The sequence below is a fragment of the Bufo bufo genome, chromosome 1 (genome assembly GCF_905171765.1).
Source record: "Bufo bufo chromosome 1, aBufBuf1.1, whole genome shotgun sequence".
NCBI lineage: Eukaryota > Metazoa > Chordata > Amphibia > Anura > Bufonidae > Bufo > Bufo bufo.
Window position 1 is genome coordinate 46,233,701 of NC_053389.1, and position 144,179 is coordinate 46,377,879.

Below are 144,179 nucleotides of genomic sequence, written 5' to 3' on the forward strand. Positions count from 1 at the left end.
TTACACCCAAAGAAAACCTTTAAAAATAGGGAATGTGAAAAGGTGAAACGGATATGACACGACAGGTGATAATTGTCTGATTGATGTGGGTCTGACTGCTGGGAGCCCCATGATCAAGGGAACGTGGTCTTAAGAGCCTTGTGTACATAGATTGGCGGTAATGTAATTGAATGATGATCAGTGGGTGTTCCAGCAGTCAGACCCCAGCAATCTGATATTTATCACTTTTCCTGTAGAAAGGCGATAGGTCATTATGGTAGGACAACCCTTTTAATTATAATGTAGATTATGTGCAATCTGAGGAGGTTAAGATTTGGTCAATTTCATGCCAGACATTTATGCTTAAAGGGGTCAAAGGGTTTGTCTCACTTCAGTAAATGGCATTTATCATGCAGTTAATACAAGGCACTTACTAATGTATTGTGATTGTCCATATTGCCTCCTTTCCATCACATTATACACAGCACGTATCCGTGGTTACGACCACCCTACAATCCAGCAGCAGTGGCCGTGCTTACACACTATAGGGAAAGGCTGGAAGTGCGCATAGGCCAACGCCTTTACCTATAGTGTGCAAGCACGGCCACCGCTGCTGGATTACAGTGGTCGTAACCACGGATACGCGCTGTGTATAATGTGATGGAAAGGAGGCAATATAGAGAATCACAATACATTAGTAAGTGCCTTGTATTAACTTTCTCTACATGATAAATGCCAATTGCTGAAGTGAGAGGACCCCTTTAACCCCTTTAAGTCTGCTACACTTAATAGGGTTAGGCATAAATGTCTTGGTGTGTGCATTGCGTGTTTCCTATGTGTGATTGGTGTGTGCTATATATGTTCTATGTATCAGTGGTGATGTGCAGCATGTGACATATGCATCAGTGGCATGTGAGCCACGTATAAGTGTCTTGTGTCCCACATCTGTCCAATGAGTGATTGGTGTGCGCTGCATGTGTCTTGTTTCTGACTTAAGTGCAGGATATCCATATATGTGTAACTTCTGCCACATGTATGCTTGTGCATGTTGCTGTGACTGTCCGCCATCATACTTCATCTTTAATATTTCTGTTATCACTGTAAGGGCTCATGAACACGACCGTTGGATGTTTTTTAGTCCGAAAATTGCGGATCCGCAAAACATGGATACCGGGTGTGTGCATTCCACATTATGTGGAACAGAACAGCCGGCCTCTAATAGAACCGTCCTATCCTGTCTGTAATGTGGACAATAATAGGACAAGTTCTATCATTTTGTAGAACGGCCATGCGGACATACAGACACGGAATGCACACAGAGTCTTTTTTTTTTTTTGCGGCCCCATTGAAGTGAAGTGAACGGTACAGACATGGAAAAAAATACGTTTGTGTGCAGCAGCCCTAAGGTGGCCCCCTCAGAATCAGTTACACTGGTGGGCCCTAAGTACCCCAGTCCGACACTGATTACGACCACCCTGCAATCTAGAATCGGTGGTCGTGCTTACACACTATAGAATAAGGCACCAGCCTCTCTGGTGGCCGGGAATGTGGGAGCACACATAGGCATGCATGTGCAGCAGCTCCCGGCCACCTTGTATATGCTCTGCAGCGGTTATCGTAACCATGGAAACGGAAAGTGTATAACATGATGGAAAAATGTATCCGACCAGCAAAGGAGGCAATATGGACAATAACAATACATTAGTAAGTGCCTTGTATTCACTTCCTCTACATGAGAAATGCCATTTGCTGAAGTGCAAAAAACTCCTTTAAGGATAGGCCATCACTATCTGATCGGTGGGGGTCCGTCACCCCCCGCATAGTTGCCAACTGTCCCGAATTTTCAAATTCTCAATGTCCCAGGACGAAAATGGGCAGAGATAATTTAAACCCTGCTTTTAAATCCAGGACGAGCCGTTTCCAGGGCGGGGCTTATATGCCCCAATTTTACCAACAGAAACGTTGGTAAGTATGTCCACAGCCCCACTGATCAGCAGTTTCAGAGTAGCTCCTGTGCCAGAACTCCACAGCTCCGTCCATTGTGTAGTGGACAGGACTAGTAACTGCAGCGCTGCATCCTGAATAAAACATTACCTTTCTTTTGTTTGTATGTTAAACAGCTGAAGAGAAATCTGTGTTTTTTTTATTCATATGCAAATGAACACATTGGAGCACCAGGGGGGGTTCTGAATCCTTGGAGCACTACTTTAGTAACAACCCTGTCCTCTGCACGCACACCCCTCCGCCTGATTGACAGGGCTAGATATCAGCATGCTGAGGGCAGAGCTGTGTCCTAGCATGTACATATCATATACACTACCTACTATAGCTTTACCAATTCCAATTACCAATTACTTATTCTCAATATCACAAGGCTGTAGCCTTTTATTATGGGTTAGAAAAAAATAACAAGATAAAAATCCTAAATTCTTTCCTAGGAGATCTACATGCAAGACTGGCCACCTACCTTCAGGCTTCAGCCTTATCATATTGAGAAGAGTGTTTTTCTATGCTTAGAAAGCTAATACATATTATTGGTTTCTTGTATCATGCCTGTGCATAAACCAGTAATATGTATTAGCTTTCTAAGCATAAAAAACAATTCTCAGCATGGTAGGGCTCTAGTAAGTACGAGGCTGAAGTTGGTTTCTTATTTTCAGTTTCTCATTTGTATTTTTAGTTTTTTATTAATACATTTTGATTAGAATTTATCGCCAGCAGTAAAATAAGTTGCAGTGAGTGAAATCAGATGAAAGCTGCATGAAAACAGAAATGACTGGCACACAAATGGGCATTAAAGTGGGCATAAAAGATTGTGATCTAAAGGGTTAAATGAATTTAAGCCACTGATTTTGCACTGTCAACACACACAGGGTGGTGCCCCCCATGGTATGCAGTCGGATTCAGCCTGGCACGGACAGATTCTGGGCACAAGAACTGACATCAAAGTGGGCATTGTTATGTATCTTGCCTGAACTGTCCATCACAGTCTGGACAGTAACCTTCTCCCTATTAGGTCCAGATTGTAACAGGCTAATCAGGCAGTACACATAACAATGCCCACTTTGATGCCAGTTCTTGTGCCCAGAACCTGTTCTGACCAGGCTAAACTCAATTGCATATAATCTGGGGCACCACCCTATGTATGTTGGCAGTAAGATCAGTGGCTCAAATTCATTTAACCCTATAAAAACACCATTTACTTATTCAAAACAGGAAAATGTGTCCGTCTGCCCATTTTGATGCCAGGCTGAACTCGATTGTATCTGATTCGGGGCACCACCGTCTGTAAGTTGGCAGTGCGAGATCAGTGGCCGAAGTCCTTTAACCCTTTAAATAACACTCTTTTGTGCTCACTTTGATGCCCATTTTTGTGCCCGTCATTTCTATTTTAATGCCACTTTCAATGGATTTCCACTCAGGACAGCGCACTGCAGCTTATTTTATTACTGGCGATAAGTTCTCCTCAAAATTCATTCGAAAAAAATATAAATGATGTGAATAAGAAACCAACTTCAGCCTCGTACAGAAAGTAGTTATAGATGATAGGACACCGCTCTAGGACGCCCCTCTAGGACACCGCTCTAGGACGCCGCTCTAGGACGCCGCTCTAGGACGCCCCTCTAGGGCGCCGTTCTAGGACACCGCTCTAGGACGCCCCTCTAGGACACCGCTCTAGGACGCCGCTTTAGGACACCGCTCTAGGACACCGCTCTAGGACACCGCTCTAGGACACCGCACTGCCCTCAGCATGCTGATTTCAATTTTTTTTTACACCGTCCAATTTGTACATCACTGTATATTTCATTTCATCAGGGATGCGGCAATACCAAATAGGTGGAGAGGTTTTTATTTTTTCAAATTCTTTCCATATAGGGCCACATAGCAGTGAAGGGGTTAACGTCAGATTCCCTGATGATCTAGGGCAGTGAGCCCGCTGGTGCACTCTCCTGGAGGGTCCCTTTCAGAAGGAATACTAGTCAGCGCTGGTAATTGTTGCTGGAGAGTGTCCTGCTGTAGCGGCGCTGCTGTGCTTGCCACACGTGCAGCAAGCACAGCAGCGCCGCTACAGCAGGACACTCTCCAGCAACAATTACCAGCGCTGACTAGTATTCCTTCTGAAAGGGACCCTCCAGGAGAGTGCACCAGCGGGCTCACGGTGCCAAGGATACAGACTTGATAAAGGGGTCCTCCTGAGTACTCCAAAACGCGTCGTCTTTTCAAAATAAAAAATCTTGTATCCAAGCTCGGGTTGTGATTTGCGCCTTATGTCCATCGGATCACCGCACGAATCCAGTGAAGACGAGACCTTCTTTTACATATTCAAATACCAACCCAAGTGGCGGTTTGGCCCCCGCCCAGGGTCGTTTTGGACACAATCCGGCAGCACCAACCCAGACAACCTCCACCCTTCGAACCTCCCTCCACTAAGGTTGCACCACATTCAGTGCAAACCAAACCAGGTGAAGGGACATCAATTTGTTTACCCTCACCTATGAGCGCCTTCTCTCCTCTCTTGGCCATCTTCTTCTTGATTAACAGGACTAGGTGAGAGGACTATGCAGGAACCTGGTCCTGTCAATCAGGGAGGAGATGGAGGGGCTGGCAGAGGAAGCAAGAGGTTATGGAGGGAATCCCATGGCACCTATAGAAGATATACCTATCCACCACACACTTATTCACATACAGACCTCATACTAACAAACGCCAATGCTGAACAGAGAACAAAAATCCCTCTTTTGGCGTTCCCCGCTGTAATGGGGACTTGTGCGGTCGATCAACGAATGAACAGGAACTTTTCCAGAGCTGACAATAAAGAGACTCGGAATGCAACGTAAAGAGGGCATCTGTGGATCGTTACAATGACAGTAGTCAGGGTGTAGCTCAGTGATTGGGGTGAGGAGCTCAGGGTGTAGCTCAGTGATTGGGGTGAGGGGCTCAGGGTGTAGCTCAGTGATTGGGCTGAGGAGCTCAGGGTGTAGCTCAGTGATTGGGCTGAGGAGCTCAGGGTGTAGCTCAGTGATTGGGGTGAGGGGCTCAGGGTGTAGCTCAGTGATTGGGGTGAGGGGTTCAGGGTGTAGCTCAGTGATTGGGATGAGGGGCTCAGGGTGTAGCTCAGTGATTGGGGTGAGGAGCTCAGGGTGTAGATCAGTGATTGGGCTGAAGGGCTCAGGGTGTAGCTCAGTGATTGGGGTGAGGAGCTCAGGGTGTAGCTCATTTATTGGGGTGAGGGTCTCAGGGTGTAGCTCAGTGATTGGGGTGAGGGGCTCAGGGTGTAGCTCAGTGATTGGGGTGAGGGGTTCAGGGTGTAGCTCAGTGATTGGGGTGAGGGGCTCAGGGTGTAGCTCAGTGAATGGGGTGAGGAGCTCAGGGTGTATCTCAGTGATTGGGGTGAGAGGCTCAGGGTGTAGCTCAGTGATTGGGGTGAGGGGCTCAGGGTGTCGCTCAGTGATTGGGGTGAGGGGCTCAGGGTGTAGCTCAGTGATTGGGGTGAGGGTCTCAGGGTGTAGCTCAGTGATTGGGGTAAGTGGCTCAGGGTGTAGCTCAGTGATTGGGGTGAGGGGCTCAGGGTGTAGCTCAGTGATTGGGGTGAGGGGCTCAGGGTGTAGCTCAGTGATTGGGGTGAGGGGCTCAGGGTGTAGCTCAGTGATTGGGGTGAGAGGTTCAGGGTGTAGCTCAGTGATTGGGGTGAGGGTCTCAGGGTGTAGCTCAGTGATTGGGGTGAGGGGCTCAGGGTGTAGCTCAGTGATTCGGGTGAGGGGCTCAGGGTGTCACTCAGTAATTCGGGTGAGGGGCTCAGGGTGTAGCTCAGTGATTGGGGTGAGGGGTTCAGGGTGTAGCTCAGTGATTGGGGTGAGGGGCTCAGGGTGTAGCTCAGTGATTGGGGTGAGGGGCTCAGGGTGTAGCTCAGTGATTGGGGTGAGAAGCTCAGGGTGTAGCTCAGTGATTGGGGTGAGGGGCTCAGGGTGTAGCTCAGTAATTGGGGTGAGAGGCTCAGGGTGTAGATCAGTGATTGGGGTGAGGGTCTCAGGGTGTAGCTCAGTGAATGGGGTGAGGAGCTCAGGGTGTATCTCAGTGATTGGGGTGAGAGGCTCAGGGTGTAGCTCAGTGATTGGGGTGAGGGGCTCAGGGTGTAGCTCAGTGATTGGGGTGAGGGTCTCAGGGTGTAGCTCAGTGATTGGGGTAAGTGGCTCAGGGTGTAGCTCAGTGATTGGGGTGAGAGGTTCAGGGTGTAGCTCAGTGATTGGGGTGAGGGGCTCAGGGTGTCGCTCAGTAATTCGGGTGAGGGGCTCAGGGTGTAGCTCAGTGATTCGGGTGAGGGGCTCAGGGTGTCGCTCAGTAATTCGGGTGAGGGGCTCAGGGTGTAGCTCAGTGATTGGGGTGAGGGGCTCAGGGTGTAGATCAGTGATTGGGGTGAGGGGCTCAGGGTGTCGCTCAGTATTTCGGGTGAGGGGCTCAGGGTGTAGCTCAGTGATTGGGGTGAGGGGCTCAGGGTGTAGCTCAGTGATTCGGGTGAGGAGCTCAGGGAGTCAGGATGTTGCCCAGTGATTGGGGTGAGGGGCTCAGGGTGTCGCTATGTGATTGGGGTGAGGAGCTCAGTGATTGGGGTGAGAGGATCAGGATGTTAGTCAGTGATTGGGGTAAAGGGGCTCATTCAGGTTCTGCATGGCTGCTTATCTCTGTGCTCATTTCACATATCATTTTTTGGCCGGCCGCCATGTTAAGTTAATATGTGACAGGTTCACTTGACTTTATGTTGGCCAGTGCTGTGGGTGGCTTGTCTGCTTGTCGGTCATTTTCCTTCATTCTCACCTCTCTTTCTACTCTCACCATGCTGCGACAGGGGCTCCCCCGCACCGTGCTGTGTGCAATGGAATTCGGGAATCGCATGGATGCCAAAACAAGTGACCAGGTGATGCAGGAGTTCCTAAGGCGCGGATACGACGAGGTGGACACCGCGCACTTTTATGCTGGCGGAGAAAGTGAGCGGATACTGGGGGAGATGGGGCTCGGTGCCAGAGGTAAGCAGAGTCAATTTCTGGAGCTGCACACAACTCACTGTAAGAGTGTGAACAAGGCTTGAGACGCCAGGGTTTCCATTTCTCAGCACTGGAGATATGAGACATAAAGTAGTCATCATGGGGATCAGGGAGGTTTCCAGTTTCCAACCTCTTGCGACTCATTCCATTGAAGGTTACTACAGCCGGCCTCTCCATAGGCCGAATTTACCTGTCCTACAGTCATCCTTTCCCCGGCTGAAATGGTCGAGCGAGTGAAAAGCTAGTACTAGATAGCAATCACCTGTACACGGGCCGATGATTGGGAACAAATGTTTGGCTGATCATTGACTTGCCTAAACACCGCAGCGATAGCCAACAATTAATGTGCTGTGGACAATATGCAAACTGCACAGGGGATGAATAATCATATTAACGATTATTCCTCCCCCCTACAAGGTGTAATCAGCGCATTAATCACCATTCCTTCTGAGCTTATCCTGTGTGAAGCGTTAATTTTAACATAAATATGTTTTCCCTTAGTCCTAACAGCAGCACAAGTAGGGAGTTCTCCCCTGTGAAACTGGTAGGACAGGTGGAATTTTTATTGATAAAAATGTTACTACCAAGCTAATTAAACAATTAACCCACCCCCTATAAAGGGACGCCCGCCCCTCTACCAGTGCTTTATCAGCAAGTACACAAAACTAAAATAGGGTGGGAAATTTATGTGCTGCTGTTAGGACTAAGGGAAAATACATTTACGTTAAAATTAACGCTTCCCTTACGTCCTAACTAGCAGCACAAGTGGGGACCTAGCAAGGAGCAACAGACAAATTGGGAGGGTTCCCCGTTCTTTTTTTTTTTTTATGAGAGGGCGGCACTGAGAATGGTACGTCCAAATGCCACACCCTCAGAGCGCCTAGAATCTAGGCGGTAATGCTTCATAAAGGTGCTGCGGGAGCTCCAAGAGGCTGCAGCACAGATTTATTCTAGTGGAACCAAACTTTTCTCCGCGTACGAAGTAGATACTGCCCTTGTAGAGTGGGCAGTGACAAAGGATGGAGGAGCCAACCCCTGAGCTAGAAAAGCTTTATGGATTACCCATCTACTCAAAGAGGGTTTAGAGGCCTTTATTTTTCCCCGACAAGGACAGCAGGAGGTGTTCGGATCTTCTGAAGTCCGCAGTTCTGTTCAGGTAGATTCTGAGATTTCTTGAAATGTCCAAGGAATGGAGGGCTTCTTCCTCCGGAGATGAGTGTCACACCGGTGACAGGTTTGAGAAGGTCTGAAAGATTATCTGCTCATTAGTGATCTGACAGCCTCTTTTGGTTTCACTTTGTCTGTGTGTTGCTGGTATGTCCACACCTCCTGTTCAGGTGTGGAGGATCATGTGACCTTTACCTCCCCCTATTTAGTTTGACTTCACCCATCACTCCTTGCTCTGGATAGCTTCATTTGGTGTTGGAAGAGCTGGAGTGTGGTTCTTGTTGAAGTCCTGATCATCCATCATTCATCATCCTTAGAAGTTAAGTGTCCTGCTTGTTGTGTTTTGTATTCCTCCTTGCCTCCCGCTCCTGTCATGGTGGACGGCAATTTGGAATTTCAGATCAGCAGGACTGTGGACTCCCGAGTTCTCCGGAGATCCCTCCAGTATCTCGTTCATTAGAGAGGGTACAGACCAGAGGAGAGGATGTGGGTTCCAGCGACCGATGTTAATGCTAGTCGTCTGGTGAGAGCATTCCACAGAGCTCATCCTGATAAGGTTGGTAGAATCCGCTCTGGAGTGAGAGATCGTGAGAAGGGGACGTCATGACCTTAAGAATTAATGCAGAAAGTTAGCAATTTCTCCCCAAAACTACAGGGGGAGAGACTCTGGGTAGAGTCATGCCTGTCTGACCAAACCCACAGGACAGAAAAAAAGCAACTAGCCCTATGGAGGACGGCCTATATAAGGAGGGGGGAATTTATTAACTAATTAATTACTAATGATGCAGAATTTTATTCAACAGAAATTCCGCCTGTCCTGACCAGCTTCACAGGGGCAAATACCCCACTTGTGCTGCTGGTTAGGACGAAAGGGAACATGTCAGGTCCTCCAGAGGAATGGAAGGTCCTGAAAGGGCTTAATGGGATGTTTGCCTAGTCATGGTAATATAACAGAACTGTTCCCCTCCAGGGTATGTACAACGGCATAACAAGACAGGTAGAGGCGGAGCTGTTCCCCTGCCTGCGCCAACTCGGAATCCGCTTCTACGCCTACAATCCGCTGGCCGGTGCGTACTCCACTGTATACTCCAGTACTGCTGTGTGCTTTCACTTGTCACAGGAGGCGGCCATTTTGCCGTAGTCTACCGTATATTGATGACATTTTGTCAGTAATGTCTTTGCTCTGTGTATTCTCATAATTATCTGTTCTGTACAGGGGGTCTGCTGACCGGCAGATACAAATATGAGGACAAGGATGGCGAGCAGGCGCCCAGCAAAATTTCTGGCACTGCCTGGGCTGAATTGTCCAGGACGAGGTCAGTCTACAGGACGCTGCTGCACTATCGTCCGCTTCATGAGATATATAGCGTCGGGTAATACAGAATTTGAGGGGTGGTCAGTGACGGGGCCTCCTGGCTTGTTGTGTCTACAGATACTGGAAGAAGCATCACTTCCAAGCGATTGACCTGGTGCAGAGGGCGCTGCAGGAGGCGTACGGCGAGGACAGGCCCACCCTGACGTCCGCCGCTCTCCGCTGGATGTACCACCATTCTAAGCTACAGGTATGTGCAACCGAGGGGGAGGGAAGGAATCTGACAAATGATCTTCTGGTAAGAGGTCACAGCAGCACAGAGTGTTTTAGTAGAGAGGACAAAGCTTCTTGTGACATAGGTGAATGAAGAGGGCCCAGTGAGATGAGATAGTGGCAGGTACTGGTTTCCCAGCAGCAGAGGAGTGATCTTGTCTTTTTTTTTTTTTTTTTTTTTGCTGTGTTTAAGCATGTGCATATTTTTTTTTTTTGTCAAAGTATATACCCCCTCTGATATCACCTCTTCTGTAGATCAATGTGTGGGGGAATGGCAGAAAAGGGGGGAACGCAGATTGCGCCACAAATAACCTTTGTGCTGCAATGTGCGACAGATATACGCAGAGGCGTAGCTAGAAATGCATGGGCCCCATAGCAAAAAAATGTATGGGCCCCCCCCCCCCCCCGTGCCATCTACAGATCCCCCCTCCCCTAAACAGTGCCATCCACAGATCCCCCCCTAAACAGTGCCATCCACAGATCCCCCCCTCCCCTAAACAGTGCCATCCACAGATCTCCCCCCTAAACAGTGCCATCCACAGATCTCCCCCCTAAACAGTGCCATCCACAGATCTCCCCCCTAAACAGTGCCATCCACAGATCCCCCCCTCCCCTAAACAGTGCCATCCACAGATCCCCCCCTAAACAGTGCCATCCACAGATCCCCCCCTAAACAGTGCCATCCACAGATCCCCCCTAAACAGTGCCATCCACAGATCCCCCCCCTAAACAGTGCCATCCACAGATCCCCCCCCCCCCTCATAACAGTGCCATCCACAGATCCCCCCCCCTAAACAGTGCCATCCACAGATCCCCCCCCCTAAACAGTGCCATCCACAGATCCCCCCCTAAACAGTGCCATCCACAGATCCCCCCCCTAAACAGTGCCATCCACAGATCCCCCCTCCCCTAAACAGTGCCATCCACAGATCCCCCCTCCCCTAAACAGTGCCATCCACAGATCCCCCTCCCCTAAACAGTGCCATCCACAGATCCCCCTCCACGCCGCTCACAGGAGAACATTTATAAACTAATCAGTAACTACTTTAACTTTAATCATTGCTCATTGCTGAGCTCTTTACTTGGATTTTTTTTGTATCTTACTCTGTCTTAGCTCCGGTAACAGCAGGCAGTGCGGGGGGGCGGCGCTCACTCACTGACGTCACGCGCCTGCGCCGCCTGTTGGGAGGAGCAGGTGCGTGACGTCAGTGAGTGAGCGCCGCCCCCCGCACTGCCTGCTGTTACCGGAGCTAAGACAGAGTAAGATACAAAAAAAATCCAAGTAAAGAGCTCAGCAATGAGCAATGATTAAAGTTAAAGTAGTTACTGATTAGTTTATAAATGTTCTCCTGTGAGCGGCGTGGCCCTGTATATTCTAACCCCCAGGCAAGCGTCCCTGTCACCAGGGCCGGCATTTGGGGTGTGCGGGCTGTGCGGCCGCACAGGCCGCCATAGCAACAGGGGCGCCGGGCGGCTGACAGCTCGCAATGTAATATGCGGCAGGCGAGGCGGCACTTGTGTTCTCCCTCGGGGCGGGCCCCCCGCCCCCTCCATCTCCCCCTCCCCTGTATTTAGCAGGGGGCGCCCGTTGCGGTTAAAAAAAAAAAAAAAAAGTTGCTTATATAAGTTCGGGCGCCCGGCGGCGCCCCTCATGCTGCGCCGCCTGAGCGGCTGAGGCTGAGCGCTTGCCGCTCTAAAGAATCCTGCCTGCGCCTGCTGTGTGCTGTTAATGTAGCGTGGCCGAGCTCTGTTCGATCCGTGGTACAGGAGCTTTTGTTTCCTGTACCCGGCCGGACTGACAGGAAGTGCTCACTTAGTGTGCACTTCCTGTCAGTCCGGCCGGGTACAGGAAACAAATGCTCCTGTACCGCGGATCGAACAGAGCTCGGCCACGCTACATTAGAGGTGGAGGTGGGAGTAGAATGAGAGTGACAAGGGGGGAGGAAATAATGAGAGTGAAAAGGGGGGAGGGGGGGGAAATAATGAGAGTGACGAGGGGGGGGGAAATAATGAGAGTGACGGGGGGGGGGGGAAATAATGAGAGTGACAGGGGGGCAGGGAGGGGAAATAATGAGATTGACAGGGGGGGGGAAATAATGAGAGTGACGGGGGGGGAGGGAGGGGAAATAATGAGAGTGACAAGGGGGTAGGGAGGGCGGGGGGAAATAATGAGAGTGACAAGGGAGGGGGGGGGGAATAATAAGATGTGACAAGGGAGGGGGGGGATAATTAGAGTGACAAGGGAGGGGGGTGGAATAATGAGAGTGACAAGGGAGGGGGGTGGAATAATGAGAGTGACAGGGGAGAGGTGGGGAATAATGAGAGTGACAAGGGAGAGGGGGGGGATAATGAGAGTGACAAGAGAGAGGGGGGAATAATGAGAGTGACAAGGGAGAGGGGGGGGGAATAATGAGAGTGACAAGGGAGGGGGGGGGGAATAATGAGAGTGACAAGGGAGAGGGGGGAATAATGAGAGTGACAAGGGAGAGGGGGGGAATAATGAGAGTGACAAGGGAGAGGGGGGGGGATAATGAGAGTGACAAGAGAGAGGGGGGGAATAATGAGAGTGACAAGGGAGAGGGGGGGGAATAATGAGAGTGACAAGGGAGAGGGGGGGGGAATAATGAGAGTGACAAGGGAGGGGGGGGAATAATGAGAGTGACAAGGGAGAGGGGGGGAATAATGAGAGTGACAAGGGAGAGGGGGGGAATAATGAGAGTGACAAGGGAAGGGGGGGGGAATAATGAGAGTGACAAGGGGGGGGGGGGGGGAGAAGAGAGTGACAATGGAGTCCCCAGAGCCAGACTGCAGCCAGAGACCAGATCATCTTATTGTCCTGGTGGTAAGTAGACAATGCAATATGTTTATTATGTAATTGTTTAGTTATTAATACTACATTGGAAACTAATTTTCTCAGCTGGACACCGGCCGACACTGCGCATGCGCTGGGAGCCTCACCAGCGGTTAGGGTAGGGAAAAAGCACTGGCCCGTACGTAATTTTTCCCTTCCCTAACCGCTGGTGAGGCTCCCGGTGCATGCGCAGTGTCGGCCGATGTTCAGCTGAGAACATCCAATCGATCACTGCGCCTGCGCACTGGCCCATAGTTTTTCCCTACCCTAACCGCCGGCGAGACTCCTGGCGCATGCGCACTCTGCTGTGAAATTTCCCTAACCTGTCGTTGTGCGCCTGCGCGGCGCTGCACACCTCCTCACGTCATGTCCGGTGCGACCGGAAGTGACGAGAGTAGGGAAATCTCACGAAGTAGGGAAGTATAACATTACACCGGCCTTTGGGGTGTGTGGGCTGGTAACTACTTGGTTGGATAGTCAGCCAGCCTATGCCATGATGCCAGCAACAAGCAGTGTTTTTTTTTTTTGGGGGGGGGGGGGGCGCCACAAGGTTAGCTTGCACAGGGCGCCTGAACACCTAAGGCCGGCCCTGACTGTCACCATGGGAACGCCTGGGGGTTAGAATATACTATCGGATCTTCTGAGTTCTCAGTGGCCTGGCTGGAGCCTCCCCAGCCACTGTGTCGGCCCGGCCCTGCCTGCACCCTGCTCCTGACTCCTCCCCAGCCACTGTGTCGGCCCGGCCCTGCCTGCACCCTGCTCCTGACTCCTCCCCAGCCACTGTCGGCCCGGCCCTGCCTGCACCCTGCTCCTGACTCCTCCCCAGCCACTGTGTCGGCCCGGCCCTGCCTGCACCCTGCTCCTGACTCCTCCCCAGCCACTGTCGGCCCGGCCCTGCCTGCACCCTGCTCCTGACTCCTCCCCAGCCACTGTCGGCCCGGCCCTGCCTGCACCCTGCTCCTGACTCCTCCCCAGCCACTGTGTCGGCCCGGCCCTGCCTGCACCCTGCTCCTGACTCCTCCCCAGCCACTGTCGGCCCGGCCCTGCCTGCACCCTGCTCCTGACTCCTCCCCAGCCACAGTGTCGGCCCGGCCCTGCCTGCACCCTGCTCCTGACTCCTCCCCAGCCACTGTGTCGGCCCGGCCCTGCCTGCACCCTGCTCCTGACTCCTCCCCAGCCACTGTGTCGGCCCGGCCCTGCCTGCACCCTGCTCCTGACTCCTCCCCAGCCACTGTGTCGGCCCGGCCCTGCCTGCACCCTGCTCCTGACTCCTCCCCAGCCACTGTGTCGGCCCGGCCCTGCCTGCACCCTGCTCCTGACTCCTCCCCAGCCAGGCCCGAGCCTCGGACTGCTCGCGTCCCGCCCACTACACTAGTCTAGTGTAGCGGGCGGTCCGCGGCTCGAGCCTGGCTGCCTGTGTGTAGTGTGTGTGGAAATAAAAAATAAATTAAAAAAAATCAACAAAAGTCGGCACGGACAGGCCCCCAGTGGCGTAGGGCCCCATAGCCACTGCTATGGTTGCTATGGCGATCCCTACGCCACTGGATATACGGCAAAATGTGTCGTATATCTGTTCGTAAATGACCCCCATGGTTTAAAAGAACCAACACACAATAGCACTTGGTGCTTTTTTAAAAGAGGCAAAAAGACAAAAGATTTCTATGGGGGAAAAAAGCCAGAAACTGGGTCAAAAACCCAGACCATGCTGCAATTAAAAAAGAAACAAAAACACACAAAATCTGCCTTAAAAACGCAAAAAATGCCATTAAACCCCCCCACATGTTTGCACTGTGTTTAATAATTTCTATACATGTACAGTCAACATCTGGAGGTGGTATTTTTTGCCTAAAATACTGCAAAAAACACTAGAAAAAAAAAACAAAACACACCAAAAACTGCAAGTTCACAAAAATGCTAAAATGTATCAATCTTGTACTGTATCAGTTTTCTGGAGTACAGAAGGTTGCAGATTTTGATAAAAGTACCGCTAATTGTGCCAAAATATGCAAGTTTTTTTAACTTTTCCATCATTTTTTTTCTTTACAATGTAGGCAGGTCACCCAAGGTTTACCAGTATATGTGCCAGAGAACTGGTCCACAATACACCTGAACTTTATGCCAGTTGCCTTTCTGCCATAGATTTCAATGTCAGAATGACTCCCTTTTATTAAAGGGGTTTTCCCATCTCAGACAATGGGGGCATATCGCTAGGATATGCCCCCATTGTCTGATAGGTGCGGGTCCCACCGCTGGCACCCGCACCTACAAGGAGAACGGAGCGGGGAAATGAACGGAGGGCGCACTACGCATGCGCAGCCGCCCTCCATTGATTTCTATGGGGCCGCTGAAAATAGCCAATCGCTGACTCGGCTATTGCCGTCTGCCCTATAGAAATGAATGGGAGCATGGGCCGCGCATGCGTGGTGCGCTCCTATTCACTTCTATGGGAGCAGCGCTTGCTGGTGGACGGACCCCGTGAAATCTGGGGCGCTCCAGCCACAGCGCTCCCCGCCTCGTTCTCGTTGTAGGTGCGGGTCCCAGCAGTGGGACGCGCACCTATCAGACAATGGGGGCATATCCTAGCGATATGCCCCCGTTGTCTGAGATGGGAATACCCCTTTAAGGGCTCATGCACACAAACGTATTCTGTTTCTGTGTCCGTTCCATTTTTTTTGCGAATAGGATGTGGACCCATTCATTTCAATGGGTCTGCAAAAAATGCGGAGAGCACACCGTGTGTTGTCCGCATCAGTCTGTCCGTTCCGTAGCCCAGCAAAAAAGATGTCCTATTCTTGTCTGTTTTGTTACAATGGATCCGGAAAAAAAACAGATACAACATGGACGTCAACTGTATTTCTGCGGACCACAAAACACATACAGTCGTGTGAATGTAGCGTTAATGAGGTGCTCGGCCCGCACACCAGAATTCTGGCTCAGTTTTGATTAGTAAATCTGCTCCAGAACATCTTCTGTATTTCTAGGGAAGTCGGGGTGACGCTGTGATCCTGGGGATGTCCAGTTTGCAGCAGTTTGTACAGAACCTGGGCGGAGCCGAGGAGGGTCCCCTGCTTCCACCGGTGGTCGCTGCCTTTGATGAAGCCTGGAACCTGGTCGCCCATGACTGTCCAAACTACTTCCGCTAGAACATCGGACAGGGCGAGCTTTATCCGAATTGTGATTTCCACCTAGTGTTCCTCCTCTCACTGGTGAACCTGCTTCTTTATATATGATTTGTAGTGGATTTCATACATTAAACTGATTACAGGTCTCTGGCTGAGCGTTACTGATGTGCTGCCGACATTGGGTTGACTTCTCTGCAGAGCCCTTTGCCTCCTATGGTGACCTCAGAGGATGTTGCCTGGACACAGCGCCAAGAACCAGTCGTCCCTGTCCAGGCGCACATCACAATAAGTGACTAAACCATTTAACAACCACCGCGGTCTTCTGACGTTGGGCAGCGCAGGTCTGCAGCAACTTCTTCTGGCTTCTCTGCTCCAAAGCTCCGTACTTCTGCAACCGAGCAGAGGCAAGTCTGTGAGAAGATACACCTGTTTATAACCACTCCTGCCTTGCCTTTGGCAGACATAGTGTGCTATGTAGTAGGTTAAGGGCTCATGTACACAAACGTTTTTTGCGTTCCGCATACAGGCGTATTTTGATTCTGTATACGGTTCGTATACGGAGCCATTCATTTCAATGGGTCTGTGTGCTGTCCGCATCTGTTGCTCCGTTCCGTGGCCCCGCACAAATTATGAGGCATGTCCTATTCTTGTCCTTTTTTATGGACAAGAATAGGCATTTCTATAATGGGCCTCCTGTTCCATTCCGCAAATTGCAGAAGGCACACGGGCAGCATCCGTTTTTTGCAGATCCGCAATTTGCGGACCTCAAAAAACAGCACGGTCGTGTGCATGTGTCACGGCGGGCATGCACTCAGTATAACAGATAACGCGCCAACCAGGCTCTGGGCGAGAGACGGGGGAAGGGTCACCTCCCAGCAAATCCCTGACCTCTTTCCCTCTTCACTGCTCAGCCCACCTACAGACCTTAAAGATAGGTATGAGGTGTCCCCGTGCCTGGGCTGACAAAACCCTGAATTCCCTGAGATGGTGAAGTGGGAAAAAGGAGCAGCCTGCTCGCACAGAACCTGGATGGGAAGATGACACAAAACAACCAACTTGAAATAACACTTATCTTCCTGAGCTGGAGCAGACAGCCAACCTTTCTTTCTAGCTTCCAAGACCACAATGATGAGTATAATCCGCTCAGGACACTGGGCTGATGAGCTATTTAAACTAATGACTCCACCCAGTGCACCTGATGAGGGGCGGATCCAGCACGACTCCAAAACAAACACTAAACTCGTGCTGCAATCCTGGCCGACCTCCGCACATCGTCAGAGTGGGGCATGACAGCATGAGCCCTAAGGCAGTGGCAATGCCCTTGCCAATACTACACCTGACCATCATGTAATTGCCGGGCACCCCCTGGTATACCAGAGCTGCAGAGTTCAGCAGATCACCTCTGCTGAGGTCACCCACAGGAAAATTTTAGGTAGTGGATTTCCCCATACGTTGTAAAGGTGGATATTCACAGCGTAAAATGGCGTAAATTTTAAATCCACACCACAGGTCAATGGCTACTTTCACACATGCGGCAGCAGAATAAGGCTACTTTCACACTTGCGGTAACCTTTTCCGGCAGGCTGTTCTGGCAGGGGAACAGCCTGACGGATCCATGCTAACGCTAGCCCACCGTGTCGCCGGAAGTCCACTCCGGCCCCATTCACTATAACGCAGCATTCTGTAGTTTTTGTCAAGCCGCCTCTCGGCATGTTTGCCGTGCTGCGGCCAAACCTCCGGCCCGTCCCCATTATAGTGAATGGGGCCGCAGTGGACTTCCGGCGGCACGGTGGGCTAGCGTTAGCATGGATCCAGCAGGCTGCTCCCCCGCCAGAACAGCCTGCCGGAAAAGGTTACCGCAAGTGTGAAAGCAGCCTTATTCTGCTATTTTATTATTTTTTTAACACGGGTGGATGAGATGTCTTAAAATCCCTTCCGCTTGGCTAGCGGTGTAAATTGCTGCGGATTTGCCACAAGTAAATCTGGAACATATCCCATACAATGGAAAACTGCAATGTTAAAAAAAGTCATGTCGTGTAAATGGACCTCAGATCTTTTATGATAATCGGCGTATATTATGTAACAGCAATATACACAAGGGTAAGTAAAAAGTGAAAGAAAACCCAAACACGAGAAAACAAAGCATTCTCACAGCCGCACCTGAGATTATACATATAATGTGTCAAGACGACCGAGAAAAAAAAGGAAACCTAATAATAATGATAGACCACGCTCCAAATTATTATGTAAATAGGATTTAAGTGTCCAAGATATCATTTTTTGTTTTTCAGTTAAACTCATGGATGGTATTGTGTCTCAGGGCTCTTTGGATCACTGAATGCAATCTCAAATACCTGTGACAGGCTACTTTTACATCCGTCATAGGATCTCAATATCGGAAGAAAACGCTTTCGTTTTGTCCCCATTCATTGTCAATGGGGACAAAACTAAACAAAACAGATTTCACCAGAATGCATTCCGTTCCGTTTCATTGCCTTCCCATGATGGACAGAAAACCTCTGCAAGCAGCGTTTTTGAGTGCGTCCTGGGAAGCAGAGCAAGATGGATCCGTCGTGACTCACAATGTAAGTCAATGGAGACAGATCGGTTGTCTATGACACAAAAGAAAACGGATCGGGCACCCATTAACTTACAATGGTGTTAGAGACGGATCCGTCATGGCTATTTTAGAGATAATACAACCGGATCTGTTCATAACGGATGCAGACGGTTTTGTTATCATGATGGAAGCGTTTTTTGCTGATCCATGAATGGATCCAGCAAAAACGCTGGTGTGGGGGGACGTGGCTAACTGCCGACATGAGCGCACGCACTTGAGGTCTGCTCCGTACCCCGATCTGAATCCTCCAACATCCTGACATACTGGCTGCACAGAAGGACGAGTGGCAGGTGCAGAGGAGGAAGAGAAGATTTGCGTCCCAGTAAGGCACAGTCAGCGGCTGAAAAGCTTAAAGAATATGTGAGGCAGGAGGCCCAAAATGGCGCCGCCGCTCCTGCTACACCGCGAGCGGCGGTAACGCGAGGTCAAGCTGCACAGCAGTCAGAGGCGGAAGGGTAGGAGGAGCCAGAGGTAACTGTAAGGCAATATAGACTCTTATGCCTAACGTGTCCCAGACACATGATTTCAGTGATCAGCTTGAATTAAGTCTATCCGGTACCGGGAGAATGAATCAGGGTGAAACACTGAACACGTGTCAAGTTCCAATCCATTCTGGTTTATTTCACAGTTGGCAGACAGTTATAATAGAGGGGGTTGAGCTTCCTTGACATCCAATCATATGTTAGCATTTGTTTGACCTATAGTATGATCACACATGAGCTCTGCATTAACATAATAGATGACTCATAGTAACAGCATTTGACCAATCAGGTATAGACACATAGGCCAGCAGACACTTGAGCCAAGATAACCCTATAAGGTAAGAAGACTGTTCAAACTTACAAACCAAGGAATGTATGGGTATCTTGAAACTGCACAGGAAGTTTCTCACATTCCAAAAGGGGGAAGGGAGAAGGGAGATTTTGTAAGTGCACTGGCCAAATGTAATACACGTTGCTGACAGGACAAAATGGAGTTACTTATAGCCCATCAATCCCCTCTTAGAACCTTATATATATACCTTATACTATATGGTTCTTTCTCTGCTCTTCCTTTGTTTGCTTATAAGCCTTTAGGTATTCCATGTACCCTTCAGGAGTATAATCCTCAGGTTTTGTTGAGGTTGTGTTTGCCTCTTCTACCTCTACCGGAGTATAGAGGAATGTTGAGTGTACCCCTCTTTCGGCCACATTGTTACATACGGCCAGAAAGGGCACACACTGCAGACAACAGCAGAGGCACACTATTGCAGCGACCACGGCGAGTGCCACTCCTAAAACATATCTTATTTGACCAAAGGCAGGTATCCAACCAAAAAGCCAGTCCCACCAACCTTGGTCAACATCTTGTTTTATATGTTTTCTCATCTCTTCTAAGTGGCCTATTTTATCTTTTATTCCACGGGAGTGATCTGATAGATTGAAACAACACATCCCTGCAAACGCTGAGCATCCTACACCATGTTGGAGCAATAAATAGTCAATAGTTGCCCTATTCTGCAAGATAGCCTTTTTATATGATTGTACACTGTGTGCAGAATTATTAGGCAAATGAGTATTTTGACCACATCATCCTCTTTATGCATGTTGTCTTACTCCAAGCTGTATAGGCTCGAAAGCCTACCACCAATTAAGCATATTAGGTGATGTGCATCTCTGTAATGAGAAGGGGTGTGGTCTAATGACATCAACACCCTATATCAGGTGTGCATAATTATTAGGCAACTTCCTTTCCTTTGGCAAAATGGGTCAAAAGAAGGACTTGACAGGCTCAGAAAAGTCAAAAATAGTGAGATATCTTGCAGAGGGATGCAGCACTCTTAAAATTGCAAAGCTTCTGAAGCGTGATCATCGAACAATCAAGCCTTTCATTCAAAATAGTCAACAGGGTCGCAAGAAGCGTGTGGAAAAACCAAGGCGCAAAATAACTGCCCATGAACTGAGAAAAGTCAAGCGTGCAGCTGCCAAGATGCCACTTGCCACCAGTTTGGCCATATTTCAGAGCTGCAACATCACTGGAGTGCCCAAAAGCACAAGGTGTGCAATACTCAGAGACATGGCCAAGGTAAGAAAGGCTGAAAGACGACCACAACTGAACAAGACACACAAGCTGAAACATCAAGACTGGGCCAAGAAATATCTCAAGACTGATTTTTCTAAGGTTTTATGGACTGATGAAATGAGAGTGAGTCTTGATGGGCCAGATGGATGGGCCCGTGGCTGGATTGGTAAAGGGCAGAGAGCTCCAGTCCGACTCAGACGCCAGCAAGGTGGAGGTGGAGTACTGGTTTGGGCTGGTATCATCAAAGATGAGCTTGTGGGGCCTTTTCGGGTTGAGGATGGAGTCAAGCTCAACTCCCAGTCCTACTGCCAGTTTCTGGAAGACACCTTCTTCAAGCAGTGGTACAGGAAGAAGTCTGCATCCTTCAAGAAAAACATGATTTTCATGCAGGACAATGCTCCATCACACGCGTCCAAGTACTCCACAGCGTGGCTGGCAAGAAAGGGTATAAAAGAAGAAAATCTAATGACATGGCCTCCGTGTTCACCTGATCTGAACCCCATTGAGAACCTGTGGTCCATCATCAAATGTGAGATTTACAAGGAGGGAAAACAGTACACCTCTCTGAACAGTGTCTGGGAGGCTGTGGTTGCTGCTGCACGCAATGTTGATGGTGAACAGATCAAAACACTGACAGAATCCATGGATGGCAGGCTTTTGAGTGTCCTTGCAAAGAAAGGTGGCTATATTGGTCACTGATTTGTTTTTGTTTTGTTTTTGAATGTCAGAAATGTATATTTGTGAATGTTGAGATGTTATATTGGTTTCACTGGTAAAAATAAATAATTGAAATGGGTATATATTTGTTTTTTGTTAAGTTGCCTAATAATTATGCACAGTAATAGTCACCTGCACACACAGATATCCCCCTAAAATAGCTAAAACTAAAAACAAACTAAAAACTACTTCCAAAAATATTCAGCTTTGATATTAATGAGTTTTTTTGGTTCATTGAGAACATGGTTGTTGTTCAATAATAAAATTAATCCTCAAAAATACAACTTGCCTAATAATTCTGCACTCCCTGTATATCCAGCAGCATATCTTGCAGAATTGCACTAGTGACATTTATCTGTTTTACCATAAAACAGGCAAGTTTTGATATTGTCCTGTGGTTATATATGGCCAAACCTGGTACCCCTATCATAGATATCCCTAAACTCATGTATTCTTATCTAGAGAGGAGATTCACATTATAATCACGATTTTCTGGTAACTGTAGGGAAGTGTCTCTCGTGTGTCGTGTCTGCATTGCTGGAAATAGTGGTATCATTGCTAATGTCAGCCTAGCTATTGTACAGGGTCCCTCTGTAATATTGGCTGGTATGTATGTGTAACTAGTATTCCCACAGGCCAATACCCATCCTGTTGGTAGAGGTACATGTTTGTCTAGGGATGGTACTGTTTTTGTAATATTACATTGCATATTTTTTTTCTGATACTATCTTTTTACAACTACCTAAATCTCTATCACAAATATTTGGTTTAGTCTTATTCTGCATTTTTGCTTGTATGCAGGGGGGCAATAGTTCCTCATCGCAGGAGAACTTGTAACATATTTCTGCTGCTGTGACAAGACCTGTAATTATTTCTATCATATTACTTTGCAGAGTCTCATATGTAGGACAGTCATAACAAGCATGATAAGGATTTACATATCCATATTTAACATCATGATCCTCCAAGTCTGTGTCATTCCATTGGGAACGTAGGAGCCCCGTCCATACATCTACTGGGGTGGGGACTGCTATCAGACATGTCTCCAAAATGTTGGATGCAGATAAAGTGGTTCAGAGACAAAAGTCAGTTAAGTTCAGAGTTTTGGCCAGGTACTGTCACGGCTGAGGATGGGAGAAATCCTCAGCCGTGTGGAGCCCGGTGATGTTATGGCTGCTTGGCCATGAAGACAGGATTAGGGAGCAGGTCACCTCCTAAAGGCATCCCTAACCTGACCCTGACTCCTAGCTACATGAGCCAACCTTGATGGTAGGAGGGCTCATGCTCCGGAACCTAGAAGTCCCTGCTAGCCCTCAAGATGGCCCTAAACTAGGAGCTGAGTAAGACAACCCACTCCTCCTAGACACAGAGGAGCAGGAGTCTCAACGGCCAAGCTGCTGGAAAAGGGGAGACATAAACAGCTCTATGGATATGGCAGGTGAACAAAGAGTTCCACCTACCTGCCACAGCCTTGCTGACTGGATCCCTGTGTAAGCAGGGTGCAGATCACAAACGCATCCCCACACAGGGACCCAGATCCATAGCTGCACAAAATCACATGTAAAACATCAAACGGACATCACACATAACTAGAAATAAACATAATGAGACATTATGGTTATGACCACAGGGGTGGCTCTTACTGGCAGGTAGTAAAGACAGGAGGCTGCTTTCAGCTAAGCATGGCTGAAGCAACCTGCAGACCTGCAAAAGCAGTGAGGCTTTATAGGCCAAGAAGCCACACCCCACAGTCGGACACACCCAGTGAGACATACACACACACTGGGAAGGGAGTTAACCCTTCCAGCACCAAAGAAGGGAAACACACATAAAAAGGAAAAGTGTCCAAACAACACATACACTGTGGCTGTTGCCGCAGGCAACGACATGGGTGGCACTCATGTCCAGGGAGTCAGCCCGAAGGCTGGGACACTGCCACCACATTTACAACAACGACCAAACGTTGCCACGGGCAACCACAGTGAGGGGAAGATGTACGTGCACACCAGACATAACACAGAGTGTACACAGACATACCAAAGTGCATTCATACTCGCACACAACTCCTAGGAAACCGCACACATAGCTGTTGTCCGCGGCAACCGCACCTGAGGCCAACTACATTATGCCTCAAGCTGCGGTTGACACTACAACCCAAAACAGCGGGTAACAGTATGCGGCTCCCAAGGAGTCACGGCCAAAACCGTGGCCGTGACAGGTACAGCCATAAGTTCTCCTTTGTCTTCCATAGATTGTCTTCCCCTCTGCATTCTGTTTTCAAGTATATCTGTCTGTTCCACAGCCATGGGACAATGAATAGGAGACACAAAACTGCAATTATCAAGGCACTACATTTCAGCCATCTCGAGGAATTTCCCGACTGCGTCATCTCGTTAGGGGTCAAGGCTGTCTGCCTCCGTTAGTACCCCTTCAGTATCTCCTTCGAGGACCTGCCTCCGTTAGTACCTCTGGGCCTCGTTGGAGGTCAGGGCTGTCTGCCCCCGTTAGTACCTCTCTTTTCTTCACCAACTTAATCCTTGTGGCGTGGATCCACGTGGGCGACTGTTCAGTGAGGACTGCTGTTCTGATGATTGCGACTACCTCGGTAGGTGGTCCGTAGGTGAAGCTTCCTGGTTCCTTTCCTTTCTTTAATATCTTGATCATCACCTGGTCGCCTATCCGGAATGGACGGGTTGGTTCCTGTGAAAGAGAAGGAGACTTACAAGCAACTTATTTTTCAGTTTTACTGAGGACCTTGATCAGATTATTACTCCTCTCTGATCAGGTCCAAGTCCCCTTCCTGCACTACCAGGGGGCGTCTTGCCCATGGTGTGGGGAAAGGCCTACCCATGAGTATCTCAATGCTGTTTATGTCCTACTCCGTGGAAATGTGCTATTAAGATGGAAGCACTGTGTTGGGGAATGCATAGCTTCCCCTCTTCGCAGACTAATCCTATCTCAGGATTTTTCTGCAATACTGAATAACACCAGTCTTACTGTTCCTGTTCAGTGGCATACCACTGAAGATCAGTAAGCATTTGCAACATCTCAGGGGTTGGAGGTGCCAAACATGGCATCTCCCAATGGTTATACAAACCTGTGAGGTTGCATTTGGCCACTCATTTCGCCACCTTAACTGCCAGCGCATTGCCCTGTGAGACATGATCCTTACCATCTGCTGCCGTGAATCCTCTCCTCTGCCAGATTATACCATGGTCCCACCACTCCCCATGTGTGTACCTACTCTCAGTATGAATGGTGACAGGTCTATCAGTATGTAGAATACATGTCCTAGTGAGTGCAATGAGCTCAGCTGCCTGCTGTGTTGAATGCGGATGTCCTTGAGTAGGCCTACAACATCATGAGTGGTGTGCAAAATGGTGTAATGTCACATTGTGAAAGGAGTTGCCAACTCTACCATCATAGCACAGGCTGCAAGAGAACACAGACATGCCGGCATCCCCTGGAAAGGGTGGGCATAACCTTTGAGAAAAACACACAAGGACGTAACTTGCCTCCGTTTTCTTGGGTCAGTACACCCGCCATGGTTTTACAATTTTGGTGTGCAAACATGTGGAAGGGCATATTATAGTCAGGGAGGCCCAGCCCTGGACTCGACATGAGCGAACATTTCAGATAATCAAATGCATTGTACATTTTCAGAAGACCATTTAATCAAATCTGGATTTTCTTCCAGAGTGGCTTGCCTCAAAACATTGTCATAATAGGAGCAATCAGGAATCCATTGTCTACCGTTTATCATACCAAGGAAAGATAACATTTCTTTCTTGGTGTGCGGGGCGACCAAACCCGCAATAGACTGGACTCTTTCTGCGCTGATTCTCCGTTCACCTTTTGTGAGGACAAAGCCCAAGTATTCAACCTGCATTTTACACCATTGCATTTTCTTAAGTGTCACTTTGTGACCACATCCCGACAACCATTGTAAACCATCCTGAATGCCGGCCTCCGCTGACATGCTACACAGCAACAAATCATCAACATATTGCAGCAGCACAGAACCTTGGGGGGGGGGGGGGGTACCATGGCTCTAACATCGCTTGGAGGACTATGCTGTACACTGCAGGTGAATCAGCATATCCCTGGGGCATTTCTGCACCAGGTCAGTTGACGTCTGTCAAAGGAAAAAGCAAAAAGTAGTCTGGTTATCTTATCAACTGGGATAGAAAAGAATGCATTTTTCAGATCTATCACACTGAACCAAACAGCGTCTGCTGGAATGTTAGATAATAATTGAGTGACATCAGGTACAACAGGGGCTATAGGCACAATGATGTTGTTGATGGCCCCTAAATCCTGTACAAAGCGGGTAGCACCATCTGCCTTTGTCACTGGATTCACGGGCGTGCTGTAGGGTGAAATCACCTCTGCCAGGATTCCCTTTTGTAGGAATTCTTCTATCATTGGCCTAAGTCCATCAAGTTTCTCTTTTGACAGCGGGTATTGTTTTTGGAACACTGAGATGACACCTGGTTTCACAGTAGCTGTGTAAGGTGTGCAATCTATGAATCCTGTGTCATATTCATTTGAGGACCTGTCATGCCCTACTCTGACGATGTGCGGAGGTCAGCCAGGATTGCAGCACAAGTCTAGTATTTGTTTTGATGCTGTGCTGGATCCGCCTCGCATCAGGTGCACTGGGTGGAGTCATTAGTTTAAATAGTCTCCAGCTAAGGTGCTCTGAGCGGATTATACTCTTCATTGTGGTCTTGGAAGCTAGAAAGGAAGGTTGGCTGTTTGTTCCTGTTCTCAGCAGATAAGTGTCTTTGGTTGTTTATGTCATCTATCCCATCCAGGTTCTGTGCGAGCTGGCAGCTCCTTTCTCCCCACTTCACCATCTCAGGGAGTTCAGGGTTCTGTTAGCATAGGCTGGTGGACACAGCAAATCTACCATTAAGATTTGATCTGTGGGCTGAGCATTGTAGGGAAAGAGGTCAGGGATTAATTAGGAGGTGACCCTTTCCCCGTCTCTCGTCCAGAGCCTGGTTGGTGTGTTATCTGTTTTACTGTGCACGTCCGCCGTGACATTATAATCCGCCATACTGTGACCGCCATTTCTCAGTGTTTATGGGATGGCGTCAATTGAAGCACTGGTTGACCGCATGCAGGGTTTGTCCCTGGAGGTTGCGGATCTACGTAGTACGGTCACACAGTGTCAGAGGGTGTTGGGTTCAGGTACAGGTCAAATTGTTGGGGAACCTAAAGTCGCTCTTCCGGAGAAATTTGCAGGGGGTACTGATGATTTTTTCCGTTTCAAGGAATCATGTAAATTGTACTTTCGTTTGTGCCCATTTTCATCAGGTAATGAGGATCAGAGGGTGGGTATCGTCATGTCTTTGCTGAAAGGGGACGCGCAATCCTGGGCCTTTTCTCTGCCGCCCGGTTCTCTGGCTCTCCGGTCGCTGGAGGAATTTTTTAAAGCCCTGGGATTGATTTACGATGACCCAGATCGAGTTTCAATGGCAGAGTCAAAATTACGTAACTTACTACAGGGTAAACATACTGCTGAGGTTTACTGCACAGAGTTTAGGAGGTGGGCTACTGAGTCGGGGTGGAACGACCCCGCGTTACGTAGCCAGTTTTGTCAGGGGTTATCTGAAAGGTTGAAGGATGCTCTGGCTTTTCATGAATACCCAGATACTTTGGAAAATGCAATGTCTTTGGCGATACGTTTGGATAGACGTATCAGAGAGAGGGGTAAGGGTCCCTCTGTGCAGGGGATTCCTCCCGCGTGTAGTTTTGTTCCACCAGCTGCCCAGGGAGATATTGCTTGTTATTCTGGCCTAGGAGAGGAACCCATGCAGTTAGGTCAGATATCTTTCCATTCGGATAGTAGAGACTTTCGTAAAGCGCACAATTTATGTTTCTTTTGTGGAAAGAGGGGTCATTTTGTTTTTTCTTGTCCGTATGTTGAACCACAGGGGAGAGTGATAAAGAAAAAAGAAAAAGAAAAAAAAAACTCCCTCACACTTGGTAGTATGAATGGTGTGGTAGAGCAGACTGGTATGCAAGTTCCCTGCAGTTCCCGTTTTCTCCTTTCAGCTATGGTGGCGCTAGAGTCTCGAAATGTGTTTGTTGATGTTTTTCTTGATTGTGGTGCTGGGGTAAATTTAATTGACTTTCTGTTTCTTCAGGGTTTGGGACTAAGTATTTGCACGTTAGAGAACGAGATTCGTGTTTTTGCCATTGATTCTTCCCCTCTTTCTCAAGGGAGCCTTACTCACGTTGTTCATGATATTCATTTAAGGGTGGGTGATTCACATACTGAGATTATTTCCTGTTTCGTCATGAAGGATTTGCCAGCTCCTATAGTTTTGGGGTTGCCATGGTTGTCTAAACATAACCCAACTATAGACTGGCAGGCGAGACAAATCATTGGTTGGAGCAAGTTTTGTTCGGATAATTGTCTTGTCACATCTATTTCTGAAGTGTCCGTTACGGCCTTGCCTCAGTATCTCTCAGATTTTTCGGACGTGTTTGCGGAGGGTGGGGCTCAGGAATTGCCCCCTCATCGTGACTATGATTGTCCTGTGAATCTCATTCCGGGGGCTAAGTTGCCTAAGTCTCAGCTCTACAACCTCTCTCAACCCGAGAGAGAGGTCATGCGAAAGTATGTCGCCGAGAGCTTGGCAAAGGGTCATATTAGACCATCTAAGTCTCCAGTGGCTGTAGGTTTGTTCTTCGTGAAGAAGAAAGATGGATCACTGAGACCGTGTTTGGATTTCCAGGAGCTGAATCGTATTACAGTCCGGGATCCATATCCCCTGCCTTTGATCTCTGATCTTTTTGATCAGATTGTTGGAGCCAAGGTGTTCTCCAAGTTGGATTTGAGAGGAGCATACAATCTGATCAGGATCAAGGAGGAGGATGAGTGGAAAACGGCCTTCAATACGCACGAGGGTCATTTTGAGAACCTGGTAATGCCTTTTGGTTTGACGAATGCGCCAGCGGTATTTCAGCGATTCGTCAATGATATTTTTCATCATTTGGTGGGGAGGTTCGTAGTAGTCTACCTTGATGACATTTTAATTTATTCTCCTGATCTGAAGACCCATCAGGATCATGTGAGACAGGTTTTGACGATCCTGCGGGAGAATAAGTTATACGCCAAATTGGAGAAATGTTTGTTTGCGGTGCAAGAGCTTCCATTTTTGGGATACATGCTTTCTGATTGTGGTTTTCGTATGGACCCCGAAAAGGTCCGGGCGGTTCTGGAGTGGGACCGACCGGAGAATCAGAAAGCTTTGATGCGATTTTTGGGGTTTACGAATTATTATAGAAAATTTATTTTGAATTATTCCACGCTAGTCAAACCTCTTACTGATATGACCAAGAAGGGCGCTGATGTCTCTGTCTGGTCGGATGAGGCATTGCAGGCCTTTTCGGCTATTAAGGAGCGTTTTGCGGACGATCCTGCGGGAGAATAAGTTATACGCCAAATTGGAGAAATGTTTGTTTGCGGTGCAAGAGCTTCCATTTTTGGGATACATGCTTTCTGATTGTGGTTTTCGTATGGACCCCGAAAAGGTCCGGGCGGTTCTGGAGTGGGACCGACCGGAGAATCAGAAAGCTTTGATGCGATTTTTGGGGTTTACGAATTATTATAGAAAATTTATTTTGAATTATTCCACGCTAGTCAAACCTCTTACTGATATGACCAAGAAGGGCGCTGATGTCTCTGTCTGGTCGGATGAGGCATTGCAGGCCTTTTCGGCTATTAAGGAGCGTTTTGCGTCTGCTCCCATTCTGGTGCAGCCGGATGTTTCTCAGCCATTCGTGGTCGAGGTTGATGCATCAGAGGTGGGCGTTGGGGCGGTGCTTTCGCAGGGTCCTTCTCCTGGCAAGTGGGTCCCGTGTGCCTTCTTCTCCAGGAAGCTCTCGGTCGCTGAGAGGAATTATGATGTTGGAGATAGGGAGTTGTTGGCGATCAAGTTGGCCTTTGAGGAGTGGCGTCACTGGTTAGAGGGGGCTTCTCACCCCGTTACTGTGTATACAGACCATAAGAATTTGGCTTACCTGCAATCTGCCAAGCGTCTAAACCCTAGACAGGCCAGATGGTCATTGTTTTTTACCAGGTTCAATTTCGTGGTTACCTTTTGCCCAGGGGTCAAGAACGTCAAGGCAGATGCCTTGTCTCGCAGCTTCCCTGGGGGAGGTGATTCAGAAGATCCAGCGCCGATTTTGGCGGATGGAGTGGTGGTCTCCGCTCTGTACCCTGAATTGGAGATGGAGGTGTTGGGAGCTCAGGAGGGGGCTCCTCGTTCGTGTCCCCCAGGGAGGTTGTTTGTTCCTGAGGGCCTACGATACAAGGTGTTCAAGGAACATCACGATACTGTTCTCGCTGGACATCCTGGTGGTAAGTCCACCTGTGATCTGGTGTCCCGGAGGTTCTGGTGGCCAGGTTTGCGTAAGAGTATTGAGAATTACGTGGCAGCTTGTGAAACCTGCGCTCGGTCTAAGGTTGCTTATACTCGACCGCCTGGTTCACTTCTTCCATTGTCTATTCCATCTCGTCCTTGGACACATTTGTCCATGGACTTTATTACGGACCTACCGAGTTCCTCAGGGAGAACAGTGATTTTGGTGGTAGTCGATCGTTTCAGTAAAATGGCTCACTTTATACCACTAACAAGTCTGCCTAACGCTAAGATTCTTGCGCAGATTTTTGTGGATAATATCGTTAAATTGCACGGTATTCCTTCGGATATTGTCTCTGATAGGGGCACGCAGTTTGTCTCCAGGTTTTGGAGGGCGTTCTGCTCTCGACTTGGCATTCAACTTCCTTTCTCGTTGGCTTTTCATCCACAGTCGAATGGTCAGACGGAGCGTACTAATCAAAACCTGGAGACCTACTTGAGGTGCTTTGTGGCTGAGAATCAGGAGGACTAGTCCTCATTCTTGCCCTTAGCAGAATTTGCATTGAATAACCGTAGGCAGGAGTCCACGGGTAAGTCGCCATTTTTTGGCGCATACGGTTTCCATCCTCAGTTTGGTACCTTTTCTGGGTCTGGTTCCTCTGGGACAGTGGTGGGCAACCTTTTTTTTCAACTGAGCCAAATCTCGCCAAAACCACGATTAAAATTTATTTTGAGAGCCACATTTTTAAAACCGAAAATACAGTCAGTGACGCCTCCTTTGGCCTGAGCGCCGCACGGCACACATGTAGGCAGGACAGCCGCAGGCTGCCGCCCCCGAGAGGAGGGAGGGCAGCGGGCGCCCGGCACACAGAACAGTGCTCCAGACTAAAAAAAATTCCTAGTAGCCATTGGCTCCTGAACTGAAAGATTTAGGAGCCAAATCAAATTTTTAGTCGCCAAATCGAAACTGAATCAAAATTTTGGTATCGTGACAACGCTACGCCGATCAGATCGGCGTAGGGTTGTTTTGAAACCAAAATTTTGATTCGCTTTCGTCACCATAAAAAAGTATTGTGATACTCAATACCGTGCAAAAAAAAAAAAACACCAAAAAAAGCCACGTGCATTTCGCATTTTATGAAACATTCGGCCCATAATAGAACAGTCCTATCCTATTTTTTGGGGTGACAAGGTGACTAAAAAGGCTATGTAATATGTTTATTTATTTATTGTTTATATATTTTATATGTAAAATTGGGAAAGGGGGGATTTAAACTTAATATTTTAAAGTACTTTCACACTAGCGTTTTTCATTTCCGGCACTGAGTTCCGTCACAGGGGCTCTATACCGGAAAATAACTGATCAGTTTTATCCCCATGCATTCTGAATGGAGAGTAATCCGTTCAGGATGCATCAGGATGTCTTCAGTTCAGTCATTTTGACTGATCAGGCAAAAGATAAAACCGTAACGGTTTTATCTCCGGCGAAAAAAAATGAAGACTTGCCTGAATGCCGGCTCCGGCATTTTTCCCCATAGGAATGTATTAGTGCTGGATCCGGCATTCAAAATACTGGAATGCACCCGCACTAAATCCGGACCCATTCACTTCTATGGGGCTGTGCACATGAGCGGTGATTTTCACACATCACTTGTGCGTTGCGTGAAAATCGCAGCATGCTCTGTTGTGCGTTTTTCGCGCAATGCAGGCCCCATAGAAGTTAATGGGGCTGTGTGAAAATCGCAAGCAAGTGCGATTTTCACGCATGGTTCCTAGGATGAAAGTCTATTCACTGTATTATTTTCCCTTATAACATGGTTATAAGGAAAAATAATAGCATTCTGAATACAGAATGCATAGTAGAAGGTCAATATAATAAACATTGGTGGCGCAGTGCGCCCCCCCCATCACCCCAATATAATAAACATTGGTGGTGCAGTGCGCCCCCCCTCAATATAATAAACATTGGTGGCGCAGTGCGCCCCCCCATCACCCCAATATAATAAACATTGGTGGCGCAGTGCGCCCCCCCATCACCCCAATATAATAAACATTGGTGGCGCAGTGCGCCCCCCCCATCACCCCAATATAATAAACATTGGTGGCGCAGTGTGCCCCCCCTCAATATAATAAACATTGGTGGCGCAGTGCGCCCCCCCATCACCCCAATATAATAAACATTGGTGGCGCAGTGCGCCCCCCCATCACCCCAGTATAATAAACATTGGTGGCGCAGTGCGCCCCCCCATCACCCCAATATAATAAACATTGGTGGCGCAGTGCGGCCCCCCCTCAATATAATAAACATTGGTGGCGCAGTGGGCAGTGCCAATGAGGGTTAAAAAATAAAAAAATAATTAACTCACCTCCTCCAATTGATCGTCTCCTGTTCTTACTTCTTTCTAGTTTCTTCAGGACGCAGGACCTGTGGTGACATCACTGTGCTCATCACATGATCCATCACCATGGTAATGGGCCATGTGATGAGCTCAGTGACGTCACCACAGGTCCTGAAGAAACTAGAAAGAAGTAAGAACAGGAGACCGGCAGCTACCTGATCAACTGGAGGAGGTGAGTTAATTTTCTTTTATTATTTTTAACCCTCATTGGCACTTCTCACTGTGCCACCAACGTTTATTATACTGGGGGGGGGGGGGGGGGGGGAACCGCACTGTGCCACCAATGTTTATTATACTGGGGGGGGGGGCGCACTGTGCCACCAACGTTTATTATACTGGGGGGGGGGGGGGGGCGCACTTATTATACTGGGGGGGGGGGGGGGCGCACTGTGCCACCAACGTTTATTATACTGGGGGGGGGGGGGCGCACTGTGCCACCAACGTTTCTTATACAAATACAGGAGGCGGGTGCCGGAATCAAATAGCCGGCACCCGACCTCTGTGACAGGGAGCTGCGATCAGCGGCAGTTAACCCCTCAGGTACCGCACCTGAAGGGTTAACTCAACTGCAGCGGATCGCAGCTCCCTGTCATAGAGGTCGGGTGCCGGCTATTTGATTCCGGCACCCGCCTCCTGTATTTGTATTAACAGGTCAGTTTTCTTCATTGGTGGCGCAGTGGCCACAGCCCCTCCCCTCCTCCTCCCGTCTCTTCTTATTGGCAGCGGCGGGGGCAGCAGCAGCAGCACAGGGGGGAGGGAGAGACTCCTCCTGCGCTGCTGAGAACGATCATCTCCTGTGCCCGCCGCTGTATTGAGCAGAGCTGCGGCGGCGGGTCCAGTCGCAAATGGCATCTGGAGCCCTGCAGAAGAGCCGCATTAAAGTGTGTAAAGAGCCGCATGTGGCTCGCGAGCCGCGGCTTGCCGACCACTGCTCTGGGATGCCAGAGGAGGAGAGATTCTCTTCTGCCTTATCCTCTATCTGGCGGGGGATTCAAGGGAATTTGGAGAGGATGGGTGAGAGGTATAAACGAACGGCTGACAGGAGACGTGTGACTGGTCCGGACCTGTGTGTGGGTGATTTGGTGTGGTTGTCCACTAGGAATATCAAGTTGAGAATGCCATCTTGGAAACTGGGTCCAAGATTTGTTGGTCCATATAAGATTTCTGCTGTGATCAATCCTGTGGCATTTCGACTTGATCTGCCGCAGACTTGGAGGATCCACGATGTCTTCCACAAGTCTTTACTAAAAAAATATGTTAAACCGGTGGTACCATCGCCATTGCCTCCTCCTCCTGTTCTGGTCGAGGGAAACTTGGAGTTCGAGATCTCCAGGATTCTCGATTTAAGAGTTCTGCGGGGTTCCCTCCAGTACCTGGTTCACTGGAGGGGATACGGTCCTGAGGAGAGGATGTGGGTTCCGGCATCAGATGTCAACGCCAGCCGTATGGTGAGGGCCTTTCATAGGTCCCATCCGGATAAGGTTGGTCCAGGGTGTCCGGAGGTCACCCGTAGAAGGGGGGGTACTGTCATGCCCCACTCTGACGATGTGCGGAGGTCAGCCAGGATTGCAGCACAAGTCTAGTATTTGTTTTGATGCTGTGCTGGATCCGCCTCGCATCAGGTGCACTGGGTGGAGTCATTAGTTTAAATAGTCTCCAGCTAAGGTGCTCTGAGCGGATTATACTCTTCATTGTGGTCTTGGAAGCTAGAAAGGAAGGTTGGCTGTTTGTTCCTGCTCTCAGCAGATAAGTGTCTTTGGTTGTTTATGTCATCTATCCCATCCAGGTTCTGTGCGAGCTGGCAGCTCCTTTCTCCCCACTTCACCATCTCAGGGAGTTCAGGGTTCTGTTAGCATAGGCTGGTGGACACAGCAAATCTACCATTAAGATTTGATCTGTGGGCTGAGCATTGTAGGGAAAGAGGTCAGGGATTAATTAGGAGGTGACCCTTTCCCCGTCTCTCGTCCAGAGCCTGGTTGGTGTGTTATCTGTTTTACTGTGCACGTCCGCCGTGACAGGACCATAATGCAGGGTTAATGTTATTAAGTTCTGGGTGGTCCTGTATGTTTGCAAGAATAAGTGGCACTGGTGTAGAGACTGGAATGAGATCTGAGTGTACTCTTATGTCCTGATTCTTTGCTGATACCTGCAAGTCAAGCTTAATGAACAAATCTCTCCCTAATAGGCTGACTGGGCAATCTAGTATAATGCTAAATACATGATCTGTGATGTATTCCCTGTCCATGGTCTCGAGTAGTAGTGAGTCAGTTTTGAAATTTTTTTTTTTTTTTAGTTTTTTTTTAAAACCCCATTAATTCACATAGAAGGCTCACACTTCCTTCCTCCCACTCTGAGTCATCTAAGTCCACCCCTTTTAGTCGGACGCTTTGGTCCGTCCTCTGTCTGCCATTAGTATCCTAGCTGTCCATAAGAACAGAGCTCTGATGTTAAGCACAACACTTAACATGTAACATGTAACTGCAAACATTGAAACAAACAGATCTGACAATACAGACATGAACACACAAAGGGCCCATAAAAACTTTTCATTAACTTCAATAAATAAAAATGTACAGCTTGATCAATGCTGTTGGTACCAATAAAAACCAAAAACTTCCAAGAAAAATAAAATAAACTTCACAATGCGCATATTTAAAAACAAATATCGTACTCCATACGCATTCATATACATTTTTTTCATGTACTCTTTTTCATTAACAACTCATAACCACGCCCTTACACATAAAATATGAATTGCACACACAGCTCTGCTACGTACATCTCAGTCTTCATACATTTTCAATTCCACTTACAACTCAGAGCCACACCCATTCATATTCCACTGAATCATGTATCTTTCACCCAATCACACAATTTCTTTGTTACATTCCAAAATTTGCAGCACAGACAAACACAGCTTTCCTGGAAACAGATAGCCACACCACACCCAGAATTGCTGATGGTCTGTCGCTGTAAAACAATATACATGTTATAATCATACAGTCATTTTGTTAAAATTCAAATCATCTTATATGCCATGTGGTTTTTTGGTTTAGTATTACACACATCGCCACTTATTCTATATAATTACCCTCCCTGCATTTCCTTTGCCTTGCGTCTCTTATTTCAGGAATGTTCAAACAGGGGAAGTAAAGCAATCAATCACAGGACGTTCAACTGTCCCAAATGTTCCTCAAACTTTTACTCATATCTGAATAAGGACTTAGAATGGGTGCAACCTTAGATTGATAGGATTGGACACTTCCAATTAGCATCATCACTGCAGGCACATTTTAAACCATCGGAACATACAATTTGGAAAGATCTAATCCAATACTGGAGCCCTGTCTGGAAGATCTTATAGATAACACAAGTTAGTATCTTCACATTCTGCTGATGCATTACCAATTACCAGCCCCCCTCCCCCCCCCCCAACCCCCATATGTAGGTTAGTTGAATTCCTGAGCACAGGAGGGGGGGTATGAGATGGGAGGGAGTTCTCTCTTCAATTATCAATACACTTATGCATTAACTATCCATCTTTTAGTGCTGTAATCTCTAATTCCAGGGCCATGAATCGTCCCTATTTAAACACACACATATCATTAGGGCAACAAAACTTAACCAGTTCATTTCTGAACGTTTAATACAAGCCCTTTCTGATTGCAGACACTGGGGCACTGTTTTTGTTTTGTTTTTTCAAATAACTTCCTGTCACTGCTCTGCTTTCTCACTCACCATAGCCCCCCTTCACCATCACAGGAGCTCTGATGTAACCAGTCTGTAAGCTTCTAACTTCACAGATTATTACAGATTTTCATCCCTGTTGCCAGCCGGGCATAACATTCTGTTTCACATTTTAACTGTCAATTCTCACATCCTGCCAAATTGTCTACCCATGTGTTATCTAGGAAATAATTTGTGGGACTAGACCGTGCAACATAAAGTTTACATGTTGGCAGTGATGGAAACAGAATGATTTCACAGTGGGATGTGACTGTACACTTACCACCCGGTCAACATCTCACACAGACAGATAATCTTAATACTTCTAAAATACTTATACTACACTGCTCAAAAAAATAAAGGGAACACTTAAGCAACACAATGTAACTCCAAGTCAATCACACTTCTGTGAAATCAAACTGTCCACTTAGGAAGCAACACTGAGTGACAATCAATTTCACATGCTGTTGTGCAAATGGGATAGACAACAGGTGGAAATTATAGGCAATTAGCAAGACACCCCCAATAAAGGAGTGGTTCTGCAGGTGGTAACCACAGACCACTTCTCAGTTCCTATGCTTCCTGGCTGATGTTTTGGCCACTTTTGAATGCTGGCGGTGCTTTCACTCTAGTGGTAGCATGAGACGGAGTCTACAACCCACACAAGTGGCTCAGGTAGTGCAGCTTATCCAGGATGGCACATCAATGCCAGCTGTGGCAAGAAGGTTTGCTGTGTCTGTCAGCGTAGTGTCCAGAGCATGGAGGCGCTACCAGGAGACAGGCCAGTACTTCAGGAGAAGTGGAGGAGGCCGTAGGAGGGCAAATACCCAGCAGCAGGACCGCTACCTCCGCCTTTGTGCAAGGAGGAACAGGAGGAGCACTGCCAGAGCCCTGCAAAATGACCTCCAGCAGGCCACAAATGTGCATGTGTCTGCTCGAACGGTCAGAAACAGACTCCATGAGGGTGATATGAGGGCCCGACGTCCACAGGTGGGGGTTGTGCTTACAGCCCAACACTGTGCAGGATGTTTGGCATTTGCCAGAGAACACCAAGATTGGCAAATTCGCCACTGGCGCCCTGTGCTCTTCACAGATGAAAGCAGGTTCACACTGAGCACATGTGACAGATGAGTCTGGAGACGCCGTGGAGAACGTTCTGCTGCCTGCAACATCCTCCAGCATGACCGGTTTGGCATTGGGTCAGTAATGGTGTGGGGTGGCATTTCTTTGGAGGGCCGCACAGCCCTCCATGTGCTCGCCAGAGGTAGTCTGACTGCCATTAGGTACTGAGATGAGATCCTCAGACCCCTTGTGAGACCATATGCTGGTGCGGTTGGCCCTGGGTTCCTCCTAATGCAAGACAATGCTAGACCTCATGTGGCTGGAGTGTGTCAGCAGTTCCTGCAAGACGTAGGCATTGATGCTATAGAATGGCCCGCCCGTTCCCCAGACCTGAATCCAATTGAGCACATCTGGGACATCATGTCTCGCTCTATCCACCAACGTCACGTTGCACCACAGACTGTCCAGGAGTTGGCAGATGCTTTAGTCCAGGTCTGGGAGGAGATCCCTCAGAAGACCGTCCGCCACCTCATCAGGAGCATGCACAGGTGTTGTAGGGAGGTCCTACAGGCACGTGGAGGCCACACACACTACTGAGCCTCATTTTGACTTGTTTTAAGGACATTACATCAAAGTTGGATCAGCCTGTAGTGTGTTTTTCCACTTTAATTTTGAGTGGGACTCCAAATCCAGACCTCCATGGGTTGAAAAATTTCATTTACTTTTTTTTATTTTTTTGTGATTTTGTTGTCAGCACATTCAACTATGTAAAGAACAAAGTATTTCAGAAAAATATTTAATTAATTCAGATCTAGGATGTGTTATTTTTGTGTTCCCTTTATTTTTTTGAGCAGTGTATATATACATAAGAGTTAATTCAAGCTTGTAACCTTCTGTTCCCGGAACAGATTATTCATATAGTGCACTTTTTATATCTCACGATACGGACTCCCTGAGCCTCTTACAATCAACATAAGCTTCCCAGAGCTTTTGCGTGTGCCCCGGACACCGCAATCCACCATAAATAGATGGTTCGACTTACTTGATTGAGATTTTGGTCATTGCTCCAGGTCCAAGAGGAGGACAAGAATTGATGTCTTTCACTGTAGACCTGAAGAGGACCCTCCCAATCCCGAAACCGAGCCCCCAAAACTGTTGGGCAATATACTCTCTTGCCTAACGTGTCCCTGACACATGATTTCAGTGATCAGCTTGAATTAAGTCTATCCGGTACCGGGAGAATGAATCAGATGAACATTGAACACATGTCTAGTTCCAATCCATTCTGGTTTATTCCACAGTTGGCAAACAGTTATAATAGAGGGAGTTGAGCTTCCTTGACTTCCAATCATATGTTAGCATTAGTATTCGACCTATGGTATGATCACACATGAGCTCTGCATTAACATAATAGATGACTCATAGTAACAGCATTTGACCAATCAGGTATATACACATAGGCCAGCAGACACTTGAGCCAGATGACCTTATATGGTAGGACTAAGGAATGTATGGGTATCTGAAACCGCACAGGAAGTTTCTCACATTCCAAAGGGGGGAAGGGAGAAGGGAGATTTTGTAAGTGCTCTGACCAAATGTAATACACATTGCTGAAAGGACAAAATGGAGTTACTCATACCCCATCAGTGGCAGCACAGAGTATTTCAGGAGAGGAGTGTGCTCATATTGTGGAGGTGGCAGCACAGAATATTTCAGGAGAGGAGTGTGCTCATATTGTGGAGGTGACAGCACAGATTATTTCAGGAGAGGAGTGTGCTCATATTGTGGGAGGTGGCAGCACAGAGTATTTCAGGAGAGGGGTGTGTTCCTATTGTGGGAGGTGGCAGCACAGAGTATTTCAGGAGAGGAGTGTGCTTGTATTGTGGGAGGTGGCAGCACAGAGTATTTCAGGAGAGGGGTGTGTTCCTATTGTGGGAGGTGGCAGCACAGAGTATTTCAGGAGAGGAGTGTGCTTGTATTGTGGGAGGTGGCAGCACAGAGTATTTCAGGAGAGGGATGTGCTTGTTATGTGGGAGGTGGCAGCACAGAGTATTTCAGGGGAGGGGTGTGCTTGTATTCTGGGAGGTGGCAGCACAGAGTATTTCAGTGGTTGTTTCTGGCAGGTCCAGGTATATCACTTTTTTTTTATGTTCCCAGGGAAGACAGGGTGACGCTGTGATCCTGGGGATGTCCAGTATGGAGCAATTTTTACCTGGAACCTGGTCGCACACCGCCTCCATAGGACATTGGCACTGCCCCCTTCTCCCTGCGAGAGGAATGCTGCAACAGGGCCCAGAGGCCCGCACCTAGCTGCCCCTGACTGAGAGGTTATGCCGGCGTCCCTCCTCTACCCTCACAGGCACCCGGTCTCAGGGTCCCCCTCCCTCTTACCGGCCGCTGCTTCAGGGCCAGGGGGCCCGCGCCTTGCTGCCCCTGACCCTCCTCTACCCTCGCGGACACCCGGTCCACCAAGGGCAAGGTTTGCTGTGCTGGACTTCAGGGTCCCCATCCCCTTACCGGTGCGCTGCTCTAGGCCAGGGGCCCGCTCTTGACGCTGCCGAGGCGCAGGGCCCTCGCTTCCGGCCTGCGGGGTGGGCACCCGCAGCCTGCATGTACTGAGCGCGGTGCTCCAACATTCCCCGGCCGACCGCTGGTGAATTCCGGTTGGCCGGGCGCCGCAAATTTTGGCCCAGGCTTCGCGGCCTGCTGGGCCGCAATTTCGGCCCTCCTTTCCCGGGCCCCTGACTCTGCCGGCCCACGGGCTGGGCACCCGCGGATGGTATGTACATGCGCCACTCCGGCTCCCTCCAGGTCCCGGCCGACCATCGGTACCTCCCGGTCGGCCGGGGCGCCGCAAAAATTTAGGCCCTGGCTTCGCGGCCTACTAGGCCGCAAGGTTCCGGCCTCGGTTGGAGGGGGTGGGAACTTCTCTAGGTGCGAATTCTTCCCGCCGGGAGGTTCCCTTGCCCCCAGGTGATCGCTGCGCCGCCCCCCAGGCCGGATCTTTGTTAACCTTTCAGGTACCGGCCATCTCCAGGGGCCGGCTCCCATCTAGAGGAGACCCTCTAAAATCTGGGCTTCCTCATGGGCCTGTATGGCTGGCCCCTTTTCCTGCCTCTCAGAGAGGCTGTGCCCCCATATGGTGGCCCCCTTCCTGCCTCAAAGAGGCTGTGTTTAAAAAAAAAAAATGGGATTCTTGTTGACTGCGCAGGACGCTGCAGCCTGCTCTCAGTAGTGCTGGCCGTATGCATGCCCCCCTTCCATAGGCGGCATGTCGCGCTCCCCGGCTGCGGCGCTAGCCAGGTGCATGTTCCCCTTCTAGGCGGACCCTTGCCCTCTCCCGGGATACGGCACTGGCCAAGTACATGCCCCCCCCCTTCCGCCCTTTCTATAGGCAGAATTCGTCACCCTCTCCAGTTACGGTGCTCTGGCCATGTGCATGACCCCCTTCCTAGGCGGAATACTGCACTCTCCCTGGCTGCTGGGCTGGCCATGTGCATGACCCGCTTCTATAGGCGGAATACTACACTCTCACCGGATACGGTGCTGGCCATGTGCACGACCCCCTTCGATAGGCGGAACGCTGCACTCTCGCCGGATTCGCTGCCGGCCATGTGCATGACCCCCTTCCGTAGGCGGAATTCTGCACTCTCACTGGATTCGCTGCCGGCCATGGGCATGCCTCCTTCCCTCAGGCGGCATACATACACTCTCACTGACTAGGGTTGCTCTCTCGCCGGTAAGTTGCTGGCCATGTGCATGACCCCCTTCCATGGTGGGGTGCTTGCACTCTCACTGGATCCACTGCCGCCAATGTGCATGACCCCCCTTCCATGGGCGGTGTGCTGCACTCTCACTGGATTCGCTGCCGGCCATGGGCATGCCTCCTTTCCTCAGGCGGGATACATATACTCTCACTGACTGTGGTTGTTTTCTCGCCGGTACGTTGCTGGCCATGTGCATGACCCCTTCCTTGGCGAGGTGCTTGCACTCTCACTGGATGCGATGCTGGCCATGTGCATGACCCCCCTTTTCTGGGCGGAATACTGCACTCTTAGCGGATACGTTGCTAGCCATGAGACCTCTGTCCCAGCTGTCCTTGTACATGCTGTGCTGGACTCGTACATGTCCCCCTTCATTGGCAGAGTAGTTGCACTCTCACAAAATTCGGTGTTGGGTGGATTATTGCACCATCACTTAATGCTAGGATAACCCTGTGCATGCTACCCTTTCACTAGGCAGACCTCCTGCGTTCCTACTAGATACTGGGCGGCCATGTGCATGGCCCTCTTCTGGGCGGAATATGGTATGTCCTACTTCTCTGAGGTCGGTACTGGCCTTGGGCATCACCCCCTTTTGGGGCGGGCCTTTGCACTCTTGCCCACTGCAGTGTTTGCCAGGTACATTTCCCCCCTTTCTGGGTGGACTGCTTGCGTTCCATCGCATGCTGTACTAGTCTTGTGCATAACTCCCTTCCAGGCGGCACTTTGCATTTCCGTAGATACTGTGGGACTCTGTGGCTGGCCCCCTTCGCTGAGTGACTATTTTGCAGTGAGCGGACGTTCTTGTGCGCTCTGTGCGTTGTTTGGGCCGTGTATGCCTTCTCCTCCCGTAGGTGGGTTGGCCTTCTCACTGCTTACGGGGCTGCTCGTACGTATGCCTCCCTTCCTCCTGCGACATACTTGTTTCTCTTGGGATACGATGCTTGCCGCAAGCCTTGAACTCTTCTCTGAAGAGATCATTCTGCTTCCACCTGACCCGGACGGTTCTACTTGCTCTCTACTGCACCGATCTAGGCGGTACTCATTCTCGGGGTTGCATTGTATATTGCGGTTGCGTTGTGACGATATCCACCATGTTCGTTGGCCCTTCCAACTGGGGAGTGTTCGTGGTTCCTAGATGCGTACCCATTCGTCCTCCCGCTGCATTGCTTCCCTGCGCAAGCGATCACATGGACGAGAGTGCGGTCTGCAGCGCCCCTCGAATTCTACGTTGGCTCTGGCGGGACTACGGTTCCCTCGCCTACTACCATTTCCTTCTCTTCGGATGCAGTGTGGTATGAGTCTTTCCTATGGGCACCCTCTGCGCTTCAGTTCTGCTCTGCTACCAGGTTCGGGCCGCTCCCCTCGGGAAGGTCACCCAGCTTCTCTTGGGTGCTCGATTATCCAGTTCCGGGGATCTCCACTTTGGTTTCTTTAGGGTATTTGCCTTCTGCGAGGCGGTGAGCCGGGCGTCTTACAGAGTAGCTTTTTCTCACCGGCTCTGTTTTGGCTCTCGCTCGGGGCATATCACTCCAATGTGGCTTCTGCCCTGGCCAGGCTTCAGAGGCTGTTCCTTCACTGCCCTCCCCCTCTGGGGAGAGCATGGTTGTTCACTTGGATGGTTCTGGTGTTCTTTGGCCTCGTGCCGTCTCACTCGTTCACACTGGCTGTACAAGCTGTGCGCCCATTTACCGGGTCTACCGCGTTCTGTCGTCCCGCTTGGGTGCAGATTGCATTTTCCATTTTTAGGCGATTGTCCTGCTGTAGACTTACCTTGTCGGTAACTTGGGAGGATTACTCTTCGGTCAAGATTGTCCTTGGATCTCCCACACCGGGACGGTAGAACCCCTTCCTCTGGTGGCAACATCGACATGGACTTTAGCCTGTCTTGTCCTGGGATCTGTCAGATGCTGGGCGGACCCTTTCGGTTCCTTCCGTCTGCCCTTCTACTCCCCCACTCTGGGTGGATACGGGACGACGTTGCTCGGGGGCCGACAGGACCGGTTTTGCCGGACTCTTCTGCCCTTGCTACTGGTCTGCGCCTGATCACGTTGGGTTTTTTTCCCACTTGCCCAGGCGATTCCAGCCGGCGCGCTAGTGGGCTTAACAGTTTTCACTTAGTGTCACGCCTCCTAGGGAGCTGAGCTATACCCAAGGTTTCCTGTGTCCCCCAAGGAAGAGCGAGAAATAGATTTTACTGGTAAGTTATACAAAAATCTCGTTTTTACAGTAGAAATTGATTTATGAAGTTGTTATGCAAAGTCTTGCGAGACTTTGCAAAGTAACTTCAGCTCATCAGAGCCAATACATTCTAATACTGTATGAAGCTTCTGCTCCATACAGCATTAGAATGAAGTTTTATGCGAATCGATTTCAGATGTTTCATCCGAAGTCGATTCGCTCTTCCCTAGTTGTTGTCCTTGTCCATGCCTTGCCTGTTCTTCTGTTCCTGTTCTTGGTCTGATCCACGTCTAGCCTAGCAGTGCTCTTACAGCGTCTGTGCCTGGCAGTGCTAAACTGCTTTTGATCCTGTTCCATGTCCAGCCTGGCAGTGCTAACTGCTTCTGATCTAGTCTGTTCCTTGTCTGTCCTGCAGTGCCTTACTGCTTCTGTTCCTGTGTTTGTCCTGCCTTCGTGAGAGGGCTCTTGGGTTTTCCGGAGGGAGGATCTCTAGTCTGTGTGCAGCTCTGCCTGAGACCGCCATGCTTCCATTCCGCATGGGGTCCAGGCATCTGCTTCTGTGCTGGTTCCCGTTTGTCTTGTTGTCTTATCCATGTCCTGTGTTTACTTGGGTTCCAGGTCTGTTGTCTGTTCCACTGGTGCTTGCACCAGCGTGGTTCTTTGCAGGTAGGGGTCAAGTGTACCGGGATCTTCCTGGAGGTGCGACCAGTGAGCCCTCGGATTAGTTGCTTCCCACCACCAGGGGCTCTGTGAAGAACGGGGTCAATGGCTATCTGCTCTCTGGGTTTTGCCTCTGGTCTGCCGCTGCACTTGGTTCTGTGGTAGGTCTACCACTATTACCTAACCTGCATATATTGTACTGTCATGTTCTTTTATTACATGTGTAATAAGGTATTCTGTTGGTCCCTGAAAGTGTTGTTTCCTTCTCAATGCACCTTGATTCCTTCCTTTGTCCCTGAAGACAGGCGCCTGGAGAACTTATCAGTGACACATGCAGTAGGACGTCTGTAACAGTTCTGTTTATTCTTGACCATACAGGCCTTTTATACATCCATCCATACATACAAGAACAGCTGCGGCTCTCATTACAATAGTGCTGACTAGAAACAGTTCCTTATACAGACAGAAGGTCAATGTAAATATAGTCACCCTCTAATATGATGTCACCCAACCTCCTATCCTTCATACAGATCATACAGCTTATTCTATTTAACCCTTCAATCCCTTCTTAAGTCATGAATATGACTTATCTTCTTTCTCTCATAGAGAGCTAAGTAGCATATGATTGTCCAGGGTCTGTGGGTTTTGGACACATTACACAAAACATCTGTATAAGGGAAGGGATACATTGGATACAACAACATATGACAATCAAGGAAGCAATTATAATTATAATACTGATCAATAATGTTCTTAACCAACTCAAATCCGGCAGCCAGCTCAATGACCAGTCCCACCAAGAGGATGAATCAACACCTTTCTTGATATTATTAGCAATTTCATGTAACGCTTGTATATGGGACTGGATTGATCTGGAATGATCAGATAAATTAAAACAACACTTTCCTTTAAAATCTTGACATCCTATATTATGTTTAAGTAACAGATAATCTACAGCGAATCTAGTTTCTAGCACTGCTCCTCTTACGCCTTGTATATCTAAAAGCATGTCTGATAAGGCGATAGAGGTATGATTCAGAGATTTACCTAAGTCACATGCAATAGAATTTATAGTACGAGTATTATATATAGCCAGTCCAGGCCCTCCTAATATAGAGGCGCCCAAACTTGTATATTCTGTACGGCTGAGAAGGGGTAAAGTAGGGTCACAGTCTTCTGATAGAGTCTTGGTAACTGACCTGTAAGCTCTCCTGATAGGGGGTTGACTGGGAAGAGCCAAAGTCAGCCTGGCTAACGCACAGGGACCTCCAATAACGTTAGCAGGAATGTAATTGTAAGTGCTGTTACCCCAAGACAAAAACCATCCCTTAGGGAGCATTATATTATAGATAAAACTGGGAGTCACAATGGTCTTATTACAACTCATGGAATTATCCAGGGAGCTAGCAAGCCTACTATTCTTTTTACAGGTGTCGTCAATATAATCATATACACTATTCTTAGGTAATCCACTTTTTATGTCTCTACCATCACAATATAAAGTCATATCCTAGGAAAAGGTAAAACAAGTCTCGGCTGCAGTCACATTAATAGTATTTATTCTAATATTATCCCTGCTATTTCCTAATTTCTGACACTCCCCACAGAAGTCATACAAGGGAATAAAAGATTGTGTATTGTTAGCCATCAACCAGACTTCAAGGAGGGATTCATCGGGTGTAGGCACAGCAATAACACATGTTTGTATAAGATCCCGTGGGCTCTGTAAGTCTTTAAGGCACAATGAACTAACATTTAGGGCATTTGCCATCCTGACTATACTATTCTGTTCAGAGTAAAAGGGGACGGGAGCAAAGGGATCTTGCTCCTGAGCTCTTTTATTTACTGACTGATTATTTGGTGCACCGCAGAAGAAACTCATCTCCTCTGGGTGATAAATACATGTAGTAATAAGCCAGACTGGCAAGAAAACACAAAGATTAATAATTATCAGTAGACAAACAAATCTCCCAGAATATTGTGGGGTCATCATCTTCAGCCTGTGGCAAGGCACTTTTCAGGGAAACTTCTTCTGAGTTCCCCTCTTTGTTCAGGGAATTCACACCTGCTTCACCCTCTTTGTCTTTGTCTGTCACCGGAGAAGAAGCCTCAGGGACCCTTTTCATTCTGCTAGCGTGAATCCAGATTGGAGCCTCTTCTGTGAGAATCGCTGTTCGGGTGCGTGGTCCAAACGGGAACTCAGTCTGTTTTCGTCCTTTTGCCAGGCGCTGGACTATCACCACGTCTCCTGGTTGGAAAGAATGCGTAGGTTCCTGTGGAGAGAAAGGAGAGGCACGAGCAACATCTTGTTCAAATTGATCTAAGTTTCCTCACATACTCTGCCTGTACTACTTCTAGATCCCCTTTTTCTATCACAGGGGCCTTTGGACCCCAAGGGGTGGGGAAGGGTCTTCCCATTAGGACCTCAAATGGTGAGTAACCAGTATTCTTATTAGGCTGCATCCTAATTTCTGAGACATATAATACACCGTGAAACATAAGATTGTACCTTTGATCTAAGACCTGGTATAAAAAAATCTCTCCGAATGAGGTCAGTTGTTGCCTGTGCTCCCCTATGGCCAAGACCATGATATTGTGCAATTAAAATCGGGGCACTTGCAACTGGGATACATGGCTTCCCCTCTTTGCAGACACTACCCGTATTAGGTCTGCACCTACCGACTGCCATTCTATTTTGTCACTACTGGTAGCCAAATCCTGGAGGCTGAGCAATAGATTGTCAGTAAGGGTAATGTCTGGAACTAGGGAGGGCATTTGAACTGTTGCTGCCGTTCTAATAGCAGCCTCTTTTGCTGCCTGATCAGCTAGGGCAGTCCCTTTAGCTATGTGCGTTTGGAGACCAGTATGTGCCTTACAATGGATAATAGCAACTTTGCTTGGTAATTGGATGGTGGCCAGGAGATCACGTACTAGGGTGGAATGTTGGAATGTTAGAGTTGTCTCCCATCTGCAGTTATGAAGCCTCTCCTCTGCCAGATTACCCCATGATCATGTACAACCCCAAAGGCATACTTGGAATCGGTGTATACATTTACATCTTTCCCCTCAAAAAGACAACAAGCTCTAGTGAGGGCAATCAGTTCAGCAGCTTAGGCCGACTGAAAAGGTATAGGATTCGATTCCAGTATAACATCAGGGAGCTGAACCACAGCGTATCCTGCATGATAAGTGTTGTCATTAGGGCGGGAACAGGATCCATCCACAAAAATATCAGGTGCTCCTTCAATGGGTGTGGACTGTAAGTCAGGCCTAGGTGAGGTATGTCCATGTATAAGTTCAGTACATGCATGGGGAGAAGGCAAATCATCCTGCTCTCCCTTGTAGCCAAGTAGGGCATTCAGTATAGCCATTGGACCGAATGTGGCTGTTGAGTATTTGATATGAAGTTGAGGATTAGATAGCAACAAAACTTCATATCCACTCAGTCTTTGTGCCGACATATGTTGCGTATGTATGTTCCTCAATAGGGCCTGAACGTTGTGTGAGGTATGCAGAGTGGTGGGATGACCTAGGGTGATAGGCGTGGCCATCTCAGCGACCATAGCACAGGCTGCCAAACTCCGGAGACACGCAGGCATGCCCTGAACCTGTACGGGAACCACTTTTGAGAAAAAAGCAACAGGGCGGAATTTACCTCCATGATCCTGCGCCAGGACTCCTGCCATGGTTTTACAATTGTCCCTGGCAAATAAGTGAAACATCACGCCATAGTCGGGTAGGCCCAAACCAGGACTTGAAACCATTGCACATTTCAAATAACTAAAAGCTTGTAACATGTCATCAGACCATTTAATGAAGTCAGGCATCTCAGTATTAGTGGCTTGTCTCAGAGTATTATCATAGTAGGAACAATCAGCAATCCATTGGCGGCAGTAACCAATCATGCCAAGAAAGGTCAACATGTCTTTATTGGTATGTGGGCGGGGCAGACCCAGGTAATTCTGTCATGGCTGATTTTCCTCTCACCTTTACTGAGAACAAAGCCCAAATACTCAACACTTTCCATACACCATTGTCATTTCTTCCTAGAAACTTTGTGACCACATTCACATAACCACAGTAATAAACTAACACAGTCTGCCTGGCAGGCCCCCCGAGTAGGACTACATATGAGGAGATCGTCCACATATTGTAGAAGGACAGAACCATGAAGGGCAGTCCAAGGGCGCAGTGTTACTTGGAGGACAATGGAGTACACTACTGGGAAGTCTACATAACCCTGAGGCATTCTACACCAAGTATACTGGCGAAATTTGAATGTGAAGGCAAAAAGTGGCCGTGTCTCCTTATCAACTGGGACAGAAAAAAATGCATTCTTTAAATCAATAACAGAGAAAAACTCTGCATGGGCAGGAATAGCTGATAGCAGAGATGGTACGTCTGGAACCACAGGGGCTATGGGTATAATAACAATCTTATTAATATCATCTACTTCAATAGGTTCCTTTAACAAGGTGTCCCCTACAGTCATAAAAGTGAACTGTTCCTCAAGGTCACTGTCCACATGATGAGGTATATGTTCAGGTTTGAGAAAATATTTTTTGTGATCTAAGGCGCATGGGAGCTATGACATCTCTAGTGTTATAAATGTGTGAATTGTATTCTACATGTTCTCGTAACTCCAGGACAACAACTGGTCAATCCCAAGCTGCCACAAACTTCTTCTTAGCTCAGGAACCACCCCCCTCCCTTTTCTGCTGTTACTCTGTCTATGCAACGCTATGAGGAGAGGAAGGGGGGCAGGGAGCTGCGCTGTGGGCAGTGTTATTCTCCTATCTCCCAACAGATGCTTTGAAGAAGAAGTGAGCACTGTGAAAGAACGCTAGAGTGTTATCTCTTCTCCTCCTATCCCTTCTTCCCTTTTGAGCCAATGAAATAATGCCTGGGCCTCAAAGTACTGCCCTTCTAATCTAAGTCATCTTTTGGAAGGGACGGATATATCTGTGGGATATTTCCTAAATAGGGAGGAGGGGGCTTCTGGAGTGAACCCCTTGTCAATTATTTTCCTAACTCATGTTTCTTTTTATATCCCTCCTGGTTCTCCGCCTTCTGGTTGTGAACCATTTTTTTTGGTCTATCATACCAATATGGTGCATAAGTAAGGCAATTCCCCCCCCCCCCCCGACTGCATATACTGCATGTCCCACTGGGGGTCTGGACCATAATATGGGTAAGCTTCAGTGTCACCCAAACATAACCCTTTTACCATATCCATATGGAAGGTGTCATTAGCCCCTTCCCGAGGAAACAAATTTATACTCTTCATCCCCTCCGTCCATCCTGCCATATTATCTACCCAGGGAGTAACTAAATAATAATCAGTCCCACAGACCCGGGCTACATAATCCTTACATGTTTCTCCTACATTCGGAGGGGGTGGAGAGAAGTAGTAAGAGGGTATATGTTTCGTCAAAGTGACAGGTACCACGCCCCTTTTACACGCCCCCTTTTTATATTGCTTGATATTAAGTTTATATCGCATGATATAAAGTTTATATCGCAGGCTATTAGGATTTATATCGCTTGATATTAGGTTTATATTGTTTGCTATTAAAATTTATAGTGTTTGATATTAAAATGTATAGTGCCTGATATTAATTTAATATAATAGTATTAAAATAAAAACGATGACAAATATAATTCGGTTAAAAATCTTTATTCACTTCGTTATTTGCAACATTCCCGTAGGGACAGACACGTTTGCTTGTAATTACAGCTTCGTATACACAAGCGTTTCATGCGTTTTGTTACAAATGATCGCACAATACGGTCATTTTTTCTAAAATCGTTAGTGAACATTTTTAAAACATTTTCAAAAGATATTCCTTTAGCGAGACATTGTAAGATATAGATACAGTAATGGCCGCAGACGGAACTAACGGCGTCTTGTATTTGTCTGTTTTGATATCTTATAGTCTTAGAATTTTTATATAAAAACTGCATAAAGTCGCCAGGAAATATTTCATTTGCGGGGGATAAACCATAACTATCAAAAAAAATAGATATATCATTCGGGTATAATATAATTAAAATCCAATGCTTCCCCCGCTGATGCGAATTATCCGTATTTACAATGTATGCCGCCGGCCTGTCGATGATTTTACCCCCCGGTAATAAATCACACGGGAATACACCTTTAAATATGTGCCTGGCGTTAATATCAGCTTTAATAACACAGGCAATTTCATAATTATTCATGTCTATTGAAAATCATATAATACCTCCCTACGATTATTTATTTCAATAATATTTTCATGAACTGAATATACAATCATATTAATTGTGTTCGCAATCGGTTCGGCAAATCTAATTTCAGCTCGCAGATTGCCAGTTTTTACTAGAGAGAAATGACCGCCGGGCTCTTGATCCGGCGATAAATCAAAAGCGAACAAAGTGTAACCGTTCAAAAACTCGTGTCGATCGACGGATAAAGCGTTGTCGGCCTTGTGTTTCCCCGAAATATGTACTAGGGACATATATTCACGAACAGCTGATTCGTCTTGGAAGTTAGGTTGAAAAGGTTTTGCCGGTATCTGTTGACCATCCAAATATAAGGCTGCATAATTCACATTATAGTGGTTGAAGCACAAAGGATTTCTTTGGTAACTCCCGGAAAATGATTCGTTATCCACAAACGCTAGTATTACTGTTTTTGGTAGGTTTCCGAGGAAAAGATTCTCGTGGTTACATATGCGGGTACCGGCGGGCACGCTATACACTTTAAGTGACGCCCGATCGATCGAGTACTTTGCGTTAGCTGTTAACAGAGCGCGACTGTGACCGATTCTTACAGCGGGCGATACTTGTACTCTTTTGACAAACAGGGAAGCGTGCTGTATTTGTACTTTAAAATGGGCCGCCTCGGCCGACATAAGGCAGAAACTGTCTTTGTTTCTTGTCAATTTTATCTTTAGATCTAAACCGTTCAGTATTAACTTCGGTTGATTAAATATATCGGCGTAAATGGGGCCCATTAATTCAACACTCCTAGATCGGGCTGAATACTTTGCTCTCTTGCTGAAGCCTTCATTACGCCCGTCGAGAACCCGGTCATCATGATGTCCCGCTGTGTCTTTATAGAATAAACCGGCTGTAAATTGGGACGCTAAAGTTTGTGAATTATAATTTATTAGGGATTCTATATACGCTCTATACGTATAAAGGTTGTCGCTTCTTGAAATCAGCGTGTCGCCGAGCGTTATATCCAGTTGATTAAAAAGACTCGCTATAGGGTAGTTAATAAGTGCAACGCGGGATCCTTCTGGTATGGGTGTGTTATCAGGACTAACGATTTTGCAAACGACGTGTAACAATGTGTTATTAAGGTCGTAATAATATTCACCGCTGCCCGTGATGTAGAATTCCAAAGGGGCATTGTCAGTGATTGCTGCGATTGGCTGCACCTCTACATAAAGCGATTTTTCAATGCTTGTTTGGGTAGGCGGTATTTGAAAGATATCCAACTCTGATTTGGCATACTCGGCGGATGCGTCATGCACGAAAGCCATAGCGTCTGTCTAGAAGATGTCACTCGGTGAGCGACTTCTTGTTTTCTGGCGGCGACGTCTCTTAGGTTGTGATACTTTATTCATAAAAGTTGGTAAGACAACGGCAGCGCGTTCACGTTTCCTTTTACGCATTTTTTTTACGTATTTGTACGACACCGGAGCCAGCCTGGCTCTGCGACGACCTATTTATACGATCCATAAAGGCGGTCGAAGCCGTAGTGACAACGTCTTTAGCGATGTTACGGGCGGCTGTTTTCACGTGCGGTTTTGCAAGCTCCACACCTTTCTTAAATAGGGGAACTACACGGCGGAACAGCCCCCGAAATAACCCGGCGAGTCCAGAACCATGCATGAATTCAGTACCGTGAAAGCCGTCCAAGCCATGACCAGCTTGCGTTATGTAATAATGCGTATATGCGTCCGGGTCACCGTACACTCTCTGGGACAACATTTTAGTGCGTCGTCACCGCGCGCGGTCTAAAGTGTAATCGCACAATAGTCTTACCGTATTTGAATTTAACAGGTTTAGCCTGATCCGTCAGTATCGATATTGTAACCGTGTCAAAATGATGCTTACAAACAGGTATATAGTCCGGACGGTGATACTTTTGCGTGACTATATCACCATTTTTACCGCCTAGCTCGACAGTTCTTAAAAGTTGTACGTAACTATCGCCAACAAGTTGATGTTGGACGATATCGGTACATACAAACAATGTATAAAAACCGGCTTTAATATCGGCATTAATTTTTTTCTCTTTTGATGAAACTAGAGCAAGCCCCTTTATACCGCCAACATGATGTTCTAAAACAGGTAAGCCGGGTCCTTTGTAGCGGATAGTGATGTGCTCGGTGTCGACATTCTTGAGCGACGGAGCTTTCGAATACCCCGTCAGCCCCAAAATATTCCCCAACTTCACACAAGGCATGAACTTGTATGTTGGTGAATTCAGTACATAAACGGTTCTGTCAATATCGTCGTATCTTAGACGCAATTGATCTGGAGGTATTTTTATAGATTCAAGTTTGCTATTAATGGCTTTGATGAGATCTTGCATATTGGAGTAATAACCCGATTTAACAAAAAGCTCGCTGAACGGTTCGTCGCGCTGTGCTACGTAGAATACACCATCTCCGGGGCCAAAGGTTTCCCACGTATGTGGATACTGAATCTCCACTAAAGCCACTTCGTAAGGGCCGCGAAGATGCACCGCTTTTGCTAACTTAGTGGTGTAATCAGCGATGCTGTTTTCGGGATAAAGTTTGGCGGAGGCGTTGCAGGGTAACGTGATAAAAAACGATCCGTCCTCCATAGTTTACAGACGCATCAACTGCTTTTCAGGCACCCAAGAGTTAAACTTGTCAGGGTAACCTATCCACTTTACAAAACACAACGTTTTACCCCGAACTTTCTTCTTTTTCAGTATTTTTTCTATCCTGTAAACTCGTAGCTTGTCGAGAGTTACTTTTTGGACTTCTTCCGGGTAGAACGAGCCTTCAATGAACTCATCGGACAGGTCTTTCAGCTTATAAAGGGGTCTGAGGCCCCTAGTGCTTACAGAGTGAATTTTAAATATCTCGTCCGTATAGGTTTGTTCATAACCCTTTGTAAAAACACCCTTATAACGAACAATTCTGACGTGATCACCTATTTTTAATAACGGTTTAACTTTTTTAATAGTCTCGTAACACCCGTAGATATTTTTCCAAACGGTTAAAGAGTTCTCTTTTGTCACATCGACGGGGCGCCGCCTTATAGTTCTGTGGTATGTGTGGTTATAACTATACACCAAGTCTTGTAACTTGTCGATGTACCTGTACGTGTTTTGTTCTCTAAGATAGCGCCACATCTTAGTTTTTAGCGTTCTATTAAAACGCTCGACCAACGCTGCCTTAACAGCGTTTGTAGTTAAAAAATGATGTATTTTATAGGTTTCACAAAGACGCCTCATAGGTTTGTTTATAAACTCACGGCCCCGATCAGTCTGGAGCTTTCGGGGGGTTCGGCCGCTTAACTTAAATATCTGCTCAAAAGCGGTAGCCACGGTAGCGCCGGACTTATTTGAAAGGCACGACACCCAGGCATATTTAGATAGAATATCAACGACCGTCAGCAGGTATTTTACACCATTATTTTCTTTAGAAAAATCCATCATCGACACAAGATCTGCCTGCCATTGAGCATCGATATCAGACACCATAACCTTGTTTCTTGTAAAGGATTTTTTAACAGGTTTGTACAATGTGTAAGTATCCTCGTTGCTCAACCAGTTTTTTACAGAGTCTTTTCTTATTCCAAATTTACGTACTTCTCTGAATAAGGATTCAATGCCCCCGTAAGAGCCGACGGCTTTTGGCGTGTAGTACTGTTTTCGCAATATTTTGCTTTTTGCAGTCATTTTAGCAGTGTTTTAAACAGTGTCTATTCAACAACACGTCCTAACTGTTTATACATTTTAAATAATCAAGCTATTATATTTATTGTAAAAAGAAAAAACAGAATACATTTTTATTTAAAACTGTTTATGTATAGTAAATAAAACATTATAAGACATTATACACAAAGCAATTTATATACATGCAAAGTAAAAATGTATGTAAAACAAATAAAAACAAAGTTTATATACAATCGCCAAAGTAAGAAAATTTACAACGTTAACCAAGCAGCTTGCAACAAGGGCGGGAGCCTCTTTTTAGGTAATAATGAGCCACGCGGCGACACAGTAGGCGATCTTAATAACACCGGGGGTGTAAAAGGGCTTCGAGCCTCGTCATAGGGCTCACTCAGCGACCGCTTTTTCAAATTATCGAAAAGTTCTCTTGTTCTTGTATTACCGATAACCGTTGACGGGGCGTTCAGCTGTGCGATAGTCTCCATAAAATAGTCCCAACCGCGAGGTTTAATATTAGGCAAGCCGTGACTCTGGGTAGCTGTTCGAATCAGGTCAATAATGTTGGATCCGGGTACAGTTTGTTCTTTGTAAATGAACTCACCCATAGCGTTCCAGGACGGCTTATTACCAGCGCGGTACAGTTTACTTAACAATAGTTCGGCATTTTTTCTATAACGTGTATTAATACTGTCAAGTATCTCGTTAGTAGCTGGGCTGATTGTGGTTGCATTTGACAATTGTTGTTGATCGGTTTGTGGCTGTGTAATCAGGGTTATACCATGCATTTCTTTACCGGCGTGTTTGTTGAGCATTAAGTACCTCTGTAACACGACTGTGTAGCTCTTAATTTTTTCATCATCTGAAAGGTCATTTCTGTGTAGTATTTCGCTAATCTCATCATCTAAGCGCCGTAGGGCTGTTTGGCGTATATCTGTTGCATCTACGGAGGTAGTTTTAAGCCTATCCATTTCATTTTTGGAAACCAGAAACATTTTCTCGGCATACTGCATTATGAACCACCGGCTGTATTAGCTATCAGGCTAGTGATTAAAGGTATAGCAAAACCGAGCAAAGCTCCTATAAAACCGCCGCTCTGGTTCACAATGCGCTTCTTGCCTTTAATGGAGTACTTTTTATCACTTAATTTCTTTATAGCCCTACGCCATTTTTTCAATATATTTTTTTGGCGCTCTTTAAGAGGGATCTTTCCTTTAATGATATTGAGCGCTATCTCGCCAATAGCCGATATCAAATCATTACTGGCGTTACGTAATATTGATTTTCGGGCCTTCAGATTTGTTTTGACTAATGCTTTTAAAAGATCCCAATTACGCCGGATCCTGTTCGACATCCTTACAGCACCAGCGCCGCTATCAAAAATAACCATAAAGATGTGAGATACCTCATTTTAGAGCTTCTTTTTGCACACATAAGCAACCGGCAGATCTGGCGGGAACAGACCGGTTCTTAGTCGTAGGTCCTCAGGCGTGTCAGATCTTAAATCTACAAGTAAATAGCCGTAAGGCTTGTGTGTAGCATCTTCAAAAGCTTCTAAAAAGAAACGTGTTTTACCGGGGTACATCTGCCGAGCCAACGTAATAACCTGTAATTTATCACGAGGGTTCTTAAAAAGGACCATGTATTTAGTGTTTAAATTTATGGTTCGGCTTTTCTTACCCTGACAAAAAACGTTTTGAACGAGATACATAATGCTCAAATTTCTGTGGTGTACGTATTTGGTGAATGCGTTTTGTATTTCAAGATTTTCACAAGCCGCCTCCATAAGATCATCAACAACCGCCAAATTTACCTTATCCGTTGGAAATAGATCAGCGTCTGTAAAATTTTGCGGGACCCCCTCGATAAACCTGATATTTGTAAACAAACGGGTTAGTTCATCATACAATTTCTGCCAACATGCGTAAAACCAAATGACATTATCAGGTTTGTGCGACATTAAAGCATCCTTGTGCATTAATACATTTTTAACAAAAAAACTCTTTCCAGAATTTGAGGGCCCTGCTAGGATACACGAAAAAGGGTGTTGAAAATGCGCAGTCATGTTTAATAGCCAAAAGGCACCGTTGTAAAGTCAGCCGTCAGCTGTCTCTTTGTATAGACGCACTTTTGCGTTTTACGTAATGGTCTTGTCTCTATGGTCAGGCGCTTCCTATTTCTGTAAATGCCGTCTTGCTCGATACCTATTGTTTTCTGCGTCTCGGGGTCGTTGTTGTGGGAGTAGTCCAGCACAAGGTCTTTTAAACTGTCAAAATTAACAAGTCGTGTGTTAGCGACATTGAGTGTTATGCCCTTAACCTTCAATACGGTTTTCCCGTTGTTAAGTTTGTAGCCGTAAGTCTTTGGACCAGCGGATACAAACTCGGTAATGTGGGCGTCGTCGGGTATTTCACTAGTTAGTTCACCGAGAAAATCACCCAAGGGTGGCGTCCATTCAGACCCCTTACTCACGAATATGACGGAGTCTGTGTCGTGATAAAGGCAACGTTCCTGTAGCCTGTCTAGGAGCTTGTATAATTCGAGTCTGGCATAGGCGGTTGTAAAACAGGCTATAAAAATGTTTGTGTTTTTGTTGTGGGTGTAGCGCTCTTTTACATAGCGCCAATTGACTATTGCCGTATCGTCATCGATGAAATTAACCTCGGAGAGGTCGTAATACGGCACAAAAGCTAATTTGAAAAGCTCGTCAGGGTCCGTGACTATGCTGGTACGTGACAAGTTAGAACGCTGGCCAAACTTACCCCACAGAGAGTTTAGGAACAGTTTTGAAATTTGTCTTTTTGCTGGGTTTACAGATATCTTATCAGATCGCAAGCAGACATCTTCTTTTTTTAAAAATGCCGCTATGTAAGCCGTTTTTTCAGCATCCGTTTTACACCAATTGGGATAACCGGAAGCCTCCTGTTTATCTCTGAGGTGTAATTTGATGTACGGGGCGAACAAATCGTCTGTTGTATTCGGAAAATGCCAGATCTCGTAGATCTCGGCAATCCTGTAACCTTTTTCAACAGCTAAAACTATCTCTATGGTGCACCATGTACCGGTTAGGGACCGCTCGTCGTCTGTGTGGCTGCAAATGTCTTTATGACAGCTCAAGGCGCATGTGTAACATAGCGGAAACATTAGTTTTTTATTTAGCTTTACAGGCAGGACCGGAAAAAATAAATCTCTGGGCGGGTACACTTTAACTCGGGCAATGCCAAAGTATTTTTTGATGTAGCCAAAATGATCATAAATGATTTTTGGGTGTCCTACAGGGTAAGTCTTAGTTTTATTAACAAAAGGGTACAGACTGGTGAAATCGTAATAATGCACTGTTTCATCGGCCTGCACCTTGTGATAAAGTTTAATGGCGTTAGTGCGCCCACCGTAAAGCGCGTCACGAGGATCCAAAGGAGTCGGGAATTTCATTTTAATCAGAAAGTCTTTGACCCCCGAATCGTTTGCAATCATTTCCCGCCACTCGTGTTCCCACAGGACGCGGACCGTAAAGCCTTGTCTCTGTAGTCGGCTTTTCCTGACTAGGAAAGATTGGTATAGCTGACCGTAGGACGATTTAGTAAGCTCGTTGCTGTCCTGCTCGTTATAGCACACAGGACACCCGTGATAAAAACAGCCCTGAAATTCAAAAGCGACATGTTTACCGTTAACAAAAGAATACCCGTCCAAAAAATATTTACCGATCTTTTTTTCACCGCCCTTTAACGCATGTTGTATAGAAATGCCTTCAGCATGTTCAAGGTACATGAGCCACTGTATAGCGGGTGTTGAAAAGCGTTTCTGGGTCTTGTGGTAATTATCTGCAGGGATAATAGCTATGGTATTTTTGGGTAGAAATTTAAACCGATACATGGCCATGCACACGGACGCCAATGTGATAAGTTGGAGTGGATCAATACATTTAGTGACCGTTCTGTATTTCTTTTCACGTTTAATGTATTGCAGCACTTTTTGTTCCGTCATGGCCATAATCGTGTCCCTGTAACATTCACAAGCCCTTCTCAAAACTTCAACATCCTGCTTACAGTAAGCTTTTAACTCTTTCTGAAAATTAAAGGTGTAATTTTTATGTTTCTCGTACCAATCTGTGAATTCTTTTTTCTCACCGGGCATCATGTAATCGACTCCGTAATACCTAGCGGCCGGTAGGGCGCCTATGTAGTTTTGATTTTCTGCCGTGTTGAAAAAATGCGGGAAGTGACCCTTGGCGCCTGAAAAACCCATAGCCTCTGGCATCTTGCTGAGCTTCATAGGCATGAAATTCAGCGAGTCTATGAACCTAATTTTTAAGTCCTTCAGGGTAACGCACATTAACCGACCGCCTTGATTTATAATATCAATTTTAAATTTTTCATTAATCAACTCCTGTAAAACAAAATAAGCGTCGTAGCGTCCGGCATTGTGCGCTATAAACGTGTAACCCGAAAACTTACCGTCGGCAAAAAATCGCACAAAGTCAAGCGTACAGGATTTTCCGCTAAAATGCCAGGAGTTGGGGCCGTATAGTGTGGTTGCGTAAATGAAATTGGGTATATGCAAGCCTGTTTCTTGCATGCATTCAAAATCGTAAAAGATATACTTGTCAGTCATTTTTTTGGGGGTGTATGGCTGCATGTAACAAACATGGTCGTCAAATTTGTCAACCTGCCCGCCGCAGATGGTGCATTTTAAACCGTTACATTTGTGCTCATCGCCGCAGTCTATATATTTGTAACAAAATCCGCAAAAAGTTTTTTTCTTACAAAGAGCTTTATCACTAAGTGACAGGTTTCTATGTGTTTCAAAACATGCCGCTGAACGGCAATAAGTCCTACATATCGGGCAACGTGTATTATTAGACTGCTCAACACAATTCGTGGTCTGGCACGCTTTACAAAACTGCATACACCCGTGTCGGTATTTATGTTTGTATACAGTGCAACAAACGTCGCAAAAATAATCGAAACCAATAAAGGCTTTTAGATTTTTTATGCCATAATAATGCTTTTCATGGTGCAATATATAGATGGTCTTTTCTTTAGCTGTGCGGGCTGTGTGATAATAACGCCACTGTCCCCTATTGTGGTACAAAATTTTAATTGTGATGTTTAATTTTTTTTCAAATTCAGCAATGTCCGTAAAAGACACCAAATACCCCTCGGGTATTTGTAAGTCTCTATGCAGTTGTTGAGCTTTCTCTAACAAGGCAACGTCGCTCAAAGCAGAACCCTCCAAAATTGCGTAAACACTAGCGGCCAGACAGACGTTATTATCATAATTATTAAAATCGTATAAATGTTGTTTTTTACGATCAATAATCCGACTATACGCGACACCACCCAAACGTCTTCTGGCCCCACCACGGCGGCCCCTAACAATGATGACAACTAGTTTAAGTGTATTACCAGCTACGCACTCCGCGTTACTCTGTAAAGCGTTAGCTATATTGTCCAAAAATGTTTCGGCTCTAAACCCATCTCTAGAATACCTATTAGAAAAAATCGAATCAAATGTTTCGCCGCCGTCTAAACGTAATTGTATGAAATCACCCGGATCGGCGTCCCGTAAAACCCTATCTAACAATGTCTGTATAGAAGCGTGTATTGCATCAAGAGCGTCAACAAATGAGCGAATGGCTTCGAGGTTAGCGAATCTGAAGTGTTCCGTGTACATGGTACTGTTAAAATTCGCTAAGTCACGCTCTTGATGATATACACGTTCTAGATAAACGGATCTAACATTTTGTGGTTCAGGGGGTTCGTCTGTAATAGCCGTGTTGTAGGGACGGTCGCCATTTTGTGGGTCGCCTGAATGAATACGCTTTGATTGCGTATCTGAAGGTCTATTAGTGCGCGAGCTGTTTGGACGACTGTGCCCCGCTTGCGCGGGCTGCGGTTGCTGATGTGTTTGTCCAGCGTTCAGACGAGCCGACGCCCCAGTCTTGTTACGACAATCCTGTCTTTTTTTGCTAACTATTTTGCTCGGACGTGCTGGCGGCCCATTGTTACGCCTGCGATGCCTTTTTTCTCTAGCTATTTTAGAACGTTTAACTGAAAAACAGATTTTTATAGCTTTTTTTAACTTTCTAACCCTAGCACTTACAGTTGTTTTTGCGCTTTTAAAAGGTTGTCCACCTCCACCAGTCATCACTAGTCAGTCTCTGCATAGCAGCTCTTTTTCAAGAGCGTCAAGATGCGTAATCAGGCGTATGCATTTGTTACGCGTAGCGTGTATTTGTCCCTCAGTATTTTTGTTGGGACTGTTAAACGCTAAAGACGTAGAGTCTTTAACGTAACATTTTAAATGCAATGCCACGCGGGCCATTTTGTCATTACATTTCGCGATATCCCTCAACGCGTCGTACGTCTCTCCACCCCGACAATAACAGGAGTGGACAAGAGGTGCGTATCGCTGTTGGGGTTCGCTTATCTGTTGTACGTTGCTGCATGTGTCTGGCGTATCAAATGTGATGCGCTTTTTACAAGGTATTACATCCTGTGTATTGGGTACCGGTGTTATGTCGCATAAAGCTGTAATCTCATTTATTACGCTAGTTGGCTCACCACTCTGCAGAACCGGTCGCGGCGTTGTTAGAACTCCAGCTATCGGTGTAAACTGTTCCTGATGCTGTTTTGTGGTCGAGCGTCGTCTCTCTTTAACGGTTCTGGCTTTGTTGCTTTCTTTTCTTTTGGCTGCAATTTAAAGACAAACATTAAGATATGGATATGGATACATAGATAGATAAGTGGATAGATAGATAGATAGATAAATTGATAGATAGCTGGATATCTAGGTAGCTAAATTGATAGCTAGATATGTCATTATGTCTCTTATTAAAAATTTAAAGACAAGCATCCCGCTGTAAGTATTAAGAACATCAAGCGGTTCTAATTAAAACAGCGCGCCGTGTAATATTAACTTACGAGCATCAGGACAGCGGATAATCGGCATTGCGGGATTTTCAGACAACCAACTGTCGCGGGCGTTGGTGCCCGACTCTGGTGGTTCGGGGCATGAAACATTTCTATTGCCCCTTGCGCTACTATCCGTCATCTGAAAAACTTTAAATTACAAGGTTTGATTAAACACCATTGTTTATACCCGCTTAAAAGTTATAGACATTGTTTTTTGAGCTGCTGTATAGGGAGCCTTACCCGTTGTGTTAGATTTCTTTGATACCTCTTTGGAGACACCGGTCGGGGCTATTTTTCTTTTCAGCGCTGCATTAAAAATTAAGTATTAGACTTATAGACATTGTTTAAAATATATTACAGCAGCAATGCGTTTTGTTCCTTACGCGCTTTCCCCCGCTTGCGACGCTTTTGTAGGGCAGCATCGGAGAGTGTCGCGATGTCATCAATTGTATACACATTTCTTTCAAGCGCTGTGTTTTAAAAAGTGTATTAGAAATATAGATAATGTTTAAAACAGACAACATCAAAGAAGTTGAGCGATCCTTACGTGTTCTGGCTAGCCTGGTCTGCTGTTTTATTTCATTTCGATAGGGGGTTGTGAGATCGATAACTCGCGATGGATCGTTCTCCTTTAGCGCATCATAATTGCTGTTGTTAGTAACTTCAATGCTTGAATGTTCTGTATTTTCAGTATCGACGGCTCTGTTCGCAATTCTTAAAATGTCTCGGATTTGCTCGTCTGTAATAAACGTGCATGAAATATAACTAGATCTAAAACTATATACGTAATAAAAGCCTAAGATGGTTATACGTACCGACTAGGCAAGGAGACGTCGGATTGTAATCGGGTTCACTTGAAATGTCCGTATGAGATAACGCCATACTGGGCGACGCGTCTGAAAGCAATTGCACCCCACCACCGCTAATGTACGACTCATAGAAATCATCGGCCGCGATAAGCATCTGCGCATCGGGTATATTGTCATCGCCCCATAAATTTTGGTAAGAATCCATCTAAACGAAATGTATATTGCTAGTTAAAATAGAACAACATTTGTAGGGCCGCTTTAACCCCTATAAATAGGAAAGATAGATATCTGGATAGATAGATAGATCTATAGATAGATAGACAGATAGATAGATAGAAAGATAGATAGGAGATATATAGATAGATAGATAGATAGACAGATAGATACATAGAAAGATAGATAGATAAGATAGATAGAAGAGATAAACAGATAGATAGATTAATAGATAGATAGATAGATAGATCTATAGATAGATAGACAGATAGATAGATAGAAAGATAGATAGGAGATATATAGATAGATAGATAGATAGATAGATAGACAGATAGATACATAGAAAGATAGATAGATAAGCTACATAGAAGAGATAAACAGATAGATAGATTAATAGATAGATAGATAGAAGAGAGATAGATAGATAGACAGATAGATAGATTAATAGATAGATAGATAGAAAGATAGATAGATAGACAGATAGATAGATTAATAGATAGATAGATAGATAGATAGATAGATAGATAGATAGATAGATAGACAGACAGATAGATAGATTAATAGATAGATAGATAGATAGATAGATAGATAGATAGATAGATAGATAGATAGATAGATAGATAGATAATAGATAGATAGATAGACAGATAGATAGATTGATAGATAGATAGATAGATAGAAAGAGAGATAGATAGATAGACAGATAGATAGATTAATAGATAGATAGATAGATAGATAGATAGAAAGATAGATAGATTAATAGATAGATAGATAGATTAATAGATAGATAGATAGATAGATAGAAGAGAGATAGAAGAGAGATAGATAGATAGATGATAGATAGATAGCTAGAAAGATAGATAGATACACAGATAGATAGATTAATAGATAGACAGATAGATAGATAGATAGATAGATAGATAGATAGATAGATAGATTAGATTAATAGATAGATAGATTGATAAATTGATAGAATTTAGATAGTTGGGGTATTTGGATGTATGGATACATAGATAGCTAAATAGATAGATAGATAGATAGATAGATAGATAGATAGATAGATAGATAGATTCAGTTAATTTAAGTCATATTCAATAAATAGTGAAAGATATTGCTAGTTAAAATATTGCAACATTTGTATGTGGTAAAAGAAAAAGACATTTAGTGATGCATTACGAATTATAAATAATCAGCTACAGCTAACATAAGTTATATTCAAGAATAGTGAAAGATTTAAAAGCATAACAGACAAATTGTTCTTACCTTTTAAGTGTCTTAGGCCTTGTTGGTCAATGCTTCTATGTGCCCAAGTCTCTCTGTGATAGCAATGCAGAGACTGGGCCCTGTTTATATAGGCGGTTGATGTTGTAAAACGATACCCTGTGGTTGCGATTAGCATATTCATTATTTGCTGTAGCCCCCTTAGTTAGCTTATGTTTTATAAGCTTTTATATGCTGATAGTGTGTATATTTTATATCAAAAGCGTATCAACAGTCCCTGAATGGGCTTATCAATAAGCTTTTACTTAAATGAAAGTTGTGAATTGTATAAAATTGATATAAACTCATATCAAAGCCATATCAAATGGGTAGCTTTTATATGACAAGTTAAATGTTGTAAATGTGTTATGAAATGTTATAAAATTACAAAATTTATTTATAATGATTGGGCTTATCAATAAGCTTTTACTTAAATGAAAGTTGTGAATTGTATAAAATTGATATAAACTCATATCAAAGCCATATCAATTGTGAATTGTATAAAATTGATATAAACTCATATCAAAGCCATATCAAATGGGTAGCTTTTATATGACAAGTTAAATGTTGTAAATGTGTTATGAAATGTTATAAAATTACAAAATTTATTTATAATGACTAGTTAAATCATAATTTATAAGAATTGATATGTTCATTATAGGTCTTTTTATGAATGAATCTTAATTTTATATCAAAAGCGTATCAACGGCCGTGAATGGGCTTATCAATAAGATTTTATTTAAATGAAAGTTGGGAATTGTATAAAATTGATATAAAATCATGTCAAAGCCATGGCAATGTCCAGATGTTTTAATGAGCATGTCTGTAGAAAAGTCATTTAGACCCGTATCGATTACAGAAATGCATTCTGTGACCTGGGAAATCTTGAATTAAGCAATGTGTTTGCCAGAGGTCATGACCCGTGCATTAGAAAAGTCTCGATTACAAGAATAATTACTGTGACCGACCCTAAAAGCCCTGCTTTGACGTCCTTGACAGGTGTCACGACCTTGTAGGGGCAGCTCCGGGGACATAAGTCTGGGAAATCTTGAATTAAGCAATGTTCACGCAAGAGGCCATGACCCTTGCATTAGCAAAGGCTTGATTACATGACCACAGTCTGTGACAGGTCTGGGAAAACTTGATTTTAGCAATATGACGGACACTGCAGTTTAGCAGGCATCTGAGAAGTGCCAATATAAACCTAACATCAAGCGATATAAATCCTAATAGCCTGCGATATAAACTTTATATCATGCGATATAAACTTAATATCAAGCAATATAAAAAGGGGGCGTGTAAAAGGGGCGTGGTACCTGTCACTTTGACGAAACATATACCCTCTTACTACTACTGAGAGACCTTTCCTTGCTTTGCACCCATTTCTTATAACTTAATTGAGACGGAGGCAGAGCAAAACTGTCCCCAGGACTGGCTGTACAGAACCGTGAAGGACTTATGTCTATGCACAACTTCCTTCTCAACTGTCTGTTAGTATTATCCCTTAAAACAGTTACTTGCGTTCACCAGTGTCTGGGTTAGTGGGTCATCCAGTACACACACAATAATGTTAGTACATTTTTCACAGTATCATTTGCTGCTTACCTTCAGCACAAAAATTACTTAATGCTTCATAACATCATAACATAACAGAAAGCATAAGAAAGCGACAGAAAAGAAGCGATAGAAATATGGTGACAAGAGAAATCAAGGTGCAGACTCTATATGAATTCTTCCCAAAAGAATTCCTCTGGTAAATCCTTCCCTAAAGAATTTATCTGTTAGACTTGGCCAGTAGTCTATTTACAGTCTCTCTTGCCTAAAGATAGATACCATTTCTTTCAGTGTGTCTAAAGCGGATTCAAAATAGAAGCAACAGAAAATTTTCCGTACTCACTGAATTCCTGTATTTTCTATTCCGCGGACGAACCCCCAGCTGAAAGTGTTGTTTCCTTCTCAGTGCACCTTGATTCCTTCCTTTGTCCCCGAAGACAGGCGCCTGTAGAACTTATCAGTGACACATACAGTATGACATCAGTAACAGTTCTGTTTATTCTTGACCATACGGGCCTTTTATACATCCATCCATACATACAAAAACAGCTGCGGCTCTCATTACAATAGTGCTGACTAGGAACAGTTCCTTATACAGACAGAAGGTCAATGTAAATATAGTCACCCTCTAATATGATGTCACCCAACCTCCTGTCCTTCATACAGATCATACAGCTTATTCTATTTAACCCTTCAGTCCCTGGTCTGTATCTTGCCTGTGTCCTGTTTGCAAGACGTCAAAGAGGTCTGCCTTGGACATCCGGCACGTGACACTGACCACGTTCCTGCCTAGGCTCTTGCTTCTGTCCAAGGCCTGTTCCTGGTTCTTTTTGAGGCCTGTTCATGGTATCTTCTGGCTCCATTGTTCCTGTCCTATAATTTGTTACCCAAGTTCATACAAGAGTTTATATTCATGGGCTCGGTACTAGAGATGAGCAAATCGATTTAGTTACAAATTTCCTAAAACCTGAAAAATTCTGCTTCCAAATGAAGACGAAGCTTTGCCAAATTGCTTCTGCTATTTTAGATATAAAATTCGGTACAGTAGTGAGGGAAACTACGGGTAAGGTGAAGACTGTGGATGACACATGAACCTGGACAGAGCGCTGACCGGCGAGCTTGCCCAAATAATGCTTTGCAGTCAGCCTCACAGCCAATCGGGAGGGATAATGTAGACGTGTCATAGTCGCAATGTAAGGTCCCAAGCAAACGCGCCATTCTGAGCTGCGCCACTGATGTGACAGCGTAGAAAGCCCGGAGACCCCCTTTAAATCCCATTGACGGGTTGCTCTGTGACCTGTACGTGGTTATGGATGTCTCTGGTTGCACCAGTTGGATTATTTGTGTGTTTGAATGGGAAGAGTGTTATTTTCCCACACTGGTAAGGTCAATTCCACCTCAGTGTTATAAATTGTTCATAGGATGGAACCGAATATCAGAAACAAGGGACATGGGAGGAACTGACCTTCCCCACAGTTAGGTTCTGAGACATGGTCTCTAAAGGATCCCAGGCCTGTCCCAGCGATGTTCCTGTGTGCGGAACAAAGCGAGTCTCCCATAGGCTTCAAAGTTAAATCATTGCAGTCTATGGGTAAAGTGATCAAATGACTTTAAAAAAAAATTAAAACTTTTTTTTAAAATATCTAAAAAATCTAATCACGTCCATTCCCATATTAAAAATGAACAATAAAACAAAATTCCATAGGGGCAAAGAGGAGCGGGGTCTGATGGTAAGAGGTAAGACATGTTCCAGTTCATGGAGAACCCCCCAAACTCACTAATTAGTTTCATCGTGGGCTTCAAGGAATCGGCCTGGGAGAGCGGCCTCATCTGTGGAAGGAGGAAGACGGAACCCCACAATGTCTACAGACCATCCTACTCAATGGTGAAAAGGAGAGGGGATAGCAGAGAGGTGATAGTGGGAATAATGGAGAGGGGATATCAAAGAGGTGATAGTGAGAATAGTGGAGAGAGGATGGCAGAGAGGTGATAGTGGGAATAATGGAGAGATGATGGCAGAGAGGCGATAGTGAGAATAATGGAGAGGGGATAGCAGAGAGGTGATAGTGAGAATAATGGAGAGGGGATAGCAGAGAGGTGATAGTGGGAATAATGGAGAGGGAATAGCAGAGAATTGATAGTGGATAGCAGAGAGGTGATAGTGAGAATAATGGAGAGGGGGTAGCAGAGAGGTGATAGTGGGAATAATGGAGAGAGGATAGCAGAGAGGTGATAGTGGGAATAATGGAGAGGGAATAGCAGAGAGGTGATAGTGGGAATAATGGAGTGGGTATAGTGGAGAGGTGATAGTGGGAATAATATTTTATTGTCTTTTTTGCTAAAGTAATTTACACTGAAGAGGACAGTATGCTACTACAGAGGGATCTGGATAGATTGGATGTTTAGGCAGATAAGTGGCAGATGAGGTTTAACACTGACAAATGTAAAGTTATGCACATGGGAAGGAATAATGCAAGTCACCCGTACATACTAAATGGTAAAACACTCGGTAACACTGACATGGAAAAGGATCTAGGAATTTTAATAAACAGCAAACTGCAAAAACCAGTGTCAGGCAGCTGCTGCCAAGGCCAATAAGATAATGGGTTGCATCAGAAGGGGCATAGATGTCCGTGATAAGAACATAGTCCTACTACTTTACAAATCGCTAGTCAGACGACACATGGAGTACTGTGTACAGTTCTGGGCTCCAGTGAACAAGGCAGACATAGCAGAGCTGGAGAGGGTCCAGAGGAGGGCAACTAAAGTAATAACTGGAATGGGGCAACTACAGTACCCTGAAATATTATCAAAATTAGGGTTATTCGCTTTAGAAAAAAGACGACTGAGGGGAGATCTAATTACTATGTATAAATATATCAGGGGTCAGTACAGAGATCTATCCCATCATCTATTTATCCCCAGGACTGTGACGAGGGGACATCCTCTGCGTCTGGAGGAAAGAAGGTTTGTACACAAACATAGAGGAGGATTCTTTACGGTAAGAGCAGTGAGACTATGGAACTCTCTGCCTGAGGAGGTGGTGATGGTGAGTACAATAAAGGAATTCAAGAGGGGCCTGGATGTATTTCTGGAGTGTAATAATATTACAGGCTATAGCTACTAGAGAGGGGTCGTTGGTCCAGGGAGTTATTCTGATGCCTGATTGGAGTCGGGAAGGAATTTTTTATTCCCCTAAAGTGGGGAAAATTGGCTTCTACCTCACAGGGGTTTTTTTTTTTTGCCTTCCTCTGGATCAACTTGCAGGATGACAGGCCGAACTGGATGGACAGATGTCTTTTTTCGGCCTTATGTACTATGTTACTATGTTACTATGCTACAGTCACCCCTTGTGGTGTGTATTATCACCCACATGGTTAAGTGTGTGTTGTATATATGCGCATATGAATTTTTGCTATCATGTATTTTTGAGCCATAGTGGTTTTTAGTGACCAATCATGACTATTGCACTTGCACTTTTCAACATATACCGACAGCCCACCATCGGTCCTCTTGGTTTTTAATTTTTTTAATGTATTGTGGCCTGTGTTAATTGTTTTTTGTGTCTTGTGCTAATCATGTCTCTATATGATTCTCAATAAAATTATGCTATTTTGTGATTATTCTAGTCTGATATGTGTTTTTGTACTTTATTGACCCATTATCTCTGGTTGGTTTTCAAAAACAGGAAGGCCAGATTAGAGTTTGCCAAACGACATCTAAAAAAGCCTTCACAGTTCTGGAACAACATCCTATGGACAGAAGAGACCGAGATCAACTTGTACCAGAGTGATGGGAAGAGAAGAGTATGGAGAAGGAAAGGAACTGCTCATGATCCTAAGCATACCACCTCATCAGTGAAGCATGGTGGTGGTAGTTTCATGGCGTGGGCATGTATGGCTGCCAATGGAACTGGTTCTCTTGTATTTATTGATGATGTGACTGCTGACAAAAGCAGCAGGATGAATTCTGAAGTGTTTCGGGCAATATTATCTGCTCAAATTCATCCAAATGCTTCAGAACTCATTGGACAGCGCTTCACAGTGCAGATGGACAATGACCCAAAGCATACTGCAAAAGCAACCAAAGAGTTTTTTAAGGGATAGAAGTGGAATGTTATGCAATGGCCAAGTCAATCACCGGACCTGAATCCGATTGAGCATGCATTTCACTTGCTGAAGACAAAACTGAAAGGAAAATGCCCCAAGAACAAGCAGGAACTGAAGACAGTTGCAGTAGAGGCCTGGCCGAGCATCACCAGGGATGAAACCCAGCGTCTGGTGATGTCTATGCGTTCCAGACTGCAGGCTGTAATTGACTGCAAAGGATTTGCAACCAAGTATTAAAAAGTGAAAGTTTGATTTATAATTATTATTCTGTCCCATTACTTTTGGTCCCTTAACAAGTGGGAGGCACATATGCAAACTGTTGTAATTCCTGCACCGTTCACCTCATTTGGATGTAAATACCCTCAAATTAAAGCTGACAGTCTGCAGTTAAAGCACATCTTGTTTGTTTCATTTCAAATCCATTGTGGTGGTTATAGAGCCAAAAATGTTAGAATTGTTTCGATGTCCCAATATTTATGGACCTGACTGTAATAGGGCCCATAGCTCCCCTGCTAATGACTGACAGTTTATTCTAGGGAGAAAACTAAAGTGAGAACTGTCAATCATCAGCCGGTGGGCGGAGAGAGCAGGGGCTCATAAATAACCTGGACTCTTCTCAGGCAGTTGTGACTCTTTTTCCAGAGTGGGCTGCAGAGATTATACTGCAAGTTCAGGACGAAAATGGGCAGAGATAATTTTAACCCTGCTTATAAATCCAGGACGAGCCGCTTCCAGGGCGGGGCTTATATGCCCCAATTTTACCAACAGAAACGTTGGTAAGTATGTCCACAGCCCCACTGATCAGCAGTTTCAGAGTAGCTGCTGAGGTTGAGGCATTTGGGGATCCATTGACACCATGAGCAGCAGCAATATGGGTATGTAATGTGAGACTCAGTGTGGGGTGGACTGGCGGTATTAGTCATCATTTAGTAGTCATTAGCCATCAGCTATATCATCATACAGCCGCAGTTGTAAGCCGTGTACCTGGGTGGGCTCCCCAGGATACAGCGAAGTCACAGACAAGAAAAGCGACACTGACACCAGCTTTATATGCAAGAACGGAAACTTTACTTTAACAATAGTGAAAACACAACAATATAAGTACACACAGACTAAGTTATACCCCAGGCCCACAGTCACCGTCCCTGTCCGAGGGACAGGCCTAGCCCGATGGCGCACACAGCAGAGCCTGCAAGTCGTGTCGTGCCGCTAAAGAGGACACACCTAGCCGGTGGCAGACGCAGCAGAGCCTGCAAGTCAAATACTGCGCCGCAGTCCAGTACAGTAAGGCCTAGCAAAACATATAACCCTAACTATCTAACTACTATAAGGCCTAGGCTAGTGTCACTACCAGAGTTTTGAGACGTTCTCACAGCTCTGTTTCTCCACCCCTGTGATGATGTCACTACTAGAGCTTGGAGGAGTTCTCACTGCTCTGTTTCTCCGCCCCTGTGATGAGGTCTTTACTTTCTGTTTCCTTCCTCCCAGCTGTTCCTCCTCTGTTTGATTTCTCTGCCTTTAAATCACCCCTCCTCCTTTGTAGGGAGCGGATTATATTTCTCATTTGAGTTGTATCTCTTGCTTGAGTATCTTCCCTTGTGGGCTATCATTTCACTGGACCTGTGTTCTGCTGCAGCAAGTACTCCGGATATTGCCAGCTGTCTTTGGATCTGTCTTCACGGCTGCTGCAGCTCCTTCAGCTAAGTGTGCAGACATTGTAGTGTTTCTGTTTGTTTTCTGACTGGATCCGAGGCGACCCCGGGGCCGTCCATATACTGAGCAGGGCACCGGTGGCCGTGCCCCTTCCACTATTGTAGGGGTTACAGTGGTCATCAGTCTTAGGTACGCGGGCATGCCTCGTTCCACCATTTGGATCCGGGCATGTGCTTAGCAGCATAGGGAGAGCTTTGAGGGTCTGACAGGGGTCACCCTTTATCCTCCCTAGTTTGGGTCCGGTCAGTAGCTCTATTTACTGTGTATGCTCTTGTTGCTCACATACAGCCGTGACATTATAATCCGCCAAAACAGTCCTTTTTGACATGGATCCGCTTTCTGGCCTGGTTGACCGCATGCAGGGTCTTTCTTTGGAGGTAGCGGATCTCCGTCAATCTATGACTCACCTTCATGCATTGGGCTATGTTCCGGCCCATGGAGTCTGTTGCGAGCCAAAGGTCTCACTTCCGGAAACGTTCTCCGGGGGCAGTGAGAATTTTGTTCGCTTCAGAGAGGCATGCAAACTCCATTTTTGCTTGTGTCCCCATTCCTCTGGTAATGAGGAGCAGAGGGTGAGGATTGTCATCTCCCTGCTCAGGGGTAATGCTCAGACTTGGGCTTTTTCGCTGCCATCAGGGGATCCCTCCCTTCGATCCGTGGAAAGATTTTTTGTGGCCCTGGGGCAGATATATGATGACCCGGATCGTGTTGCTCTGGCCGAATCTAACTTACGTTTTTTATGCCAGCAGAACAAACTGTCTGCGGAGCTTTATTGTTCTGAATTTCGGAGATGGGCAGCTGATTCAGGTTGGAATGATGCTGCACTCCGGAGTCAGTTCTGTCATGGTCTCTCAGAGAGATTGAAAGATGCGTTTGCTTTCCATGAGAGACCAACGTCCTTAGAGTCTGCCATGTCATTGGCGGTACGCCTTGACAGGCGTCTAAGAGAAAGAAACGAGACCTCTCTGTCCAGCCATTGTCAGTCTAGGGGCAGTGGTGCGGACTCATTCAGTGTGCAGGGGCCTCATCCTGTCTCGGTCCCCTCTGAGGAGGAGCCCATGCAGCTAGGTCGACTTGCCCCTGATAAAAGAGGATTTAGTCCTCAGAGTATGGTGTGTTTTTGTTGTGGGGGCATAGGTCATTTGGCAAATGTTTGTCCGTCTAGGAGATTCTTGAACTGTACTAAGAGCGATAATAAGAGAAAAACCTCAAAAGGTAAATCATCAAACTCTGCTTCATCTGCTACTTTGGGCAAAGTTGATGTAGGAATTGATGCCTTTCCTCTGACCTGCAGTTCCCATTTTCTCCTGTCTGCCAGGGTGGCGCTAGAGAGCAAAGTCATTTCTTGTGAGATTTTTGTCGATAGTTGAGCGGCCGTCAATCTTATTGACACTCAATTTGTAGCCATGCATGGTTTTTAGGTTTGCACATTAGAAAAGGGTATACCTGTTTTTGCTATTGACTCTGCTCCACTCTCACAGAGATCTCTGAAGGGCATTGTTCACAATATCCGGCTAGCTGTAGGTGACACTCATGTGGAGGATATATCTTGTTTTGTCCTTAACGGATTGCCTTCTCCTCTAGTTTTGGGGTTACCCTGGCTCACTAGACATAACCCCACTATTGATTGGCAAGGAAGGCAAATAAATGAGTGGAGTGACTTTTGTAGAGAGAATTGTCTCACAGCGACTTTTGCAGAGGTGTCTACTAAAACTGTGCCATCATTTCTCTCTGATTTCTCGGACGTGTTTTCCGAGAGCGGTGTTCAGGAGCTACCTCCTCACCGGGAGTTTGACTGTCCCATTAACCTCATTCCCGGCGCCAAGCTGCCAAAAGCACGCCTCTACAATCTCTCACAACCGGAAAGAATCGCAATGCGAACCTATATCTCCGAGAGTCTCGATAAGGGGCATATTCGTCCCTCAAAATCACCTGTTGCCGCTGGTTTTTTTTTTGTTAAAAAAAAAGATGGCTCTCTGAGACCTTGCCTAGATTTTAGGGAGCTGAACCGTATCACAATTTGCGATCCCTATCCCCTTCCTCTAATCCCGGTCCTCTTCAACCAAATTGTTGGGGCCAAGGTTTTTTCCAAATTGGATTTGAGAGGCGCGTACAACCTGGTCAGGGTCAGAGAGGGGGATGAATGGAAAACTGCCTTTAATACCCCTAACGGGCATTTCGAGAATCTCGTTATGCCTTTCGGCCTGTTGAATGCTCCGGCCGTCTTTCAGCATTTTGTTAACAGTATTTTCTACCATTTAATGGGGAAATTTGTATTGGTGTAACTTGATGATATTTTGATTTTTTCCCCTGATGTTCAGACCCATCAGGATCATCTTTTTCAGGTTCTGCGGATTCTGCGGGAAAATAAATTGTACGCCAAGCTGGAGAAATGTCTTTTTATGGTATCGGAGATTCAATTTCTGGGTTTTTTCCTCTCTGCTTCTGGTTTTCGCATGGATCCGGAGAAGGTCCGTGCTGTACTTGAGTGGGAGCTTCCTGAGAATCAGAAGGCATTGATGCGCTTTCTGGGTTTTGCGAACTATTACAGAAAGTTCATTTTGAATTATTCCTCTGTTGTCAAACCCCTCACTGACATGACAAAAAAGGGGGCGGATTTTTCCTCTTGGTCGGAGGAGGCGCTTGCAGGTTTTTCTAAGATTAAAGAGAGTTTTGCGTCTGCTCCCGTCTTGGTGCATCCCGATGTTTCCTTACCTTTTATTGTTGAGGTGGATGCTTCCGAGGTGGGTGTGGGTGCGGTTTTGTCCCAGGGCTCTTCTCCTGCCAAATGGCGACCCTGTGCCTTTTTCTCTAAAAAACTCTCCCCGGCAGAGAAAAAATATGATGTGGGAGATAGGGAGTTGTTGGCTTTCGAGGAATGGCGCCATTGGTTGGAGGGGGCCAGGCACCCTATCACCGTTTTTACCAACCATAAGAATCTGGCATACTTGTAGTCGGCCAGGCGTATGAATCCGAGACAGGCCAGATGGTCTCTGTTCTTCTCCAGATTCAATTTTGTCGTTACATTCCGCCCTGGGATCAAAAATGTGAAGGCTGATGCTCTCTCTCGCTGTTTTCCGGGAGGAGGAAACTCAGAGGACCCGGGTCCCATTTTGGCGGAGGGGGTAGTTGTTTCTGCTCTATATTCTGATTTGGAGGCCGAGGTCCAGGCTGCCCAGACTGAGGCACCTGCCCGTTGTCCTTCTGGGAAGTTGTTTGTGCCTCCTGAGCTACGTCACAAACTCTTCAAGGAGCATCATGATACTGTTCTTGCTGGTCACCCCGGGAGTAGAGCCACAGTAGATCTCATTGCTCAGAGATTTTGGTGGCCTGCTCTTCGTAAGTCGGTGGAGGGTTTTGTGGCTGCTTGTGAGACGTGCGCTCGCGCTAAGGTCCCTCGTTCACGGCCTTCAGGTTCCCTTCTCCCGTTACCCATACCTTCCCGTCCTTGGACACACCTGTCCATGCCATGGACTTTATCACGGATCTTCCTCGTTCCTCAGGGAAGTCAGTGATCCTGGTGGTGGTGGACCGTTTTAGCATGATGGCTCATTTCGTACCTTTCCCTGGTTTACCCAATGCTAAAACGTTGGCGCAAGCTTTTGTCGACCATATTGTTAAATTGCATGGCATTCCCTCTGATATTGTTTCCGATAGAGGCACGCAGTTTGTGTCCAGATTCTGGAAGGCTTTCTGTTCTCGCCTGGGGGTTCGGCTGTCCTTCTCTTCTGCTTTTCACCCGCAGTCGAATGGTCAGACTGAGCGCCTCAATCAGAATCTGGAGACATATTTGCGCTGTTTTGTGGCAGAGAACCAGGAGGATTGGTGTTCATTTCTCCCTCTTGCTGAGTTTGCTCTGAACAACCGTCATCAGGAATCTTCTGATAAGTCACCATTCTTTGGTGCATATGGGTTCCATCCGCAGTTTGGGACATTCTCGGGAGGGGCTCCTTCTGGTTTACCTGAGGAGGAGAGATTTTCCTCGTCTTTGTCTACCATTTGGCAAAAGATTCAGAGTAATCTTAGAAAGATGAGTGAGAAGTATAAGCGTGTGGCTGATAAGAGACGTGTGCCTGGTCCGGACCTGAATGTGGGTGATCTGGTGTGGTTGTCTACAAGAAATATTAAACTGAAGGTTCCCTCCTGGAAATTGGGTCCCAAGTTTATTGGGCCTTATAAAATCTTGTCAGTCATCAATCCTGTTGCCTTCCGTCTTGATCTTCCACGGGTTTGGAAGATACATAATGTATTTCACAGATCTCTCTTAAAACCATATGTCCAGCCCACGGTACCCTCCTCTTTGCCTCCTCCTCCGATTTTGGTTGATGGCAATCTGGAGTTTGAGGTTTCCAGAATTGTGGACTCTCGCATTGTCCGCGGTTCTCTTCAGTACCTCGTTCATTGGAAGGGTTATGGTCCTGAAGAGAGGATGTGGGTTCCGGTGTCGGACATTAAAGCCACTCGCCTCATCAGGGCATTTCATAGGGCTCATCCTGAGAAGGTGGGTCCTGGGTGTCCGGAGTCCACCCGTAGAGGGGGGGGGGGTACTGTCACTACCAGAGCTTTGAGACGTTCTCACAGCTCTGTTTCTCCACCCCTGTGATGATGTCACTACTAGAGCTTGGAGGAGTTCTCACTGCTCTGTTTCTCCGCCCCTGTGATGAGGTCTTTACTTTCTGTTTCCTTCCTCCCAGCTGTTCCTCCTCTGTTTGATTTCTCTGCCTTTAAATCACCCCTCCTCCTTTGTAGGGAGCGGATTATATTTCTGATTTGAGTTGTATCTCTTGCTTGAGTATCTTCCCTTGTGGGCTATCATTTCACTGGACCTGTGTTCTGCTGCAGCAAGTACTCCGGATATTGCCAGCTGTCTTTGGATCTGTCTTCACGGCTGCTGCAGCTCCTTCAGCTAAGTGTGCAGACATTGTAGTGTTTCTGTTTGTTTTCTGACTGGATCCGAGGCGACCCCGGGGCCGTCCATATACTGAGCAGGGCACCGGTGGCCGTGCCCCTTCCACTATTGTAGGGGTTACAGTGGTCATCAGTCTTAGGTACGCGGGCATGCCTCGTTCCACCATTTGGATCCGGGCATGTGCTTAGCAGCATAGGGAGAGCTTTGAGGGTCTGACAGGGGTCACCCTTTATCCTCCCTAGTCTGGGTCCGGTCAGTAGCTCTATTTACTGTGTATGCTCTTGTTGCTCACATACAGCCGTGACAGCTTGTCTCTGTTACTTCAGGCGCCACACAGTAGAATACAATCAGTAACCAGGTGTACTGACCTGCATCCGTTCTGGGCCCAAGGATGCCGCTTACCCGGGATGGCCACCAACCTTTCAGCAACCGTGCGGCCTTGCTTGATAATAAGACTTCTGCCCACACGCTGTACACTGTCTTTCTAGAGAAATCTCTCTTTCAAAGAGCCGGATCCAGTAAGGGGACAACAGCTAATCTCCTTCCTCTGCGTGTCCATTCACTCCCGGACATCCGCAAGCCAGGATGGAATCGGATTCAGTCTCTCAAAGAACATTGCTTCCACCATATCAGATCAGCACTTCCTGGTTTTCAGAAGCAGCTAGCATGAGTCATCATCTGCTTTGCATATGCAGATTCCAGAGTGTGCTGACTGTGCTGCAAAACAGTGGCCTCTAGTGCCCGGAATGCCAAATGACAGCTTCAATACAATTTAAAGGGATTCTGTCATGAGATTTGAGCCCTATAAGCTAAACATATGGCCTGGTCCGTACTAATAACATGAATCCTAAACTGCCCTTATTAAACCTGCTTGTGGCTCTATTAGTCCAAAAAACAGTTTTTTATAAGCTGTCACTCACCTACCTAAGGTGCCCAAGGGGTTTTACGTTAACCCAGGGTGCCTGCCCGCACCCCTCGCCGTCTGGTGCCCAGCGCCGCCTTCTTCACCTCAGCCCCGCCTCCGCAATCCTCCCGTCCCTCTGCTAGATCCGGCGCCTGCGCACTAGGCTCAGCCTGATGCGCCGCGGACTCCTGGCAGCGGCTTCGTTGAGTGAAGTGCGCATGTTCATCAGGCGGCGCATGCGCACTTCGCTCAACGAAGCCGCTGCCAGGAGTCCGCGGCTCAGTGCTGCGCAGCCTGCCTGCGCCTGCTGTGTCTGCTCTGTGCTACTGCTGTTTGTAATGTAGCGTGGCCGAGCTCTGTTCAGTCCGCGGTACAGGAGCTTTTGTTTCCTGTACCCGGCTGGACTGACAGGAACTGCTCACTTAGTGTGCACTTCCTTTCAGTCTGGCCAGGTACAGGAAACAAATGCTCCTGTACCGCCGACCGAACAGAGCTCAGCCACGCTACACTAGAGGTGACAAGGGAGGGAGGGGGGGGTAAAATGAGAGTGACAAGGGAGGGAGGGGGGGGTAAAATGAGAGTGACAAGGGGGGGGGGGTAAAGGGGGGGGTAAAATGAGAGTGACAAGGGGGGGTAAAATGATGAGAGTGACAAGGGGGAGGGGGTAAAATGAGAGTGACAAGGGGGAGGGGGTAAAATGAGAGTGACAAGGGGGAGGGGGTAAAATGAGAGTGATAAGGGAGGGGGGAGAGAGTGACAAAGGAGGGAGGGGGGGAGAGAGTGACAAGGGAGGGGGGGAAGAGAGTGACAAGGGAGGAAGGGAGGGGGGGAGAGAGTGACAAGGGAGGAAGGGGGGCAAGAGAGTGACAAGGGAGGGGGGAAGAGAGTGACAAGGGAGGGGGGTAGAGAGTGACAAGGGAGGAAGGGAGGGGGGTAGAGAGTGACAAGGGAGGAAGGGAGGGGGGGAGAGAGTGACAAGGGAGGAAGGGGGGCAAGAGAGTGACAAGGGAGGGAGGGGGGGAAGAGAGTGACAAGGGAGGGAAGAGAGAGACAAGGGAGGGAAGAGAGAGACAAGGGAGGGAGGGGGGGAAGAGAGTGACAAGGGAGGGAGGGGGGTCGAGAGTGACAAGGGAGGTGGGGGGGGGGGGAGAGTGACAAGGGAGGTGGGGGGGGGGAGTGACAAGGGAGGTAGGGGGGGAGTGACAAAGGAGGGGGGGGAAGAGAGTGACAAGGGAGGGAGGGGGGAGAAGAGAGTGACAAGGGAGGGGGGGAGGGGGGAGGAGAGAGTGACAAGGGAGGGAGGGGGGAGGAGAGAGTGACAAGGGAGGGAGGGGGAGGAGAGAGTGACAAGGGAGGAGGGGGGGAGGAGAGAGTGACAAGGGAGGATGGGGGAGAGAGTAACAAGGGAGGGGGGGGGGAGAGTGACAAGGGAGGGAGGGGGGAGGAGAGAGTGACAAGGGAGGGAGGGGGGGAGGAGAGAGTGACAAGGGAGTCCCCAGAGCCAGACCAAGAGCCAGACTGCAGCCAGAGACCAGATCATCTTATTGTCCTGGTGGTAAGTAGACAATGCAATATGTTTATTATTTAATTGTTTAATTATTAATACTACATTGGAAAATAATTTACCTCATATTTAGGGTCCATACACACATCCGTGTGTGTTTTGCGGATCCACAAAACACGGACAGCGGCAATCTGCGTTCCGCATTTTGCAGACCACACATTGCCGGCACTAAGAGAATATGCCTATTCTTGTCCAATAGGACATGTTCTATTTTTTTCAGGATCGGAATTGCGGATACATAGAAATGTATGGGTCCGCAATTCCGTTCCGCAAAAAGAGACAGCTACAAGAAGCTGGATTAACCGTAAGGGAAACATAGCAGTTCTTTTAATTTAAAAGCTGAGAAAGGGGTGGAACATATGTGAAGTCATGATATGGGCAGATCATCTGATAAGGGGAGGGGGGCAATTTCTTATCTTGCCTAGGGCGGCAAAAATCCTTGCACCGGCCCTGCCACAATCTCACATGCCACCCATACTCTGAGCCCATGGTCTCGTAGCTGTCCCAAGACTTGTCGCAGCTTCTGGAGGTGATCTTCAAAGGAAGCCCCGAACACTACTATGTCATCCAGGTATATCAATACTGATTCGAAGTTGAGGTCCCCCAGACAGTGTTCCATCAATCGCTGGAATGTCCCCTGGAGCATTGGAGAGGCCGAAGGGCATCCGGTTGAACTCGTAGAGTCCCATAGGTAGAATGAAGGCCGTCTTGGCTTTGTCCTTATTGGCCACTGGCACCTGCCAGTACCCACTAGCCAGGTCAAGAGTTGAGAAGAACTTTGCTTGGCTTAGGGCTGATAATGACTCCTCAATCCGTGGAAGGGGGTAGGCATCCCGGACGGTGTGAGCATTCAGCTTCCGATAATCCACGCAGAACTGGAGACTCCCGTCTTTCTTCCGCACCAAGACTACCGAAGCAGCCCACGGACTTTGACTCTCCTGGATCACCCGGTTCTCCAACATGCTGGCCACCATATCTTTCACCTCCTGATACATCTTAGGTGGGATCTGCCGGTAACGTTCCCTGATCGGCCCAGCATCGCCGGTTGGGATTTCATGTTCGATAGCAGTAGCACACCCAAAGTCCTCATCATGTCTTGAGAAGGCCTCCTGAAATTCCCAGAGGGTGACTTCCAGCAAATCTTGTTCCCCTGGGGTCAGGGTTCTGCAGTCCACCCCCATACGGGCCATGATCACTCGACCGTTCCACTCCGATGTCTGGGTTTCCCTTGAATGGATCTCCACGGCATAGGTCCAGGCTGATCTCCTATCCAGCTGCAGCGTGAAGCCCCTTCGTCGAGCGATACTTCCTTCGGACACATAAACTTTGGCCAGCAGGGTGTTTTCGGGGACGGTTAACTCGCAGTCCTCAACATTACAGCAGAGTATAGGCACACATCCGTCCTTCACAACGGCGAGGGCCCGGGCTACCAGTTGGCGAATCTGCGTTTCTTCTTGATAAGTGGGTTCGATTAGGACCTCCAGTCCATTCAATCGTCGTCCAGCCCCCACTGGCAGCATCAATATTCGCTCTTGTCGAGGTGGGATCTTCAGCGGGGTCCTCCGGAGCACTCTCACGTCTCCAAAGGACCGACCGGACAGGTTACTCTTTTGCAGGCTACAGCTCCTCACCATCTGTTGTAAGTCCTTCTGGGTAGGCCGGTGTGCGGTGGCCCGTTGACAGTACTTCGGCCCTTCCTTGGCATAGAAATGTATGGGTCCGCAATTCCGTTCCGCAAAAAGAGACAGCTACAAGAAGCTGGATTAACCGTAAGGGAAACATAGCAGTTCTTTTAATTTAAAAGCTGAGAAAGGGGTGGAACATATGTGATGTCATGATATGGGCAGATCATCTGATAAGGGGAGGGGGGCAATTTTTATCTTGCCTAGGGCGGCAAAAATCCTTGCACCGGCCCTGCCACAATCTCACATGCCACCCCACTCGAAGTTGTCGTCCTCTGCAACTCTCCCCATACAAACTCTTCTTGAGCATAGCGCTGTGGAGGCACACCAGCATTGGGCCTCGCTGACCTTCTCAGATTGAAGGTTTCAGAAGTACTGGGGACATCAGGCATATTTGACAAGAGAGGAGCTGTTGACTGTTCAGCATTGCACCTGGGTGGCAAACCTGTCACAGCCGGAACCTCGGTGGACACCTGGGCAGGGACAACCCACCATTCCTACTCTTCCTCATCTGAGGGACTTTCCTCCATACTCGGAGCGTGAGGAGGCACCCCCTCCACGCACACTGGCTCATCAAAATTGCAACGTTTCAACATATTACGGTGTAAGTTCCGTGAGGGTCCCTCTGTCCCTACTGGCTCTACCTTATAGACTGGAATAGCGGGGTCTACCCTTCTCTTCACCGTGTATGGAACTGCCTCCCACCGTCCATCCAACTTCCCAGACGGCCGTTTGGCTTTGACCATCACCCGGGACATACCCATCTTTCTGCACTGGTCTTGGGTTAGGGTGTATCACCTGTCCCAGGCGCTCCCCCACAACCTTGTGGACCACTCTCAGCCGGCGGCTGTGCTCCTGCACCCATGCGGTGGTACTTCTCGGTGGGGGCTCCATCGGGTTAGGCATGTGGAGATCTTCAATCTCCCGTCCGGCTCGTCCAAACATGAGCATATGTGGAGAGTATCCGGTGGTACTGTGTACTCTGTTGTTATAGGCCCACATCAACTCAGGTAGGTACGCGGGCCACTGGGCTTTTTGACTGTCTTCCAGAGTCCGCAGCATCTGAAGCAAGGTGCGATTGAAGCGTTCGCAGGCCCCGTTTCCTTGTGGGTGATACGGAGTGGTGCGGGAGCGTTCAATTCCATACAGTTGGTACAGTTCATTCATTAGAGTACCCTGAAAGCATGCTCCCTGGTCAGAATGTATCCTCCGTGGACACCCGAACACCTGTATAAAGTGTTTACAGACAGCTTTGGCGGCCGACTCTGCGGTTTGGTCTCTGGTGGGCACAGCCACCGCATACTTGGTAAAGTGATCTGTCATGACTAGACAGTACGAGTGTCCCGAGGTAGAGTACCCAATCTGTACATAATCAATCATCAGAAGATCTAGGTGCGCTGTACTCTTACTCAACCCACAGGATCGACACTTGAGACATGCAGCGGCCACCATGTTGGCCAGATCTGGACATTATACCAGCCGTTGGAGCCACTTGAACGTTTTGTCGCTCCCAAAATGAGCTCCCTTTTCATGAGCTTCCCTGGCAGCCTCCGGTCCCAACGACATGGGAATGACAATCTGATGCCAGTACTGCAGCTCTGACTGTAAGTATATGATCCGGCACAGGAGGCCCTGGGTAATTGTCAGCTTGTCCCACTGCCTTAACAACTTCTGACCCTCTGGGGTCAGACGGGCTCGTTCTTGTGGCCGAGGCCAGATCTTGCTCCGAACCCATTCTTTCACTTTCCACAAATCCCGGCAACTATCCTGGACTCTCTCCCAATCAGTCAACGTTTTCCCCAGCACTAGCATCATTCCAGACGCCACCACACTTGAATGTGCCACATCCGGGAACAGAGGTAAGCGACCAAGGTCAGGAGTTTCAGTATCGTCTAACTCCTCATCGGCTCTCTGAGTCGACTGTCCTACTGGACCGGAACTTGATGCGGTATTGGTACTTAGAGAGGCGTGCCAACCATCTTTGCTCGAGTGCACCGAGCTTGGCATTCTCCAGGTGTGCCAACGGGTTGTTGTCCGTCATCACGGTCACTTCTGCACCAGTCAGGTATTCTGCAACCCTTTCGGTCATGGCCCACACCAGTGCCAGTAGTTCCAGTTTAAAGGAGCTATAGTTATATGGGTTGCGTTCTGACTCTCTTAGGGACCGGCTCCCATAGGCAATGACTCTCTCCCGTCCATCCTGGACTTGGGACAATACGGCCCCCAGACCATGTAGGCTTCCATCAGTATACAGCAGGAATGGGTTATCAAACCGCGCGTAAGCCAGGATCCGCGCATTGGTCAGCGCCTCTTTCACCGCTTCAAAGGTCTCTTGTTGTCGGGGCCCCCAGGCGACGGGGCGTTTCTTTGGCACCCCAGCCGTGCCTCTTAGCAACTCGTTCAACGGGCCCACCAGATGAGCGAAGTTGAGTATAAACCTCCTGTAGTAGCCGGCCAGTCCCACGAACGCCCGTACCTCCCGTAGCGTACTTGGCCGGGGCCACTTCTGAACGGCCTCCACCTTGCTGGGGGCCGGTTTTACCCCCTCCTGGGTGACCACATGTCCTAAGTACTCTATCTGCTGTCGGAACAGCTGGCATTTTTTGGGCTTGATCTTGAGCCCATGGTCTCGTAGCCGTCCCAAGACTTGTCGCAGCTTCTGGAGGTGATCTTCAAAGGAAGCCCCGAACACTACTATGTCATCCAGGTATATCAATACTGATTCGAAGTTGAGGTCCCCCAGACAGTGTTCCATCAATCGCTGGAATGTCCCCCGGAGCATTGGAGAGGCCGAAGGGCATCCGGTTGAACTCGTAGAGTCCCATAGGTAGAATGAAGGCCGTCTTGGCTTTGTCCTTATTGGCCACTGGCACCTGCCAGTACCCACTAGCCAGGTCAAGAGTTGAGAAGAACTTTGCTTGGCTTAGGGCTGATAATGACTCCTCAATCCGTGGAAGGGGGTAGGCATCCCGGACGGTGTGAGCATTCAGCTTCCGATAATCCACGCAGAACTGGAGACTCCCGTCTTTCTTCCGCACCAAGACTACCGAAGCAGCCCACGGACTTTGACTCTCCTGGATCACCCGGTTCTCCAACATGCTGGCCACCATATCTTTCACCTCCTGATACATCTTAGGTGGGATCTGCCGGTAACATTCCCTGATCGGCCCAGCATCGCCGGTTGGGATTTCATGTTCGATAGCAGTAGCACACCCAAAGTCCTCATCATGTCTTGAGAAGGCCTCCTGAAATTCCCAGAGGGTGTATTCCAGACAAATCTTGTTCCCCCGGGGTCAGGGTTCTGCAGTCCACCCCCATATGGCCATGATCACTCGACCGTTCCACTCCGCTGTCTGGGTTTCCCTTGAATGGATCTCCACGGCATAGGTCCAGGCTGATCTCCTATCCAGCTGCAGCGTGAAGCCCCTTCGTCGAGCGATACCCCCTTCGGACACATAAACTTTGGCCAGCAGGGTGTTTTCAGGGGACGGTTAACTCGCAGTCCTCAACATTACAGCAGAGTATAGGCACACATCCGTCCTTCACAACGGCGAGGGCCCGGGCTACCAGTGGGCGAATCTGCGTTTCTTCTTGATAAGCGGGTTCGATTAGGACCTCCAGTCCATTCAATCGTCATCCAGCCCCCACTGGCAGCATCAATATTCGCTCTTGTCGAGGTGGGATCTTCAGCGGGGTCCTCCGGAGCACTCTCACGTCTCCAAAGGACCGACCGGACAGGTTACTCTTTTGCAGGCTACAGCTCCTCACCATCTGTTGTAAGTCCTTCTGGGTAGGCCGGTGTGCGGTGGCCCGTTGACAGTACTTCGGCCCTTCCTTGGCATAGAGTTGATGGTCTAGGTCTCTCAGTATATTCATGCCCAGGGTCACGTCCATTCCTTTCCGGGACGAATGGTCCACCAGCACGACCCCTTTCTTGCCGATGTCTTGCCCAAACAGTCAGACCCGCAGACTATCCCTCGGACATCCATCTCTCTATTATCGGCAGCCGTCAGCCTGATGACGCTCCCGTCTTCGGGCTCCATCATATGCCAAAAGTGCCTCTCGAAGAACTCCAGAGGCATTAGGGTACACTCTGACCCTGTATCAACTAGGCAGCAGACCTTTCGGCCTTCCAACTCGGCTTCTAATACGGGGCTGCTGGCATACAAGTCACGTTCTTCACGCAGAGGGCTTAACTTCGCACCCTTTCAGTCCAATCCTGCAATGTCATGCTTCTACCGTCATACTTTGGCAGATGATGCAGCAGTGCCCCTACAGAGATGTATCCTACTGTGGTAGCCATATTGTTGGGGGCAAGCTGGACTTGCACCTGTGCACCCTGGGCTGGGTCCTGATCCGGCACCAATGGTGCCGGGGGACGATCTCCCGCCGCGTTCCCATCCATAACGGTCGCTGTATCCTGCCGACTACGCCAAGTTGTAAGCCGTGTACCGGGGTGGGCTTCCCAGGATACAGCGAAGTCACAGACAAGAAAAGCGACACTGACACCAGCTATATATGCAAGAACAGAAACTTTACTTTAACAATAGTGAAAACACAACAATATAAGTATACACTGCGTGCAGAATTATTAGGCAAATGAGTATTTTGACCACATCATCCTCTTTATGCATGTTGTCTTACTCCAAGCTGTATAGGCTCGAAAGCCTACTACCAATTAAGCATATTAGGTGATGTGCATCTCTGTAATGAGAAGGGGTGTGGTCTAATGACATCAACACCCTATATCAAGTGTGCATAATTATTAGGCAACTTCCTTTCCTTTGGCAAAATGGGTCAAAAGAAGGACTTGACAGGCTCAGAAAAGTCAAAAATAGTGAGATATCTTGCAGAGGGATGCAGCACTCTTAAAATTGCAAAGCTTCTGAAGCGTGATCATCGAACAATCAAGCGTTTCATTCAAAATAGTCAACAGGGTCGCAAGAAGCGTGTGGAAAAACCAAGGCGCAAAATAACTGCCCATGAACTGAGAAAAGTCAAGCGTGCAGCTGCCAAGATGCCACTTGCCACCAGTTTGGCCATATTTCAGAGCTGCAACATCACTGGAGTGCCCAAAAGCACAAGGTGTGCAATACTCAGAGACATGGCCAAGGTAAGAAAGGCTGAAAGACGACCACCACTGAACAAGACACACAAGCTGAAACGTCAAGACTGGGCCAAGAAATATCTCAAGACTGATTTTTCTAAGGTTTTATGGACTGATGAAATGAGAGTGAGTCTTGATGGGCCAGATGGATGGGCCCGTGGCTGGATTTGTAAAGGGCAGAGAGCTCCAGTCCGACTCAGACGCCAGCAAGGTGGAGGTGGAGTACTGGTTTGGGCTGGTATCATCAAAGATGAGCTTGTGGGGCCTTTTCGGGTTGAGGATGGAGTCAAGCTCAACTCCCAGTCCTACTGCCAGTTTCTGGAAGACACCTTCTTCAAGCAGTGGTACAGGAAGAAGTCTGCATCCTTCAAGAAAAACATGATTTTCATGCAGGACAATGCTCCATCACACACGTCCAAGTACTCCACAGCGTGGCAGGCAAGAAAGGGTATAAAAGAAGAAAATCTAATGACATGGCCTCCTTGTTCACCTGATCTGAACCCCATTGAGAACCTGTGGTCTATCATCAAATGTGAGATTTACAAGGAGGGAAAACAGTACACCTCTCTGAACAGTGTCTGGGAGGCTGTGGTTGCTGCTGCACACAATGTTGATGGTGAACAGATCAAAACACTGACAGAATCCATGGATGGCAGGCTTTTGAGTGTCCTTCCAAAGAAAGGTGGCTATATTGGTCACTGATTTGTTTTTGTTTTGTTTTTGAATGTCAGAAATGTATATTTGTGAATGTTGAGATGTTATATTGGTTTCACTGGTAAAAATAAATAATTGAAATGGGTATATATTTGTTTTTTGTTAAGTTGCCTAATAATTATGCACAGTAATAGTCACCTGCACACACAGATATCCCCCTAAAATAGCTAAAACTAAAAACAAACTAAAAACTACTTTCAAAAATATTCAGCTTTGATATTAATGAGTTTTTTGGGTTAATTGAGAACATGGTTGTTGTTCAATAATAAAATTAATCCTCAAAAATACAACTTGCCTAATAATTCTGCACTCCCTGTACAGACTAAGTTATACCCCAGGCCCACAGTCATCGTCCCTGTCCGAGGGACAGGCCTAGCCCGATGGCGCACACAGCAGAGCCTGCAAGTCGTGCCGCTAAAGAGGACACACCTAGCCGGTGGCAGACGCAGCAGAGCCTGCAAGTCAAATACTGCGCCGCAGTCCAGTACAGTAAGGCCTAGTAAAACATATAACCCTAACTATCTAACTACTATAAGGCCTAGGCTAGTCTCTGTTACTTCAGGCGCCACACAGTAGAATACAATCAGTAACCAGGTGTACTGACCTGCGTCCGTTCTGGGCCCGAGGATGCCGCTTATCCGGGATGGCCACCAACCTCTCAGCAACCGTGCGGCCTTGCTTGATAATAAGACTTCTGCCCACACACTGTACACTGTCTTTCTAGAGAAATCTCTCTTTCAAAGAGCCGGATCCAGTAAGGGAACAACAGCTAATCTCCTTCCTCTGCGTGTCCATTCACTCCCGGACATCCGCAAGCCAGGATGGAATCGGATTCAGTCTCTCAAAGAACATTGCTTCCACCATGTCAAATCAGCACTTCCTGGTTTTCAGAAGCAGCTAGCATGAGTCATCATCTGCTTTGCATATGCAGATTCCAGAGTGTGCTGACTGTGCTGCAAAACAGTGGCCTCTAGTGCCCGGAATGCCAAATGACAGCTTCAATACAATTTAAACATAAACATTTACAGGCAGAGTTTATCCACAATCTCACACAGTCTTACTACCAACCTGTGTTTCAATGAGGAGGATGCCAGGATAGTTTGGATGGTCATGTAAAATGTTTGTGGGGATATGGCATTGTCATCACTACCTATTACTCATTCTATTGTCATCTGACTCTTTAACACTTTTGTAACTGTGGCTGCTCAGGGTGCAATTTCCCTCAAGTGCGATTCTCCGCATTGTTGAGCCCTATTCTAGAGCCTTGTTTCTTCATGTCCTATCCCTTTTGACTAACACCGATATTTATTGTTCTATGTAATTTAATAAAATTAATTATTTTTATAAAAATAGCATCCTTGTTTTTTGGTGTTTATTCAGAGTAGCTCCTGTGCCAGAACTCCACAGCTCCGTCCATTGTGTAGTGGACAGGACTAGTAACTGCAGCGCTGCATCCTGATTAAAACATTACCTTTCTTTTGTTTGTATGTTAAACAGCTGCAGAGAAATCTGTGTTTTTTTTATTCATATGCAAATTAACACATTGGAGCACCTGGGGGGGAGGGGCGGGTCTGAATCGTTGGAGCACTACTTTACTAACACCCCTGTCCTCTGCACACACACCCCTCCTACTGATTGACAGGGCTAGATATCAGTGATTGTGGTGAGGAGCTCAGGGTGTAGCTCAGTGATTGGGGTGAGGGGCTCAGGGTGTAGCTCAGTGATTGGGGTGAGGGGCTCAGGGTGTTGCTCAGTGATTGGGGTGAGGGGCTCAGGGTGTCAGGATGTTGCCCAGTGATTGGGGTGAGGGGCTCAGGGTGTAGCTCAGTGATTGGGGTGAGGTGCTCAGGATGTTGCCCAGTGGTTGGGGTGAGGGGCTCAGGGTGTAGCTCAGTGATTGGGGTGAGGGGCTCAGGGTGTAGCTCAGTGATTGGGGTGAGGGGCTCAGGGTGTAGCTCAGGGATTGGGGTGAGGGGCTCAGGGTGTAGCTCAGTGATTGGGGTGAGGGGCTCAGGGTGTAGCTCAGTGATTGGGGTGAGAGGTTCAGGGTGTAGCTCAGTGATTGTGGCTCAGGGTGTAGCTCAGTGATTGGGGCTCAGGGTGTAGCTCAGTGATTGGGGTGAGGGGCTCAGGGTGTAGCTCAGTGATTGGGGTGAGGGGCTCAGGGTGTAGATCAGTGATTGGGGTGAGGGGCTCAGGGTGTAGCTCAGTGATTGGGGTGAGGGGCTCAGGGTGTAGCTCAGTGATTGGGGTGAGGGGCTCAGGGTGTCAGGATGTTGTCCAGTGATTGGGGTGAGGAGCTCAGGGTGTCTCTGTGTGATTGGGGTGAGGAGCTCAGTGATTGGGGTGATAGGATCAGGATGTTGGTCAGTGATTGGGGTGAGGGGCTCAGGGTGTCATTCAGGTTCTGCATGGCTGCTTATCTCTGTGCTCATTTCACATATTTTTTGGCCGGCCGCCATGTTAAGTTAATATGTGACAGGTTCACTTGACTTTATGTTGGCCAGTGCTGTGGGTGGCTTGTCTGCTTGTTGGTCGTTTTCCTTCATTCTCACCTCTCTTTCTACTCTCACCATGCTGCGACAGGGGCTCCCCCGCACCGTGCTGGGTGCAATGGAATTCGGGAATCGCATGGATGCCAAAACAAGTGACCAGGTGATGCAGGAGTTCCTAAGGCGCGGATACGACGAGGTGGACACCGCACACTTTTATGCTGGCGGAGAAAGTGAGCGGATACTGGGGGAGATGGGGCTCGGTGCCGGAGGTAAGCAGAGTCAATTTCTGGAGCTGCACACAACTCACTGTAAGTGTGTGAACAAGGCTTGAGACGCCAGGGTTTCCAGTTCTCAGCACTGGAGATATGAGACATAAAGTAGTCATCATGGGGATCAGGGAGGCTTCCAGTTTCCAACCTCTTGCGACTCATTCCATTGAAGGTTACTACAGCCGGCCTCTCCATAGGCCGAATTTACCTGTCCTACAGTCATCCTTTCCCCGGCTGAAATGGTCGAGCGAGTGAAAAGCTAGTACTAGATAGCAATCACCTGTACATGGGCCGATGATTGGGAACAAATGTTTGGCTGATCATTGACTTGCTTAAACACCGCAGTGATTAGCCAACAATTAATGTGCTGTGGACAATATGCAAACTGCACAGGGGATGAATAATCATATTAACGATCATTTCTCCCCCCCTACAAGGTGTAATCAGCGCATTAATCACCATTCCTTCTGAGCTTATCCTGTGTGAAGCGTTAATTTTAACGTAAATTTGTTTTCCCTTAGTCCTAACAGCAGCACAAGTGGGGAGTTCTCCCCTATGAAACTGGTAGGACAGGTGGAATTTTTATTGATAAAAATTTTACTACCAAGCTAATTAAACAATTAACCCACCCCCTATCAAGGGACGCCCGCCCCTCTACCAGTGCTTTATCAGCAAGTACACAAAACAAAAATAGGGTGGGAAATTTGTGTGCTGTTGTGATGACTAAGTGAAAATAAATTTATGTTAAAATTAACGCTTCCCTTACGTCCTAACCAGCAGCACAAGTGGGGACCTAGCAAGGAGCAACAGACAAATTGGGAGGGTTCCCCGTTTTTTTTTTTTCTTTTTTTTATGAGTGGGCGGCACTGAGAATGGTACGTCCAAATGCCACACCCTCAGAGCGCCTAGAATTTAGGCAGTAATGCTTCATTAAAGGTGCTGCGGGAGCTCCAAGAGGCTGCAGCACAGATTTGTTCTAGCGGAACCAATCTTTTCTCCACATAGAGTGGGCAGTGACAAAGGATGGAGGAGACAACCCCTGAGCTAGAAAAGCTTCATGGATTGCCTCTTTTACCCATCTACTCAAAGAGGGTTTGGAGGCCTTTGTTTTTCCCCGACAAGGACAGCAGGAGGTGTTCGGATCTTCTGAAGTCCGCAGTTCTGTTCAGGTAGATTCTGAGATTTCTTGAAATGTCCTAGAAATGGAGGGCTTTTTCCTCCGGAGATTAGGGAGAGGGACATAAAACCGGTAAAGTGATGGTCTGATTAGTATTTCTAAATGATGGTACCTTAGGGACAAAGGTCGGTAGAAACCTCAACAGAACTCTGTCCTGGAGGAAGAGGGTATAAGGCTCAGCGGCCGCCAAGGCCTGAAGTTCTCCAATCCTCTTGGCCGAAGTTATGGCCAGTAGAAATGTGACCTTCAAAGATAAAAATCTAAGGTCCACATTTTCTAAGGGTTCAAAGGGGGGAGAGGATAGCTGTGGCAAACCTAGCCACTTACAGAATGTCATTGTATATATCTTGCTCTTACTGTTATGTTATTGCCTGTATGGTTTGTGTAGCAGAATGGATACTCTGGCTACATTGTTATTTCCCTTTTGTTAGGCTGTCTGTACGGCTCAGTGTGTTAAATGTTCACTATATTAAATGCATTGCTTTTCTGTACCTCTTCTCCTCCCCCTTTTTCCTGTCCCATTGTTTCCCTAGCAGGGTGTTGTCTCAGGGACACTGGGAGACCAGTTTAAACTAGCTGCTCTGTCCCTCCTCAATCTCCCATCAGCCCTTGCTATTGTCTGGCCCCACCCTTCCTTGTACTATAGTCATCTATGTACCCTATTGTATGTAAATTAGGCTGTGGGGGGGGGGGTTTAAAGTAGGTGTGCTATGCCTAAATAAATTGAGTTGACTCCCAAGCTATGTGTCGTCTAGTTCTTGGGAATAAGGGATTATCGTAAGGCTACCTGGATTATTGTATGCTGTTCCTGTCTACCAGCGTAGTTATTGTGGATTATACGGCCTCTCCGCTACAATAGCCCCTTCAGAACCACAGATAAATCACATTCAGGGATAGGTCTCAGGATTCTAGGTTTTAATCTTTCGGCTCCTCCTGAGTGGGGGGTCTTGTGATAAAGGTCTGCTTAAAAAGGCAGAAAGCGCACTGGTATGAACTTTGAGCGTTGACGGGCTTAGACCCTTGTCCAGGCCGTCCTGCAGAAACTGTAGAATAGCTGAAAGAGGAGGATCTGAGGGTACAACCTCTTTATCAGCACACCACTGAAGGAAGATCTTGTATATCCTTGAGTAAGCTTTGTTTGTAGACTCCGCCCTGGAGTGTGAAAAGGTTCTTAAGACCTCCACAGAAAGCCCTCTAGCTTCTAGTAGATTGAGTTTCCTCAGATCTAGGCAGGGACCTGTGTCCTGATACACAAGGTCCTGCGTTAGGGGAAGTCTCCAATATGTGCCCTGACTCATCTTCATGAGCTGAGTGAACCAAGACCTCTTCGGCCAGAATGGTATTATCGCAATGAGCGGGGTTTGGTCTTGCTTGATTTTTGTCAATACCCTTGGTATCATGGAAATTGGAGGGCATACGTAAGCCAGCCTGAACCTCCATGTTATGGACAGAGAGTCTATCGCTAGAGGATTGTACTCCTTGTAGAGGGAGCAGAATCTGTCCACCTTGGCGTTCAAGCGGGTCGCCATCATGTCGATCTCTGGAGTACCCCAACGGAGAGTGATCTGGGTGAAAACATCTCTGTTCAATGACCATTTGCCTGGAACTGGCAGACTCCGACTCAGCCGATCTGCAACTATGTTGAGATTCCCTCTGATGTGAACAGCCGAAAGGTGGGATAGACTGGTTTCTGCCCAAGCAATAATTAGACCAACTTCCTGGAGGAGAGGTTGAGATCTTGTGCCTCCCTGTCTGTTGATGTAAGCGACTACGTCGTATTGTCCGAGCGGACTCTTACCGCCTTTCCGTGGATAAGAGGAGCAAAGTGGTAGAGAGCGAGACAAACTGCTCTCAATTCTCTCAGATTGGATGAGAGAAGCCTATCCTGCTGACTCCAGGTACCTTGTACTGGATTCTCCTCCAGATGGGCTCCCCAAGGGAAGCGTCTGTGGTCAACGTGATCCAACGAGGTTAAATCAAGGTTCCTTCACCACCTGAGGGAGGAGCGGACTTCGGTAGACAGGGAGTGCGTCTTGTCCAACCCCTTGGGGTTGCGATTCCAGACTGCTAACACTTCTTCCTGAAGTGGGCGTAGGTGCCATAGGGCCCAAGGAACTGCTTCTGCAGATGCTGACATGTGGCCTAACATCTTCATGAGAGTTCTGATGGACACCCGCCGGGGTGTCATGAGGAACTGTGCGGCTCTTATCACTCGATCCCTCCTCTCTGGAGAAAGGGAAAGAATCATCCGTTTGGAGTCCACAATAAAACCCAGGAACATCCTGGAAGTAGATGGAACGATCTCCGATTTTTCCCAATTTATGAGCCAGCCCAAGCGCTGGAGAGACTGAAGAGCCAGCTGAAGATGAGATAAAAGAACGTCTAGAGTAGCGGCTTTAAGAAGCCAGTCGTCTAGGTATGGCACGATCTCTAGCCCTTGAAGCCTGAGTTGGGCGACAACCGGAGCCACAACTTTTGTGAAAGTGTGGGGAGCGGAAGAAATGCCAAAAGGCAGCACAGCAAATTAGTAATGTTTTACCATCCCTCTTATGGAGACCGCAACTCTTAAAAACCTCCTGTGAGCTGGGTGAATGGGGATGTGAAGGTAAGCATCCTTCAGATCTAAGGTGATCATTAGATCGCCAGGGTTTAGGATGCTGATAAGTGATCGAATGGTCTCCATTCTGAAGCGCTTTGGTCTTATAAACCGATTTAGGCAACGCAGGTCTATGATCATGCGCCAACGCCCAACGGCTTCGGGACTAGAAAAACGGGGGAGTATACTCCCAGCCCCTGTTCGTGAGGAGGGACTTCCTCTAGGGCCCTTTTTTGTACATAAAGGCGGACCGAATCCTCTAAGATAGACTGTTTGGTCTGGTTTAGAGTTTTGGTTAGAACAAACTTTTCTCGGGGAGGGGACAGAAAATCGATTTTGTACACAAACATAATTATTTCTAGGACCCACTGGTCCAGAATGTTTCGCAGCCAGGCCTGCTGAAACAAACTTAGGCAACCTCCAACCGGAGGGAAACTGAAATTTTGAGTAACGCACAGACGATCTGGAGGGGATAGGGGAGGATAAGCGGGAGAGTCATAGATCCGCTTTACGGTCTTTTTCACGGCCGTGACCCCGTCCGCGTCTGGATGACTCTTAACGTCTCTGAGACCTGGAGGGGCCCTGGGTTCTTGAACTTCTGGCCCTACTCCGGCCCCAAAAAGATTGTTGGGGGAGGGACTTCACCTTTTTATCCACAAGGCTCTCCATTAATTTATCCAACTCTGAACCAAAGAGTCTTCCTGGTTCATATGGTAAGTCACACAGATTAAATTTGGAGGCGTTATCGGCAACCCAGGGACGCAGCCATAGGAGCCACGACTGGCGGATGAAAGAGCCATACCTTTGGCGGCTAACTTCAGGTGCTTTGTGGAAGCGTCACACAAAAAGTCCGTTCCTAGGAGCAAGGTTTTGAATTGATCTAGTACGTCCGTTCTGGAGACTCCAGATTCCAGGCCCGACTGGATTCTGAGAATGCGGGACCGAACAAACTCTGCGACCTCTGAGGAAGCAACTGCAACTGAAGCAGAGGCTGCAGCTGTGGAATAGCTGCACCTCAGAGTGCACTTGGCCCTACAATCTAATGGATCCTGAAGGTTGCTTCCGTCATCAGAAGGAAGTAAGGTCCTTTTAGACAACTTGGAGATTGCCATATCGACCTTCGGAGGCGGTACCCACAGTTCTGATTCCGATTCCTGGAGAGGAAACATCAGCTTAAATCTCTTAGTGAGAACCGGACCTTTTTCAGGATGCTTCCATTCTGTTAGCATTAGTTTCCTTAAATTTCCATCCACTTTAAAAGCCCTTGGCCCCCTAGAGGTGGACGGTGGAGCTTCCCCTTGCTCAACATCATGATCCCTTGATCAGATGGAGCGTAGAAGTCTTTGCGTCTTCTCGGCAGGAAAAAGGTAAGTGGCATCATCTTCATCCGAAGAGGAGGAACGGTCTTCTATCGAAATTGCGTCTTCCGCCATTGGTACAGGACCTGGCGATGAAACTCTGGCCCTTTTAGAAGAAAGGGCACTTTTGATCTCCATAATGGATTCCCCATAAATTCTTTCATCCAACCGAACATGTCACCCATAGTGGGTTGCGTCGGGGGAAGACGGCATAAAGGACACCTATTATATTCATAGGAGTCCGGCATCGGCATCTCACAGCTGGCACAAGTTAGGTGCTTCTGTTTATGGGAGGATTTCCCATGCTGGTCGCCATTGGGAGACGCCATCTGCAAAACAACTTGAAGAGAAAGTACTATAGTAATGAACAACTCACTGCAGGCAGAGAAGGAGAGTCTAGCGTTTGCTGTGCTTATATACCTGACAGACCCTCCCGATGACTCGCGCCGGTTATGGCGCGCATGCGCGCGAACGCCGAACAAACTCAGCGCGAGCGTAGCAGCCGGGACCGCGGACAACATGCCGCAACAGCGCTGAAGTGCTGGGCCGTGCCCACAAGAGTGGGATCTCGCCAGGGAAAAGAGGGAGCCGTGCTCCATCCGACTGAGGAGGCAGAGGCCACATCCCGGCCGAAAATATAAAAAATGGGCCAAAAAGGGCCAAGTCTTGGCAGCAACTGAAAATCAATAAGGTAACAGGCAGGCCGCCTGAACCTGTCCTAAGTCCACAGGACAGAGAAAAAAGCACTGGTTGAAGAGCGGGCGTCCCTTTATAGGGGTGGGTTAATTGTTTAATTAGCTTGGTAGTAATTTTTATCAATAAAAATTCCACCTGTCCTACCAGTTTCACAGCGGAGAACTCCCCACTTGTGCTGCTTTTAGGACGTAAGGGAAAGGACACTTATAGGTCAGGTTCTCTGTAGCCAGGGAGTATTGGCTTGTTTTCAGCCATTTAGTCTGGTGGCCACCCGACGGCTTAGGGAGGGTGGGCAGGGACTGGTGGTCCCCCCCCCCCCCCCTTTTCTTATCCCCCTTTTTGTATTATCTTCCCCTGGTGCCCGTTTTGCTTAGGCATTTAGGGGTTAACGTAGGGATCCGGTTTGGAGAGGGGGCGGGTATCCAGGAGGGAGATAAAATTGATTATTGTGGTTTTGTTTGCTGACCGGGGGGCGCAGGTGTTGATGGTCCAAAGTGTACAACCCTTGACTTAGATTTTGTAATTTTCTGCCAGTGAAGATAGCGACTAAAGCCAATCCACTGGAAGGAAATAAAAACCTAAAACCGGAGAGCGTGCGTCAGCAGCTAGAAGCTTCACTGAAGAGACTGAAGACCTCCAGTGTCCACCTGTTCTACCTGCACATCCCTCACCACAATACCCCACTGGAGGAGACACTGGCAGCCTGCCAGGACCTGTACCTGGAGGTAATGCACTTAAAGGATAACTGTCACCTTTGGACCCTAATTTCAATTTTCATATATGTAGTTACTATTGCCCTGATATTCCAGAATCACTAACTATTAGACTTACTTACCCCATATTTAATAAGATCCAGCCCTTAGCAACCAGTTTGCACAAAACTGCAATTTCCTTATTCAGTTAAGATGGCCGCCACTGCCCTCACCCTGAGGCTAATCCAGCCTGCTGTCACTACCCACAATGCATTGAGCTCCTCCTGCACCAGCTTCTGCACCTCAACCAATAGGTGCTCTCCACACTTAAACACGCCCCCCTCCTGCTATCACATACACTTTAGGAACATCCCCCTCCCCTAAACAGTGCCATCCACAGATCCTTTAATCATCGCTCATCTCTTTACTTGGATACCTTACTCTCAGCTCCGGTAACAGCAGGCAGTGCGAGCGGCGCTCACTCACTGATGTCACGTGCCTGCTCCTCCCACTAGGCGGCGCAGGCGCGTGACATCAGTGAGTGAGCGCCGCCCGCACTGCCTGCTGTTACCGGAGCTGAGAGTAAGGTATCCCAAAACACGGACAGTTACTTGCGCTGCTGGTTCCGGTGTAGTGTGGTGGGTAATTCACACTGGAAAGTCATATGGTAAAAGTTTGAAACCGCGCTGCTTGAGATTTTGTCTTCCGATACACAGGTGAATGAATCAGGGTATTTAGCCTCTATCCTCCTCTCTCAAAGGGTTCGATCCTCCTCAGACCGCCTCCTCTGCAGGGTTAGATAACCGGCATATAGTGAAGTACCCTCTTAGTTGTTAATATAAAAAGGTTTTATTCTACTCACAGACAATGGTAGACAACAGGAATATCACAATGATAAAATCAATAACGTTCCTGCCCGACCCGGGTTTCACTCTCTGGCTTCCTCAGGGGCGACAACTTCAACTCGGTGAGCTGACCGCAGGTGGGCGGATATACACATGAGGCGGAGCCGCTCGCGCAGAAGCGCCTAATGGGCGGGGCCAAATTATAAAGTGGGCAGGGCATGGTAAAGCAACCGGCGACTAGTGGTAAGAATGTGGGCGGCGCATACTAAGGAGGCGGGCGTGGTCTCCCGACACCACGCCCACTCTATTGGAGTACGGGCGCAGTCTCCGCCCAGTTCCTGGTTCGTGTTTGGCTGTCACCCGGTAAGATGTCTGAAATGCTGAACGGCGAGTTGTCCGCTCCACTCACCCGCCCGAAAATGAGCCGCTGCCAGAGCTCCATCTACGACACGTATAAGGTGCCGTGTGCATATACTTACCTACCTGTTTGTCGTCCGAGGGTAGGTGATGGCTGTGACTGGGGACGGCTTGTGTATGGCTACTGGTGTGGACCGGCAGAGTGGGGGTTAATCGTGAGACCTACAGATTACAGTTAATAAATGTATAATCCTTTGAGCTGTGGGGCCCTGTATATTCTAACCCCCAGGCAAGCGTCCCGTCACCATGGGAATGCCTGGGGGTTAGAATATACCATCGGATCTGAGTTTTCACGATCTCACTGAGATCGTGAAAACTCAGATCCGATGGTATATTCTAACGGCCTGGGTTCCGCCCCCCACATCCATTACCGGCAGTTCTTGGGCCGGTGGCTGATTGGGACTCGCGCCCTCCTGCAGGGGTTATGCAGCTCAGGCTCCCGGACATCGCTTCGGGCGCCTGCTGCGCATACTGGACGCCAGGGGGGGCGGCGCTGGGCATGCCGTTCGTCCAGCCCCCCCCAACAATAAGTTCTATTGTCATGGGCTCTTGCCATTTAAGCAATGTATCACAGGCCATTATTCCTCTGTCTCCCGCCTGGGTTCATTTTCAACACCTATCACATGTAAAGGGTAAGGTTCAGGCTGGGTTATGCCCTGGGGTTCCGCCTGCTGACTTCCCAGGCGGGGTGCGGCAGGGCATGCTGTATGCTCTTAGGAGCAATCGCACGCCAGGTGCATAAAACATAAAAAATTAAAAAATAAAATAAAAAACACCATACTCCCTGATATGCTCAGGTGGTCTCCCTTTTGCAGGATTCGCCCTGCCACTTTTTCTAATGTTTTCTCCACCTGGTTGCGCCCATGCCTGTTATCGTCTGCCTGGTACGCCCAGGTCACTGCTGTCTTTGTGTCCGTAGCCACTTTTTAGTTCCTTGATTGTTTATCAGGGCACGGTCGGTTGTTTTGTTTGTCACAGTGTCGACCCCTGGTTCTCCCAGGGCACAGTTCGTTCCTGGTACGCCGAGGTCCTCCTTGCCTTTTTTTCCTTCATTTGATACGTGGGTCTCCTCGCACCTTTCAGCCTACTGACAGTCGTCTTGTCTGTTCTTGCACTGTCTACGGGGCCACTCTTCCGCCTGTTCCTCAGGTTTTCTTCAACGGTCTTTTTCCACCGGACTCACAGGTCCGCTATGTAAATGTCTTCCGCCCTTCGCAGGCCGCTGCTAAGCGCAGCTTCTGTCTCATGGCAACGCGCCATCACGCGCCTGGTACGCTCAGGTGGCCTCCTTCTGTCAATGACCAATCTGATACGCTCGGATAGTTTATTTGACTCCAGGGGTGCGCCCCATCCTGGCCAGTCCGCCTGGCTCAAACAGGTCTGGGGTCATCCTTCATTCTGCACTCTCAAGTTTTCGCCTGTTCCCCTTTTGTTGTTTTCCAGGTTTTATCCTATTCCCAGGTTCCAGTCAGTCCTGTACAGGTCGATGTTCACAGTTAATTTGATTCTTCATCTATCTGGCCAGGTCAGGTTTTCTGCTAGTCCGTGTTTTTGTTATTTGTCACGCAATTTATGTTTCAACAGATCAACTATGTTGGGCCTCGGATATAGATGACAGCCTTTCTGTCTCTGAAACGGTTGTTTCAGGCCAAGCCGGTCCATCGTCTATAAGGAGTTGGACCATTCCAAAGTTACTGGCGGAGCTTAACAGAAGAGGCATCCCGCATCCAGCCTCCGCCAGAAAGGCAGAGCTATACAAGCTCCTCATGGTCAGCCCAAACACTTCCGTGGTTCAACCGGGCCATTCAGCTATTCAGCTCTCACTGGTGCAGCTACAATCCACCTTGAACTCATTGGTCGACTCGGTGGCTGACGTCTGGGCAAGAGTATCGGAGCTGGAGTCCCGGCCATCCGTGGCGCCCCCTGCACCCGTCCCACTGACCACACCTTCCACTTCGGTTTGGCTGACACCAGGTACGCCCAGGCCTATTTCCCAGGTGGCCCCCTCGCATTTCATCTGTGACAATCTCAAGAGAGACATTCTGGCAGGGAAAGACGTTAATCTGGTGTCGGTTCTCATTGCCGCCCAGGATGTTCCCGAAAACAGGGTAATCAATTGTGGCGATGTGTCCGTAGTCCTCAGGGCCAAGGACTCTCGGCTTAACCGCAAATGATCTATTCCGGAGTTTGTCCTGGCATTTAGCCTCTTTAGGGACATTGTCTGCACCGCACAGCCGGAGAGAAGAGAAGAGTTGGACAGCTACTTGTACCTGGTCACTGACCTGGGTCACAAGTATGGAGGTTCAGCCTTCTACGACTACCATCGTTCTTTCTCGGCAAAAGCGGCAGCAGCTTTGGCGCAGTTTCAGTATGTCACCAGCTAGGCCTCCTTTGACACAGAACTTTTCTGCCGTCAATTCGCGGGCCTCAGGGCACCCACCTGCGCGATGTGCCAATCCATCTTTCATACCTCTGAATGGTGCCCAAATGCCACCCACACCGCTCAGGACAGGGCTCTCCCGGGGTCCTCCGGGTCCCAGCAGACTAACCCCTCCACTGACAAGCTCGGCCGGCCCATCTTCTACTTAGGAAGGAGCCAGATCTGCAATAACTTCAATTCAGGTGGTTGCTCCTATGGCAGTTGCAGATCTCTCCATGTTTTCTCCTTGTGTTTTAGGGCCCACCCTCGTTCCTCCTGTCCCAAGAAGGCGGCTAAAGGATCCTGACTAGCCAACATTAATGTGGACCTCTTGACGGCTCTCCTTCGGGACCACCATGATCAGAACTTCATGGCGTTCCTGTTGACAGGCTTCTCGGAGGGGTTCCACACCGGGCTCATTGCACTACCGCAGGTCCCTTGGGAGGGCAGGAATCTTCTATCAGCCACCAGGGACCCAACAGCAACAAGCGAATTAATTCGGTCTGAGGTAGAGAAAAGTTTCCTCATAGGTCCTTTTCCATTCATTCCCTTTCTGTCATGGCGCGTCAACCCTATCGGCCTGGTGTCCAAAAAAAAACACTAATAAAAAAAGGTTGATCTATGACCTGTCCGCCCCTCATGTTTCTGTTTCTCATTCCTAGCCTTAATTCTCTCATTCCTTCAGAAGAGTTCGCCATTAAGTATTCCTCCATAGACGACGCCATACGAGCCATTTTGTTGCATGGCAAAGGCGCTTGGTTGGCAAAGGCGGACTTTGCCGATGCTTTCAAGCTCCTCCCCATCCAACCTCAGTTGTGGCAGTACTATGGCATCGAGTGGGCCGGCCAATATGACTTCGTCAACAGGCTCACTTTCGGCTCTAAAAGTAGCCCCTGGTTGTTCGACCAGTTCGCCAAGGCGCTACACTGGATCTTGGTCTATCACGGCGGGCTGCAGACGGTCATCCATTACCTAGATGACTTTCTGATCGTTGAGGGCCCGCAGGGCGGATCTGGCATTCTCGCCACCCTCCTTGAGATGTTCGCCAGTCTAGAGGTTCCGGTCGCCTAGGCCAAGACTGAGGGTCCCGCCACTAGGGTCTCGTTCCTGGGCATCATCCTAGATTCCGTCAGCCTGCAAGCCAGCCTCCCGGAAGAGAAATTCGCCCAGTGCCGAGAGGTCATTTCCCACGCTGCCTCCTCCGGGTACCTCACAAAGGTCGAGTTACAATCTCTTCTGGGCCGGCTTAATTTCGCCTCTAGGATCATGCCCCAGGGCAGAACGTTCGTGTCGAGACTACTCCAGGTTCTTCCCTCGGCACCCGACCAGGACAGCGTCATCCATTTGGACGGCCATGCAATGGCAGACCTGGCCATGTGGGAGTTGTTCCTCTCCCGGTGGAACGGCATCTCCCTCTTCGTCCCTCCATGGTCGCCCTCCTTCCCTACTATCTTTTCGGATGCCGCCGCATCCTGCGGTTACGCAGCAATTTGGGGTCACCATTGGCTGGTTGACCGTTGGCCCACGTCTGTCCTGGAGGATGCCGAATCCATCTGCACCTCCTCCCTGTTGGAATTATACCCCATTGTCACAGCCGCTCAGGCCTGGGGTCATCACTGGGCCAACACGCCGGTAATGTTTGTCACTGACAATCAGGCTCTAGTTGACATATTAACTAAGGGTAGGGCAAAGTCCCAAAAAATAATGTCCCTTTTGCGCCAGCTGGTCTGGCTTGCCCTGTCTCACAATTTCCATTTGCACTGCAGCCACATTCCGGGTCGCGGGTGACGCATTATCTCGGTTTAATTTCCCCCTCTTTTTTCAGGTCATGCCCGAAGCGATCCGCTCAGATGTCCCACCCCGACATTCAGTTCCCTGACCATGGGCTAAGTGCCCTTGTCTCCTCAGCAAGGGGCCTGGCACAGCAGTCCCTCGCCCCTAATACATCCAGAAACTACCAATCAGGCCTGAGGACCTACTAGGATTTTTCCAATCTGCACCCACAGGGCGGGCTAGCGGACATCACGTACATCATGGCCTTTATCGCCCATTGTCATCACCATTTACATCTCTCGCATAGCACCATCAGGTTGTACCTTGCGGGCGTCCAACACCACACCATGCTCCACAACCCGGGAGGGGGCTCCGTTTTTTCAGCGCATGCGGTCAAGGCCACCTTGCGTGGGGTCCAGAAAGGTAGGGTCAATCCCCCGTCCCGTAGACAGGCGGTCACAGGTGAGATGTTCCGGAAGATGTCATCAGCCCTGAAAGGCGACCCTTTTGGGCCCTTCTCCAGCTTAATCATCAAAGCTGCTATGTACCTGGGCTTCTACGGATTCCTTAGGCCAGGTGAATTCACTTGCAGTTCAGCTGGGGGCGCAGCGGTCTGTCCAAAGAGCAACTAGTGTGGAACCAGGGCCAGTATACGCTTAAGTTGGTGTCCACTAAGACAAACCAAACAGGTCCCCCAGTTCAGGTTAAATTCTTCCAATCTGGCAATAATTGGTGCCCGGTACAAGTCTTCAGGCAGCTCATGCACGCCATCCGTGAAGCTCCTCCTCACAGCCCACTGCTACCTCATCTCAATGGCTCTCTCACCTCTGCGCAATTCACGTGCCACATCCGTACACTTGCCTCAGGCTTAGGGTTCGACCCCAGCTCTATATCTGGCCATTCCTTCCGCATTGGAGCTGCATCCGCAGCTTTCAAGCACGGGGTCCCCGCTCATGTCATCCGGAGAATGGGAAGATGGCGCTCGTCATGTTTCACCAGGTACATACAGTACAGACCAAAAGTTTGGACACACCTTCTCATTCAAAGAGTTTTCTTTATTTTCATGACTATGAAAATTGTAGATTCACACTGAAGGCATCAAAACTATGAATTAACACATGTGGAATTATATACATAACAAACAAGTGTGAAACAACTGAAAATATGTCATATTCTAGGTTCTTCAAAGTAGCCACCTTTTGCTTGGATTACTGCTTTGCACACTCTTGGCATTCTCTTGATGAGCTTCAAGAGGTAGTCCCCTGAAATGGTTTTCACTTCACAGGTGTGCCCTGTCAGGTTTAATAAGTGGGATTTCTTGCCTTATAAATGGGGTTGGGACCATCAGTTGTGTTGAGAAGAAGTCAGGTGGATACACAGCTGATAGTCCTACTGAATAGACTGTTAGAATTTGTATTATGGCAAGAAAAAAGCAGCTAAGTAAAGAAAAACGAGTGGCCATCATTACTTTAAGAAATGAAGGTCAGTCAGTCAGCCGAAAAATTGGGAAAACTTTGAAAGTAAGGGCTATTTGACCATGAAGGAGAGTGATGGGGTGCTGCGCCAGATGACCTGGCCTCCACAGTCACCAGACTTGAACCCAATCGAGATGGTTTGGGGTGAGCTGGACCGCAGAGTGAAGGCAAAAGGGCCAACAAGTGCTAAGCATCTCTGGGAACTCCTTCAAGACTGTTGGAAGACCATTTCAGGGGACTACCTCTTGAAGCTCATCAAGAGAATGCCAAGAGTGTGCAAAGCAGTAATCAAAGCAAAAGGTGGCTTCTTTGAAGAACCTAGAAAATGACATATTTTCAGTTGTTTCACACTTGTTTGTTATGTATATAATTCCACATGTGTTAATTTATAGTTTTGATGCCTTCATAGTCATGAAAATAAAGAAAACTCTTTGAATGAGAAGGTGTGTCCAAACTTTTGGTCTGTACTGTACCTAACCCGCAGGTAGAAATTTCGCAAGCTTTTCAGTCTCTGGTGTTATAAGTCAATAAAGTTCTTGAATTAACTATCTTGGTTTTCTTTTTGCCCCCTTATAGGCTGCTCTCGTACCCGGCTCCAGGCACAACTCAGCCGGTTAGGTTCGAGACAGGCACGCCTGCCCGAGTACAATTCTTAGCCACGACCACAAGTTAGTAAGGCTGAAGCTCAGCCTGCATTTGTGGGAGGGGCTTGAGCCTTTATCAGCCCCTCTCTCCCTCACCTGGCAGCAGGCGTTCCGGGCATCAACCCACCCGCCCATTCCCTTATTTTCTAAATCTTCTCCTCTAGGGCAGCCCCCTTATAGGCTGCTCTCGTACCCGGCTCAGGCACAACTCAGTCGGTTAGGTGTGAGACGGGCACACCTGCCCGAGTCCAATTCTTAGCCACGACCACAATTATACTTTAAGTATTCCCATCTTAGATATTTAATTGTGGGGCCCACATCTGGGACTCGCCACTGTCTCCAGAATGTGGTCCATCCTGCTTGGAGAGGCAGCTGCTAGCCCCCACCTCCAGGTGTAGTATGAATGCAGAAGTGGGCTCTCTCCATTCACTTCTTTGGGAGTTAGCTGAGCACCTTTCTCCATGAGTCCCATTGAGGTGACCAGTGATACATGAACATGTGTGGCCACCTCTCCATTCATACTGGTGGTGGTGGCTACCAGTTGCCTCACCCTCCACCTTCATTCTGGAGATAGGTGCAGGTGACAACTAGTATAGCGCCATTTCAACTCCTGAATATTGAGGGTTTGCAGCCTAGTTTAATGGCAATTTTCTTTTCTAGGGAAAGTTCAAGGAGCTGGGTCTGTCCAACTACACGTCCTGGGAGGTGATGAAGATTTACTGCATCTGTAAAGAGAGGAACTGGGTGCTGCCGACCGTATACCAGGTGCCCGCTCTATGGGGGAGGGTGAGGTGTGGGTGCCCTCACCAATTTGATAAATGTATGTCAGGTGCAGCAACATCATGGAGACCATGGAGATCATTTGCATCAATATCGATGTCCTGAGAGGTGCAGGATAGAGATATGGATCCACACAAGGTCTCCATGACAGCATTGCACCTGACGGATCCGAATGCCTCAGTAGTGCAGCTTCAGGCTTTGGGCCTGGAATTTCCAAGTGATTAGACCCCATTATGGAAGATTGTTTCCCACATTTTATGTGCGTGTGCAGAACATGTCAGGTCCTCCAGAGGAATGGAAGGTCCTGAAAGGGTTTAATGGGATGTTTGTCTAGTCATGGTAATATAACAGAACTGTTCCCCTCCAGGGTATGTACAACGGCATAACAAGACAGGTAGAGGCGGAGCTGTTCCCCTGCCTGCGCCAACTCGGAATCCGCTTCTACGCCTACAATCCGCTGGCCGGTGCGTACTCCACTGTATACTCTAGTACTGCTGTGTGCTTTCACTTGTCACAGGAGGCGGCCATTTTGCCGTAGTCTATATTGATGACATTTTGTCAGTAATGTCTTTGCTCTGTGGATTCTCATAATTATCTGTTCTGTTCAGGGGGTCTGCTGACCGGCAGATACAAATATGAGGACAAGGATGGCGAGCAGGCGCCCAGCAGATTTTTTGGCACCGCCTGGGCTGAATTGTACAGGACGAGGTCAGTCTACAGGACGCTGCTGCACTATCTATCGTCCGCTTCATGAGATATATAGCGTCTGGTAATACAGAATTTGAGGGGTGGTCAGTGACGGGGCCTCCTGGCTTGTTGTGTCTACAGATACTGGAAGAAGCATCACTTCCAAGCGATTGACCTGGTGCAGAGGGCGCTGCAGGAGGCGTACGGCGAGGACAGGCCCACCCTGACGTCCGCCGCTCTCCGCTGGATGTACCACCATTCTAAGCTACAGGTATGTGCAACCGAGGGGGAGGGAAGGAATCTGACAAATGATCTTCTGGTAAGAGGTCACAGCAGCACAGAGTGTTTTAGTAGAGAGGACAAAGCTTCTTGTGACATAGGTGAATGAAGAGGGCCCAGTGAGATGAGATAGTGGCAGGTCCTGGTTTCCCAGCAGCAGAGGAGTGATCTTGTGTTTTTTATTTTTTTGCTGTGTTTAAGAATGTGCATATTTTTCTTGCCTTTTTTTTGTCAAAGTATATACCCCCTCTGATATCACCTCTTCTGTAGATCAATGTGTGGGGGAATGGCAGAAAAGGGGGAAAAACGCAGATTGCGCCACAAATAACCTTTGTGCTGCAATCTGCAACAGATATACGCCAAAATGTGTCGTATATCTGTTCGTAAATGACCCCCATGGTTTAAAAGAACCAACACACAATAGCACTTGGTGCTTTTTTAAAAGAGGCAAAAAGACAAAAGATTTCTATGGGGGAAAAAAGGCCAGAAACTGGGTCAAAAACCCAGACCATGCTGCAATTAAAAAAGAAAAAAAAAACACACAAAATCTGCCTTGAAAACGCAAAAAATGCCATTAAACCCCCCCCCCCCCACATGTTTGCACTGTGTGAGGTGCAAAAAACGCTAGAAAAAAAAAACAAAACACACCAAAAACTGCAAGTTCACAAAAATGCTAAGAGGTTTCAATCTTGTACTGTATCAGTTTTCTGGAGTACAGAAGGTTGCAAATTTTGGTAAAAGTACCGCTAATTGTGCCAAAATATGCAAGTTTTTTTAAACTTTTCCATCATTTTTTTTCTTTACAATGTAGGCAGGTCACCTGTGCCCGACTGCGGGGGCTCACTTGGGGGGGCATTTTAGTTGGGGGGGCAAGGCGTTATGTAGGGGGGGCCGTGGCCCCCTCTGGCCCCCCCCCCCCCCCCGGGCGACGTCACTGGTCACCCAAGGTTTACCAGTATATGTGCCAGAGAACTGGTGCACAATACACCTGAACTTTATGCCAGTTGCCTTTCTGCCATAGATTTCAATGTCAGAATGACTCCCTTTTATTAAAGGGGTTTTCCCATCTCAGACAATGGGGGCATATCGCTAGGATATGCGCCCATTGTCTGATAGGTGCGGGTCCCACCACTGGCACCCGCACCTACAATGAGAACGGAGCGGGGAAATGAACGGAGGGCGCACTACGCATGCGCAGCCGCCCTCCATTCATTTCTATGGGGCCACCGAAAATAGCTCGCTCGGCTATTGCCGTCTGCCCCCATAGAAATGAATGGGAGCATGGGCCGCGCATGCGTAGTGCGCATCCATTAACTTCTATGGGAGCAGCGCTTGGTGGTGGACGGACCTCGTGAAATCTGGGGCGCTCCAGCCACAGCGCTCCCTGCCCCATTTTCGTTGTAGGTGCGGGTCCCAGCAGACAATGGGGGCATATCATAGCCATATGCCCCCATTGTCTGAGATGGGAATACCCCTTTAAGGGCTCATGCACACGAATGTATTTTCTTTCCGTGTCCGTTCGTCTTTTTTTACAGACCGTATGCGAAGCCATTCGTTTTAATGGGTCCGCAAAAAAAAAAAAATGGATGTTACTCCGTGTGCATTCCGTTTCCGCATGTCCGTATTTCTGTTCCACAAAAAAATAGAACATGTCCTATTATTGTCCGCATTACGGACCAGGATACGACTGTTCTATTAGGGGCCGGCTGTTCCGTTCCGCAAAATATGGAATGCACACGGACGTCATCTGTATTTTTTGCAGATCCGTTTTTTTTTGCAGAGCGCAAAATACATACTGTTGTGTGCCTGAGCCCTAACTCTGATGCATTGTTTGTCAGTGTGGTCTATTGTTTATACAATAAAATTGCTTGTAAAATGCCAGTATTAATAAATGCAGCCCTCACTATATGCCTCCTGGTGGTTGGCTTGCTTTACGCCAAAAATGTTAATGCAATTTTCCCCTTAAAGTCCGTCTGTCAGCAGTTTTGTACCTATGACACCGGCTGACCTGTTACATGTGCGCTTGGCAGCTGAAGACATCTGTGTTGGTCCCATGTTCATATATTCCCACATTGCTGAGAAAAATGATGTTTTCTTTTATGCAAATGATCCTCTAGGAGCAACGGGGGCGTTATCATTACACCTAGAGGCTCTGCTCTCTCTGCAGCTACTGCACTTTGATTAACTGGGCCAGGTGCGATCACGTTTTCACTGCCTGGTCCTGTCACTCAAAGTGCAGAGGGCGCAGCAGTTGCAGAGAGAGCAGAGCCTCTAGGTGTAATGGTAACGCCCCCGTTGCTCCTAGAGGCTCATTTGCATATATTATAACATCATTTTTCTCAGCAATGCGGGCACATAGGAACATGGGACCAACACAGATGTCTTCAGCTGCCAAGTGCACATGGAACAGGTCAGCCAGTGTCATAGGGACAAAACTGCTGACAGACGGACTTTAAGTTGCAACTTGTCGAGCGATCAGCAAAAAGTGCATAAACACCTTAACGCCTCATGAACACAAATGTACATTGTTTCTGTGTCCGTTCCATTATTATTATTTTTTTTGCGGATAGGATGCGGGCCCATTCATTTCAATGGGTCTGCAAAAAATGCGAACAGCACACCATGTGTTGTCCGCATCAGTCTGTCCGTTCTGTGGCCCCGCAAAAAAGATAGAACATGTCCTATTCTTGTCTGTTTTGCGGACAAGGATAGCCATTCTTACAATGGATCAGAAAAAAAACAGATACAACATGGACGTCAACTGTATTTCTGCGGACCACAAAACACATACGGTCGTGTGAATGTAGCGTTAATGAGGTGCTCGGCCCGCACACCAGAATTCTGGCTCAGTTTTGATTAGTAAATCTGCTCCAGAACATCTTCTGTATTTCTAGGGAAGTCGGGGTGACGCTGTGATCCTGGGGATGTCCAGTTTGCAGCAGTTTGTACAGAACCTGGACGGAGCCGAGGAAGGTCCTCTGCTTCCACCGGTGGTCACTGCCTTTGATGAAGCCTGGAACCTGGTCGCCCATGACTGTCCAAACTACTTCCGCTAGAACATCGGACAGGGAGAGCTTTATCCGAATTGTGATTTCCACCTAGTGTTCCTCCTCTCACTGGTGAACCTGCTTCTTTATATATGATTTGTAGTGGATTTCATACATTAAACTGATTACAGGTCTCTGGCTGAGCGTTACTGATGTGCTGCGGACATTGGGTTGACTTCTCTGCAGAGCCCTTTGCCTCCTATGGTGACCTCAGAGGATGTTGCCTGGACACAGCACCAAGAACCAGTCGTCCCTGTCCAGGCGCACATCACAATAAGTGACTAAACCATTTAACAACCACCGCGGTCTTCTGACGTTGGGCAGCGCAGGTCTGCAGCAACTTCTTCTGGCTTCTCTGCTCCAAAGCTCCGTACTTCTGCAACCGAGCAGAGGCAAGTCTGTGAGAAGATACACCTGTTTATAACCACTCCTGCCTTGCCTTTGGCAGACATAGTGTGCTATGTAGTAGGTTAAGGGCTCATGTACACAAACGTTTTTTTGCGTTCCGCATACAGGCGTATTTTGATTCTGTATAAGGTTCGTATACGGAGCCATTCATTTCAATGGGTCTGTGTGCTGTCCACATCTGTTGCTCCGTTCCGTGGCCCCACACAAATTATGAGGCATGTCCTATTCTTGTCCGTTTTGCGGACAAGAATAGGCATTTCTATAATGGGCCTCCTGTTCCGTACCGCAAATTGCGTTAGGCACACGGGCAGCATCTGTTTTTTGCAGATCCTCAATTTGTGGACCTCAAAAAACAGCACGGTCGTGTGCATGAGCCCTAAGGCAGTGGCAATGCCCTTGCCAATACTACACCTGACCATCATGTAATTGCCGGGCACCCCCTGGTATACCAGAGCTGCAGAGTTCAGCAGATTACCTCTGCTGAGGTCACCCACAGGAAAATTTTAGGTAGTCGATTTCTCCATGCGTTGCAAAGGAGGATATTCACAGCGTAAAATGGCGTTTCACACATGCGCCAGCAGAAAAAGGCTACTTTCACACTTGCGGTAACCTTTTCCGGCAGGCTGTTCTGGCGGGGGAACAGCCTGCCGGATCCATGCTAACGCTAGCCCATTGTGCCGCAGGAAATCCACTCCGACCCCATTCACTATAATGGGGACGGGCCGGAGGTTTGGCCGCAGCAAAGCAAACGACCCGAGAGGAGGCCGGACAAAAAATGCAGCATTCTGTAGTTTTTGTCCGGCCGCCTCTCGGCATGTTTGCCGTGCTGTGGCCAAACCTCCGGCCCGTCCCCATTATAGTGAATGGGGCCGCAGTGGACTTCCGGCGGCACGGTGGGCTAGCGTTAGCATGGATCCAGCAGGCTGTTCCCCCACCAGAACAGCCTGCCGGAAAAGGTTACCGCAAGTGTGAAAGCAGCCTTATTCTGCTATTTTATTATTTTTTTAACACGGGTGGATGAGATGTCTTAAAATCCCTTCCGCTTGGCTAGCGGTGTAAATTGCTGCGGATTTGCCACAAGTAAATCTGGAACATATCCCATACAATGGAAAACTGCAATGTTAAAAAAAGGCATGTCGTGTAAATGGACCTCAGATCTTTTATGATAATCGGCGTATGTTATGTAACAGCAATATACACAAGGGTAAGTAAAAAGTGAAAGAAAACCCAAACACGAGAAAACAAAGCATTCTCACAGCCGCACCTGAGATTATACATATAATGTGTCAAGACGACCGAGAAAAAAAAGGAAACCTAATAATAATGATAGACCACGCTCCAAATTATTATGTAAATAGGATTTAAGTGTCCAAGATATCATTTTTTGTTTTTCAGTAAAACTCATGGATGGTATTGTGTCTCAGGGCTCTTTGGATCACTGAAATCAATCTCAAATACCTGTGACAGGCTACTTTCACACCTGCGCTTTCCCTTTCCACTATTGAGATCCGTCATAGGATCTCAATATCGGAAGAAAACGCTTCCGTGGGGGCGTGGCCTGAGCATGCAGCCGTGAACACGCACGTTTCAGAGCTCCCGGACCCTTGGCCCTTATAACTAAGATATTTAGAAACGATTCGGATGCTACTGGCCTGAACAACATGGTCAGACGTTCGGGCCGCTGCGGGTCTACCTTTATGTCCTCGGAACCTCATATTGCGAGGTATTTCACGGCCACGCCGACTCCCGCGCCAGATCTCACCAAGATGGCGCCGATGGAGGAAGGAGCTGCGCTGCGGGCCGCTCCCCCGATGCTGGGGGTCGGCGGTTCTGTACAGACACAAGCGGAATCCCCACCGCCGCTCTCACTGTCCTCGGACTGGCCAGCTGTATCCTCCACGCCCGTGGGCCACACATACGGGCCGGGCAGGAAGTCCTACGTCTGTAAGGCAATATAGACTCTTCTGCCTAACGTGTCCCTGACACATGATTTCGGTGATCAGCTTGAATTAAATCTTATCCGGTACCGGGAGAATGAATCAGATGAATACTGAACACGTGTCTAGTTCCAATCCATTCTGGTTTATTTCACAGTTGGCAAACAGTTATAATAGAGGGGGTTGAGCTTCCTTGACATCCAATCATATGTTAGCATTTGTTTGACCTATAGTATGATCACACATGAGCTCTTCATTAACATAATAGATGACTCATAGTAACAGCATTTGACCAATCAGGTATAGACACATAGGCCAGCCGGCACTTGAGCCAAGATGACCTTATATGGTAAGAAGACTGTTCAAACTTACAAACCAAGGAATGTATGGGTATCTTGAAACCGCACAGGAAGTTTCTCACATTCCAAAAGGGGGTAGGGAGATTTTGTAAGTGCTCTGGCCAAATGTAATACACGTTGCTGAAAGGACAAAATGGAGTTACTTATATTCCATCAATCCCCTCTTAGAACCTTATATATTTACCTTATACTATATGGTTCTTTCTCTGCTCTTCTTTTGTTTGCTTGTAAGCCTTTAGATATTCCATATACCCTTCAGGAGTATAATCCTCAGGCTTTGTTGAGGTTGTGTTTGCCTCTTCTACCTCCACCGGAGTATAGAGGGATGTTGAGTGTACCCCTCTTTCGGCCACATTTTTACATACGGCAAGAAGGGAGGACACACACTGTAGACAACAGCAGAGACACACTGTTGCAGCGACCACGGCAAGTACCACTCCTAAAACATATCTTATTTGACCAAAGTCAGGTATCCAGCCAAAAAGCCAGTCCCACTAATCTTGGTCAACATCTTGTTTTAATTGTTTTATCATCTCTTCTAATTGGCCTATTTTATCTTTTATTCCACGGGAGTGATCTGATAAATTGAAACAACACATCCCTGCGAACGCTGAGCATCCTATACCATGTTGGAGCAATAAATGGTCAATAGTTGCCCTATTCTGCAAGATAGCCTTTTTATATGATTGTATATCCAGCAGCATATCTTGCAGAATTGCACTAGTGACATTTATCTGTTTTACCATAAAACAGGCAAGTTTTGATATTGTCCTGTGGTTATATATGGCCAAACCTGGTACCCCTATCAAAGACATCCCTAAACTCATATATTCTTATCTTGAGAGGAGATTCACATTATAGTCACAATTTTCTGGTAACTGTAGGGAAGTGTCTCTCGTATGTCGTGTCTGCATTGCTGGAAATAGTGGTATCATTGCTAATGTCAGCCTAGCTATTGTACAGGGTCCCTCTGTAATATTGGCCGGTATGTATGTGTAACTAGTATTCCCACAGGCCAATACCCATCCTGTTGGTAGAGGTACATGTTTGTCTAGGGATGGTACTGTTTTTGTAATATTACATTGCATATTCTTTCCTGATACTATCTTTTTTACAACTACCTAAATCTCTATCACAAATATTTGGTTTAGTCTTATTCTGCATTTTTGCTTGTATGCAGGGAGGCAATAGTGTCTCATCACAGGTGAAGTTATAACATATCTCTGCTGCTGTGACAAGACCTGTAATTATTTCTATCATATTACTTTGCAGAGTCTCATATGTAGGACAGTCATAACAAGCATGATAAGGATTTACATATCCATATTTAACATCATGATCCTCCAAGTCTGTGTCATTCCATTGAGAACAATATATAAAGACTCCTGTGCTCCACTTGAGTTTCAATGCAAAGCTTTTATTTTAGTGCGGTTCCAGTCAAGAACGTTTTCGGCTGAGAAGCCTTCTTCAGTGTAACTGGAGAGGCATACAAAGTGTCACAGATAAATATACAATAATCACAATAGGTATAGGGTCAATTGTATAGTACATATGATAGAAACATAGAAACATAGAATGTGTCGGCAGATAAGAACCATTTGGCCCATCTAGTCTGCCCAATATACTGAATACTATGGATAGCCCCCGGCCCTATCTTATATGAAGGATAGCCTTATGCCTATCCCATGCATGCTTAAACTCCTCCACTGTATTTGCAGCTACCACTTCTGCAGGAAGGCTATTTCATGCATCCACTACTCTCTCAGTAAAGTAATACTTCCTTATATTACTTTTAAACCTTTGCCCCTCTAATTTAAAACTGTGTCCTCTTGTGGTAGTTTTTCTTCTTTTAAATATGCTCTCCTCCTTTACCGAGTTGATTCCCTTTATGTATTTAAAAGTTTCTCTCATATCCCCTCTGTCTCGTCTTTCTTCCAAGCTATACATGTTAAGGTCCTTCAACCTTTCCCGGTAAGTTTTATCCTGCAATCCATGTACTAGTTTAGTAGCTCTTCTCTGAACTCTCTCTAGAGTATCTATATCCTTCTGGAGATATGGCCTCCAGTACTGCGCACAATACTCCAAGTGAGGTCTCACCAGTGTTCTGTACAGCGGCATAAGCACTTCACTCTTTCTACTGCTTATACCTCTCCCTATACATCCAAGCATTCTGCTGGCATTTCGTGCTGCTCTATTACATTGTCTTCCCACCTTTAAGTCTTCTGAAATAATTACTCCTAAATTCCTTTCCTCAGATACTGAGGTCAGGACTGTGTCAAATATTCTATATTCTGCCCTTGGGTTTTTACGCCCCAGGTGCATTATCTTGCACTTATCCACATTAAATTTCAGTTGCCAGAGTTCTGACCATTCTTCTAGTTTTCCTAAATCCTTTTCCATTTGGCGTTTCCCTCCAGGAACATCAACCCTGTTACATATCTTTGTGTCATCAGCAAAAAGACAAACCTTACCATCGAGGCCTTTTGCAATATCACTTATGAAGATATTAAACAAAATTGGTCCCAGTACAGATCCCTGTGAAACCCCACTGGTAACATGACCTTGTTTTGAATGTTCTCCATTGACTACAACCCTCTGTTGTCTGTCACTCAGCCACTGCCTAATCGACTCAACAATATGGGAGTCCATGCTCAATGACTGCAGTTTATTGATAAGTCTTCTATGTGGGACAGTGTCAAAAGCCTTACTAAAATCTAGATATGCGATGTCTACTGCACCTCCACCGTCTATTATTTTAGTCACCCAGTCAAAAAAATCTATAAGATTTGTTTGACATGATCTCCCTGAAGTAAACCCATGTTGTTTTTCATCTTGCAATCCATGGGATTTTAGATGTTCCACAATCCTATCCTTTAATAGGGTTTCCATTAATTTGCCTACTATGATGTCAGACTCACTGGTCTATAGTTGCTCGATTCCTCCCTACTACCTTTCTTGTGAATGGGCACGACATTTGCCAATTTCCAATCTTCCGGGACGACTCCTGTTACTAATGATTGGTTAAATAAATCTGTTAACGGTTTTGCCAGCTCACCACTAAGCTCTTTTAATAATTTTGGGTGTATCTCATCAGGCCCCTGTGACTTATTTGTCTTCACCTTAGACAGCAAACTTAGAACATCTTCCTCTGTAAAGATACATGCATCAAACGATTTATTAGTCATCCTTTCTAGTGGAGGTCCTTCTCCTTTTTCTTTTGTAAAAACTGAACAGAAGTATTCATTAAGGCAGGCGGCTAGCCCTTTATTCTCTTCTACATACCTTCCGTCCTTTGTTTTTAATTTAGTTATTCCTTGTTTTAATTTCCTTTTTTCATTTATATATCTGAAGAATGTCTTATCCCCTTTTTTCATAGACTGAGCTAGTTTTTCTTCTGCCTGCGCTTTAGAAGTTCTTATAACTTGCTTGGCCTCTCTCTGCCTAATCTTGTAGATTTCCTTATCTTCATTGCTCTGGTTTTTTTTATAATTACAAAATGCAAGCTTTTTATTTTTAATGATTTGGGCCACCTACTGACCACAGACCACTCCGATATCGCAAACAGGTGCGTCACAGACAAATATCAGGTAGTATATCGAATATATTATATACAAAAGGAGGACGTGTCGATATGGCACGTGAAGAGAGCGTTAGCTGTCATCTGGGGATCCAGCAGGATCATCATCGGAGTGGTCTGTGGTCAGTAGGTGGTTTGAGGTGGTGTGTTTTTCCCATGGTGAGACTGTGGTGCTTCACCGGTTATAGAGTTAGTCAATGGGTAGCAGTAGGTGGGGTTAAGGAACATAATTTGCAAATTGGGACAGAGAATATGCAAAAACAGTATTCTATGGACCGTATAATAGAAATCAAAATTGAACGTGGTGTATATAAACAAGCTTATATATCGTATGCTCTAGGCTAAAGAATACTTCATCACAAGTGGTTAGACAGTCTAATTAAATGCAGAGTCCGCTAGGTAAGAATTTCATAACATATTGTTAAGACAGATTGGGTATAGATTGAACAACATATTTGAACAGGCTATTGTCTCGATATGAATACCATATAGAAGGGTAGTTTAGCAACCGCTTATTCATTGTCAATTCTTACCCGGATTATGGCCGCATCAAATCCGAAAAAAAGCTTGAATAAGAAGAGTTTCCTCGGTGGTCGGCAGGGATGCTGCTGTTTGTATGGGCTCTGTGTCCCTATCTGGCGTGCGGTCCGGGAGGCTGAGGCCTGTATTCCGGATTGCCATGCTGCCGGTTGTGTCTCCGTTCCCCTTATGTGGGATCCGGCTGCGCAGCGTGGTTGGAGGGGCGGGTCCTAGCTGACGTACTTCCGGGTAAAGTGAAGATGGCGTCCGGAGCTTCTCGAGTGTAATTGCGCATGCGCGCGCTGCGTCCGTGCGGCCGCTGGGGTGATCAGCTGTTGTCTGCCACTGTGTGCAGACGCGCATGCGCCGGGATGCGATCCTGCTAACAGTTAGCTACTAGGATAGCGGGGAAGCGCTGGGACTGTGGTTTGGGAGGGTAAAGCTTGTGAATTGTCATATTTACCTGTGGAGGTCCATTAGGGGAGTATCTATCATAGTTACCTCTAGTTGATGAACCAGTGGATTCGTTTGTCTATGGATGTCATATTTACCTATGGATGTCCATCAGAGCAGTGTCTGTCATAATTACCTCTAGATGATGACCAATGTAGTAGGCCATAAAGGATATGATCTATTCAGTTCCCAATTAGGAATTAAGATGAGGATCAATATCTGCTCTAGAATAAGAATAGAGGTATTGTTAGAGCTGTTTATTTCAAGGAAAATCAATGTCTGCAACCTATATTTATGTTATCTGTGGTTCATGGGGTAGTTCATGTGATCGATTTGTACCCAAAATATATGCTGTGTATTATATAGATGGAGGTTCATTGTTTACACATGATTGCCCGTGGGCACCGTTAGCGCCGCCGCGTTGGTTTAAGTCTATGTGCTGTAGGGATTATATAAAGCTTCCTATATCATAATCCCGGTTTAGACCCTTTGGTTCGAGTGTTTAAAGGTGGTGTATCCACATGGCTTCCCTGTTCATGAGGAGGCGTGATAGATCTCCGCCCCTTCTGGGAACTGTTACTTGTTCCACTACCTGGAACCATAGTTGGGCGATAGTGTGACGTTTGGCTGTGAAATGTGCGGGAATGGGCAGGTGGTTTTTTTTCACATCGGATGTTAGACTTGTGCTGGCATATTCTGTCCCTAATGGTCTGTGTTGTTTCGCCCACGTAGGTCAGGCCGCAGGGGCATTTGATGGTGTAGACTACATTGGTTGAGTCACATGTAAAGTAACCCCGTATTGGGATCCCTTGTCCTGTAAGAGGGTGGAAGATTTTGTCCCCCTTTGTGACATGTGAACATTGCGTACAATGTAAGCAGGGGAAAGTGCCCTTGCGTTGTGTTTGTAGTAATAGTTGTCTTGGGTTCTTGATGTTGGAGCCCACATCTGCCCTCACAAGCATGTCTTTTAGATTTTTGGGGCGTCTATTGCACGGTAGGAACGGAAGTGAAAATGCCTCGATGTGTGGGTACGCCTGATGTAGGAGGTGCCAATGTTTTCGTAAGATGTGTTGGATCTTGTGGGCAAAGGGGTGAAATGTGTGCACAAAGGGTACCCTTTGGGCCTGTTTTTCCCTAATTTTTTGGCTGGGTTTTAGGCATTCTTTTATTACAGTGTCGGGATAGCCCCTGTTTAGGAAGCGTGTGGACATTTCATCCAATCTCATTTCCTTAGTTGCCGTGTTGTCAACTATGCGGGATATTCTTTGGAATTGCGATCGTGGAAGGGATTTTTTCATACTGGTGGGATGGAAGCTGGAGTAATGTAATAGACTATTGCGGTCGGTCGGTTTAGTGTAGAGGTCAGTATGTAGAATGCCGTTGGGATCTTTGGAGACTGTAGTGTCTAGAAAGTTAACTGATGTACTGCTGTGGTGTAGGGTGAACTGAAGTTCAGGCCAGATGGAATTCAAGTAGGTGAGGAAGTTTTGTAGTGATTCTGTAGTGCTGTTCCATATACAGAAGACATCGTCTATATATCTTTTCCAAATTACTACATGTTGTTGGAATTCTATGTTCGTGTAAATATGGTCCTCCTCTAGCGTGGCCATGTAGCAGTTGGCGTATGGTGGTGCCATGTGTGCCCCCATTGCGGTCCCTTGTTTTTGAATGAAGAATGTGTCTTCAAACAGAAAGTCATTTTGGGTAAGTACAATTTGGAGGAGGTCCATACACAGTGAGGAGATTTCAGGTCTGGTGCCCGTTGTCTCAAGTAATCTCTTAGTGGCAGCTAGGCCCTTGCTGTGTGTAAGGAAATGAGATTGGACGAAATGTCCACACGCTTCCTAAACAGGGGCTATCCCGACACTGTAATAAAAGAATGCCTAAAACCCAGCCAAAAAATTAGGGAAAAACAGGCCCAAAGGGTACCCTTTGTGCACACATTTCACCCCTTTGCCCACAAGATCCAACACATCTTACGAAAACATTGGCACCTCCTACATCAGGCATACCCACACATCGAGGCATTTTCACTTCCGTTCCTACCGTGCAATAGACGCCCCAAAAACCTAAAAGACATGCTTGTGAGGGCAGATGTGGGCTCCAACATCAAGAACCCAAGACAACTATTACTACAAACACAACGCAAGGGCACTTTTCCCTGCTTACATTGTACGCAATGTTCACATGTCACAAAGGGGGACAAAATCTTCCACCCTCTTACAGGACAAGGGATCCCAATACGGGGTTACTTTACATGTGACTCAACCAATGTAGTCTACACCATCAAATGCCCCTGCGGCCTGACCTACGTGGGCGAAACAACACAGACCATTAGGGACAGAATATGCCAGCACAAGTCTAACATCCGATGTGAAAACAACCACCTGCCCATTCCCGCACATTTCACAGCCAAACGTCACACTATCGCCCAACTACGGTTCCAGGTAGTGGAACAAGTAACAGTTCCCAGAAGGGCGGAGATCTATCACGCCTCCTCATGAACAGGGAAGCCATGTGGATACACCACCTTAAAACACTCGAACCAAAGGGTCTAAACCGGGATTATGATATAGGAAGCTTTATATAATCCCTACAGCACATAGACTTAAACCAACGCGGCGGCGATAACGGTGCCCACGGGCAATCATGTGTAAACAATGAACCTCCATCTATATAATACACAGCATATATTTTGGGTGACAAATCGATCACATGAACTACCCATGAAACCACAGATAACATAAATATAGGTTGCAGACATTGATTTTCCTGAAATAAACAGCTCTAACAATACCCCTATTCTTATTCTAGAGCAGATATTGATCCTCATCTTAATTCCTAATTGGGAACTGAATAGATCATATCCTTTATGGCCTACTACATTGGTCATCATCTAGAGGTAATTATGACAGACACTGCTCTGATGGACATCCATAGGTAAATATGACATCCATAGACAAACGAATCCACTGGTTCATCAACTAGAGGTAACTATGATAGATACTCCCCTAATGGACCTCCACAGGTAAATATGACAATTCACAAGCTTTACCCTCCCAAACCACAGTCCCAGCGCTTCCCCGCTATCCTAGTAGCTAACTGTTAGCAGGATCGCATCCCGGCGCATGCGCGTCTGCACACAGTGGCAGACAACAGCTGATCACCCCAGCGGCCGCACGGATGCAGCGCGCGCATGCGCAATTACACTCGAGAAGCTCCGGACGCCATCTTCACTTTACCCGGAAGTACGTCAGCTAGGACCCGCCCCTCCAACCACGCTGCGCAGCCGGATCCCACATAAGGGGAACGGAGACACAACCGGCATGCATGGCAAAACCGGAAGATACAGGCCTCAGCCTCCCGGACCGCACGCCAGATAGGGACACAGAGCCCATACAAACAGCAGCATCCCTGCCGACCACCGAGGAAACTCTTCTTATTCAAGCTTTTTTTCGGATTTGATGCGGCCCATAATCCGGGTAAGAATTGACAATGAATAAGCGGTTGCTAAACTACCCTTCTATATGGTATTCATATCGAGACAATAGCCTGTTCAAATATGTTGTTCAATCTATACCCATCTGTCTTAACAATATGTTATGAAATTCTTACCTAGCGGACTCTGCATTTAATTAGACTGTCTAACCACTTGTGATGAAGTATTCTTTAGCCTAGAGCATACGATATATAAGCTTGTTTATATACACCACGTTCAATTTTGATTTCTATTATACGGTCCATAGAATACTGTTTTGCATATTCTCTGTCCCAATTTGCAAATTATGTTCCTTAACCCCACCTACTGCTACCCATTGACTAACTCTATAACCGGTGAAGCACCACAGTCTCACCATGGGAAAAACACACCACCTCAAACCACCTACTGACCACAGACCACTCCGATGATGATCCTGCTGGATCCCCAGATGACAGCTAACGCTCTCTTCACGTGCCATATCGACACGTCCTCCTTTTGTATATAATATATTCGATATACTACCTGATATTTGTCTTTGACGCACCTGTTTGCGATATCATATGTACTATACAATTGACCCTATACCTATTGTGATTATTGTATATTTATCTGTGATACTTTGTATGCCTCTCCAGTTACACTGAAGAAGGCTTCTCAGCCGAAAACGTTCTTGACTGGAACCGCACTAAAATAAAAGCTTTGCATTGAAACTCAAGTGGAGCACAGGAGTCTTTATATATTGCATTTATCCGGTTTGGGAACCATCTCCTAATACCCACGCTATCCAATTGGAGAACCATCCAACCTTTTATCATTCCATTGAGAACGTAGGAGCCCCGTCCATACATCTACTGGGTGGCGACTGCTACCAGACATGTCTCCAAATGTTGGATGCAGATAAAGTGCTTCGAGACAAAAGTCAGTTGTAAGTTCAGAGTTTTGGGGCCAGGTACAGCCATAAGTTCTCCTTTGTCTTCCATAGATTGTCTTCCCCTCTGCATTCTGTTTTCAGGTATATCTGTCTGTCCACAGCCATGGGACAGTAAGTAGGAGACACAAAATTGCAATTATTAAGGCACTGCATCTCCAGCCATCTCGAGGTATTTCCCGACTGCGTCATCTCGTTGGGGTCAAGGCTGTCTGCCTCCGTAGTACCATCTGGCCTCGTTGGAGGTCAGGGCTGTCCTGCCCCTGTTAGTAACCTCTCTTTTCTTCACCTACTTAATCCTTGTGGCGTGGATCCACGTGGGCGACTGTTCAGTGAGGACTGCTGTTCTGGTGATCGCGACTACCTCGGTAGGTGCTCCGTAGGTGAAGCTTCCTGGTTCCTTTCCCTTCTTTAAGATCTTGATCATCACCTGATTGCTTACCCGGAATGGATGGGTTGGTTCCTGTGAAAGAGAAGGAGACTTACAAGCAACTTATTCTTCAGTTTTACTGAGGACCTTGATCAGATTAGTAACATACTCCTCTCTGATCAGGTCCAAGTCCCCTTCCTGCACTACCAGGGGGGCGTCTTGCCCATGCGTGTGGGGAAAGGCCTACCCATGAGTATCTCAATGCTGTTTATGTCCTACTCCGTGGAAATGTGCTATAAGATGGGAAGCACTGTGTTGGGGAATGCACAACTTCCCCTCTTCGCAGACTAATTCTATCTCAGGATTTTTCTGCAATACTAAATAACACCAGTCTTACTGTTCCTGTTTAGTGGCATACCACCGAAGATCAGTAAGCATTTGCAACATCTCAGGGGTTGGAGGTGCCAAACATGGCATCTCCCAATGGTTACACAAACCTGTGAGGTTGCATTTGGCCACTCATTTCGCCACCTTATCTGCCAGTGCATTGTCCTGTGAGACATGATCCTTACCATCTGTTGCCGTGAATCCTCTCCTCTGCCAGATCATACCATGGTCCCACACTACCCCATGTGTGTACCTACTCTCAGTATAAATGGTGACAGGTCTATCAGTATGTAGAATACATGTCCTAGTGAGTGCAATGAGCTCAGCTGCCTGCTGTGTTGAGTGTGGAATTCCTTGAGTAGGCCTACAACATCATGAGTGGTGTGCAAAATGGTGTAATGTCACATTGTGAAAGAATTTGTCAACTCTACCATCATAGCACAGGCTGTATGAGAACACAGACATGCCGGCATCCCTTGAACAGGGGTGGGCATTACCTTTGAAAAAAACACACAAGGACGCAACTTGCCTCCGTTTTCTTGTGTCAGTACACCCGCCATGGTTTTACAATTTGGCATGCAAACATGTGGAAGGCATATTATAGTCAGGGAGGCCCAGCCCTGGACTCGACATGAGTGAACATTTCAGATAATCAAATGCATTGTACATTTCAGAAGACCATTTAATCAAATCTGGATTTCTTCTCAGAGTGGCTTGCCTCAAAACCTTGTCATAATAGGAGCAATCAGGAATCCATTGTCTACAGTAGTTTATCATACAAGGAAAGATAACATTTCTTTCTTGGTGTGCGGGGCGACCAAACCCGCAATAGACTGGACTCTTTCTGTGCTGATTCTCCTTTCACCTTTTTGTGAGGACAAAGCCCAAGTATTCAACCTGCATTTTACACCATTGCATTTTCTTAAGTGTCACTTTGTGACCACATCCTGACAATCATTATAACAGTGATAAACCATCCTGAATGCTGGCCTCCGCTGACATGCTACACCAGTAACAATCCTCGACATATTGCAGCAGCACAGAACCTTGGGGGGGGGGGGGGTACCATGGTTCTAACATCGTTTGGAGACTATGCTGTACACTACAGGTGAATCAGCATATCCCTGGGGCATGTCTGCACCAGGTCAGTTGACGTCTGTCAAAGGAAAAAGCAAAAAGTAGTCTGGTTATCTTATCAACTGTGATAGAAAAGAATGCATTTTTCAGATCTATCACACTGAACCAAACAGCGTCTGCTGGAATGGCACATAATAATTGAGTGACATCAGGTACAACAGGGGCTATAGGCACAATGATGTTGTTGATGGCCCCTAAATCCTGTACAAAGCGGGTAGCACCATCTGCCTTTGTCACTGGATTCACGGGCGTGCTGTAGGGTGAAATCACCTCTTCCAGTATTCCCTTTTGTAGGAATTCTTCTATCATTGGCCTAAGTCCATCAAGTTTCTCTTTTGACAACGGGTATTGTTTCTGGAACACTGAGATGACACCTGGTTTCACAGTAGCTTTGTAAGGTGTGCAATCTATGAGTCCTGTGTCATATTCATTTGAAGACCATAATGCAGGGTTAATGTTATTAAGTTCTGGGTGGTCCTGTGATAAAGACGCCCTAAATTAGGGCATTTTAGATACACTCTGGTGTTCCAGATCAATGTACCCCCCCCCCCAGGGGTTAATATCCACGCGTGGCTGAGAGACTAGACGCTGACACATAGATGGTCAATGCAATATCTAACTTTTATTACATGGGATAAGCCGTATATACATCTTCAGAAGAGGGCAGTCCTCTCTGAGGCTAAAACATTGTTTCATTGGTCAAAAAGGAAGAAGAGATAAGAGAGAGGAGATAATACACCTGCATCTGCGCACTGGGCCCTACTTTGGAATGTGAACTAATGTAAACATCTGGTTACCATCGCCCATTTTGTAATGGCTTCTATTCTAACAATAATACTGCATAACGTCCTATGTGACACTTCAAAGAGGTGCTTCTCTATAGGCAGTGGATAATATATATCATCAAGTCTTATGATTGGTCTACGCCATTCCACCACACTCCATAGGAACCTGCAGAAAGATGAGAAATCAGACACTGCCCGCAGCACTTTGCCCCCCCTTCCTCTCCTGCTTGAGACAAAGAGAAGGGTGGGGGGGGAGGCACTTGGAGAAGAAAAAGTTTAACTCATTACAGTCCTAGATATACAAAATATAGAATAAAATTCACACATCTTTAACACCTGTATGTTTGCAAGAATCAGTAGCACTGGTGTAGAGACTGGAATGAGATCTGAGTGTACTCTTATGTCCTGATTCTTCGCTGATACCTGCAAGTCAAGCTTAATGAACAAATCTCTCCCTAATAGGCTGACTGGGCAATCTAGTATAATGCTAAATGCATGATATGTGATGTATTCCCTGTCCATGGTCTCGAGTGGTAGTAAGTCAGTTTTGAATTCTTTTTTTTTTTTTTTTTTTTTTCAAACCCCATTAATTCACATTGAAGGCTCACACTTCCTTCCTCCCACTCTGAGTCATCTAAGTCCACCCCTTTTAGTCGGACGCTGTGGTCCTCCTTCTGTCAATCATTAGTATCCTAGCTGTCCATAAGCCACAGAGCTCTGTGTTAAGCACAACACTTAACATGTAACATGTAACTGCAAACATTGAAACAAACAGATTTGACAATACAGGCATGAACACACAAAGGGCCATTAAAACCTTTTCATTGACTTCAATAAATAAAATGTACAGCTTGATCAATGCTGTTTGGTACCAATAAAAACCAAAAAACTTCCAAGAAAAAATAAAATTAAATTCAATGCGCATATTTTCACATTTTCATGTACCCATTTTCACAAACAAACTCATAACCACGCCCTTACATAAAATTATGAATTGCATTCACAGCTCTGCTAAAAAACATCCATCAGTCACAAAGCCACACCATTCAGATTCCACTGAGTCATGTATCTTTCACCCAATCACACAATTTCTTTGTTACATTCCAAAATTTGCAGCACAGACAAAACACAGCTTTCCTGGAAACAGATAGCCACACCACACCCAGAATTGCTGATGGTCTGTCGCTGTAAAACAATATACATGTTATAATCATACAGTCATTTGTAAAATTCATATGCCATGTGTTTTAGTTTAGCGTTACACACATCGCCACTTATTCTATATAATTCCCTTCCCCCATTTCCTTTGCCTTGCGTCTCTTATTTCAGGAATTTCAGGCAGGGGAAGTAAAGCAATGCATCACAGGACGTTCAACTGTCCCAAATGTTCCTCAAACTTTTACTCATATCTGAATAAGGACTTAGAATGGGTGCAACCTTAGATTGATAGGATTGGACACTTCCAATTAGAATAATCACTGCAGGCACATTTTAAACCATCGGAACATACAATTTTGAAAGGTTATTTTTGCAAACATCGTTGGATTAATCCAATACTGGAGCCCTGTCTGGAAGATCTTATAGATAACACAGGTTAGTATCTTCACAGTCTGCAGATGCATTACTAATTACCAGCCCCCCTCCCCCTCAACCCCCATATGGAATTCCTGAGCCCAGGAGGGGGGTGCGAGATGGGAGGGAGTTCTCTCTATAGGATTCAAAATCCTCCATCTTGTATAAGAAATGCTACTCATTTCTCCAACTTCCAATTTCTCTGAATCACTTCCATGGACACTTTAAACCATAACTCAGTATACACACCAGCCTATTATTATCCTTCAACAACTTTCTTTTCAATTATCAATACACAGATGCATTAACTGACCATCTTTTAGTGCTGTAATCTCTAATTCTCTAATTCTAGGGCTATAGATCGTCCCTATTAAAACACACACATATCATTAGGGCAACAAAACTTAACCAGTTCATTTCTGAACGTTTAACACAAGCCCTTTCTGATTGCAGACACTGGGGCACTTTTTCCCTTGCCATCAATGAACTTCCTGACACTGCTCTGCTTTCTCACTCACCAAAGCCCCCCCTTCACCATCACAGGGGTTCTGATGTACACAGTCTGTAAGCTTCTAACCTTCACAGATTCTTACAGGCTTTTCATCCCTGTTGCCAGCCGGCATAACATTCTGTTTCACATTTTAACTGTCAATTCTCACATCCTGCCAAATTGTCTACCCATGTGTTAACTAGGAAGTAATTTGTGGGACTAGACCGTGCAACATAAAGTTTACATATTGGCAGTGATGGAAACAGAATGATTTCACAGTGGGATGTGACCGTACACTTACCACCCGGTCAACATCTCACACAGACAGATAATCTTATCACTTCTAAAATACTTATACTATATATACATAAGAGTTAATCCAAGCTTGTAACCTTCTGTTCCCTGAACAGATTTCTATTCATAGTGCACTTTTTATATCTAATGATATAGACTCCCTGAGCCTCTTACAATCAACTTTTAAAGCTCCCTGAGCTTTTGCATGTCCCGGACACCGCAATCCACCGAAATCATAAATAGATGGTTCGACTTACTTGAATGAGATTTTGGTCAGTGCCCCAGGTCCAAGGAGGACAAGAATTGATGTCTTTCACTGTAGACCTGAGAGATGACCCTCTGAATCCCGAGACTGAGCCCCCAAAACTGTAAGGCAATATAGACTCTTATGCCTAACGTGTCCCTGACACATGATTTCAGTGATCAGCTTGAATTAAATCTTATCCGGTACCGGGAGAATGAATCAGATGAACACTGAACACGTGTCTAGTTCCAATCCATTCTGGTTTATTTCACAGTTGGCAAACAGTTATAATAGAGGGGGTTGAGCTTCCTTGAAATCCAATCATATGTTAGCATTTGTTTGACCTATAGTATGATCACACATGAGCTCTGCATTAACATAATAGATGACTCATAGTAACAGCATTTGACCAATCAGGTATAGACACATAGGCCAGCAGGCACTTGAGCCAAGATGACCCTATATGGTAGGAAGACTGTTCAAACTTACAAACTAAGGAATGTATGGGTATCTTGAAACCGCACAGGAAGTTTCTCACATTCCAAAAGGGGGAAGGGAGAAGGGAGACATTGAAAGTGCACTGGCCAAATGTAATACACGTTGCTGAAAGGACAAAATGGAGTTACTTATATTCCATCAACGTCCAAGCAGCTTCATGGCCTAAGATGGCGACGGACCGATCCGCAGGAGATTGAGGCGCCTGCCATACCGGAGGCTCACAGGGCCTTGTCCCGCAGGCTGCACAGGAGATGGTCCACTTACCTTTCGCCGCAACCGGAGACGATCCACGCATGCTGCCTTCTGCGTCCGCTCCCGGGCACTATGGACCTGGCGGGACCTCCGTTCTAACCCCGGTGAGTGCGACATGCCGCGAATCTTTGCCAGCCCAGAAGCACCCTCTCGGTCACTAGGACCTCCTGTCTCACAGTTGGGGGAACCCACTACCACAGAGGCCCCTAATACTTACTCCTGATTTACAGGCCCGAGCGGCTGCGCAGGCGATGTTTAGAGGTGATCGGCCTGCCCAGGCTCACTCGCCTGTTCCCCCTCCACTCCGGCTATCTTCCATCCGACAGCTGCCCCTGATTCATCGGGGAATCGTCTTCTGCCTCCTCCTCTCATGGCAGACCTGCTAAGCGCCCCAAGCTGAAGGACATTTGGTCATTGCTGAGTATGCTTTCCAACTAAGGCAGACCCTGGAGGTGATCATACAGAGGGTCGAGGCCAAACATGATCAGGCTATTGCTGAGGTCAAGGCGGACATTAACAACCATCTCCAGCAAAGTGACTTCGCAAGCCCAAATTTCGTCTGAACTACATGCCTGCCTGTCTAAGGTGAAAAGATGGTCTCATCACAGCAGGTTTTAACAGACACCTGTTGCTACAGATGGATGACCAAGAAACAGGGGCAGGCGTAATAACATTAAAATCCATGGGATCCCGGAGGAGGTCCGTCCGCCGATTTGAGGAGGAGGTGTCGGCGGTATTCAACTCTCTCTTGACAGACCTGAGGAGTCTGTTATTGAACTAGACAGGGTACATAGGGTTCTTGGCCCTAGACGTTCAGAGAATTCTGCTCCTCGCTACGTCCTATGCAGAGTTCACTTCTTCAGGAAAAGGAGGAACTTTTGCAGCGGGCCCTGGAGACAGGGTCCTATTCCATTCAGCGGATGCCAGATCCAACTTCTACCTGACGTGTCCAGGAGAACCCTGCTTATGAGACGTACGCTCAAACCCCTTCTGCAGATTGTCACAAATGCTGGGGCAACGTACCGCTGGGGCCACCTTTTTCACCTAATCATCCGCAAGAACGGTGCTTCGTTTGCTCTACACTCCCCAGACCAGGTGGGTTGAGCTTAGTCGGTTCCCGGACTGCCCTCTCATCTCCTACTGGACTGGCTAGATGTTCCAGTTCCTCTCTTCTCCATTGAGGGGGCCTCCTCACGTCTGAATGATGGTCTTCGTCCAGCTCGTCCTTCAGTCCCACACTCTCCTGGATAGGGGACTGTCTCCGGGTTTGAATAGCTCCAGTTTCTAGGGGTTGATTACAACTCCTGCTCTTTGATCACAATACCTGAGTTGTGCCAGTGTGGGGGTGGTACGGGGAACAGGGTGCTGCCTAGGCGTTCTTGCTGTTTGTATCCCGTATTTCAAGGGCAGTGGCTGTCCACTGTACCCCCTCCCTTATTTTGTATTGTTGTTGCTTTAATCCCTGGGCCGGGGGAATGGGCAGCCTTATTGAGTGCTCTTCTTCACCCCCACTAGGTCCGTGAGTCTTGGGTTGGCTCTTTTTGGGCTCCCCAAGAGTCGCATAGTGGATTGCTTTCTCCACTGTTTTGTTTGTTTAATTTGGATTGTCATCTGAACTAGATTAGCTGGTTCTGATACTTCGCCCCTTCAGGCGTGGATTGCCCTTGTTTGTCTAATCTATAGTGGTGTCTTCCATCCTTGTGTTTGTCTCCTTTCCCCTCCGTCTCCCATACATCTCCCCTCCCCTGCTTTCTGTTTTCCACAGGTCGGACCATGTCGGAGATCACTTTTTCGTCCATTAATGCCAATGGGCTGAACACTCCTGAGAAGCGTTCCTCCATTCTCCGGCTCCTATGGTGTAAAAAGGTACAGATAGCCTTCATTCAGGAAACTCACTTCCGCAGGGATGCTATGCCGAATTTAGCTCCCCCGTTATCCTGACGCTTATCACAGCTGCTATAGTGATTCTAAATCAAGAGGTGTGAGTATCTTCATTGCTAGATCCGCCCCCTGGGAGTTTCTAGACTCTAGCTCTGATGATACTGGCAGATTTTTGCTCGTTAAGGGCAAGATAGGGGGCCAGTTATATACCCTGGCCAATGTGTACTTGCCCAATACGAAGCAATTGAGAGCCCTTACTGGAATCCTGTCCAAATTGGATAGTTTTGCGGAGGGCACGCTACTGGTCGGGGGGATCTTAATGTTGCCCTGGACCCATTGGTGGATGTTTCCAAGTGCTCCCCTCACTTGCCTTATTCTTACATTCGCCGTTTTAGGAGCCTCCTTCTTTCTCATCAGTTGGTGGATGTGTGGCGAGTGATTAAGGCCTCATGCACACGACCGTTGTGTGCATCCGTGGCTGTTGTGCCGTTTTCCGTTTTTTTTTTCGCGGACCCATTGACTTTCAATGGGTCCGTGGAAAAAATCGGGAAAATGCACCGTTTTGCAGCCGAGACCGTGATCCTTGTATCCTGTCCGTCCAAAAAATAGGACCTGTCCTATTTTTTTGACGGACAACGGTTCACAGACCCATTCAAGTCAATGGGTCCGTGAAAGAACACGGATGCACACAAGATTGGCATCCGTGTCCGTGATCCGTGGCCGTAGGTTACTTTCATACAGACGGATCCGTCTGCATAAAAGCTTTTTCAGAGCTGAGTTTTCACTTCGTGAAAACTCAGATCCGACAGTATATTCTAACACAGAGGCGTTCCCATGGTGATGGGGACACTTCAGGTTAGAATATACTAAAAGAACTGTGTACATGACTGCCCCCTGCTGCCTGGCAGGTGCCTGCCAGGCAGCAGGGGGCAGGCCCCCCCCCTGTAGTTAACACATTGGTGGCCAGTGGGCCCCCCTCCCTCCCCTGTAGTTAACTCTTTGTTGTCCAGTGCGGCCGACCTCCCCTTCCTCCCCTGTAGTTAACTCGTTGGTGGCCAGTGGGCCCCCCCTCCCTCCCCTGTAGTTAACTCTTTGTTGTCCAGTGCAGCTGGCCCCCCCTCCCTCCCCTGTAGTTAACTCGTTGGTGGCCAGTGGGCCTCCCCTCCCTCCCCTGTAGTTAACTCTTTGTTGTCCAGTGCGGCTGGCCCCCTCTCCCTCCCCTGTAGTTAACTCGTTGGTGGCCAGTGGGCCCCTTCCCTCCCCTGTAGTTAACTCTTTGTTGTCCAGTGCAGCTGGCCCTCCTCCCTCCCCTAGTAGTTAACTCGTTGGTGGCCAGTGGGCCCCTTCCCTCCCCTGTAGTTAACTCTTTGTTGTCCAGTGCGGCCGGCCCCCCCTCCCCTGTAGTTAACTCGTTGGTGGCCAGTGGGCCCTCCCCCCTCCTTCCCCCTCCTAAATAAAATCTCCCCCCCTATCATTGGTGGCAGCGGAGAGTACCGATCGGAGTCCCAGTTTAATCGCTGGGGCTCCGATCGGTAACCATGGCAACCAGGACGCTACTGCAGTCCCGGTTGCCATGGTTACTTAGCAATTTGTAGAAGCATTATACTTACCTGCGAGCTGCGATGTCTGTGTCCGGCCGGGAGCTCCTCCTACTGGTAAGTGACAGATCATTAAGCAATGCGCCCGCACAGACCTGTCACTTACCAGTAGGAGGAGCTCCCGGCGGACACAGACATCGCAGCTCGCAGGGAAGTATAATGCTTCTACAAATTGCTAAGTAAACATGGCAACCTGGACTGCAGTAGCGTCCTGGTTGCCACGGTTACCGATCGGAGCCCTAGCGATTAAACTGGGACTCCGATCGGTACTCTCCGCTGCCACCAATGATAGGGGGGGAGATTTTAATTAGGAGGGGGAGGGAGGGGGGAGGGCCCACTGGCCACCAACGAGTTAACTACAGGGGAGGGAGGGGGGGCCAACTGGCCACCAATGAGTTAACTACAGGGGAGGGAGGGGGGCCGGCCGCACTGGACAGCAAAGAGTTAACTACAGGGGGGGAGGGGGGGCCGGCCGCACTGGCCACCAATGAGTTAAAAACAGGGGGGGGTCCTGCCCCTGCTGCCTGGCAGCACCTGCCAGCAGCAGGGGCAGTCATGTACTCAGTTCTTTTAGTATATTCTAACCTGAAGCATCCCCATCACCATGGGAACGCCTCTGTGTTAGAATATACTGTCGGATTTGAGTTTCACGATCTAACTCATATCCGACAGTATATTCTAACATAGAGGCGTTCCCATGGTGATGGGGACGCTTCAAGTTAAAATATACATCGGATTGGAGAAAACTCCGACTCCCGATGGTATAAAAGGGACTCCTGACTTTACATTGAAAGTCAATGGGGGACGGATCCGTTTGCAATTGCACCATATTGTGTCAACGTCAAACGGATCCATCCCCATTGACTTGCATTGTAATTCAGGACGGATCCGTTTGGCTCCGCACGGCCTGGATCCTCCAAAAATCAAGGAAGACCCACGGACGAAAAAACTGTCACGGATCACGGACCTACGGACCCCGTTTTTGCGGACCGTAAAAAAAAACGGTCGTGTGCATGAGGCCTTATCCTGAGGCCAGGGATTTCACGTTTTATTCCAACCCTAGGGACGTATACTCCAGATTGGACTATTTTTTGCTTAGACACTCGGCAATACCCCTCATTGCCTCTTCTTCTATTGACCCAATCACTTTCTCGGATCACGCCATGCTACATGTCTCTCTGAAATCCCCTCTTCCTTTGCCCCAGTCCTGGAGGTGGCGTCTTAATGAGTCCCTACTTCAGGATCTGGAAGTGGCGCAAGGTATTGACTCTGCCCTTTCGCACTATTTGAGGAAAACCTGGTCGACAATGCCTCCCCCCTCATGGTGTGGGCTGCGCATAAGTGTGTGATTAGAGGCGAGTTCATCAGACATGGGGCACGTCGTAAACAAGAGAGGGCTTTGGAAATTTCCCAGATTTTAAAGGATATTTCCGATTTGGAACAGGCCCACAAACGCTCCCATGCACAATCTGTTCGTGCAGCGCTCACACGGGCAAGGTGCAAACTTAAGGATAAGCTAGATACCCGTACAAAATTTCTCCTTTCGCAGGGTAGGAGACACTTTTTTGAATATGGCAATAAGTGTGGTAGACTCTTGGCCAGATCCTTACGCGAACAAAGGGCTAGGAACTACGTCCCACGCATTGCACCACAACGGGGACCGGTGCTACACAACCCTGACTATATCACAGAAGCTTTTTCCCACTTTTATCAGAACCTGTACAATCTTCCCCAGTCTAGTCAAGCGAGTCTGACCTTGGACTCCGCCATGAGTTCCTATTTGGCTAGGTCGGGTTTGCCCAAATTGCCAAGTGGGGCTCTTGAGAGTCTGAACAGCCCGTTCACCGCTGATGAGATTGAGGAGGCTCTGAAGTCGATGCAGCCTAGAAGGCACCAGGCCTGATGGCCTACCGGCCTCTTATTATAAGAGATTCCTCCCCCTTCTGCGTACTCCCATTACTAATGCCTTAAATAAAGTAAGCTCCGGAGTCCCCCTCCCTAGGGATATGTCGCATGCGCACATTACTGTTATCCATAAGGAGGGTAAGGACCCGACTGCTTGTACCAGTTACCGGCCCATATCTTTACTCAATGTCGACATTAAGCTTTTCGCAAAAGTCTTGGCCACCCATTTAACCCCTTTCCTGGTGGACGTTATACACACAGATCAGGTTGGCTTTATCCCTTCAAGGGAGGCGAGAGACAACACCACAAAAGTTTTGAACTTGGTCCATCTTGCCAAGATTCAACGCTCCAGCCTATGTCTCCTATCCACGGATGCCGAAAAGGCTTTTGATAGGGTGGGATGGCCCTGGTTATTTGCAGTACTTAACCATGTGGGTGTGGAGGGTTCTCTATTAGCATGGATCCGTTCCCTGTACTCCTCTCCCTCGGCAGCCACAAAGGTTAACGGTGTCCTCTCACCTCCCTTCGAGATCAGGAATAGCACACGCCAGGGTTGTCCTCTATCCCCTTTAATTTTTATCCTCACTCTAGAACCACTTCTGAGGACTATCAGGAAAAACCCTGACATCTCGGGTTTGATGGTGGGAGGACAGGAGTTTAAGATAGCAGCCTACGCAGATGACCTGATGTTTATGATTACCAAACCTCGGATCACCTTACCCAACCTAATTGAGGAATTCAAAGAATTCCATAACTTGTCCAATCTGAAAATTAACTTACAGAAGTCTGAAGCGCTTAATGTCTCCATTCCATCCTCTCTTGAAGCCGAACTGGCGGGCTCCTTGCCTTTCCGCTGGACGACAGGTGCCATTAAATACCTGGGCACGATGATTCCCAAGGATCTAAGGGAGCTGTTCTCAAGGAATTTTACCCCCCTCTTGAGTCGGATCAGAGAAGACCTCAAGAGGTGGTCCAAAGGCCTCTATATGTGGTTTGGCAGGTGTGCCATTTTTAAGACGAATGTCCTTCCACGCCTACTATACCTGTTCCAGACCCTCCCCATCCACATTCCGGCTAGTTTCTTTTCTATTGCACATCGTGACCTCTTTAAATTTCTTTGGGCCGGGAAGAGTGCTAGACTGTCTAGATCCTTACTGGATGTGCCAAAGGAAAGGAGGGGTCTAGGGGTTCCTGATCTAAGGAAGTATTACGCAGCCTCTATGTTTCAACGAGTGGTAGACTGGTGCCGACACACCCCGTTCAAACAATGGATCTCCATTGAGCAATTTTCATCCCGGACCCCTCTGGCCCTTCTGCCATGGACAGATAGGAAAGTTCCTAGTGCCCTCTCCTCTCACCCTCTCATAGGCCCTACCCTGACCCAATTCTGTAAGTACCAACAGATCTTTACAATCTCCCTTACGCCTTCTCCGATGTTCCCTGTCCTGGGACATCCGGACTTCCCGGCGGGTAGCTCGGGGGGCCCGTTTGCACAATGGAGATGGGCACCATTCTTCAGAACCTTGGGTAGGTGGTTCACATACGCAGAACTGTTAGGACAGTCGGATCCCTGCCCTCTAGGTCCATGGAGATCCAGACAGCTGTACCACTTCCTTTCCTCTATCCCTTCCACTCAGGGGTCTGATAGGGCTCTCACTCCTTTTGAAAAGACATGCATTGGTTCAGGTCTTTATCGTCACTCCCTCTCAGAATTATACAAGGCATTGTTAACGCCGGGGTCGGACTATCTCCCTTCTTACTCCGCCAAATGGGCGCAGGACTTGCAGAAGGATATCTCCTCCGACCAGTGGCTTAAAATTCTCCAACTTGCTCATAAATCATCCATTGCCAGTAAATATCAGGAGGCCAGTTACAAATTGTTATCGAGATGGTACTATGTTCCAACCCGTCTCCAGAGAATGTTCCCGTCGGCATCTCCTCTATGCTGGCGATGCGACTCCCACCAAGGTTCGCTTCTACATATTTTCTGGCAATGTGACAAAATCAAACCTTTCTGGAATCAAATTCATGAGGCCCTGGCTTCCATCTTCCCTTTCCGATTCCTAACACACCAGAGTTTTTTTTACTTTTTCTTTCGGATCTACCATTGAACCTATTTCGGCGATCCTGCTTGCGTCACCTGGTTATAGCGGCTAGGTCCTTGTATCCCTGCGAAGTGTAGGTCTGTCTCTCCTCCCTCTATGGGAATGTGGATTCAGAAGGTTGAAGAGATACGGAGAATGGAGGAACTCACAGCCTCTCTGAAAGGTGGTAACAGAGCTTTTGTCGCTTCTTGGTCCCCTTGGTTCACTTTTCAAGACTCCTCGGAGTATCGGAACTTGCTGGCTTGATGGTGTCCGTCTGGACACTCTCGTACGCTTCACTTACCCCCCCTGCTTCCTTACCCCTCTGTCCCCAATTTTCCCAGTGTGTCTTTGTCCAGTGTTCCCTCCGTTCCTGTTGTTTGTCGAGTTTTTTATTTTCATGCTGAGGCCATGTCATTTCTGGCCTTTTGAGTTTTGTTTGTTTTTTGTAAGACGAATCGAGGCGCTCTAATGTCTCCGCAGGCTGCGTATCATACACAGACATATGTGTTTGTAATTGCTAGAGTGTTGTTGGATTGTGCTTCATGATTATCTGTCGGCATGGCTCCGACTTTATTTTTCTAATGTATGTGAATCAACATGCAATAATTATGTTGTTTTTTGCAAAATAGAAATAAAGAATTTGAAAAAAATAAATAAAAAGAAAACGCTTCCGTTTTGTCCCCATTCATTGTCAATCGGGACAAAATGAAACAAAACAGATTTCACCAGAATGCATTCCGTTCCGTTTCATTGCCTTCCCATGATGGACAGAAAACCTCTGCAAGCAGCGTTTTTGAGTGCGTCCTGGGAAGCGGAGCAAGACGGATCCGTCGTGACTCACAATGTAAGTCAATGGAGACAGATCGGTTGTCTATGACACAAAAGAAAACGGATCGGGAACCCATTAACCTACAATGGTGTTAGAGACGGATCCGTCATGGCTATTTTAGAGATAATACAACTGGATCCGTTCATAACGGTTGCAGACGGTTTTGTTATCATGATGGAAGCGTTTTTGCTGATCTATGAATGGATCCAGCAAAAACGCTGGTGTGGGGGGACGTGGCTAACGGCCGACATGAGCGCACACACTTGAGGTCTGCTCCGTACCCCGACATACTGGCTGATCAGAATAACGAGTGGCAGTTGCAGAGGAGGAAGAGAAGCTCTGGGGGGGCGATAATGGGCCCCAGTAAGGCACAGTCAGCGGCTGAAAAGCTTAAAAATTATGTGAGGCAGGAGGCCCAAAATGGCGCCGTCGCTCCTGCTACACCGCGAGCGGTGGTGGTAACGCGGGGTCAAGCAGCACAGCAGACAGAGGCGGAAGGGTCGGAGGAGCCAGAGGTAACCCTTAAGACTGTCTCTAACCGCAATCTCCACCTGTCAGACATCACTTACCTGCAAGATAGAGGAAGTGAAGATGGATCTGGGCCTGCTGAGGCAAGATGTGCAGCAGCTCAGGGAGCATGTGCGCCATACTGAGGACAGGGTCTCGGCGCTAGAAGATCTTACCATGCCTATTGAGAGCAGAGTGCATGATGTGGAGAGGTCTGTGAGCTTATGGCAGCAAAAGTGTGATGACCTCGAGAATAGAGCCAGACGCAACAACGTCAGGATCCTGGGGCTACCTGAGAGAGCGGAGGGCTCCGACCCGGCTACCTTCCTGGAACTCTGGTTCAAGGCACAGTTTCCTGAAGCGCCATTTCTGGCGCATACGCAGTTGAAAGAGCGCACCGGGTTCCTGCCAGGCCTCCCCCTCCAGGAGCTCCCCCAAGGCCCCTATTGGCGCGAATGCTTCATTGGAAAGATAGAGATCTTATCCTGAGTCAAGCAAGGAACAAGCGCGACATCAAAGATGAAAGTGCGACTATATCGCTGTTTCCAGATTTCTCAGCTGAGCTGCAAAAGAAGAGATCCACCTTCATCTCTGTCAAGCGTCGACTCTGCGACATGAATCTACAGTATTCCATGGCCTACCCGGCGCGTCTTCGGGTGATAGATGGAGAGAAGACGGTCTTCTTTGTGGATCCTAAAGAGGCGGAAGAATGGATTTCCAAGAGGCCAAGTCGTCCAGGCCCCTGCTGATACTTTTATCATTACAGATGCCGCAAGTATCCCGTGTTGTAATGATGCGCTTACCTGATACATGCGTTCTGCTGACATTAATATCATGGTCCGGGACTAGGGGGGGGACTCCCTCATTGTATGCTGGTGACGTGATTGAGCCTCCAGGATTTCACCTTGGTGTGTTGGCGAAGACGCCATTACCCCTCCATCTGCCCGTCCCCTATTCCTCATTGCTTTATTTCTTTTCCTTTCCTCCTCTGTTCTTCTTCTTCTCCTCTCCATTATTGTTATATGTAAACGCATTATCCAGTGTTATCCCATTGATACGGGGTTGAGCAGACACCTGCATAGGTTTAACACCATATTGCACTATGCAGGTCTCCGGTAACTCAGCCATATTACAGGACGGCAGAGATGTCATCGTTTACAGGTTTATTCACTTATCTGTTACTCTACAATTAAGTTGTATATTGTTTATACTGTTAAAGGCATGGGACGCTAAGTACAATACTGCAACGCAAGGGGTCTGCAAGAGAAGGCCTGAGGTAACGGGCCTTGTTCTTCATGGAGGTGAGGTGCTGACTTGTCAGGAGAATAGGCCGCTGAGTCAAGAATGGCAGACTTTAACGTTGTATCTTGGAATGTGAGGTGACTGGGCAGCCCTAGGAAAAGGATTGCTGTAGTCTCTCATCTCCGGCAGTACTGCCCCCACATCCTGGGACTGCAGGAGACCTACCTGACGCCAGAAACAGGGAATAGAATTAAGAAACCATGGGCTCAATGGTCTATAAATGCGTTCGGGTCTACACATTCCAGAGGGGTGGCTATACTTGTCCACAAGAACATTAGATGGGAAGTCCAGCAATCGTGGTAGATCCTGAGGGGCAGTATATCCTGGTGTATGCATTCATCAATTGTGCTCCGTATGTTGTGGTTAATATATATAATTCCCCCCCCCCCCCCCCCCCCCGCGCCACTATAACCATATTCCAGGTGGTGATGAGCTTCGCTGTGCAGTATCCCAATGCTAAACTCCTCTGCATGGGGGACTTTAATGTAGTGATGCAGGAAGACATGGATAGGTTTCGCTCAGAGGTGGGAGAGGGCGAGCACACTCAGCAAGAAACTAATCTATCTAGAATGGTTACAGAACTTGGATGGCTGGATATGTGGAGACTGCGGCATCCACTTCAGAGGGAGTACTCCTGCTTCACTCCAGCCAGGGGCGCACTGTCCAGAATAGATTATATTCTTGGCAATGCCGCAGTATACACAGATCTCCAAGATATAGGATATGGATCACAGGGGCCCTCGGACCATGCACCGCTTCTTGCTCAATTTAGACTATATGACGGTGTTAAACAGAGTGCCAAAATGCATGTACACCCTTTCTGGTTGTCTCTTATGTCCTCGAACGATAGAATTCCTGATCAGCTTCAGATGTTTCTGGAAGTGCAGGATGAGATGACGGACGATTTGTTACTTTGGGAGACATTGAAAGCCTATTTGAGAGGTTGCCTCAAATCATCTATATCCTATATCAAAAGAGATTCAGCACGCAAAGAACTGGAGCTACATGCTAATTGTAAAGAGGCAGAGAACGTCTCCAGGTCTGATCCCACTGAGGTGAACAGGCAGGACTGGATGCTTAAAGGAAGGCTCTACATGATGCATCTCAGGGAAAAGAGTGAGCGTAAACTGTTCTTTTTAAAGCAGCAATCCTTTGAATCTGGCAATCAGGCAGGTAAATTACTTGCTCACATTGTGCGCAGTAATAGTATGTCCCCTCCGGTCATTAGAATAAAGAACTCTGAGGTAGAATCAGTCGGCGATATACTGGGAAGCTTCAAGGGGTTCTACCAAGACCTCTACAAGTCCGCGGCTCACTACTACTACACCACCCAGGAGTTGGGGCTTTATCTAGCGCAGGTAGCACATCCTCAGCTCAGTGATGAGGATAGGAAGCTACTAGAGGCTGATATTTCACTAGACGAAATTCAAATGGCAATAACGGAGCTGCCAGCGGGCAAAGCGCCAGGGCCTGACGGGATCCTGGTGGAAGTGTACACTAAATATACTGATGTATTGGGGCCCGAGCTTCTTAAGCTATACCTTGCTGCTCAGCAAAGACATCGGCTACCAGAATCTATGTACGATGAGACTATAGTGGTGATCCTGAAGCCAAAGACCCTCTGGAGTGTGGGTCTTATAGACCGATATCGCTCCTGAACCTAGATTACAAAATACTCACAAGACTACTGGCCTCCAGACTAAACAAGGTAATCACCACTATAGTGCATAAAGATCAGTCTGGGTTTATACCGGCTAGGTCGACATCTGATAACATCAGGAGGGAGCAGGCCATGGCGCAGATAGGTGCGGCAAGGGATAAGCACTGGGCTCTGGCCTCACTGGACACTGCCAAAGCCTTTGACTCAGTGGAGTGGGTGTACTTAATAGAAGTGCTGCAGAGTTTTGGAATTGGCCCTAAGTTCATCAAGTGGGTGGAGATATTATACCGACTTCCCAAAGCTAACATACTAGTGAACGGGTCGCTCTCTGAGTCCTTCAAACTTCACAGAGGCACTAGGCAAGGATGCCCCCTGTCACCGCTTTTGTTCGCCATAGCGATAGAGCATCTCGCACTAAGAGTCAGGCAGGATCAGGTCTTTAAAGGGGTGTGCATGGGGGACAGGACAGATAAAGTTGGGCTATACGCGGATGATCTCCTTCTCTCTATGGATGAACCTGAAACTACGCTCCCTAGAGCAATTAATATAATAGGAAGGTTCGGGGAATACTCGGGTTTGCACATAAATTGGATGAAATCAGCACTTATGCCCCTATGGACGCACACGTGGCCCTCACAATACTGTAACTTGCCGGTTGTAGACCACTTTAAGTACCTGGGATTGTGATTACCAGGGACCCCCAATTGGCATATTCACTAAATATAGCACCCCTGGAATCCCTGTTCACTGATAAATTCTAAATATGGAGGACCCTGCCGTTATCGACCATGGAAAGATTAAATCTGGTTAAAATGATCCTTTTACCTAAAGGGCTCTATCTCCTAGTGCATGCATGCACACCGGTATCGCAGGGCTTCTATGGCCGCATCCATTCACTGGTGGCTAGTTTCATCTGGGGGGAGTCCAGACGGAAACTCTCCCTTAATGTCCTGCAGAGATCCAAGCTAGAGGGAGGTGCCGCCCTGCCCGATTTCTTCCTATACTATCTAGCTGGGCAGTTGAAATTCCTAATCCCCTGGATTCTAACGCCAAATGCAGAATACTACCTCAGGGAATATTTAAGCATGACCTCCCTGTGGCCAGTACTGGAAGGATCACGCTCCGTTCCTACGCGCTTGCTCCCTATACACAAATTGGCCCACCAGGTAAGGAGCGCTGCCAAGATGCAATCGTTTAAGGATCTCCCGGATAATATACCGATATGGGATAACCCTATGTTTGCCCATCTGAAAGAAGTGGAGGGGGTGAATTTGTGGAAGGCCCATGGTGTCCTTACTCTGAGAGATCTATATGTTGGGGGCAGTCTATGCTCCTTTTTGCAAATGCAGGAAAAATTTAAACTACCACAAAACCTTTTCTTCAGGTATCTACAACTGAGGCACGCGTTAACAGCTCAATTTGGGGCAGGTGACCGGAAAATATCAAGATATCCTGTAATAGGGGTTCTCAGATCACAGGGTCCGAGAGGTATCATTTCTGTGCTCTATACGCACCTGCTCAACATCGAATGCTGATGAACCCTCTTGCTAGTTGAGGGGAAGTAGAGAAACTCAATACTTCCCTAACGGCTGATGACTGGAATGAAGCCCTGATGGCTCCAACAAGGGTCTCTCCATCAACTAATAATCGGCTGATCCAGCTGTTTATCTTGCACAGAAGTTCTCTCAGGCCTACCAGGCTACACAATATGGGCAGAATATCACACAATAGATGCCATAGATGCCTTCAGGATGGGGCTGATTTCTGGCATCTCATGTGGGACTGCACATATTTAACCCCTTAAGGACCGGGCTCATTTTCACCTTAAGGACCAGGCCATTTTTTGCAAATCTGACCAGTGTCACTTTAAGTGCTCATAACTTCAAAACGCTTTGACTTACCCAGGCCGTTCTGAGATTGTTTTTTCGTCACATATTGTACTTCATGACACTGCTAAAATTGGGTCAAAAAAGTAAATTTTTTTGCATAAAAAAATACAATTTTTACCAAAAATTTTGAAAAATTAGCAAATTTCAAAGTTTCAGTTTCTCTACTTCTGTAATACATAGTAATACCCCCAAAAATTGTGATGACTTTACATTCCCCATATGTCTACTTCATGTTTGTAGCATTTTGGGAATGATATTTTATTTTTTGGGGATGTTACAAGGCTTAGAAGTTTAGAAGCAAATTTTGAAATTTTTCAGAAATCTTCAAAATCCCACTTTTTATGGACCAGTTCAGGTTTGAAGTCATATTGTGAGGCTTAGATAATAGAAACCTCTCAAAAATGACCCCATTCTAGAAACTACACCCCTCAAGGTATTCAAAACTGTTTTTTCAAACTTTATTAACCCTTTAGGTCTTCCACAAGAGTTAATGGCAGATGGAGAAACAATTTTGAAATTTCTATTTTTTGGAAAATTTCCCAATATAATCCATTTTTTCCAGGAGTAAAACAAAGGTTAACTGCCAAACAACACTTAAAATGGGTTGCCCTGATTCTGTAGTTTGCAAAAACACCCCATATGTGGTCGTAAACTACTGTTTGGCCGAACGGTAGCACATAGAAGGAGGGGAACACCATATGGGTTTTGGAAGGCATATTTGGCAGGACTGGTTTTGTTTATACCATGTCCCATTTGAAGCCCCCTGTTGCACCCCTAGAATAGAAATTTCAAAAAAGTGACTCCATCTAAGAAGTACACCCCTCAAGGTATTCAAAACTGGGTTTACAAACTTTGTTAACCCTTTAGGTGTTCCACAAGAGTTAATGGCAGATGGAGAAACAATTTTGAAATTTCTATTTTTTGGAAAATTTTCCAATATAATCAATTTTTTCCAGGAGTAAAACAAGGGTTAACTGCCAAACAACACTCAAAATGGGTTGCCCTGATTCTGTAGTTTGCAAAAACACCCCATATGTGGTCGTAAACTACTATTTGGCTAAACGGCAGGACATAGAAGAAGGGGAACACCATATGGTTTTTGGAAGGCAGATTTTGCTGGACTGGTTTATTTACACCATGTACCCTTTCAAGCCCCCTGATGCACCCCTAGAGTAGAAACTCCATAAAAGTGACCCCATCTAGGAAACTACGGGATAAGGTGGTTGTTGTTTTGGGACTATTTTTGGGGTAAATTTGATTTTTGGTTGCTCTATATTACTCTTTTTTGAGGCAATGTAACAAAAAAATTTAATTCTAAAATTGTTTCTACATTCACTATTTGGTTTTGTGGAACACCTAAAGGGTTAACATAGTTTGTAAAGTAACTTTTGAATACCTTGAGGGGTGTAGTTTCTTAGATGGGGTCACTTTTTTGGCGTTTCTAGTCTAGGCTACATCAGGGGGGCTTCTAATGGGACATGGTGTCAAAAAAAAACCTGTCCATCAAAATCTGCCTTCCAGAAACCGTATGGAGTTCCCTTCGTTCTATGCCCTGCCGTGCGGCTATATAGCCATTTACGACCACATATGGGGTGTTTCTGCAAACTAAAGAATCGGGGCAATAAATATTTAGTTTTGTTTGGCTGTTAACCCTTGCTTTATTACCGGCAAAATGGATTCAAATTGAAATTTTGCCCAAAAATTGGTGTTTTGGCACAGTTTTTATTTTATATTTTTAACACCGTTCATCCGAGGCGTTTGGTCAAAAGTTATTTTTATAGCGACGACTTTTACGCACGCGACGATGGCCAATATGTATGGCTCTGAGTCTTTGGAGACACTAAGCAGGCATCCTAAAAACTGCGGCCCTCCAGATATTGTAAAACTACAATTCCCACCATGCCCTGCTGATGGCTGTAGGTTGTCTGGGCATGCTGGGAGTTATAGTTTTACAACATCTGGAGGGCCGCAGTTTGAGGATGCCTGCACTAAAACTAATATTTTTTGGGGAAAGAAAAATTGTTTCCGTGTCTCCAAAGTCTGAGAGCCATAGTGTTTTATGTTCTCTAGTGGACTGTTGAGGATTATAAAAATTTAGTACTCCATGGAAGTGTGATACTCCCTGAAGCAATTGATAATGCAGAGGCCCGGATGATCGGGGCAAGTGTCACATTGAGTGGTGGTGTCCTTCCGTATCCCCCTCCTGCGACACACTCTGCACTTTTTTTGGGTTCGTCCCTTCTTTCCAGTATGGGGGACCACACCTGGAAAGTGTTGGCCAGGGATGATCCGGGCACCTCCAGTTCCCGAGGTACTCCGGCCTGCTCTTTCCCGGTCCGAAAAGATCAGGGCCTTGAGGACTGCCTCATAGAATTGGAGGAATGTCCCTGTACTGCCAGCGCTTCGGGATAGTACAAAAGAGTTGTACAAGGCAACCTGTACCAAGTAGACCGCAACTTTTTTGTACCATGCCCGGGTTTTGCGCATGGCGTTATATGGCATGAGGACTTGATCAGAGAGATCAACTCCTCCCATATACCGATTGTAGTCGACGATACAATCGGGCTTGAGGACCGTTGCCGCGGTACCTCGCACAGGGACTGGGGTGGTGCTGTTACTGTGGATTGTGGACAGTACAAGGACATCCCTCTTGTGCTTATACCTGACCAGCAACAGGTTTCCACTGGTAAGTGCACGGGTCTCACCCCTGGGGATAGGTACCTGGAGGGGGTAGGCAGGGAGGCCGCGTTGATTTTTCCGCACGGTCCCACAAGCGAACGTGGATCTGGCGGCCAGGGACCTGAACAAGGGAATGCTAGTATAAAAGTTATCCACGTACAGGTGGTAACCCTTATCCAGCAGTGGGTACATAAGGTCCCACACGAGTTTCCCGCTAACACCCAGAGTGGGGGGACATTCTGGTGGTTCAATACGGGAATCTCGCCCCTCGTACACACAAAATTTGTAAGTGTACCCTGAGGCACTCTCACAAATTTTGTATAGCTTCACGCCATACCTCGCCCGCTTTGTGGGAATATATTGGCGGAAACTGAGTCTCCCCTTGAACGCAACGAGAGACTCATCAACCACGACCTCCCTTCCAGGTACGTAGGCCTGCTGAAATGTGGCCCCAAAGTGATCGATGACTGGCCGTATCTTATACAGCCGGTCATAGGCAGGATCACTTCGGGGGGGACATGCTGCATTATCGGAATAATGCAGACATTTCCGGATGACCTCAAACCGGGGACGTGTCATGACCATACTGTACAGTGGGGTCTGGTAGAGTATGTCCCCACTCCAGTATTGCCTGACACTGGGTTTTTGGACTAGACCCATATGCAGCACGAGGCCCCAAAATGTCCTCATTTCGGCTGCACTGACCAGCGTCCAGCCACCGGGTCTAGCCAAAACTGAGCCTGGGTTTTGAGCGATGAACTGTTGGGCGTACAGATTCGTCTGCTCCACCATCAAATTCACCAGTGGGTTACTGAAAAAAAAACTAAAATAGTCTATTTCAGTAAACCCCACTGTGGAAATCTGGATTCCAGGATTGCCAGCAAAATCCGGAATCTCAGACTCAAAGTCCACTGGGGGACACCAGCTAAGTTCATCGGCAGGGGGCTCCGGTGGACTTATTTGGTGGGCCGGGAAACCAGTACGAACCCCAGGGCGGCTCGTACTAGGGTGGGCCACAGGATCCCTAGCATGTGGGGCCCCTGGCTCCGCCTGGCGGCGTCTCCGCCGCCTTGGTGGCTCATCGTCATCAGATGATGATGAGGAGGATGCGGATGATAAAAGGAATGTGGGGTCATCCTCAACCTCACTGGGGCTCTCAGAGTCGGAGGCAATCTGGGCGTATGCCTCCTCGGCCGAGAACATCCGGCGGGCCATGGGTGTGTGTGCGTGTAGGTGTGCGTGTGTGGCAAACTTTATTATATGTGCGTGTGTGGGGGGGCAACGGGTGTTCGCGTACTAAAAAGTCCAGGCAAAAAAATGAGCAAGTGTTAGGAAAAAAAAAAGTTAAAAACTTGCTGATCAGCGGTACAACGCTGATCAGCGGTCGGTGGGGTGGTGGGGCGGGCGATGCGCTAACAGTGGACGGACGCTAAAAAGTGCCGGCCAGTCAGCGCACGCAGAAAAAAAAAAGTGGTGGTGAGGGGGGGGAGGCTGGTGGAGGGGGGGGGGGGGGGGGGGGGCGGGTGGGGAAAGTGGCAGGGGGGGGTCTGGGTTAGATGGAAGTTTGGAATAAAAGTACTTTTTTTTTTCCTAACTTACTTTTCCCTTCTTTCCCTGCCTAACGGTGCCTCTCCCTCACTGACCCTAACCTACCTCGGTGGCGATGGGTGCAGGAGGGTGATGGATTCTGATTAGGGGGACACAGGAGCAGGTGCTGGACGATGCTGCACGGTCAGGGTGCTGGACAGGAAGAGGAGGGGAGAGAGGAGCGCAGGAAGTTTGAATCTCGCGCCTCTCTCCCCTGCACCAATCAGCACCCTGGACAGCGGCATTCAGCACCAGAGCCAGCACCGCCTCTTCAAATCCTCGGACTGCGATAGGTGGTGTATAATTACGCCACAGATCGCAGTCTTTTTCCGGTTCAGCGGGTCACAGGACACCCGAATGGACCGGAAACGCAGAAAACCGCAGGTCTGAATTGACCTGCGGTTTTCTGCGATCGCCGATACGGGGGGGGGTCAAATGACCCCCCCCCTGCATTGTTACGGGATGCCGGCTGAATGATTTCAGCCGAAATCCCGTTCCGATTAACCCCTGCGGCGCCGGAGTTCCGATTTTAAGTCAGGACGTATCGGTACGTCCTGGGTCCTTAAGGACTCGGGAAATAGGGCGTACCGGTACGTCCTAGGTCCTTAAGGGGTTAAAAAGCTTCTGGAAAGCAGTAACAGAAGTGCCGTCTACTATCGTTCCCACTGCAGTGCCGTCATGTCCTAAAAGCTGTGTTCTTGGAATACTAGATGAGGAGGTCTGGGGGCATCACCACAGGGTTTTTTTTTAAGTGAAACTCTATTCTTTGCTAGGAAAGCCATAGCTCTGAGATGGATGGCTGATAGAGCACCTACAATAGGTCAATGGAAGTCATTGGTCAATCACGCTGTTAGCATGGAAATAATTGTCTTTATACATTGAAAATGCCCACAAAAGTTTCACAAAGTATGGGGTGAGTGATGCTCATCTTCATGGACATTGCAAAATGCATGCATGTACTCTGTGGCCGGTGTGATAATATGAGGACTCTGAGCCCTGGACTAATGTTTCATTAACCCCACTGGTTCCTGATGTTGATTGAGATGAGAGCTCTTTTCAGATCTGTTGCGAGATCCTCGAGTTGTACTACGATATCAATGTATCCCCTGTGTGGGATTTACCCCTGATTTATTCTGATGTAACATGCCTTTCTTGTTAAACTTCAATAAAACGAGTTTAAAAAAAAAACAAAAAAAAAAAACACTGGTGTGACAGTAGCCGTAACTGGTTTGCCGGGGGAGCCCAATTAAAGGAAAAATACTTAAGAAGGATGTTCCGCATTATTAAGCAGGTCTCAGGTTTTAAGCAGTATGGGAAAGAAAAAAAACTATCTCTGCTGTCGAAAAGCATCAAATAGTTCAATGCCTTGGACAAGGTATGAAGACATTAGATATTTCACGAAAACTTAAGCGTGATCTTCGCACTGTGAAGAGATTTGTGGCCGATTCAGAGCACAGACGGGTTTGTGCAGATAAAAGCATAATGAGGAAGGTTTCTGCCAGACGAATTCATCAGATTAAGGGCTCATTCACACAACCAGATGAATGAGTCTGCATCCGTTCAGCCATTTTGCAGACAAGGTGCAGACCCATTCATTTCATCGGGGGCCGCAAAAGATGCGGACAGCACACCGTGTGCTTTCTGCATCTGTTGTTCTGTTCCATAGCCCTGCAAAAAGGATAGAACACGTCCTATTCTTGTCCACAATTGCGGACAAGAATAGGCATTTCTATCACAGTGCCAGTGATGTGAGGTCCCCAAATTGCAGAATGCACACGGGCCGGTAACCGTATTTTGAGGATCCGCAAATTGTGGGCCGCAAAACGGTACGGTCGTGTGAATGTATCCTAAGGCCTCATGCACACGTCCATAGGCAACCTGTGTCCATAATGCGGCCCGCAACCAGCAGGTCTGCAATATACAGGGCATTGGCCGTGTGCAGATCGTATCACGGATGCGGACCCATTCGCTTAAATGGGTGTGCAATTGGGAGGTACGGTGCGGAACGCAGGCCTGGATCGGAAGCACTACAGAGTGCATGGTTGCAGTAGGCCCTGACAGACATGAAGACTTTCAAACAGTCTCGTTTACTGATGAGTGCCGTGCAACCCTGGATGGTCCAGATGGAAGGAGTAGTGGATGGCCACCATGTCCCAACAAGGCTGCTAAGTCAGCAAGGAGGTGGCGGAGTCATGTTTTGGGCCAGAATCATAGGGAGAGAGCTGGTAGGCCCCT

General features: G+C 47.3%; 1 protein-coding gene across 2 annotated transcripts; it reads left to right on the plus strand.

Moving 5' to 3' along the window:
* Positions 1 to 6,782: 6,782 nt before the first annotated feature.
* On the plus strand, positions 6,783 to 106,463 carry LOC120994228 (aflatoxin B1 aldehyde reductase member 2-like). Of its 2 annotated transcripts, none has more exons than XM_040422683.1 (7): positions 6,783 to 7,001; positions 93,806 to 93,996; positions 102,197 to 102,301; positions 102,684 to 102,780; positions 102,925 to 103,024; positions 103,145 to 103,274; positions 106,177 to 106,463. In XM_040422683.1, the coding sequence occupies exons 1-7, from the start codon at positions 6,812 to 6,814 to the stop codon at positions 106,336 to 106,338; spliced, it is 975 nt and encodes a 324-aa protein (XP_040278617.1). In that variant the 5' UTR covers positions 6,783 to 6,811; the 3' UTR covers positions 106,339 to 106,463. The 2 variants fall into 2 exon arrangements, with proteins under 2 accessions (XP_040278617.1, XP_040278612.1); XM_040422678.1 differs by lacking the exon at positions 6,783 to 7,001 and adding an exon at positions 87,172 to 87,444.
* The last annotated feature ends 37,716 nt before the right edge of the window (positions 106,464 to 144,179 follow it).

Bases quoted from the DNA above. Each gene is read 5' to 3' on its own strand.
- LOC120994228 (XM_040422678.1), top strand. From the start codon at position 87,177: ATGTTGGCCAGTGCTGTGGGTGGCTTGTCTGCTTGTTGGTCGTTTTCC. The intron at 87,445-93,805 runs GTAAGCAGAGTC...ATTTTCTGCCAG, and splicing joins GATGGGGCTCGGTGCCGGAG to TGAAGATAGCGACTAAAGCC. The intron at 102,302-102,683 runs GTGCCCGCTCTA...GTTCCCCTCCAG, and splicing joins TGCTGCCGACCGTATACCAG to GGTATGTACAACGGCATAAC.